At 39.7% G+C, this 102,231-nt stretch overlaps 3 protein-coding genes and 1 pseudogene across 7 annotated transcripts; 3 read left to right on the top strand and 1 right to left on the bottom strand.

Moving 5' to 3' along the window:
- The first annotated feature begins 923 nt into the window (after window positions 1–923).
- F8 (coagulation factor VIII) lies at window positions 924–84,537 on the top strand. Of its 4 annotated transcripts, XM_090325961.1 has the most exons (28): window positions 924–1,069; window positions 5,957–5,985; window positions 6,626–6,751; window positions 8,903–9,025; window positions 11,483–11,695; window positions 14,537–14,605; window positions 21,553–21,669; window positions 23,687–23,908; window positions 26,089–26,341; window positions 27,178–27,349; window positions 29,217–29,310; window positions 30,556–30,770; window positions 37,226–37,376; window positions 39,873–40,082; window positions 42,436–42,871; window positions 43,163–45,433; window positions 51,551–51,704; window positions 59,087–59,299; window positions 59,831–60,059; window positions 60,259–60,441; window positions 61,628–61,744; window positions 62,328–62,399; window positions 63,467–63,552; window positions 66,226–66,381; window positions 75,437–75,581; window positions 75,957–76,105; window positions 77,315–77,491; window positions 82,888–84,537. In XM_090325961.1, the coding sequence occupies exons 1-28, from the start codon at window positions 924–926 to the stop codon at window positions 83,041–83,043; spliced, it is 6,684 nt and encodes a 2,227-aa protein (XP_090182087.1). In that variant the 3' UTR covers window positions 83,044–84,537. The 4 variants fall into 4 exon arrangements, with proteins under 4 accessions (XP_090182087.1, XP_090182088.1, XP_090182085.1 ...); XM_090325962.1 differs by lacking the exon at window positions 5,957–5,985 and having other exon boundaries at window positions 6,630–6,751; window positions 42,436–44,334; window positions 44,920–45,433; XM_090325959.1 differs by lacking the exon at window positions 5,957–5,985 and having other exon boundaries at window positions 6,630–6,751; window positions 42,436–45,433; window positions 51,566–51,704.
- LOC150041774 (GA-binding protein alpha chain pseudogene) lies at window positions 52,487–53,684 on the top strand (annotated as a pseudogene).
- Window positions 70,586–72,456, bottom strand: F8a1 (coagulation factor VIII associated 1). Of its 2 annotated transcripts, none has more exons than XM_090325654.1 (2): window positions 72,377–72,456; window positions 70,586–72,095 (listed from the first exon to the last, which is right to left on the bottom strand). In XM_090325654.1, the coding sequence occupies exon 2, from the start codon at window positions 71,941–71,943 to the stop codon at window positions 70,732–70,734; it is 1,212 nt and encodes a 403-aa protein (XP_090181780.1). In that variant the 5' UTR covers window positions 71,944–72,095; window positions 72,377–72,456; the 3' UTR covers window positions 70,586–70,731. The 2 variants fall into 2 exon arrangements, with proteins under 2 accessions (XP_090181780.1, XP_090181781.1); XM_090325655.1 differs by having other exon boundaries at window positions 70,586–72,151; window positions 72,377–72,451.
- Window positions 84,538–90,379: 5,842 nt separating the features above from the next.
- On the top strand, window positions 90,380–98,209 carry Smim9 (small integral membrane protein 9). The gene is made up of 4 exons (XM_090326520.1): window positions 90,380–90,468; window positions 92,605–92,857; window positions 93,879–94,008; window positions 98,082–98,209. Exons 2-4 carry the CDS (start codon window positions 92,662–92,664, stop codon window positions 98,110–98,112), a joined length of 357 nt encoding a protein of 118 aa, XP_090182646.1. The 5' UTR covers window positions 90,380–90,468; window positions 92,605–92,661; the 3' UTR covers window positions 98,113–98,209.
- Window positions 98,210–102,231: the final 4,022 nt, after the last annotated feature.

Here is a 102,231-nt window from a genome sequence, read left to right as displayed (position 1 = left end):
AGGTAGACACTGGGGAGACAAAGGGGCACGCGTGACCTAATGGTGGCAGAGACAGAGCAGCTAAAAATTACAAAAGGCAATTCTTAGGGGCACAGTAACTGGGAGCTCAAAGATTCAAAAAGTAGCGGGGGGTCAGGGTGCCTCCAGGACATTTGGCAGGTCAGTAATCAGTTAAAACCCCTACCCCATCCGCTACAAGAAATTCAGATAAGCACCTATTACGAGGAGGACAGTGTGAGGGGGAGTGGAGGGACTTACACATCTAGAATAAGATTCTAGGCTTCAGACTGAGCTGAAGAATACCCAGAAGTTCCCCTGGGGCCGGGGTATTCACTGGGAAAATCCATAGGAACAATATAGAATTACGAGAACACAGCACATTTCCATCAACGAGTTGCCTGCAATTTTAAGGAAGAACAATGTGCAGCAAAAAAACTCTACTTTTGTGAAAAGGTTTTAGCTCCGTTCATTCATATTGCCACTTACGTAACTGAATTTCCGAATCTTGAGCAGTCCTCACTTCAGAAGACTTAAGAAGGTGTATACACATTTAAGCTCCATTCACCAGGACCCCCGCCACCACCACTTTCTTTCCTTAAGGCTTCTAAGCTGCATCACATGTTGGTGGCCTCTGTTGCTCTCAGAAGCTAATGGGTTAAATACTAGTTCTGCCACCCATTTCCTACTTCTTCCTGTGGCTTCTTTCCCACTGGCCAAAAGGAAGCAATCTTTTCTGCCTTGTTCAGTGCTACTGCTTCTGTCACTTTCACTGAGGAAAGTCTTAAATGTCTTGGCAAAACATTTAGGTCTTTGCACTAAATCATACAAATTTTAACTTCTGTTCTCTCCTGGAAGATACAGATATTTTGCACAAGCGTTAATTTTTCACTTTTCTAGTTGAATGTATGCCAGCAATAACAGCCATGCAAATAGAGCTCTCCACCTGCTTCTTTCTGTGCCTTTTGCAACTAAGCTTTAGCACTACCAGAAGATACTACCTGGGTGCTGTGGAAATGTCCTGGGACTATGTACAAAGTGACCTGCTCAATGACCTGCATATGGACACAAGGTAAAGACATGTCCTAGAAAGTCTAATAATCAGCATTATGACGATGTGACTGTTTGCAGGAACATGAAGAATAGCGAATTGACTTAAGCTTCCTACTCAATATTTTCAGACAAGCTGTGCATGCATCTGTGCCAATTAAAAACACCAAGTTCTGCTGTAACTCAACTGAAATTGCATCGTCTATACACAAATTCTAATATTATTACCGTTATCTGTACTTTTAAAGTAGATCACTTACCAAGTTCTCTGATTAAAACTAGAAATTGTATGCTAGAGTTTTTATGAATCCTATCAGCAAAATGGGAAAGATTTCACTTATTCTGCAATGTTTATAGCCTGTTGCTTCATTTTTACTTTATTGATTTGTTGGAAAGCAAAAGAAATGTCAATAATTATACCATAAGCGAGCATTCCTGTCTGTCCCAGGATTTCACTTGAGATAGCCTTCACATTTTGGTATGTAAAATAACATTTTCTGTTTACATTGAGTAAATTATCTTCTGTTCTAGTTACAAGGAAAATTAGAAATGACTTTTCAGTATCTAATATCATCTGAATGATCTATATTAATGTTAAATGGTTAGGTTAATAGATTCACTGACACTGAATACCCTTACATTCTTTTCTGTTGTTGTTTTTGGTTGGTTATAAGGCTTGAACTCGGCCTGGGCACTGATCCTGAGCTCTTCAATGCAAGGCTACCACTCTACCATCTGAGCCACAGCACCACTTCCATACCATTACATTCTTGTAATACAATGTACCGTTCATACAAGTTGATTATACTTCTATGTACAACTTTTCCTTAAACACTGTGTGCAGTTACTCACTGATGGTTCATACCTGTAATCCTACCTACTCAGAAGGCTGAGATTTGAGGATCATGGTTTGAACCCAGCCTAGGCATGAAATTCCGAGACTCTTATCTCTAAATAGGCACCACTATTTTTTCTTCTTTTGAAACAACCTTACTATTTATACCAATCTAGTTTGCAACTTTCTATTAACTAGATTGACCTCAAACTTGATCCTTGTGCCTCAGCTCCTCTTCAGGGTTTAGGTTACAGGAATGAACCACAATACCAGACCCTATAACTTCCTTGTGCACTATGTTTATTGAGTTTGGTATTAAATATTAGTTGGATTTATTAAATAAATTAATGAATATTCCTATTCCATTACCTAGAACAGCTCAAATAGTATTACAATCATCTATTATTTAAACGTATGATAAGACTCACATGAATGCATTTGATACTGGTGACATTTGCAATCAAGCTTTAATTTTTCAATTTTGTTGTCACAGGGTTGCGCACCATGCTTTGATGGCTCTTTTCTCCACTTTGTCTCTACTTCTGTGAGTTTTCTCATTCCTAAATTCCTGTATCTTTGTTATCATTTTTTCCTATTAAGCTTGCCAATTAGTTGTATATTTTGTCCTCATTCTGAAGTATACACTTTTGTTTTCCTAGATATATAAAATGAATTATTTTTTAGATTTAATACTTAACTTTCTCTAACTTTCTTATGGCTTGCTGTACTTATTTAAATACATAGAAAAAGTAATATATTCGTCTCTTTTTATTTTTTTGTTTTTATTTTGAAAGTAATTAAATCTATTCACTGCTCTCTGAGAACATCATTTTGCATTCCATAGAATTTGGTGTGGTTTTCTTTTTGTTAAGCAGAGAAACAAAAAAGAAATATTGATTCATTAAATATTCTGTTTTATTGGCAAACGATGCATAATAATTTTTTTGTTAATTTACTTTTGTTATTTTTATAGAGGTGATGTACACAAAGATTATATTTACAAGAGTCAGGTAATAAGCACATTTCCATTTGTGCAGTGTCTTCTGTTCCCTCACTCTCTAATACTCCTTCTGTCCTGTCTCTACTCACAAGCTCTATACTTCATTTTTCAATGTCCTGTGAGCTCCACTGCTGCACTTTTTCACCCTTTCCCTCCCCCCACCCTCCTCCTGAAGCTATACATATGAATATACCATCCATAGGTAAAGGAAGACAGAAGCATTATAAAATAAACTTTATAAAATAAATTTGGAGCCAGGCGCTAGTGGTTCATTCCAGTAATCTTAGCTACTCAGAAGAGTGACATTTGAGGAACACGGTTCAAAGCCACCCAGGCATTAAAATTGATTAGACTCATCTCCAATTAACCATCAGAGAACTTGGCTCAAGATGGTAGAGCACCAGCCTTGAGCTGAAAAGCTCAGGGACAGTGCCCAGGCCCAGAGATCAAGCTGCATGGCTGATTAAAATAAATAAATATAGTAAATAAATAAATTTGGATCCCTTCTTTCCACCATACATAAAAAGTAAGTCAAGCTAAGTGCCAGTGGCTCATACCGGCTGTAATCCTAGCTACTCAGGAGGCTGAGATCTGAGGATCATGGTTCAAAGCCAGCTCAGGCACCAAAGTATGTGAGACTCTCCTTTCCAATTAACCACCAGAAAACCAGAAATAGTGCTGTGGCTCAAGTGGTAGAGTGCTAGCCTTAAGCTGAAGAGCTCAGAGACAGCACCCAGGCCCAGAGTTCAAGCCTCATGACCAACCAAAATAAGAGTAACTCAAATCAGATCAATGACATTAATGTAGGGACTAAATGTTATAAGGTTCTTTGAAGAAAATGTAGGTAAACTGTTTGTGAGAAAGATAAAAGAAAAAAAGAAAGAAAGAAAAAGAAAGAGAGAGAAGGAGGGAGGGAGAGAAAGGAAGGTCTTTTGTTTCCATATATTGGAGTTCTATATATATATAAATTTTATATAAATATGAAAAGGAACTTAGGCACTGTGCCTTTGTGTTTATCTTCTAAAGTACCCTCTTTTGCTTTCACTGTGTATCTAGAATCCTGTATAATTTATCATATTCCAATGTATTTTAGATCTAACTTCTGCATGTCAGAGAGAACATGTGCTATTTGTTCTCTGAACTTGGCTTGTCTCACTGAAGATGAGTTGCTCTAGTTCCATGCATTTCCCTGAAAATGGCATTATTTTATTCTTTATAATGGCTGTATAAAATTCCTTTGTGTGTAGCTACAACTTTTTGTTTTATTTTGTTTTGTTTTGTTGGTCGTGGGGCTTGGACTCTGGCCCTGGGTGTTGTCCCTGAGCTCTTCAGCTCAAGGCTACCGTCCTACCTCTTGGGCCACCCGGCCATTTCCAGTTTTCTAGTGGTTAATTGGAGATAAGAGTCTCACAGTCTCTAGTACCTGGGCTGGCTTTGAACCTCAATCCTCAGATTTCAGCCTCCTGAGTAGCTAGGATTACAGGCGTGAGCCATCGAGCCTGGCTCGCTAGTACATTTTTTTTTGTGGTTCATGGGGCTTGAACTCGGCCTGGGTGCTGTCCCTGAGCTCTTAGGCTACTGCCCTACCCTTAAGCCAAGCCCCACTTCCCGTTTGCTGGTAGTTAATTGGAGATAAGACTCTTAGGTCCTTTTGTGCCTGGGCTGGCTTTCAACCTTGATAATCAGATCTCAGCCTCCTGAGTAGCTAGGATTACAGGCGTGAACCACCACGTCCGGCTAGCTACCACATTTTTTAATCCATTCATTTACTTAATTTCTTATTCTTTTTTGGCATTAGAAATCCCACTGTTGATCATTGAACAAAATAAAATATAAAGTTTTATGTATTGCATCTTCATTCCTTTTTATGGCTGAATAAATACGCCACTTATATATTGATACACATTTGGACTATTCTGGAAAATGCTCCTAAAATATTCAAACACAAACCTTTGTGCAGATATATGCTTTCATTTGTATTATTTAAGTTTCTTGTTCACACTGACCCTCTGCCACTTGAGTCACTCCAGTTGGTTAGGAGTAGAGTTTCCATGTCACAAGGTATTTCTAAATTTAACTTTGGGAGGGACTGCCAAGCTGTTTTGCAAACAGCCACTCTATTTTACATACGCACTAGAAGTATATGAGGATTCTAATTTTTCCATATCTACAGCAACACTTCAATTATATTTTCTATTATAGCCATCCTAGTAGGGATGAAGTAGCATCTTGTTGTGGTTTAGATTTGCATTTATTTGAGTAATAGCAGTAAGTGTTCTTTCATGTACTTATTGATTATTTGTATATCTTTAGAGAAACATCTACTCAAATTTGTGCTTCTGATATGTGTAAATAAATCATTACCAAGTCAAACTCACAAAAATTTTACCTACATATTCTTCAAAGAATTTAATATATTTGGTCCCTACATAAAAGTCATTGATCTGCTTTGAGTTACTTTTTGTGTATATTATAATGTATATATCACCTTCATTTGAGTACCATTAATGGTCTTAGAATCCGAGATGTTCAGTAGCTTAGTATCAATTGAACAAGGTTTTACTTCTATGTAAATCTTGTTATTAATTTTAATATTGAGACAATTATACATCATATACAGTACTTTATATTGTAGTCTCATTGTAGTAGTCTGAAGCATAATGAATAATACTGTGAGCATAAAATTGAATTTAATGAATTAACTCACTTCTTATCTATCCCTCTATTATGTAGGAAGTCACATGTATTTACAAGGAAAAAGTAGGTAGCATTTTTATTTTAATCATATTGTTTCATAATCTAAATTATTTCATTATGATTAACAGGATAAGCTGACTCTGGACACATCCTGACAGTGATTGCCAACATTTGAAATAAACAGCTAAGGAAATTCAGCTTCACATTATCTGTTCCTGCAGCTGCTCAGCTTCTAACAAATGGCTAGTGAATATAATAGGTTTTCTGATTGGTTTCAGATAAAATGTAAAAGGACAGTTTATGTCAAGGACAGTTAATACCAAACATATTTAAATATATATATATATATATATACATATATATATCAAATCCTAAAGGAAACACATGAACAAAAGCCCCACTAAAAATAGAGAAGAGTGAACATTCTGTCACTTGTGCAGATTATCCTGAAAGTTTAGGCACACATTCTCCTGTAGTGGAAATGCTCCACTGGAAATGTATCAAGCTGAGGCACAAACTTGAGGAATTGCTGTTTGGCCCCAGGGTGTGCTTGTAGTTTTAACACTTACCACAGCATCTTTGTGGTTTGGTGCATTGAGGGTGACTGTGTACCGCGCAGAGATGGCCTTACAGCCAAAGTATTTGGTGCCTTTATGTTTTCAGTATTTCGAAAGCAGGCTTCTCCCAATCATGTTTCTTAAGCTCCTGTGGCACATTGATAGCTGGCAGTGAATTATCTGAAGGCAAGTCACACAAGTATTTCTAGACAACATTGTTGAAATACTATTTCTTTGTTTTATTAGGTGATTTTATAGCTTTCAAAGCACACTTACGAATTTTAACATGTGCCTTTCTTCTCTTTTTGCTTTTGCACACAGGAAGTGAATTGGGGTGGGTGGGATCCTCTGGCCCAACACCTTCGTGGAATTGCAAGAATCAAGACTGGTTTGAGTGATTCATAAACAACTCTAATATGCAGATAGTGAATATGTAAAGTGGGTTCAAAGAAGGACTATAGAAATGAATGATTTTCCCTTTGTTTTCACACAGATTTCCTCCAGTAATGCCAAGATCTTTTCCATTCAACACCTCCATCATGTACAAAAAGACTGTGTTTGTAGAGTTCACAGATCATCTTTTCAACATTACCAAGCCCAGGCCATCCTGGATGGGTAAAAAAATAATACTGAGTGCTAATTCTACCACTGAGTATCTTATTTCCTAGCAAGGGTTTACAGTCCTGAGGCTGCAGTTAAAGGGAATAGGCAGCTGCCAAAGAGAATTTTCTTTTGGCCAGGTTTCCCTCACATCAGGGAAATATATTGGCTAAATTTTCCATCTTCTCTGTTTGTCTTCTGCATGCAGAACTTGGTCCTTGGCATATTCCATTCTTTCCATCTTCAGTTCCTAAGGCCATATTATCACTGTTCCTTCCAAGGAAGACTTTATGGTCATGCATCTTTCTCAACCTGTTTCTGTCTTAAAAGATACAGATCAGTGGTCACTTCGAGAGGAAAATTAAGAAACAAAGTTTGGAAAGTGATGAAACTGCCAACAAAACTACTTATACCTATTATAGGTGTCTGAGCCTGTCAGACTTAACTGGAAATTTAAATTTTAATATGTCAATGTATGTGAAGTAATGCACCTTCTATCTGGAGAATATAATGTAACCCTTCTATCAATTACAATAAAAATATATGAAAAAAATAAAAAGACTGAACTGAACTCAGTGCCTTAAAATGTTACTGCTTGTTAGTACCTAAAGATATATGGAAAAGATAGATTTGTCAAAGCACCTAAATGGGAAATTCTACACAATGCAATTTAAAACATCGGTTTAAGAAAAATAAGCCACTTCATATTTTTACCTTACTGATTCCAATTGATTCAATAAGTCTTTTATATTCATCTTATACTTAAAATACCTATAGAACATGACTATTAATTATCTGTTGATTTTATGTGACATGGACTGGATAAGCACCCAGTAAAATGTCAAAATCTTAGGAATCATCCTTAATATTTCCTCTTTCCTCTACTATTTCCCTTCCCATCTTCTCTCCTCTTTCCTCCTATTTTCCTCCCTTTCCTCCCCCTCCTATGTTTTCTTCTGTCTCCTTCTTTCTTTCACTTGTCCAAGTCATCACTAACTCCTGCTATTACGACAACAAAGGTCCAAACTGTTTTGTTTTACATATTGTAAAACAGAAATATATCCAAATTAACATGGCCTACAGGGTCCCACATTATGTTACCTGCCTATAATCTTAGTTTCCCGTCACTACCCTGCTCATTCACTTTGCTTCAATCACATTATGTCAAGCTTATTCTTTTTTTGCTGATCCTGGAGCTTGAACTCAGAGCCTGGGCACTGTCCCTGAGCCTCTGTGCCCATGGCTACCATTTGAACCACAGCTTTTTTCTGAGTAGCTTATTGGAGATAAGAATCTCACAGACTTTCCTGCTCAGGCTGGATTTGAACCATGATCCTCAGATTTCAGCCTCCCGAGTACCTAGAATTACAGGCATGAGCCACCTTTGGCAACGTGAGCTTATTCTTGACTAAGGATTTTTGCATTTGTTTCAATTGTTTTTTAATGTTCTTCCACTAGATATTTTCAAATATTGCTTTTTCTCTAATCAGATATCTGTTTAAATGCCACATCCCCAATGAGAGCCTTCCTGACTACTGTAAAGTATCCTTTACCTCTTGTCTCATCATTTTCTACCACATTATCATCTTTAATAGAATTTATAACAACTAGAAATCATATTGTATAGTTCTTTGTATGCTTAATGTCTTTAGAATATAAGCTGAAAAATATCCAGTGCCTAGAAAAAAATTTGTGCCAGTCCTAGGGTTTAAACTCAGCATCTGGGCACTGTCTAAACATTTTCTGCTTAAGGCTAGTGCTTTAACCACTTGAGCCATAACTCTACTTCTAGCTTTTTGGTGGTTCATTGGAGATGAGAGTCTCACAGACTTTCCTACCCAGGCTGGCTTTGAACTGCGATCATCATGATCTTAGCCTCCTGAGTAGCTAGAATTACAGGCATAAGCCACTCAACTGATATCTGGCTAGAAAATTTGTTATAGCCTATAGGATCTTAAATTATTGGTTGAATTATGAATGCACTGAACAAATTGCCAGAAATAAGTCCTCAGAACAATCGCGTAACTGAGCTGGTGTTAGCAGGATGCATACTACATTTTTAGCAATAGTCCGAAGGATATCCTCCATTAGGACTCTTACTTTTATAACAAGTTTTCTGAAGTGCTGGCCTCCAAATAGCCTTTCAATGACTTTTCATTCTTATAGGTCTGCTGGGTCCTACCATCTGGGCTGAGGTTGATGACACTGTGGTTATTACACTTAAGAACATGGCTTCTCATCCTGTCAGTCTTCAAGCTGTTGGTGTATCATACTGGAAAGCTTCTGAGGGTAAGTAAAAGGCCTTTGTCTTTTCCTGTTGTCTTAGAAGGTAAGATGCATAAGCTTGGTGGTAGTAACATTCTACTGTGGGTTTACATAACAAAATACCTGACTGAAGACTACAGTGATGTTTATTTAGCTCTTATTTATGAAGATCTAAAAGTATGACCCTAGCATCTGCTTTTTTTCTTTTTGTTGGTTGTGGGGCTTGAACTCAGGGCCTGGACACTGTGCCTGAATCTCTTTGTGTTCAAGGCTAGTGCTCTATCACTTTGAGCCACAGTGCCACTTCTGGTTTTTGAATGGTTAATTGGAAAAATGAGTCTCACGGGGACTTTCCTGTGCAGGCTGACTTTGAACTGCAATCTTCAGATCTCAACCTCCTGAGTAGCTAGGATTACAGGCTTGAGCCACTGGTGCCTGGTGTAGTACTAGCATCTACTTTTAAGAAGCAGAGAGAAACACCTGAGCTGAAACCTCTGAAGCTGTGAGATAAAACTAAACTCTCAGGCTTGGTGTAGCTCAATGGCAAAGTGTTTGTCTAGCAAGTGCAACATCCTGGGTTCACTCCCCAATACCAAAAAAGAAAAAGACAAAAAAAACCTAACTCTTCCTCTAATTTGCTGTCTTATGGATTTTGCTATAATAGCAGGTAGGTGATTAACTTATCCTACTTCTTAAAGGTTTACCATGTCTTAAAACCAGTATATGAAGAGCCAAGCCTCCAGTACAAGAATCTTTGAGAGACAAATCAAAACAGTGGCATATCTAGAATTGGACTGATTCTGTTGAACATAAACTTAATCAAAGTTCGAACTGCAAGTGTGGTTCAAGTGGCAGAAAACTAGTCATGAGTGAGACAGCCAGTGAGAGTTTGAGGATGAGTTCAAGTATGTATGAGTGTATGCATACATATGCATATATTTACACACACACACACACACACACACACACACACACACAAAGAGTTTTTGCCAGTTCTGGGCTTGAGTTCAGGGTCTGAGCACTGTCCTTGGACTTTCTCAAGGCCAGGGCTCTGCTACTTGAGCCTCAGCACCACTTTTGGGTTTTTTATATGTATGTGGTATCAAGGAATCACACCTGGGTCTTCCTGCATGCTAGGCAAGCACTCTACCACTAGGCCAAACTCCTGTGCCCCCCCCCCACAAATTTATGGAAAGTCAGTAACTGACTGAATCAGGCTTCAAACCTAGGCTCATTAACTGTAGAACTTATGCTGTAAATGAATATAGTACTGTGCAACTGTGCCATATAGATAATGTTGGATTTTATTATAAAACTAGAAAATTCCATGGAGTCAACCGAGCATGACTGGGATCATGGATTCAAATGTTGATTGTAGCATTAGGGTTGTTTTTTCTCTACTATCTCAGCTCTACAGTCCTTTGCACTCTCATTCCCAGGCTGTCTTTTCTAATATAATGACAAATATGATTACGAAAGCTTAAGGTTTGTCTTGTTTTTATAGAAAGTGATTCAGAGGTGCAAAGTCTATTCTTGATGATGTTGAGTGGTATGGAAATATTAGAAACAGGAAAGAAACCTAAGTCTTACTTGATCCACCACAGAGAAAGGTCCTGTCCTATGAGAAAGAGAGATTCCCTTATCAGAAAGAAGAAGGAAAGAAACATCTCAGGAATCCAGAAATGTCTCCCTAAGCTGATCTTGAGAGATGCAAGAACTTAGACAGCAAGAAGAACGCATAGGGATGGCAGAGAGTGTGGCTTAGTGGTGGAGAGCTTGCCTACCACGCACAAAGACCTGACTTTGATTCTTGGATACAACATACATAAAAAAAAGTCCGGAAGTAGTGCTGGATTTGGATTATATCAACTCTTTTAACTATGTGAAACAATACCAATAACCAACTTTCCTTCGTTCCTTCCTCATTTTTTTCTTTTTTCTCTTCTTTCTTTCTTTCTTTCTTTCTTTCTTTCTTTCTTTCTTTCTTTCTTTCTTCCTTCCTTCCTTCCTTTCCTTCTTTCTTTCTCTCTTTGCCATGGTACTTGAATTCTGGGCCTGGGCATTGACTCTGAGCTCTTCAGCTTAAGGCTACAGCCATACCCTTGAGCCATATTGCCACTTCCAGTTTTTCAAGAGATTAACTCGAGATAAGAGCTTGACTTTAGTGCCCATCTTGGCTTTGAACCGAGATCCTCAGATCTCATCCTCCTGAGTATTGAGGATTACATGCATGAGCCACTGTGCCCTGCTAACCTTTCTTATTCACATAAACTTTCCAGAAAGAATCAAGTCTCATAGTATGAAGGTGAAAAGGAATTTTCCATCTCTTTCTTAATGACTTTCCGGACATTATTTCACCCACACATTTCTCAATGTGGATGCTTTTATGTGATAAGAGCTATCTAGCAGAAGTACTGGTAATTTGAATTCTTGTGTGCACAATGGGCCTAGAAAAGAACATTTTATCCCTTCTTGCCTTAGGAGCTGAATATGATGATCAGACAAGCCAGAGGGAAAAAGAAGATGATAAAGTCTTAACTGGTGAGAGCCATACCTATGTCTGGCAGGTCCTGAAAGAGAATGGTCCGATGGCATCTGACCCACCGTGCCTTACCTACTCATATCTTTCTCATGTGGATCTGGTAAAGGATCTGAATTCAGGCCTCATTGGAGCTCTGCTGGTATGTAGAGAAGGTAAGTATAACAAACAATAGGACTGATACAGAGTAAATAGATAAGTACCTGGTGGTAGAGTGCTTGCCTAGCATGCATGAAGCCCTGGGTTCGAGCCCTTGCTACCACATACATAGAACAAGCACCAAGCGGTGCTGTGGCTCAAGTGGTAGTGCTCTCATCTTGAGAAAGCACAGGGACAGTACTCAGGCCCTGAGTTCAAGCCCTGGGACTAGCCAAAAAACATGCTGGGCTGAAAGTGTAGCCTAGTGGTATAGAGTGCTTGACTAGCATACATGAAGCCCTGGGTTTGATTTCCTGGTACCACATACATAAAATAAGTCGGAAGTGGTGCTATGGCTCAAGTGGTAGAGCACTTGTCTTGAGCAGAAAGAGGCTCAGGGACAGTGAGTGCCCAGGCCCTGAGTTCAAGCCCCAGGTTGGCACCAAAAATGCTTCTTTCCCCTGCATTATGCCTATGGAAAAGAAAACAATCCATTTTCTGAGAAAAGAATATCCATTCTATGTAACTCCTATAAATGCTATGCCAGGCTCAAGAGCAGACAACATCCAGAATTAGGTCACTATTTTCAAAGAACTGCAATTTTTTCTACTTCAAATCTGTGTGCTATCTCTGTAATGTTTCTATTATCCTTTGCCTTTTACAAATATTGAGCCAGTTTCCTTAGAAGTTTCCTGGGGGCAAGCACATCTCATGTGTTTTAGTTTGTTATCTACAAGCCAAAACTATATAAATATCAGAGAAAATTAACCATTTATTTATACTGATAACTTGTTATTCCAGAACTGATCTTCAATTTATTTACCTGTTTTTAATTTATAGCTTAGTAACAGAACCTGAATTCAAGAAGTACACTTACTCTAATTTCACTTTAATCCTGTGGCAACATCAGTTTGCAGGAACTTCTTTTTTTGTTGTTGTCCTAGTTATTGCTCAACAATCCCACGATTTTACTGAATTAAAACAATAATAATACTTCTTTAAATCTATCATAGTTAAAAAACTCTCATAGTTTTATAGATCTCATAGAAATTAGAAGCATCTTGTCTGAGAATATCTTACAAGGTAGTAATCAGTGGCCTGATGTGAAAAGATTCCAATGGTGACTTCATTCACATGTCTAGTATCTGCACTTAACCAATTCAAACACCCAGCTAAGCTCTGTCTATCTTAAACAAAACTATAGGTGCTATAGTATAAGCAGACTTTTGTATATTCTCAATTGAGAGCTTATCTGAAGTTATATTACTATTTCTAATGTCACTTCATGAATCACACACAATATCACTTCCATTAAATTCTTTTAGAACACTAAGCCTAGTATCTTTATTTTTTATCTTGGGGCTTGAACTCTGGGCCTGGGTGCTGTTGTCTCTGAGCTCTTCAGCTCAAGGCTACAGGCCTCCCCCTCAAGCCTCAGTGCCACTTCCTGTTTTCTGGTAGTTAATTGAAGATAAGTCTCATCATCTTTAGTGGCCTGGCTGGCTTTGAACTTGGATCCTTAGATCTCAGCCTCTGGAGTAGCTAAGATTACAAGTGTGAGCCACTGGAACCTGGCTGATTCTAAAATTCGTATGGAAAGTTATTGTTACTAGATTAGCAAAATGTATCTTTACGAAAGAACAGGTCAGACTCACACCAATAAAGACTTCAGAAATAGAGCCACACAAGATCCATACAAAAACAAGTCAAGGGGCCGGGAGTTTGGCCTAGTGGTTAAAGTGCTTGCCTAGCATGCATGAAGACCCGGGTTCGATTCCTCGGTACCACATATAGAAAAAAAGCCAGAAGTGGTGCTGAGGCTCAAGTGGTAGAGCTCTAGCCTTGAGAAAGTCCAAGGACAGTGCTCAGGCCCTGAGCTCAAGCCCAGGACTGGCAAAAAAAAAACAAAAAAAAACAAAAAAAAACAAGTCAATGGAAGAAGTCTAGTCTCTTCAATAAATGGTGAGGTAATAGACATTCATATGCAAAAGTGAACCCAGCTTTCAATTTATTTTTGAGAGTCTCACTATCCAATCCAGGCTGACCTGGGACAAACTATATGTAGCCAGACTACCTCAAACTTGTGATCTTCTTGCCTCTGCCTCCTGAGTGCTGGGATTACACGTGGGCCAGGACACCTGATTTATGTAATTCATTTTAATTGTACACTACAAAAGTAATGACCTGAAACAAAATTTAAATAAGTAAATACCTCCGGAAACACTTGCATAGGAGGCCATGCATCAAAGAAACAATGTTATGAAAAAATTAACAATAGATAGAGGGCTACATGGATTTGGGTTTTTTGTTTGTTTTTGCTTTTTGCTTTTTGTAGTACTGGGAATTGAACCAAGGGTCACACACATACCAAGACAGGGCTCTCTACCTCTTTATCTACATATTCAAGTCTCTTGTTTATAAATTGTTTCTAAAATAGCGTTTCACTGACTTTTCCCAGGCTAGAGGCAACCTTAAAGTCATGAGTATTCTGTCTCCACCTCTAAGTAGCTGGGATCACTGGTGTGTGCCACCATGCCCAGTTTACTTGTTCTTACTCCTACCATCAGCTGATGAAGAAATGTCGCCACCTACTGGCAATATTTCCATGATGTGATTTTTTTTTGGGGGGGGAGTTTGACTTTTTCATTGTAATGTATAGAGAGGTAGTTACAGTTATAGTTGCTAGGTAGTAGTTGCATTACTTCTCACACACTGATACCCATTCTCATGTTTTTGTCCCCAATTCCCTCTCCCCACCCCCCAATCATCTTGTTTTCCCCCCTTCCCTTTCCTATTTCAAATAAATAAATATACGTTGTTTTTTTTTTTTAAACAGAAGACCTTTTCATTTCTTTCAGGGAGTCTGGAGAAAGAAAGAGCACAGACCTTACACCAATTTGTACTACTTTTTGCTGTATTTGATGAAGGTTGGTGAGTTTCAATTAACTTTTTTATTAAAGAATTATTAACATTGATTTTTACATCATATTTCAAATGATGTGTTTAACAAGTATTCAAGAAAGGAATCTCTATATACAATCACTGGCACTTAGATTTTAGAACATAATCAAAATTAGGTTGAGGGTTTGTATGTTATAGATACATATTAATCTATGTAATAAAACATTATGTCTATAGAGTCATAAATTTTTATGTCTATGTAGTTGTGTTTATATTTCCAGTACCATGTCCATAGCACTGGGTATGCAACTTTTAAGTCCTCGCTCTTGTACTGTTTGAATCTAATATCCACATATTAAGGATACCATGAGCCTTTTGTTCCTTTGGTCTTGACTTGTCTCACTCAACATGATTTGCTCTAGATTCATCCACTTCCCTGCAAATGCCATTATTTTATCTTGTCTGTTGGCTATGTAGAATTTCATTGTGTGTGGATACCTGTATCTATTCATCTGCAGTAGGGCATCTGGATTGTTTCCATTGCCTGGCTATCTTGAATAGTGCAGAGATGAACATAGCTGAGCAGGTGTCCTTATCATATCTTGGCTTATGATGTTCAGGGTAGATGCCCAGGAGTGGTATGGTGGGTCAATTAACATTTTGAAATCCTGGGAAAAAAAGAAAATATATTTCTTTAAGGAAATCAAATATATTCCCTTAATCTGGTGCTTGAGAATGTGGGTAGCTTCTGTTCAGAGGTAATTTATAATAGAAAGATCACAAGCTATGTTACTATGATAGTAACAGAAAGGAGATGGGGTGAAAGTGAATTTTTTTGCCAGTCCTGGGCTTAAGCTCAGGGCCTGAGCACTGTCCTTGGACTTTCTCAAGACTAGAGCTCTACCACTTGAGCCTCAGCACCACTTCTGGCTTTTTTCTATGTATGTGGTACCAAGGAATCGAACCCGGGTCTTTATGCATGCTAGGCAAGCACTTTAACGACTAGGCCAAACTCCCGGCCCATGAAAGTGAATTTTAAGGATAAAATGCAACTTAAACTCCACTGGCAAATCTGAAGTAAGAGGATAGAGGAATTGGGTTACAGGCAATGAACACCATTGAGTCTACTTCCTACTACTTTTATTTCATATCTTAGTAAATATGCAACTTTTGGAAAGTTCCTTAATTTTGCTGTGCTGAAGTTTCCTCAAATCCAAAATTGAAATCATAGTATTTTTATTTTTATTATAATGGTGATATACAGAGAGGTTGCAGTTACAGAAGTCAGGTAAAGAGTACATTTCTTTTGGACAGTGTCATCCCTACCCTTGCTCTCTCCCAGCTTTCCCTTCCACCCCCACCTACAAGTTTACTAGTTCATTTTCAACGTAGTGTCTAGTGAGGACCACTGCTGTATTTGTTCACCTTTGTCTCTCCCTTTCTATGCCTCCCCTTGCACTCTCAAAGACAGATAAACTAACACACAAGACATAAGGAAAAGAAAAAAAACAGCAAAAAGAAAAAAATCTCTTGTTTTCATTCTTGGAGTTCATTTCGATATCATTTTGTTTGATCAGATGCACACAGGCATTGTGTCATTGTGTTCCTCTCCTAAAAATGCCCTTCGTTGATCTCACTGTGTATGTTTAGAGTCCTATATAATTTATCATATACAGGGATATTTTTAGGTCTAGCTTCCACATATAAGATAAAACATGTATTGTTTGCTTCTGTGAGCTTGGCTTACCTCACTTAACATGATTTGCCCCTGAAAAATGACATAAGTGTTCTTTCTACTGGCTGTGTAAAATTCCATTATATGTACCCACTTTTTGGATCCACCCATCTATTGTGAGCATCTGGGCTGTTTCTACAACTTGGCTATTGTGAGTGGTGCGGCAATGCTGATGGATGTGCAAGTGTCTATGATGTTTTGGGTTCATATCTTAGAGTGGTATGGCTGGGTTGTAATCTATGTTTAGTTTTTGGAGGAATCTCCACAGTGCTGTCCAGACTATTTGTACTAGTCTGCATTCTCACCCCCAGTGCAGTACAGTTCCTTTTGCTCCACATTCCCACCAACTTTTGTTGTTGTTTGAATTCAGGATACTAGCAAATCTAACTGGTGTGAGATAGAATCTCAGTTGTTTTTATTTTCATTTCCTTTATGGTCAGGAATAATGAGCATATCCTCATATGTTTCTTTGCCATTCTACCTCTTCTGAGAAATCCCTCCTTAGTTCCTTTGCCCATTTAGTGATTGGTTTATTAGCTTTGGAAAGGGTTAGGTTCTTGAAATCCTTGTACATATTGGATATTGGCATTTGTCTGATATATTGCTGGGTAAAGATCTCCCAATCTCTCAGCTGTCTTTCTAGTTTAGCAACGGGTCCTTTGCTGTGCAGAAATGTTTTATTTTGATGCAATCCCAAGGTCAACTTTCTTTCCTAGCTCCTATGCTGCTGAGATTCTTTTTATTTTAAGTTTCTGTCTAGGCCTATCAGTTCCAATGTTTCTCTTATATCATCCTTCAGTGTTTCAGGGCTGACACTGAGGTCTTTGATCTACTTACAGTTGAATTGACATTAGTGCATGGTGACAAACAGGAATCTACTTTTATTTCTCTACATATACATATCCAGTTTTCCCAACACCAATTATTGAAAAGGCTATCTTATTTTCCCACTGTATGTCTTTGACTCCCTTACCAAATACCACATAACCATAAGTGCATGGTTTTATTTCTAGGTCTCCTAGTCTATTCCATTGACCCATTTTTATGCCAATACAAAGCTGTTTTTGTTATTATGGCTCTGTAGTAGGGCTTGAACTCTGGGATTGTTTTTTTTTGCCAGTTGTGGAGCTTGAACTCAGGGCCTGAGCAATGTCTTTGGGCTTTTCTCAAGGCTAGAGCTCTACCACCTAACCCACAGCACCATTTCTGGATTTTTCTATATATATGGTACTGAGGAATTGAACCCAGGTCTTCCTGCATGTTAGGCAAGCACTCTACTACTAGGCCAAACTCCCAGTACCCAGCATTACTTTTTTGCCTAGAATTGCTTTGGCTATTCTAGATATTTTGTTGTTCCATATAAATTTGTAGTAGAGAATTTCAATGGGATTTGAATGGGATTGCATTGAATTCGTAGGTCATTGTGGGCATTGTGGCCATTTTGCAATATTAATTTCACCTATCCATGAACATAGTAGGTCTTTCCATTTCCTGATGTCATGCTAGATTTTTTTTCTTCAAATTTTTATAATTTTCACTATACAGATCTTTGTTTCTTTGTTTAGGCTAATTCCTGGATTTTTTTTAAAGTTATTGCAAATGGAGTTCTTTTCCTGATTTCTTAATCTGATTGTGCATTGTCGATGTACAGAAAGGCTACTGATTTTTGTGGGTTAATTTTATACCCTGCTACTTTGTCAAAGTTATTGATGAGGTCTTGGAGCTTGGGGATGGAACCTTTTGGGTCTTTAGGTATACGATCCTGTTATCTGAAAATAGGGACAGTTTGACTTTGTCTTTCCCTATGTAAATTCCTTTTATGTCTTTTTCTTACCTTACTGCTCTAAGAATTCCAGAACTGCATTGAAGAGGAGTGGAGAATGGGCATCGTTGCCTTGTTCCTAATTTTAGGGAAAATGATTTTAATTTTTCACCATTTAATATGATGCTGCCTGTTGGTCTGTCATATGTGGCCTTTATTACTTTTAATTATATTCCTTCTATTCCTAGCTTCTTCAAAGCTACTAACATGAATGCACATTGTAGTTTGTTGGAGGCTTATTCTGCATGTAGTGAGATGATCAGCTGGCTTTTGACCATGGCTGCGTTAGTTTTATATATTACATTTATTGATTTACTTATGTAAAACCAGCTTTGCATCTCCGGGATGAAAATCTATCTTTTTCATTACTTGCAAAATTCTGTTGCCTAGTATTTTATTGAAGATATTTACATCTGTGTTCATCAAAGAAATTGGTTTATAGTTTTCTTTTTTTCATCTGATCCCTACCTAGTTTTGGGATGAGAGTGATACTGGCTTCATAAAAATGAGTTTGGCAAGAGGTGAAAGGAAGCTGCATGCCTTTGCTAAGTAACCCCAGCTACTCAGGAGTCTGTGAGACTCTGGTCTCCAGTGAACCCCCAAAAAGGCAGAGGTAGAGCTCTGGAGTCAACTCAGGTCCACAGGGGTGCTTCCCACCTGGACCATCCCAGCAAAGGTGCCAGCCGCAGAGCAAGTCCCCAGCACACGTCTGTGTCACCAAGAGGCGAAAGGAAGCTGCGCACCTTTGCTAAGTAACCCCAGCTACTCAGGAGTTTGTGAGACTCTGGTCTCCCGTGAACCCCCAAAAAGGCAGAGGTGGAGCTGCTGCTCAAGTGGTAGCTCCTCAGGCTATGAGTTCAGACCTCAGTAGCAATACCTGTTTCTATTTTATTCTATTTATTCTTTTACAGCCCTACATGTGCTGCCAGCCTTTCTGTTTCTTGATAGTCAACCTTACGTACACTGTGATTTTCCAAGTTGCTTCCAAGCATCATGTCATTTGACACAGTTAAGATGAACATGTGAAGTTAGAATGTGTTGGTAATTTTCTTGTGGAAAAATAGTAACCATGGCTCATGAAGAAGGTAGAGAAAGAAGCTAATTTTAAAGCAAATACCAAGTTTATTTCACCTCAGCCCAAATTCATCCTCGTTTTGAATGAGGCCTCTGAGGTCATATGTCAGGTTGGCAAGGGCAGACCCAGGGGAAGGGCTTGGGTTCTCTTTCTGCCTCAGTGGCAACTGTACCAGTTACTTTGTATCTTTATGCAGTTGCCATGCAGAAGGAACGACCTTGGTGGTGACTCTAGTATGCCTGGCGTTTCACAGTGTGAAAATGAAGCGCTAGGATTTTTACTGTACATTCTTCCATGTGGCTCCCCTTCGGCACATGGAAGTTGTTTGTGTTGGTTAGTAAAGTAGTTCCTTATTTTTTGAAAAAAAAAATAAGTTTGGAATTGACCGTTGTTTTTCCATTTCATGGAAAAGTTTGAGGAGTACCATTGTTGATTCAACTTTAAAAGTCTTACAGAATTCAGCTCTCAATACATTAGGGCCTGGACTTTTACTTGTTGGAAGGCTGCTGATTACTTCCTCAATATCGTTGCAGGTTGTACGCCTATTTAGGTGGTTTATACCTTCTTGATTCAGTTTAGTCAGCTTGTTTGTCTCTTGGAATTTATCCATTTCTAACAGATTTCCATCTTATTTGGGTATAGTTGTTTCTCTTTTTTTTTGCCAGTCCTGGGCTTGGGCTCAGAGCCTGAGCACTGTCCTTGGACTTTCTCAAGGCTAGAGCTCTACCACTTGAGCCTCAGCACCACTTCCGGCTTTTTTCTATGTATGTGGTACCAAGGAATCGAACCTGGGCCTTTGTGCACGCTAGGCAAGCACTCTACCACTAGGCTAAACTCCCGGTTGTAAGTATAGGGTTTTTTTCTGGCATAAAGGTTTATTGAGGGAGGGGAACAAACTGAGTGCCTGCACAAGATGGAGGCATGCAGAGACAGAGGGGGAGGAGAAAGAAAAAAAGAGGAAAAGAGCTAAGTGTAGATTTTTGGAAGTAGTCCTTCATAATCTTTTGGATTTCTTACATGTTTGTTGTAATATTTCCTTTGACATCTCTGATTGTGGATTTGAGTCTTTTCTTCAACAATTTAATCAGTGCTCCATTGATTTTTTTTTGCAAAGAACCAGCTTTTTGTTTCATTGGTTTTATTATAGTTTTTTTAAATTCTCTATTTCATTGATTTCTGCCCTAATATTTACAGTCTCTGTCTAGTTAGTAGCTTGGGATTTAGTTTGTTTCTTTTTTTTAGCACCTTTAGTTGCATCATTAGGGTATTTACTTGCACTGTTCCTGTTTTCTTTATGTGTGCACTTAGTGCTATAAACTTTCAACACTGCTTTTTCAGTATCCCCAGAGGTTCCCGTATGATGTTTTCATTTTCATTTAATTGTAAGAAACTTCCAATTGAAATAATAGTATTTTTTCCAGAGGATTGTTGTTACTGTCGAGTGGTTTCACTTTATGTAATTCAGAACAATGCGAGGCACAGAGTAGAACACCAATAGTATTAGTACTTCTGCCAACTCCTCCTATTGAAATCATTACATGATAAAAATAACATCACAAACTTCTCTTACTCTTATCAATTTACTGATGCCTTTCCAACTTAAATTTAATTTAGTGATGTCTTTCCAACTTAAATTCTTATTATCTTTCTCCTAACTTGTTTCTCATATTTTTTCATTACACTCCATTTTTCCTAAATCAGCTAGAGTAAATTCCAGTGCTTTAGTTCTTAATAATTTTTTTCTTCAGTCCTGGGACTAGAACTCAGGGCCTGAGCACTGTCCTTGGGCTTTCTCAAGGCTAGAGCTCTTCCATTTGAGCCACAGCACCACTTGCGGCTTTTTTATGTATGTGTACCGACGGTCTTTGTGTATGATAGGCAAGCAGTCTACCAATAGGCCACACTCCCAGGCCAAGCTCGTTTTAATTTTAAAGAGGAGGGTGGAGGCTTTCAGGTTCCTGGGCTTTTGTTACTGTAAACTTAGATGAGGCAATTATGACATGGACAAGGAGTGACAACCAGTTAAAATCAATCACCTAATAAGTGGAATAGAATCCTTGTGAGCTAAAAATAGCCAATAGTCTCCTCTTAGTTATCATTTTTCATTTTTCCTACCCACTGTTATGGATAAGCCTGGGAGATAATCAACTTAGCAAGAAATGTCTGCCATTACTAATTGACTTCTCTCTCTTACCTTGAGTCTTTACCTTTTTTGCTGGGACAACATGCTTATGATGTAAAATAGTCTTTCTTCCAAAGATGGAAGGGAAGGAAAGATAAAAGGAGATTCATTCAAGAGATAGAACTTAGCTGACTCTGTCTTTGCTTTCTCTCTCTTCAGGGAAGAGCTGGTACTCAGAACCAAGGGGCGCCTTGATCCAGGATACAGATTCTGCACCTTCTAGGTCCTGGCCTAAAATACATACAATCAATGGTTATGTAAACAGGTCTCTGCCAGGTATGTGTACATCTGATCAACAAATCTCAGGGTTTTCTGAATTCAATAACAATGCCATTTTCTCTAGTTTTCAGATAGCTCTGCAGCCCAATTGAAAGCCCATTGAATTCTAGCCTCTGGTACTCTTAAATAATAGTGGCCAATTTCTTTTACTATCATTTAAAAATGTACTGAGAGCTTACAACCAAATGTCTGTTTATGCTTAAACAAGAGTGGAAAATTAAGGATAAAGTAATATTTAAGGAGAGGCTGAAGTATAAAAGGTATATACAAAGATAAATAAAATAATTTCAGAGAAGAAAGAAATGATTATCAGAATAGGACTTGCCAGAAGCTCTATCTAACTAATATTTTTTTACAATAATTCAATATATTTCATCAATAAAATACCAGCAGAAATCTATAAAAAAAGAAACAACCAGAAAAAAAAAAACATGCTCATAAAATTAGTAACATGATGGTCACAATACAAACTCCAACAGAAAGTAGGAAATCTCCCATAAAGTAAAGCAAACATCAAGAAGTAATAATGTAGCCGCTGCCTGATAAGTGTAACTGTAACACCTCTATACTTTACCCCAACAATAAAATACAATAAAAAAGACCATTTCAATAGGGTCAAGATGGTTCTAAAAATAAATAAATGAGGGACAAAGTAAGAAAAGTAAAGCAAACTTTTTTAAAAAGCAGATTGAGACTATATTCTAAAATAGACTTGAAAATCAAAAAGTCGAAATAGAATGTTAAATACACATATGCATCTTGCTATTAAAATTGCCAACCAGCTGTGTGCAGTGGCTCATGCTCTAAATTCAAGCCCCAGGACTGACCCAAAAGAAAAATAGAGTCCAACATAGAATTATCATTGTGGCATTTAAAAACACAAAGAAAATATTTTAGCTTCTTCTTGAAGAAAGATATCATATAGGAAGAATAATTCATCTCCAATGAACCATCAGAAAACCAGAAGTGACACTGTGGCTCAAAGTGGTAGAGTGCTAGCTTTGAGCAAAAAAGCTCGGAGACAGCATCCAAACCCTGAGTTCAAGCCCTACAACTGAATACACACACACACACACACACACACACACACACACACACACACACACACACACACACACACAAAAACACACAGCCTAAAGCTTAAATTGAGAAAGCATTTGGGAGATTAAACAATCCAAAAGAAGAGCGAAACCTGGAAGGATATTTTCTTTTTAAGTCTTTTCTGAGATTGAAAAATCAGCAAAAAAAAAGAAAGATGAAGGGATATTTTCTTGTTAAGCCTTTTCGCATTTTAGTTACTCCAAAATCGATGTACATAATTTCATAATTAAGAAAACATTTGGGTTCCTCCTCTCATATAGTTTATAGCATAATGGAGAAACATATAATAAACTATCATAATAAAAATGCAAAATTACAAATCAAGAATTACTCTGTAGAGAAATCACATAATTAAATGTAAGATATAATAAAGGAGTCTGGCTTAGACTAGATGTCACTTGAATTAAACTTTGAAACAAGATCAGGAATATGGGTTTTATGAGGTATCCAGGTGGAAATTTGAGAAGGTTCTTGGTTTTATGAGTCTGGAATTCTAGGAGAGTTCGGGAGTGAGGATAAAAGAAAAAGCAAAAACAGAGAGAGCCAGGCACTATGGCTCACACCTGTAATCCTAGCTGTCAGGAGGCTGAGATCTGAGGATCACGGTTCAAAGCCAGCCTGGGCATGAAAGTCCATGATATTCAACTCCTATTAAACACCAGAAAACCAAAGGGGTAGGGCGGTAGCCTTGAGCTGAAGAGCCCCCTGAAACTGGATTTAGAAGCATAGTGGTTATTGGGTGACGTTGGCAAAATCTGTTGGTTGAACAGTAACCTGATTTCAATGGTGAATTCATTTGTAAGTCAAGGTAAAAATAAAATTCGTAAGGTTAATTTGTTCACGCTATCCTAGCAAGTATTTCTACTTCAAATGTTCTTCTTGTTAGCATAGCTCTTGTACTTATATCTTACAGGTCTGATTGGATGCCACAGGAAAATGGTCTACTGGCATGTTATTGGAATGGGAACTACCCCTGAAGTACACTCAATATTTCTAGAAGGTCACACATTTCTTGTGAGGAACCATCGTCAGGCTTCTTTGGAGATATCACCAATAACTTTCCTTACTGCTCAGACATTCTTGATGGACCTTGGACAGTTTCTACTGTTCTGCCAAATCCCTTCCCACCAACATGGTACTATCATTTTTTGAAAATGAATTTTATGAATATACAATTCTATTTTAATGGAATTTACTGGGCAGTGTATTGTTATATATGAATTGCAAAGGATGCCATTATAAAGCTTATGTTACCCCTCAACTGAGCTACCTTAGTGGCTAGTATTCAGAGTAAAGATTTGTACCTTGAGTGTAAGACATTATTAGTAGTACTGGTGGATTTTTAGTTAAATGCCTATAAGATAAGTAATGTGGGGATGAGTAGGATGGGAAACTCGGGAAAGACAATGTGTCATTGGATTCTCAGCCTGATCCCATTAACAAGGCTCCAATAATGTGGAGGTACCTCATGAAAATTTCTAGGACTATTTGATGGAGAATTTGTCAAAGGTCAAAGATCCTGCATATGTAAGCAAGTTGGGACAATGAGACCTACAGTTTCAAATTATTATCAAAAGTACAATACCAGGGTGCTGTTATTTAACAAAGTCTTGCTACATCACATGTAGCAAAAGATTCGCATGACAGAAGGGAAAAAGAAAAGAAGAGAGAGGAGGAGAGCATTCTCTTCCTGCGGTAACAAACCCTTGCTTAAGATAACAGTATCAATTCATTGGAGCCTAAATATTTCTTAAATATCCTTCTCTTTAAGTTCCTTGGTGGGCTAGGCCTGAGATTTGAAGCTGGGCACCAATGACTTATGCCTGTCATCCTAGCTACTCAGGAGGCCAAGAACTGGAGGCACAAAAGTCTGAGAGACTCCATCTTCAAAATAACCAGCAAGAAGCCGGGCCAGAAGCATGGCTCGTGTTAGAACACAAACTGAGCAAGTACAAGGCCCTGAGTTCAAACCCTGATAATGGAAGGGATTTGATCTTGCCATGTATCCACCAAAATATTTCCTCAAAGTCTTCTACAGTAATTGAAATTAGAAATATCTAGGTCTGGGGCATGATTCAAATGGTAGACCATCTCCCAAACCATCTTGAAACTGTGAGTTCAAACCATAGTACCACAAAGAAGAATATAAGATATCTTTCACATTTGTTACACATTATTTATGAAATTTTTAGAACACATTAGGAAAGAAACACTATCATCATGGATGGCTAACAGGAAGTTGTTATAGAAACAAAATCCCATAGGCACATAAACCATTTACTTGTATGCAGATTGAGTACTGTTCAGTTTGAGCCTGACCAATTCAAGAGGAGTATATGTCTTACTTAATCTTTTTTTGTGGTGGGTCATGGGGCTTGAACTTGGCCTGAGCACTAACCCTGATCTCTTCAGCTCAAGGCTAGCGCCCTGCTCCTGGGCCTGGGTATTGTCACTCAGTTCTTCAGCTGAAGTCTACCGCCCTACCCTTGAGCTAAGCCCCACTTCCCATTTTCTAGAGGTTAATTGGAGATAAGAGTCTCAGGTCCTTTTGTGCCTTAGCTGAGTTTGAACCTTGATCCTCAGATCTCAGCCTCCGGCTTATTGAATCTTCTTTATAACCTCTTTTCACTAATTTTCCTCTTTACTTTTTATTGAAATATTTTGTGAAATTAGACTTTACATAAAACCCTTCATTTTTTTCATCCAAACAGATGGGAAATTGGTCTGGCTTTCAAAGGCTGAAAATAATGTATTTTAAGTCTTCTTATTTTACATTATCAGCATTTAACATTAAAAGTCAGACCAACTCCCCATCCCATCAGTTATGTAATTATTTCTTATTTTCTGTATCATGTAACACAAACCGATGATTTAGTAATAGCTTATCAGGAAAAAAATAAGGTTTCTGAAGACTCAGCTTTTAAAATTTGATAGACTTGAGCTAGCAGTTTGGTTTAGTGGCAGAGTGCTTGCCTAGCATACACAAAGACCCAGGTTCGATTCCTTGGTACGACATGTATAGAAAAAGACAGAAGTGGTGCTGTGGCTTAAGTGGTATAGCTCTAGCCTTGAAAAAGCTCAAAGACAGTACCCAGGCCCTGACCCAAGCCCCAGGACTGACAAAAAAAGAAAGTATAAAATGAGAAATAATCCATCCAGGAATAAATCCATATAGAAAAAATGGCTAAAAGGGTATTGCTATAGAAGGAGCGAGTGCTTTGGAGACAGTGTTGAAAACCTAAAATCAGAGAGGTCACAATATTTAAACCAAGAAAGTATTGTAGGATTCTGATACTCTGGTCGATCTGACTCCAGATGGCATGGAAGCATATATCCAAGTAGAGAGCTGCCCAGAGAAACCCCAACTACAGAAGAAAAATAACAAAGAGGAAGATTATGATGAGGATCTTGATTCTGAGATGGATGTATTCAGATTTGATGATGACAACGCCCCCTTTATCCAAATTCGTTCGGCTGCCAAGAAGCATCCTAAAACGTGGATTCATTATATTGCTGCTGAGGAGGTGGAGTGGGACTACGCTCCGTCAGTCCCCAGCCCTGATGATGGGTAAACAGACACCTTGTCACTGGTGGCACTAGTATTCCCCATCCTCAAAAGGAACCAGCAAGTCTCTGAGCTGCATTAAACGTTTACTACCTGTATACAATCCAATGGCAAAGATATTGTAATAGTCAATGTTTCAGCGCTGTAACAAAAATCGAAGCTAAGTAACTGATAAAGAAGGGAAGGTTTATTTTGTTTGGATTCATAGTTGTTTTGCCACATTGGCAACACAGTGCATCAAGTTGCCAGTGCATGCTGGGAAAAGAGCCCTATTCTTTTCAAAGCAGTCTCGAAGCAAGAGGGAGAAAAGGTGCATGAGATTTCAATATCCCTTCCAAAAGCATTCCCCCCAGGGACTAACTTCCTCCCTCTAGACTCCAACTCCCAACGATTTCCCCACCTCCTAATAGTGCCATAGCTGCACGCAAAGCCTTTAACACACTGGCCCTTTGGAGCATTCTAATTTAAACTAAGGCAGTTATTAACATTTTTGAGAACTACCATAGTCTAAGCAGCAGAGATATTTGGATTTTCCTCAATCTTTGCCTTGACTCAATCATTTGTTATTTTAGAGTTTGATTTTTCTTATTTAAAAATTTCTAGCTGGGGCTGGGAGCATGGCCTAGTGGTACAGTGCTTGCCTACTGTGCATGAAGACCTGGTTTCAATTCCTCAATACTACATACATAGAAAAGAATAGCTGGAAATGGTGTTGTGGCTCAAGTAGTAGAGCTCTAGCCTTAAGAAAGCCCAAAGGCAGTGCTTAGGCCCTGAGTTCAAGCCCCTAGACTCACAAAATTTTGCTACCTAACCTCTATTTTTGTTTCTCTTTCCTACAGAAGTTATAAAAGTCAATATTTGATCAATGGTCCTCGTCAGATTGGTAGAAAGTATAAAAAAGTCAGATTTATGGCATACAAAGATGAAACCTTTAAGACTCGTGAAACTATTCAATATGAATCAGGAATTTTGGGACCTTTACTTTATGGAGAAGTTGGAGACACGCTCTTGGTAAGTTAAGGAAATGATTTGAGATCAGGTCAGAAGATACTCTGGAGAGTTTTGAACTTCTGCAATACTTCATAATTCAGTCTTGTCTTCAGTGGACAATGATTTACAAATTACAAATGTTACACAAATAAGTGCTGATTATATATTTTAAGTGAACATGTAGAATAAATATTTAATGTTACCCATAAAACTATCAACTCTTTTGAATTACTCACTGTTATAATGATACACATCCACCTAGAACTTTTTTCATTCTATGTTGTAGGAACTAATACATTATGGTTTATGAACCAGATTTAGTTTAGAGCTGCCTTTGGACAGTCTATAAACTTAGAAAAATGTTTTTACACCTTGCAAATGTTGCAAATAGAAGAAGCAGGGGAGAGGATAGGTGAATACATGACAAACCCTAGAGCATTTACTATTAAGCCTATTCTAGAAAATCTTGACTGACTCATGATCTGGGGTATAGTTAAGCTGCAAGTGGTTTAAATGAATAAGGGCTTATTTTCTTCATAAGAAATATGCAGATGGTTGATTTCATGGATTCACCTGCACAAAAGTGTCATGAGAGATACTGGTTATTGTGTATGGAGTTTTGTTAAATTATGCCAAATTGACTAACTGATTTATGATTCCCACCAAAAATATATGATAGCCTCTTTCCCCACACCTTGTCAATAATGGATAGCATAGGCCTTCAAAAAATTTTCCAATTTGATAAGTGATAATATGATATGTACATATTATTTTCATTTGTAGTTTCCTATTCAGTAGTGTGTAGCACGCATGTGCGTGTGTGCGTGCATGTGCGCGCGCGTGTGTGCGTGTGTGCGTGTGCGTGTGTGTGTGTGTGTGTGTGTGTGTGTGTGTGTATACCAGTCCTGGGATTTGAACTCAAGCCTGGGTGTTGACCCTGAGTATCTTTTTTTTTTTTTTGCCAGTCCCGGGCTTGAGCTCAGGGCCTGAGCACTGTCCTTGGACTTTCTCAAGGCTAGAGCTCTACCACTTGAGCCTCAGCACCATTTCTGGCTTTTTTCTATGTATGTGGTACTGAGGAATCGAACCCGGGTCTTCGTGCATGCTAGGCAAGCACTCTACCAGTAGGCCAAACTCCCGGCCCCAGACCCTGAGTTTCTTTTTCCCAAGGCTGATGCTCTACCACTTGAGTCACAGATCTGCTTCTGGCTTTTTGGTGGTTTACTGGAAATAAGAATCTTATGGACTTCCTGCTAGGGCTTGCTTCAAACTGTGATCCTTAGCTCTCAGCCTCTTGAGTAGCTAGGATTACACTCATGAGCCACTGGTACCTGACTTCTATCTTCTCTTTTAAATGTGAAGTTTATAATCTCTTTTTGAGAGTAATGCAGCCTCAGAATACAAGATGTTTCTGGTGAATTAATTCTTTAATCAAATAAGAGACAACCAAGCCCATTGTCTCCACATTTGGGTAATACCAAAGACACCCTAAAACTCAGTGTTGCCATGTGTGTGATAACATGGAGCAAGAACTTAGTAAAATAACTATTATGATAACCAGGTGACCACTTATCTATGAAACATTTAAACTGAATTCTCTAGAATGCATAAGTACACCAGGTAAGGCCTTCTATTTTGAGGTTCCACGTCTGGTGTTTTAGGTAGTTTAAGTTTCTTCCACTATTTCTCCCTGATTTGCTCCACTTGATTAAATCTTTAAATAAACTAACAAAAACTCAAGTAACTCTGGGAATTTCATGTAAAGTATAAACATTTGAACTTTATCTAATAATATAGATACATCTAGCTTTTGATTTTCTAGAATTAGATCACATTTTCTTCTTTAGTCTTCTTAGGACCTGATCTTTTATCACATTAATACTTTTAGATCATATTTAAGAATCAAGCAAGCCGACCATATAACATCTACCCTCATGGAATCACTGATGTCAGCCCTCTGCACACAGGACGATTGCCAAAAGGTAAATAATAACTCAAATTTTTAGGTAATACATGCCTGTACTTATCCATAGGTCATAGCATTAATAACAACTGAAATTCCACTGGTCTTTCCTGAGCTGTTGTCATAGAACCTGAAGCTCTAATCTAAAGTTATACTAAATAAATTCTAGACATCCTTAGGTAGTATCTCACATAAGTTAATGAATTCAGATTGTATTTCTGTATTGCTGCCTGGTGATGAGCAAATGTTGCCTAGTATTATTTGTCTCAATCTTTGTTTTTGCCAGTCCTGGTGCTTGAACTCAGGACCTGGGCATTATCCCTGACCCTCTTTATGCTCAAGGATAGTGCTCTAACCCTTGAGCCACAGCACCATCTGGATTTTTCTGGGATTATTTCTTGGACATAAGTGTCTCATGGACTTTCCTGATTAGGCCGGCTTCAAACCAAAATCTTCAGAGCTCAGACTCCTGAGTAGCTAAGATTAATTGATGCCATTTAAGTTTTCATTTATTAAGAAATTTTACATATACACACAGATTTGGAGAATTTTTTAAATAAAAACATGATTGGCAAGAGAAAAAGACACACTAAGCCAGGCACAGTGGCTCACGCCTGTAATCCTAGCTACAAAGGAGGCTAAGATCTGAGGATCAAGGTTCAAAGCCAGCCAGGGCACAAAATGGCCTGAGACTCTGATTTTCAATTAACCTCTAGAAAATGGGAAGTGGGGCTTGGCTCAAGGGTAGAGTGGTAGCCTTGAGCTGAAGAGCTCAGGGACAACGCCCAAGCCAAGTTCAAGCCCCATGACTCACACAAACAAAAGACATACTAAATTTGACTTGTTTATTTAAGCAAAGAAACTCATTAATTGGGTAAAAGTGGGGATCATGTAAGATTCAGAATGCTTAACCTCACCATATATTCAGGCTGTTCATAGCTAGGAAACACAAAATGTCCCATAGAAATGATGTAATTGGACACAGTTGGAAGTTACCTTATATCATCCTGCTTTGACAGCTTTTGGCCTCTAATGAACTGGGGTTCAGACGCAACAGTTTCCTGAGGTTCAGCTCCTTGCTACAAGTGTATATTTCTGGGTTGTTACAAACTGTTTGCTGATTGAATTAGGCTACAATTCTCCAAGTACAAAAGTGTCTTTAAAGTAATCTTAAAATATGTAAAGCACTAAATTTAGGACATATTTACCAATACATGGTTTATAATACTCTAACTGAGCTATTTCTGTGTTTGGGTGTGAACAGGTGTAAAACACTTGAAGGATTTTCCAATTTTGCCAGGAGAAATATTTAAGTATAAGTGGAAAGTGACTGTAGATGATGGGCCAACTAAATCAGACCCTCGATGCCTGACCAGATACTATTCTAGTTTCATTAACCTGGAAAGAGATTTAGCTTCAGGACTCATTGGCCCTCTCCTTATCTGTTACAAAGAATCTGTAGATCAAACAGGAAATCAGGTGAGTTCTTCCCTTTCTTTATTGTTATATTTATTATTTCTTTATTGTTGAGTGTGATAATTCCTTCCTCTTATTTTCAGTCTCATATTCTTTCTTGTTCATGTTCTAATCTACCAGTAAAGCTTTCTACTTTCATTTTCTATTAGATTAAGCTTTTCGTTTCCATTTCCTTCCCCCTCCCCACATGCTGAATCTTAATTTCTCTACTAAATTCTCATACATACTGCAGAATTTCTTGTCCTGGTCTTGAATTGACTTCTGTAATTCATTTATCTATTTGTGTGAGTCCTCTCTGAGAGCATTGGTCATTTCTCTGAAGTCAATTTTTGAGTTCTTCATCTGTCATTTTAACCATCTTAGTATCTTTGAATTAAGTTGTTGATCTATTATGAGAATCTGATGTAGTCACATTGTCTTGCTTTTGCATATTATTTCTGCTATCTCTTGAAAGTTGTACATTGTGTTAGGTTGGGCACATTTTTCTCTATCATCCAAGAGAGAATGGGAAAGAATAGTGAAAGAAGAAATTAAACTATCCTTATTCACAGATGACATGATTTTATACCTTAACAAACCAATAAATTCCACTTCCAAACTCTTAGAACTAATAAACCACTTTGGCAAAGTGGCAGGATACAAAATCAAGCTTCAAAGGTCAGTAGCCTTTCTGTATGCCAACAATACACAAACAGAAGGAGAAATCAAGAAAATGGTCCCATTTGCAATAGCCCCAAATATTTAGAAATTAACCTAACTAGGGATGTAAAGGAATTAGTTAATGAAAACTATAAAAATCTAAAGAAAGAGATTAACAAGGATATTAGGAAATTGAAAGACTTGCCTTCTCATGGATATGGAGAATCAACATTGTGAAAATGGTCATACTGCCAAAACTGATAAACAATTTCAATGAAATCCCCATCCAAATTCCAAGGATATTCTTTACCAAAACAGAGGAAATAATCCAAAAATTCATATGAAACAACAAAAGACCTAGAATAGCCAAAGCAATTCTATGCAAAAAAGCAATGCAGGTGGCATTACAATACCAAACTTTAAACTCTACTATATAGCCATAATAACAAAACAGCATGGAATTGGCACAGAAATAGACCAGAAGATCAATGGAAAGGAATAGAAGATCCAGAAATAAAACCACATACTTATAGCCCACTTATATTGACAAAGGAGCTAGACATATACAGTGGAATAAGCAAAGCCTCTTCAATTATTGGTGCTGGGAAGATTGGGTGGCCACATATAGAAAACAAAAAGTTGAACCCAGCCTATTTCCATGCAAGAACATTAACTCAAAATGGATCAAACACCTCAGTATCAGACCTGAAACTGAAACTGCTCCACAACAGAGTAGGAGAAACATTGGAACTCATAGGCACAGGCAGGAATTTCCTTAACAGAGTCCCAGGGTAACAACAGATTAGAGAGAGACTTGACAAATGGGACTACCTAAAAATAAAAAAAAAATTCTGCACAGCTAAAGATATAGCTACTAAAACAGAAAGACAGCCAATCAACTGGAAAATATATTTATCAACAATACATCAGACAAAGGCTTAATATCCAATATCTACAGGAAACTTAAGAAACTAATTCCCCCTAAATCCAACAAACCAATCACTAAATGGGCAAGGGGACTAAAGAGAGACTTATCAGAGGAAGAGGTAAAAATGGCAAAGAAACATAGGAGAAAATGCCCATCATCCATGGTCAGAAAGGAAATGCAAATAAAAACAACCCTGAGATATCACCTTACACCAATCAGAATGGCCAATATTCTGAATTCAGACAGCAACAACTGCTGGTGGGGATGTGGAGAAAGAGGAACCCTACTGCACTGCTGGTGGGAATGTAAACTAGCACAACCTCTCTGGGAGGCAGTTTGGAGGCTCCTCAAAAACCTAAATATAAGGGCTGGGAGTTGGGCCAAATGGTAGAGTGCTTGCCTAGCATGCACAAAAACCTGGGTTCGATTCCTTGGGACCATATACAAAGAAAAAAGCCAGAAGTGGTGCTGTGGCTCAAGCAGTAGAGCTCTAGCCTTGAGAAAGCCCAAGGACAGTGCTCAGGCGCTGAGTTCAAGGCCCAGGACTGGCAAAAAAATGTGGTACATAAATACAAGGGAATTCTACATAGACAACAGACGAGATAAAATAATGGCTTTCACTGGGAAGTAGATGGAACTGTAGCAAATCATGTTGAGTGAGAGAAGCCAAGACCAAAGGACCAAAAGGCACATAGTCTCCTTGATATGTGGATATTAGTTGTAAACAATATAAAAGTGATGACTCAATACTCAGGTACTCCAGGTCACTGACATGAATTTGGAGATATAAATATATCTATATAGACATATAGGTCTATGATAGGATATAATTTCTGTAGACATATATTGATATATTATATAGCTCGATATGTATCTATGACATACAAAGACTCAGCTTAATTTTAATTATGTTCTTAAATTTATGTGCCAATGATTGCATATAGAGATTTTTTTCTTGAAGACTTGTTTGTAAACATGACATTTGAAATATGATGTAAATACTCTGTTAATAGATTTAGTAGAAGCCTTGAGCTGAAGCTCTCTAAGACAGCACCTAGGCCCAGAGTTCAAGCCCCACAATTGATCGCAAAAAGAAAAAAAAAAGGTTCAATATAAAAAATACTATAGTATACTATAGTATATATATATATGATATATAAAGTGTGTATTATATAGTATCTATAGTATACATGGCACACTCTGCTATATATACTACTACTGTATATTGTATATATATCATTTATAATTTATATTAGATAATAGTATATAATATATAATATAGTATAAAATAATACAGTATGTATACTGTAAGTATAATATAGTAGATAATTAATATATAATTATATATAAATGTAACTATACAAGATATAATTATATAATTCTAATTCATAATAAAATTGTACATGTAATTAAATGTAAATATATCTATACAAACATATAAATGAATATAAATATAAGATGTTTGCATATTTATAAATATAAATAATACATTTTATAAATATAATGCTTATTACGTTATATAATTCTCTATATACCTATAAATATCTGTGTAGATATTTATATATAATTACATATACTTATATACATATGTAATTATAACTAGAATACATATAGTATAGTTGTGGGATGAACTAGGAATTTAAACTAGGAGAAAGGAAAAGAGAAGTCATAAAGTTGGGACAAGTATGTAGTGTGCAAGTATTAGAATTGTAGTGACAGAGGGCATATAACTAGGAGTTTGAGGCCCAAGGTGCAATATTAATGTCTCCACATGTCAGGTCCAGCCACTCACCCCAATGTACCAAATAGGAGATGAGTAATGGGGAAGGGAAGGGAAGGAAGAGGCAAAGTAAGCATTTCAGCTCATCCCCAGGGACTAAACATGAGTGTTAGGTTAAGTTAGAGGAAGAATTAAGGTAAGGAGCAAGAAGTATGCATAATTAATCACCGGCAAAAGGTGCACTGATTAATAATTATCTAAATTCTGGTCCAGGAGGGGATCCAGAGAAGGGAACAATCAGGTTCCATGACAGGATGCCTACTCCTCCAGGGTGTAGTCTCATTCATTCTAGGTAGTTGTCTTCATTTGAGGCTGATCGTTTCCTTGGGGTATTTTTATTCCCTTCTCATAAAGATGTCCATTAGTTGTGTCCTTCCTGGAGAGTGAGGGACTCAGAGTAAAGGAGATAGATGTAAAACAAAGGCACTTATGCAAGGTTTTCCTCGTGCTTTTAGGTTAATTCATGGGTCCAAGTCAGTACATTTTAGCAAAAAAAAAAGGACTTCAAAAAGGTACTTATAGGGCTTGGAGTTTGGCCTAGTGGTAGAGTGTGCTTGCCTAACATGCACGAAGACCTGGGTTCGATTCCTCGATACTACATATATAGAAAAAAAGCCAGACGTGGTGATGTGGCTCAAGTGGTAGGGCTCTAGCCTTGAGAAAACCCAAGGACAGTGCCAAGCCCTGAGTTCAGTCCCCAGGACTGGCAAAAAAAAGGTACTTATAGCAGGGTGCTGTGGCTCATGCCTGTAACCCTAGCTACTCAGTCAACTGAGATCTGAGGATCACAGTTCAAAGCCAGCCGAGCACAAAGGGACCTGAGACTCTTATCTCTGATTAACCTCTAGAAAACAGGAAGTGGGGCTTGGCTCAAGAGTAAGGAGGTTGTTTGTGAAGTAATGCACCTTCTATCTGGTGAATATAATGTAACCCTTCTATTAATCACAATAAAAATTATTTTTAAAAAAGAGTAAGGAGGTAGTCTTGAGCTGAAGAGCTTAGGGACAACGTCCAGGCCCAGGGGTAGGGCGGAAGCCTCGAGGTGAAGAGCTCAGGGACAGTGCCCAGGCCAAGTTCAAGACCCATGACCCACACAAAAAAAGGTACTTATAAGTATCTGCTCTAAACACAGCAAGAAATGTGCAATGACAAAATAGAAAGGTTAACAGAAACACATCAACAATAGCATCTTATTAAAAAGAAAGATTAAACAAAGGAATAGGGGAGTCATTCAAGTGCCTGCGTAGCAAATAATATGCCAGTGCCACCAAAATAAAGAAAGTAAGAAAGAATCAAAGAACGAAAGAGAAAAACAGAGAGAGAGAGAGAGAGAGAGAGAGAGAGAGAGAGAGAGAGAGAGACAGAGAGAGAGAGAGAGACAGAGAGAGACAGAGACAGACAGACAGACAGACAGACAGAAACGGGAGTGGGAGGAAGAAAGGCACAGAGGAAAGAAAGCAAGAAACAACGGGGCTGGGTGTTTGGTCTAGTGATAAGAGTGCTTGCCTAGCATGCACAAAGCCCTAGGTTTTATTCCTCTCTACCACATACTCAGAAAAAGCCGGATGTGGTGCTGTGGCTCAAGTGGCAGAGCACTATCCTTGAGCAAAATTGTCCAAGGACAGTGCCCAGGCCCAGAGTTCAAGCTGTAGGGCTGGCAAAAAAAAAGCAGGAAGGAAGCAAGCAAGAAAGGAAGGATGGAAGAAAACTGGCTTTTCTTCATTGTTGAGATGGTAGGTGAATTCTCTTCTCTAGAGCCTTTTTAAAATTCTGAACAGATTAGATCATAATGGGTTGTTTGATTTGGAATTTAGCTCAGTGGCAGAGTGCCCATCCATTACATGCAAGGCCTAAGCCAGATCCTCTCAAAACAGGTAAACAGAGCCGGGCATTCTGGCTCACACCTATATTCCTAGCTACTCAGGAAGCTGAGATCTGAGGATCAAGGTTCAAAGCCAGTCTGGGCACTAAAGTCCGTGAGACTCTTATCTCCACTTAGTCACTAGAAAATGGGAAATGGGGCTGTGGCTTCAGGGGTAAGGTGGTAGCCTTGAGCTGAAGAGTTCAGGAACAGCACCCAGGCCCAGAGTTCAAGCCCCCATGACCCCCCCATAAAAAAACAAAAACAAAAAAAATACCAGCTAAACAGAAAATACTGTTTTGCAAGTTGTACAAGCTGCAAACCATTGTGCCCTCATGCCAGGCTAATTTCTCATTTTCCTGTTTTCCAAGCTCTCTCCCCACTTGACTGATAGAAATTACATTTGCCCGGCTCCTGCAGAGTTAGCTCCCTCTCTACTCCACTAACACATGTCTCAGATTGCTGTGGTATGCACCAACTTCCAATTATATCTTCACTGGGCTCACATCAAATGGTACCCAGAAGTTTTAGGTAGTGATGCTGTGGTGCCAACAGTCTCTTTATTGTCACCCCTCCCCTGTGGCTCTGTCTTTCCATGTGATGTAATTCTCACATCTCAAGTCATTCTTCACTCTATTTGTGGTGAGCAGTACACAACCCAGGCAGTAAGTAGTAGACCTGCGGAATCAGTGTGGCACCTCTACCTCACGGCTTGTAGTCTCCCCTCTGGTACTTCCATGTCTGGAAATGGGAACTTGAGTGCCAGTCCCATCTAGTTTCATGGGTACACACAGATTCTGGATGGTCCTTTGCTTTAGTGAATGTGATGTTGGGATTGTGATTTGGTGATATAAAATTGCAGGGTCTTGTGCAATGCCAGACTAGGAGGTCTTTGAACCCTGCCTGACATGACTCCCCAACAACAACTCTTAAGAAGAAATGGAATTTGAACCAGAGGCTTAATACACTCCATCACAGAATTTCATTTCCAAACTCACAGTATCAATCAAGTCATTTCTTTTTTTGCCAGTCCTGGGCTTGAGCTCAGGGCCTGAGCACTGTCCTTGGCCTTTCTCAAGGCTAGAGCTCTACCACTTGAGCCTCAGCACCACTTCCGGCTTTTTTCTATGTATGTAGTACTGAAGAATCGAACCTGGGTCTTCATGCATGCTAGGCAAGCACTGTACCACTAGGCCAAACTCCCGGCCCTCATTTCTTTCTTTTTTTTTCTCAATGCATGTAATGAACAGATGATGTCCGACAATAGAAATGTCATCCTGTTTTCGGTATTTGATGAGAATCAAAGCTGGTACATCATGGAGAACATGCAGCACTTCCTCCCCAATGCAGCTGCGGTGCAGCCAGATGATCCGGAGTTCCAGGTCTCCAACATAATGCACAGTGAGTAAAGTACCACTTAATCCAGTGAATACTGTAGAAAGGAAAATGGACGCCACAAAAATAATGAAAGAAATCAAGTACCATGCAAGTAATGTTTCTTTAAAACTTGTAACCTAAGCCAGGTTCCAGTGGCTCACATCTGTAATCCTAGCTACTTGGGGGGGGGGTTGACATCTGAGGATTGCAATTCAAAGCCAGCCCAAAGAACGTGAGACTTTCATCTCCAATTAACCACCATAAAACGGAAAGTGGAGCTGTGGCTCAAGTAGTAGAGTGTTAGCCTTGAGCTGAAGAGCTCAGGGACAGTGCCCAGGCCCAGAGTTCAAGACCCATGACTGACAAAAAAAAACAAAAGAAGAAATAAACATAACCTGCAAATGTAAAAGCAAATGCACAAATGAGCATATCATGCATAAAATATACATATTTGAAATGTAGGCAATTTTTATTTCAATGGCTATCTCCCCTCTGTATTATTACTTTATCAACCATATTATATCTTTTCAATCATTGCATGCCCAATTAACTCATTTAAAAACACATTTTCAATCTGGCACAGTGGCTCATGCCTGTAATCCTAGCTACTCACGAGGCTGAGATATGAGGATTGCGGTTCAAAGCCAGCACGGGCACTAAAGTCCATGAGACTCTTATCTCCAATTAACTACCAGAAAACTGGCAGTGGGGCTCAAGGAGTAGGGAGGTAGCCTTGAGCTGAAGAGCTTAAGGACAGCACCCAGGCCAAGAGTTCAAGCCCCATGACCAACAAAAACAAAACATTTTCTCTATGACTATATAATACACATATCATATTAGCCTTTTAAAGCATCAGAGATTTATGTTCTCACAGTTCTGGGAGTTGGAAGTGTAAGATAAAGGTGCCCACAGGTTTGGCTTCTTCTTTGATTTGCAGAAGCTATCTTCTCTCTGTATCTGCACATGGTCCATCCCTGTGTTCCTGTCTGTGTTATAATTGCTTCGTATAAGGTGGTTAGTGCACATCCCACTGACCTTATTTAAATAATTCTATCTTTAAAGACTCATCTTCAAAGACAGTCACATTTTGAAGTCCTGGGGATTAGGACACAATTCACCTCATCAAATACATTTGTGAACTGTTTATATGGACACACAATTTGAATAATTGAAAGCATGATGATTTTAATCTCACTACTCTACTAGGAAAGACAAATTAAAACAGCAATAAGATAGACAGCACGTTAGCATGTTATACCTATCAGGCTGTCAAAATTATAAGACCACTAGATGGCCTATGAGTCAAAGAATATTTTCTCAGAATGCTAGTAGATAGCTATAGTGTGTGTGTGTGTGTGTGTGTGTGTGTGTGTGTGTGTGTGTGTGTGTGAGTGTGTGGTCCTAGGACTTGAACTCGGGGCCTTGGCACTGTCTGAGCTTTTTTTTTTCTTCCTCAAGACTAGTGCTCTACCACTTGAGCCACAGCTCCACTTTTGGCTTTTTAGGTGCTTGATTGCAGATAACAGTCTCACGAACTTCCAGGCCCAGGCTGGCTTCAAACCATGATTCTCAGATCTCATCCTCCTAAGTAGTAGGATTGCAGCCGTGAGCCACCTGCACGTAGCTATAGGTGCTTTTACTATATATTTTCCACATGAGAAAGACTGTGAATATCATGTCACTTTATTTCTTAGTATTTTATTAAATATTTCCTAAGAATAAATATTTATTCTCTTACCTAACCAGAGTGACATTATGAAATGCTAGATATTTCACATGGATACCTTTCTGTAACTTCTAGGTGATTCCAAATGCACCAACAAACACTGTATTTTTGTAGTGTTTCCTCCTCCTATACAGGGACCTACACAAGCATCTAATATTTGATTTCCTTGAATTAGTTAGCATGATTACACTGATTACTTGGCCAAGTTTCTGGCTTCTCTTTGTAAGTTCCTTTTTTTTGGTCAGTTGTGGGACTTGAACTCTGGGCCTGGGCACTGCCTCTGAGCTCTTAAGCTCAATGCTACCACCCTACCCCTTGAGCCACAGCACCACTTCTGGTTTTCTGGTGGTTAATTGTAGATAAGAGTTTCATGGATTTTAGTGCCCAGGCTGGCTTTGAACCTCAATCCTCAGATCTCAGCCTTCTGAATAGCTAGGATTACAGGTGTGAGCCACCCAGCCCGGCTTCGGTGTAAGTTTCTATTTCTTTTCCTGTAAGCAGTGAACAGTTTGAAGGGAAATAGATAACATAATACAAATACCTTGCTCCTCATCAAACTGCCCCTTCACCTGATATGGTGTTCAAATCCATCTTTAAATGACAGTCAATGACTCTCTCTTTTAGGACTGAAGGCCCAGCTTGTGAAGTATTAAAAATCTACCCTTGGCAGAGAGATAATTCTAGCTCTTCCTAGGAGCAAGGTGATGGGCATGAAATATAATAAGTTCTAATTATATCATGATAATCATAATCCAGGGTACTGCTAAATCTCTTGTTCCCTATTGCTTTCGCAGGCATAAATGGCTATGTTTTTGATAGCTTGCAGCTATCTGTTTGCTTGCATGAGGTGGCATACTGGTACATTCTGAGTGTTGGAGCACAGACTGACTTCTTATCTGTCTTCATCTCTGGATATACATTCAAACACAAAATGGTCTATGAAGATACACTTACCCTATTCCCATTCTCAGGTGAAACTGTCTTCATGTCAATGGAAAACCCAGGTTAGTTATGTATTTTATCCTTTCATCAATTGCTGTGATTGCTTCAGTAGCCATTTATATACTTTTCCCATTTTTGGTGATTTTACTGGTTTATGTTAAAAAGAGTAAGGGGTTTCATCCTATTTCCATATGTGCCTACGATGGACTTCGATCATATTAACATCCTCTAATGTACTGTACCTCTACTTCATTTATATTTCCAGGAGTCCCCTATTTACTTTTATGACCTTGTTTTTGCTTCATTTTGTTTTCTACTAGTTTCATGGTATACTAGTCACTTGGGACTGGTTTATTTTACTTAATATGATGATATCCAGTTCCATCATTTTCCAGTAAATGACAGTTTCATTCTTTTTTATGGCTGAGTAAAAATTCCATTGTGGGGCCGGGAGTTTGGCCTAGCAGTAGAGTGCTTGCCTAGCATGCACAAAGACCTGGGTTCAATTCCTCAGTACCATATACATAGAAAAAAGAAGCCGGAAGTGGTGCTGAGGCTCAAGTGATGGAGCTCTAGCCTTGAGAAAGTCCAAAGACAGTGCCCAGGCCCTGAGCTCAAGCCCAAGACTGGCAAAAAAAAAAAGCTGGCTCACTATGACTCTAGGCTGGTTGCCTGCTTTTGTGAATAAAGTCTTATAAGAATACACATATTCTGAGAGCGAGAGAGAGAGAGAGAGAGAGAGAGAGAGAGAGAGAGAGAGAGAGAGAGAGCTTGAAGATTATATGTAATAGAATCAAATAACCAAATAAAATATAGAGACCAGTCCCGGCCTCCATGATCTAACATAAATTTTGGAATAATGTTATGGTGAAAATGCTCCAGTCTTGATTGGATTTTTCTATACCTGATGCTTAGTGTTACGTGCTTGGGACTCTTTTTCACCCCAGGTTAAGTTACTGGTCCATACTTCACATGTCTTACTGATACTCCTTTATTTTTATCATGAAAATTATGTAATTACTTCCTGAGAATAACTGGTTTATTAGATTTTCTATGTCCTTTAACAATAGAAAATATTTTTATTTTTGTTTTCCATTTTATTAATAATTAGATGGCATGCAGAATGCAACATTCATTATTCTATAGTGTATTAGACTGTAGAAACCTTTTTCCTAGACATGCCATCATCTCACATGGCTCTATAAAGGCTTCCCTTGGAAGGAAATTCATATGGAATTAAGATCTTGTCTGGAAAGACTGTGCAAGATTGCAAAGTTTTTAAAGTATTGTCAAGGTAACTTGTCCTTTATGCAAATACTTTACCACCCATGAATTGTCTATTGTAATTTACATTCCTTTACTCAGCTAATCCTGCCTATGGTAGAAATTTAATTGCTAGTATTATCATGATATTTTATATTAGATAATCCCTAGACTCAATCATTTGCTGTGTCCTTGTACTTACATTTCCTGAAAATTTGTGTCAGTAGATGCCAATACGTGTAAGTCAGTTTCCTTTACTATAACTATGAAGGTATAGCTATTTCCTTTAGATGCTTTTTATGAAGAAAATAAGATGCTAAAAACTCCAGATGACATGGACCAGGCTCTGGTTAGTGCCCCAAAACAAACATGGTAGAATACATGTGGAGAAAGGATCACAGCTGAAACCAGAAAGTAGAAATAAACGGATCGGCCAGGCACAGGCCTTTATAATAACTTTCTCTTCAAGAACTACCATGAGTTATGAAAGAATGACTTTAATCCTTTTAAGAGCCTGTGACCAAATGTCCTAAGGTTCTCCTACCTCCTAATAGTACCCTGCTTGGAGCCAAGCTATTAATCACATAGAATCTAGGGAGACAAATTACTGGCAAAAATACCATGTGTGTTATATGGTTTCAATGCATTATAATGATGGGATATACTATCAAGTCTTATTTGCAAATTACAAAACTAGATTTCAGAGAGTGTACATGACTTGCTCAATGTTATGAAGGTGGTGAATGATACAGTTAACATTTGAACCAAAGAAATCGGATTCTAGAATTTGTCATGTTGGATAGATACAGACCTTCCTAAATTAAATCCTTGTCATCATCAAAGATCTTGTGTGACTACTGAGCTCTTCACTGCTATATATTTAACCCAATAGCTATTCATTTTTCATTACAAGCCCTTGCTTGTTGTGGTCACAAACTGGCAGTGCACAAGAATATCTCAGCAAAAAACAACAACAACCCTTTTACCACTATCATTGGATGCTTACATTTGTCAGAGCTTTAATATGAGAGCTGAGCTATAACAGTGTTTTCTGTTAGCTTTACATTTATCTGCATATGGAAAAGAATCTCTAAAACAGATCATATTAGAACTTAGGTTATGAGTAACCAGCCCTATTCTTTTCATCTTTAGGTGTGTGGGTACTGGGGTGCCGCAACTCAGACTTTCGGAACAGAGGCATGACTGCCTTACTGAAGGTTTCCAGTTGTTACAGGAACATTGATGATTATTATGAGGATACTTATGAAGATATTTCAACATATTTTCTGAGTGAAAACAAGATTCTCGAACCCAGAAGCTTCTCCCAGAATTCAAGGCAATCTAGCACCAGGAAAAATCAATTAAAAGCCACTACAACACCAGAAAACAAGATAGAGAATACTGACCCACAATTTGGAGAGCAAATAGGGATGGATAAAATACAAAATGTCTCCTCCAGTGGTTCTTTGAGGCCCTTAAGACAGAATCCTATTTCTCCTGGATCAATCCTGCCAGATCTCCAAGAAACTACATATGAGGCTATTCCTGATGATCATTTACCTGGTGCAATAGACAACAACGAAGCAGCACACTTCTCAACAGAACTCCATCACAGTGGAGGCATAATATTTACACCAGAGCCAAACATCCAATTAAGATCAAATGAAAATGTAGGAACAACTATGGTATCAGACTTGAAAAAGCTTGATTTAAAAATTTCTAGTTTACCAAAAAACTTAGTAACATCAACAATTCTATCAGATAATTTAGCAGCAAGTCCTGAAAAGGCAGGTTCCTTAGGATCCCCAAATATACCAGTTCACATTAATGGTCAGTTAATCAGCACTGTATTTGGCAAAAAGTCATCTCCCTTTACTGGGTCTGGTATACTTGTGAGTTTGAATGGAAAAAATGATACCAGGTCATTACAAAGTGCTTTAACAAACAATCAAGAAAGTTCACTGGGGGAAAATGCATCATCAATTGTCACTGATAGGTTACACAAGGAGAAAAGGTCAACTGGACCCACTTTGTTGACCAAAGATAATGATTTATTCAAAGTTAATACCTCTATGATAAAGACAAATAAAGCATCTAATCATTCAATAGCTAATAGAAATGCTCAAACTGATAGCCCAACATTAATTGTAAATAGTACTTCAGCCTGGCAAGATTCCATATTAAAAAGTAACACTAATTTTCAACAAGGGACTTCTTTGATTCCTGTGGAAATGCTTGTAGGCAAAAATACTACAGTTCTGACAGTAAATCATGTATCAAATAAAACTACTACATCAAAAAATATGGAAATAGATCATCAAATAAAAGAAGGCCCTGTGTTGTCAAATGGAAAAGATCTGGAATCAGCAAACTTGATTAAAAGTACCCATGGAAAGAACTCCCTGAATTCTAGACAAATGCCTACACTAAAGCAATTACTATCCTTAGGATCAGAAAAGTCCATAACAGATCAGAAATTTGTGTCAGAGAAGAGTAAAGTTGTGCTAGAAGAAGATGCGATGATAAGAAACACAGGACCCAAAGAGATCATTTTTCCAAGCAATGGCAGTGTATATCTTACTGCCTTGGTGAGTATACAAGAAAAAGATACATATGACCAAGTAAAAACTTTACAGAAAGAAACAGGAAGGAATGAAGGACTAAAGGGCACTAAGAATGTCTTGAAGAATCTTTTCTTGATAAGCCCAGGACAAAATTTAAGTTTAAATGTAAAGGCATATGCACCAGTACTTCAAAATACGAGATCAAAAAGGGATCCAACAATACCATCAGAAATTCACATGGCCCATTTCTCAAAAAGAAGTGAGGAAGAGGGAACAAACAAAGAAGGCTTGGGGAATCAAACCACACAAATGGAAGATAAGTATTCAAGCACAAGAATGTCTCCTAATACAAGCCAGAAGAACATTATTGCTCTGCAGGGTGAACAGGCTCTGAAACAACACGGATTACCTCTAGAAGAAATAGAGCTCGAAAAGGGACGAATTATGGATGGCACTTCAACGAAAAACATGAAATATTCAATTCAAAGTCTCTTTACACAGATAGACTACAACATGAACAGAGAAAATGCCATTACTCCATCTCTATTAGCAGATATTTCTATGAGGAATGGCACCATCCAGACTAATAGTTCTGCATTACCCACTGTAAAGATATCAGCATTTCCATCCATCATGACTGTGGATCCGATGAGGATCCAATCCCAAGAAAACTCTTCTCATTTTCGAGCTTCAGGTTACACCTTTAGGACAAAAAGTTCTAGGGCTCAAGTAGTCAGTAATTTCTTACAAAGAGCCCAAAGAAATAATCTTTCTTTAGCCATGTTACCATTGGAGGGCATCGAAGATCAAGGAAAGGTTGACTCCCTTGAGACAAATGACACAAACTCATACAAAAAAAATAAGAACACTGTTCTCCTGAAAACAGTTTTGCCTAAAGTATCTGGCAAAGCTGAATTGATTCCTAAAGTGCCCAGTCATGACACACCTACAGAAACTAGCCATGGATCATCTGGCCATGTGGACCTCATGGAAGATACCCTTCCTCAGAAAACACAGGGAGCTATTATGTGGAACAAGGCAAACAGATCTGGCAAAGTGTCTTTTATGAAAGGAGAAACCAAAAACTCTGAAAAGATTCCCTCTAAGTTGTTGGATTCTCTTGCTTTGGATAACAAATATGTTACCCAGATACCAAATGAAGAGTGGAAATCTGAAGAGAACACACAAGAAAACGCATCCTTTAATACAATGAACAATAGTTTCTCCTTGAACCCTTGGGAAATGAATCACCCAACAGCAGCAAATGAGGTAAAAAGTTCACTCCAAAGAGAAAGCAACTGGGAAAACCAAGAAAGGGACCGAAGATTGTGCTCTCAAAACCCAGTAGTCTTGAAACACCTTCCAGAGGAAATAACCCATACTACCCTTGAATCAGAGCAAGAAGAAACTGACTATGATGAAACCATCTCGACTGAAATAAGGAGAGATGATTTTGACATTTATGGTGAAGATGTGAATCAGGACCCTCGAGGCTTTCAGAAGAGAACCCGACACTATTTTATTGCAGCAGTGGAGCGGCTTTGGGACTATGGGATGAGTAGATCACCTCATGTTCTAAAAAGCAGGTATGAGTCTGTTGATTATTCACTTTTTCTGCTATTGTGATCTCTAACTTAACAAGTACAGAAATGGCAGAAATATAGCCTCATCTGTTATATTATGAGACCCACGAGGAATCTTCTCATGAAAAAGCACTAAGGAAGGAAGGAGGAAGAAGCGAAATGCGTGGCAAAGAGATTGAGGATGTGGATAGGGTTGATTTCCAAGATATGAGGGATCCAGAGGGCAAAGTAGACCGATATTTAGAGGAGAAAAAAAAGGTTGTGCAGGGGAGAGAAAGCACAAAAAAAATTGGGAGACAAGCAGAAGAAGAGTTAAGAGGCGCTGAGCACGGTGGCTCACGCCTGCAATCCTAGCTGCTCAGGAGGCTGAGATCTGAGGATCACAGTTCAAAGCCAGCCCAGACACTAAAAACTCCGTGAGACTTATCTCCAATTAACCACCAGAAACAGGAAGTGGCCCTGTGGCTCAAGGGTAGGCTGGTAGCCTTCAGCTGAAGAGCTCAGGGACAAGGTCCAGGCCAAGGAGTACGGCGGTAGCATTGAGCTAAAGAGCTCAGGGACAATGCCCAGGCCCAGAGTTCAAGTCCCATGACAGACAAAAAAAAAAAGATTTACGAGGCTGGGGGTATAGTCTAGTGATAGACTGCTTGCCTAGCATGCACAAAGACTCGGGTTCCATTCGTCAGTACCACATACACAGAAAAAGCCAGACGAAGTGCTGTAGCTCAAGTGGTAGAGTGCTACCCTTGAGAAAGTCCAAGAACAGTGCCCAGGCTCTGAGTTCAAGGCCCATGACTGGCAAAAAAAAGAACACCTATTATATGGCAGACACATCTGTAGACATTGGAATGGAACACAGTAAGAGCTCACATTCTCCTGGGGAGTTCATGATATAACAAATAAATAAGCGAAAGAATTTCAATGGGACTATTCAGAAAATATCATAGAATAATATGATAGAGTAGCTGGTAGGTATTGCTTTTACTGTGGTGGGCAAAGAAATGCTCTTTTAGGAATTTAACCCTAAGTGATAATAAAACTGCAACTGATAAAGCTATGAAAGAATATTCTCTTGGGCCCTGGTGTCTCACACCTGTAATCCTAGCTGCTCAGGAGGCTGAGATCTGAGGATTGCAGTTCAAAGCCAGCCCAGGCAGGAAAGTCTGTGAGACTCTTTATCTCCAATTAATCACCAGAAAACTGGAAGTGGTGCTGTGGCTCAAGTAGCAGAGTGTTCGTCTTGAGCTAAAGAGTTCAGGGTCAGCACCCTGGCCCTGAATTCAAGCTCCATAACCAACCAAAAACAAAACAACAAAAATTCAACCCAGAATGTTCTCAAGAAGAGGGAACCGAAAATGTAAAGGCTCTGTAAATGGGTAAGTATAGCATGTTTGAGGGACAAAAAGGAGCAAACATGACTGGGGGACAGTGAAAATTTCAGATGTGTGTATTGTGAGCAATGGTTTGATACTATGCGTCTTTAAAGAAGGATAGGGCACCCTTGGACACTCAAAACCCTTTCCACCTTTGCTTCAACCCCTTATAGTTGCCCATCAGCCATAGAATATTTCCCTAATCCACTGACTTTGTATTCTCCTTGACTTCTGTCTTACATGTTCTGCTTTTCCTTTCATCTCCCTGTTTTTTTTTTACTATTCTCACTCTGATATTGTGCAATTAAGATCCACAGACTTCCAACATATTTACTGAAATCCACATGCTCTGTCTCATATCCATGTCATCAAATGTACCATCTATGCTCCTAAGGAAAGCCAATCACACCAGTTTTGTACTCGGATCACATTTCTTCTCTCATGAAAAACAGTGCTCCATTAATTCCACCTCTTCTCTCTTCGAACATCATAAATATTTCTCCTTTTCAGATTCATTTCATAACCATCAATCATGCTATTATTAACATGAATTTTAATAATTATTAGCTGAATTGACTGTTTCACCTATTCAGTTATTTAAACGTCCAACCTTGAAATTAAACCTGGCCTGTTGTTTCTTTCTCTTTTTTTTGTCAGTCCTGAGGCTTGAACTCAGAGCTTAGGCACTGTTATCTGACACTATTTTTTTTTTGCTCAAGACTAGTGTTCTGCCACTTGAGCCACAGCTCCACGTCTGGGTTTTTCTGTGTATGTAGTACTGAGGAAGTTAGCCCAGGACTTCATGCATGCTAGGCGAGCACTCTACACAACTAGGCCACATTCCCAGTCCTGGCCTGTCTCTTCTAATCTTCAAACCTAATCCATCAGATGATCTTTGTGGCTATAATTTTTAAAAATAGAATTTGGTTATGGATTGAATGTTGGATAAAATGAAAATGTTCTGAAATGGAAAGGTAAAACTGTGGGATAAAAATAGGTTACAAAATACTCTTTTTGTAATAATTAAAGAGTATTAAAATAATAAAATCAGAGGACACTCAGGCAGTTGAGCCGAGTTCCCCAACTTCCCAATGAACCCTCCCTGAGATAACTCAAATTATTATATGACTTTAAAAAGAACAAAGGTAAGCCTGTATGAATGAGCCTGCAGTCAACCTAAATGGAAACTTACAGAAGGAAATATTATCTTTGGAAATGAAAACTTATCCGAATAAGGCAACCTCTTCCACCACAGTTCAACAAAGGGCTTTCATACCAGGAAACGTCACAAGAAGCAATTCAGCTGCATCAGGCATGTGGAGCAAAAGCCTATATTAGGAAAATAATCTCTAGTTCCAAATAGTTAACATACTTTCATCCAAGAGATGGAAAACCACCTTCGAAAATGGATATGTGAGTGAAGACATACTGCTTATAAATTCTGCTTTATATACTTTCACTAATTTGTCCAACTAACAAGCCCTTGTAGCAGCATTTTCAGAGTGTCTACAAAACTGGTGATACTGGTACTGTCTCTGTAGCTCCAGTGGAAACTGATGTTCTCAAACACACACTGTCATCTTTGCCCTGTTCAATATCACATGTTGAAATAAAACATGAACCTCTGACGGAAGCTCTTCCTGGAGACAGTGCAGGCTCCAATGTCAAGAATGTGACTGTTAAGGGCTAGAGCTAGAGCTTAGATGTAAAATGCTGGCTTAGCCTGAAGAAAGCCCTGGGTCCCATCTCCAGAACTGAATACAAAAACAAAACAAAATAGAAATGAATGTGTTTGCTGACATTGTTCTTTGTGTCAACATGGTGGAAATAGCAAAAATGGAAGCAGTAGTTTTCCTTTCTAAGGTAATTATCCAGAACCATTCTGGTTCAGTCAGCAATGGTGCTGCACTGGCACATAGATTACATTGCTTAAAAGTCTGCTGTGCTGAAGCAGATTGTTATTCTCATAAGCAGCTGGAAAACGTGTCCCGTGAGCCTTGTCAACTTCATTGCATTGAGATGTACCTAGGAGATTAGTAAAGCACACTTCTACGTGTGTTTGTGAGGGCATTTCACAGATGATGAGATCATGACGGCCCTGGTTTAACAAAAGGCTTACTCCACTGACAGATTAATAATTTAAATGGACTATTGGGGAGTCATGGAATTATGGAATTTGGGGCCTGTTTGGAGGAAACGGGTCATTAGGGGCATATCTTTCAGGCCTTTGTCTTGCCATAGTCTCTTCCTGTTACCTCCTTTCTGCTTTTCAGTGTCCATGACATAAGCATCTTTGATCCACTCTATCCTGTCTGCTATGATACTCTGTCTTCCCACAGGTTCACAGAACGCATTACACTATAGACTAAAACCTCCGAAACCATGAGTCAAAATAAATCTTTCCCCCATTTAAATTGTTTCGGTTAGTAGAATAGAACAAAATAATAATAAGCACCAAGAGCAAGTGTATCAAAATCTTTGCATAAAATATTTTGTATGAAAATCTGTGGAAAATTAGAACTTTTAAGAAATATCTAAATAGTATTTACATATGTGGGAAAAATCACAATAGACTCCCTTGTATAAGTAATATATGTGTATCTCATGTACAAATATATATATATATATATAGCCAGATTTATATTTATAGAGTCAGATATAATGCGGTGGCACATACCTATAATCCTAGCTAATTAGGAGACAGAGACAGAAGGAACATTGCTTAAGGCCAGAAGAGTCCAAAGTTAGACACTATTTCAAAAACAAGCTGAACATTGTGGCACATGCTTGCATTCCCAGCCACTCAGAGCCAGAAGTAATAGGGACATAGTATGAAGTCAGCTAGGCAAAGTGACTACAAGATCTTTTCTAAAAATTCAAGAAAAATTAATAAAAAGGGACTGGGTATATCACTGAAGTAATGGAGAATTTATGTAGCAAAGACAAGACCTTGAGTTCAATCTCAAGTACCGTAGAAATAAGGTAAAGAGGGCCGGGAGTTTGGCCTAGTGGTAGAGTGCTTGCCTAGCATGCATGAAGACCGGGTTGGATTCCTCGGTACCACATACATAGAAAAAAGCCGGAAGTGGTGCTGAGGCTCAAGTGGCAGAGCTCTAGCCTTGAGAAAGTCCAAGGACAGTGCTCAGGCCCTGAGCTCAAGCCCAGGACTGGGGAAAAAAAAGAAAGAAGGTAAAGAAATAGTACCTACATTGATTGAAAAACATTTTAAAATGAAAAGTGAATGTAACCTGAATACAAATGCAAACAAGTCTTTTCCTTTGTAGATTTCTGCATGTTTGTTTGTTCGCAAGTCCTGGGCCTTGAACTTAGGGCCTGAGTACTGGCCTTGGGCTTTCTCAAGATCTCTTTGACTTGAGCCACAGCACCACTTCCCGCTTTTATTCTATGTATGTGGTACTGAGGAATTGAACCTGGATCTTTGTGCATGCTAGGCAAGCACTCTACCACTAGGCCAAACTCTGGGCCCCTTCAGCAAGCTTTTTCTAAAAATTAATACAATTTTCTAAACAGTAATACAAAATCCAAAGGGCCAAGAAGAACAAAATGGAAGGAAATGTTTTGTTACATATTGGGACTTTTGGAATCTATTGGGACATTTTTAATCTATTATGAAAAACCAAACACCGAAATGGGTACCTAGTTCACAGTACACACACACACACACACACACACACACACACACACACACACACATCTCTCATTGAGGACACAGATAAAATCATAAATACTTTAGAAACAAAGAAATAAGAGAATGCCTTAATGTTAGGGTACAGAAAGAGAATTAATATCGAGATACAAAACAAAATTACCTGAGGCATTTTTTACTATTCCAAAATTATCAACAGATGTTTATTGAAAGATAATATAAAAAGAGGATGACTAAAAATGAAAATACAATACAGTATGACTGTGAAAGTTTGGGGCAAATGGAAGTCTAATGTCTTCCTCATAAAAATGGGAATGATGGGCTGCTTTAGGACCACTGCTTGATATATGCTGGAGACAGATGCTTGTATTTAGTCACCAAAAGACTTGCCAGAGGGTTCATACCCAAATCTACAAAGAACTCTGTTGTATGTAATTGGGATATGTGGATACAACAGAATACTATGAAACATTAGTAAAAAACCATAGCTATACACAGCAATGTAAACTAATCTCATGATTATAATGCTCCATGAAAATAAAAAGGATAGTATGAGAATTTTTTCCATTTATATACTTCAAAAACTGAACTATATTCTTTAAAGATGCACAAATATGAGGTACATATAAAAAAGGCAAAAAAGAACAAAGAAATCTGCTTTCATAGAACGTACATTAGCAAAGGCTTGAGAAAATATTTAAAAGAGGTCAGAGAAGTTGACCATGCAAAATGTTGTTTAGATGTTTAGTAAAGTGAGAATATCAAAAATTTGCAAACTCTTGACCTCTGTGTATTTCTTAATTTAACTCATACATGTTCCATATATCCAAAACCATGTATCCAATCTCCTTCTCCTCTAGAGTTCCCCTTCTCAGAATTACATAACTATGGCTTTTCGTTTGGCCAAACCAGAAACCTTAAAGTTGTCTTCAATACCCCTTTCTTTCTTCCTTCACCCACTGCTCTTGACAATCACAAATTCTGCTAAATGTGTGTCAGAAACAAGGAGGGCACTGAGGTGAAATAATTCAGCCTACTTGGCCTATCATAATACTGTTTTTTTCTCTACTTTTTCTCCAGGGATCAGCGTGACAGTGCTCCTCAATTCAAGAAGGTAGTTTTCCAGGAATTCACTGATGGATCCTTCAGTCAACCTTTATATCGTGGAGAACTAAATGAACATTTAGGCATCTTGGGGCCATATATAAGAGCAGAAGTTGAAGACAACATTGTGGTGAGTTAAAAACAATGGAATTATGAAAATTAATTCCATACATGTATTTTAATTACAAAGTATTCTCACATTAAAAAAAATTGAAACCAGATTTACCCAAATGTCCAGAAACAAGGCCTTACTAAACCTACCAGCACAACCATGTTCATTACAGCATTATTTACCATAGCTAAGCTATGGAGCCAACCCAGATGTCCCTCAGTAGATGAATTGATCAAGAAGATGTGGTATTTAGAACAATGGAATTCTATGCTACCATCAGAATGAATGGCAATTTCTCATTTGTAAGGAAATGGAAAGACTTGGAAAAAAATCATATTAAGTGAAGTAAGCCAGACCCAAAGGAACATAGACTCCATGGTTTCCCTCATTTGTAATCATTAGTATGTGTCTAGGATTTTCCTAGCAGATGATCACAAGAGCCCAAAAGCTACATACATATGGTTATATAGAATGAGACTAAACAAAATGAACTCCAGGATAGGAAAACGAGATTTATCCTCGTGGTTGTTGTTTTGATGTTCTATGTGAAGAGAAGGGGAAAACCAAGATGATGAGTCAAAGGATGAACCAATGTAACCGCAATATTCAGAAGACAGTATGTTAGAAATGGACTCTATAACTTGTGAGGGATGGGGGGGAGAGAACATGGGAGAGAAACATGGGAAAGGGTAACTGTTCAAGAAGTAATATACCCACTACCTTATGAATGTAACTGTAACCCCTCTATACATCACTATGATAATAAAATGAATTTTAAAAAAAATTGGACAGGCGTGGTGGCTCACGCCTATAGTCCTAGCTACTCAGGAAACTGAGATCTGTGCCAGCCCAGGTACTAAAGTCCGTGAGACACTTATCTCCAATTAATCACTAGAAAACCAGTAGTAGCGCTGTAGCTCAAGGGGTAGGGCAATAGCCTTGAGCTGAAGAGCTCAGGGACAACACCCAGGTCCAGAGTTCAAGTACCACGACCGACAAAAAAAAATGAAAAAAAAGAAGCCAGTGCTGGTGGCTCACACTTGTAACCCTAGCTATGCAGCAAGCTGGGACCTGGGGACTATGGTTCAAAGCCAGCTGGGGTAGAAAAGTCTCTATGAAGCCAGACAAGGTGGCCCATGCCTGTAATCCTAGCTACTCAGGAGGCTAAGATCTGAGGATTGTGGTTCTAAGCCATTTTGGGCACTAAAGACCATGAGACTCTGGATGGTTTGAGTAATGAAGGAATTCAGAATGACTGATAGAGACCTCACCACGCTCAACTTTTCGCGAAGAGAATTATGTAGTATCAGCCAAGAAGATTTTTTTCAGTGGGTTCCTTGGGGAGAGATTCTTTGGAGGCATTTGGAGCTACTTTGGAAATATGTGTTGGCAAGCCAGGAACATCAGATGAATGAAATAGTTACAATTGATCAGCCTGTACAAATTATTCCAGCATCAGTGCAATGTGCTACACCAACTACCATTAACATTATAAACAGTAGTACAAAGGCGGCTAAACTACAAAGAGCCCCAAGAATTTCAGGAGAAGATAGAAGCTCACCTGGGAACAGATCAGGAAACAATGGTCAAATCCAACTGTGGCAGTTTTTGCTAGGACTTCTTACTGATAAGGATGCTCGAGACTGTATTTCTTGGGTTGGTGATGAAGGTGAGTTTAAGCTAAACCAACCTGAATTGGTTGCACAGAAATGGGGACAATGTAAAAATATGCCTACAATGAACTATGAGAAACTCAGTTGTGAATTAAAGTATTATTATGATGGGGACATGATTTGTAACGTTCAAGGCAAGAGATTTGTGTACAAGTTTGTCTGTGACTTGAAGACTCTTATTGGATACAGTACAGCAGAACTGAACCGACTGGTCACAGAATGGGAACAGAAGAAACTTGCAAAGATGCAACTCCATGGAATTGCCAAGCCAGTCACAGCTGTAGCCCTGGCTACAGCTTCTCTACAAACAGAAAAGGATAACTGAGTGAGGCCCAGGACTTTTGGGGGAGCATAAGACCTTTCTTAAATACTTAGAGCAAGCAGTTGCTCTTATCTTTATTACTAAATTTGAATCTTCTTTTTTTTTTGCCAGTCCTGGCCTTTAGCTCAGGGCCTGAGCATTGTCCTTGAACTTTCTCAGGGCTAGAGATCTACCACTAGAGCCTCAGCACCACTTCCAGCTTTTTTCTATGAATGTGGTACCAAGGAATCGAACCCGGGTCTTCGTGCCTGCTAGGCAAGCACTCTATCACTAGGCCAAACTCCCGGCCCCTAAATTTGAATCTTCTTTTATTTCTAGATTGTACAATCTGATGCATGATTTTTATAAATATTTCATACTGTCCTGAATTCGGATCTTTTTACTTTGAACTTATATTTTACAAAATGCACATGTTAAAGGATCGCCACAATTCTCTTCAGGGAAAGCAGGTTCCCTGTGGGACAGTTTAACAGTCAGGAAAGCTAAAGTGGTCAGTATTAATGCCTACCCCTACCAAAACCAGCCAGAAGCATCTGAAGACAAAAAAGGAACATGTCTCCGGCTTATCTATCTTTTAAAATATTGCTGTTTCCTTCTCTGCTACTTTAGATGTTGCTTTATATAGAACCAGAACATGGAATTGCTAAGTTAAAGCATGTGTGCCTGTTTCAACTAATCAAGCAGAGTTAAGATGTTCATAGAGGATAAAACTAAAATAATATTTTAAAAATTACTAAACTAAGATTTTCAGGTTATTGAAGTAATTTACCTATTTGTAAGGAAAGCGTTAAAAGTTCACTGGCAAAAGAATACTACTGAAGAATGAGATCCAGGTTTAAATCTGGCATAAGTCATTACTAATGGCTTTCTGTGTATATGATTCTTTGTGTTAGACCAAGAATTTAAATTATTTTGAGAGAGGCATTCTAATAAATCAGCTATTGCAAAAACATAAAAAAAACATAAAAAATAAAATCTGAAATTATCTCTGTTTTTCCTATCAGAGATTGCAAAAAACAAAAGAAGTATACCTCATCTAGAAAATAAAAGTTTGATCTGGTTTGGTGTAATGCCTTTTCAAAAAAATTACTCTGGACCGGAAATTTGGCCTAGTGGTAGAGCGCTTGCCTTGCAAGCACGAAGACCTGGGTTCGATTCCTCGGTACCACATACACAGAAAAAAAACTGGAAGTGGTGCTGAGGCTCAAGTGGTAGAGCTCTAGACTTGAGAAAGTCCAAGGACAGTGCTCAGACCCTGAGCTCAAGCCCAGGACTGAAAAAAAAATTACTCTGTAGCCAGTTCAAAAAGCACCACTCAAGTATTCTGATAAAAACAAGTACTTTAGATCAGATAACAGTATACTTTCAAGATGATAGTAAGTTACTTCAAATGATCATCAAAGGAAAACCTAGTCTCCATTATTGGCAGTCTTCTCCTTAAAGACAAGCTTCCCACTTCCTTATTTTTTTTCCTTTTGAATCATATGTGTGTGTACAAATAGCCATATATGTCCAATTATGCACAAGTCAAATGAGAGACTGGAAAGAGCTTCTATAGCAGAAAGTTGATCCTCAGATAATCCTCTCTACACCTCCATTATCATTTCCTTTTGAACTCCAGAACAGCTGTAGAAGGTGGCTATGAGTATGGGTTAGGAGCGGCCAGGTGGCTCCCAGCATTACATGGTGGCTTCCGCGAACACCATAGTAAGGATCTTAGGGACAAAGAAAATAAGGGAGGTCAGATAACCTGGAGTCATTTTAAATACTGGCTACAGGACTTCAGCATGCACTGTTCGTTCATTTATATTATGTAAGTCCTTTAAGACTGCAGTGCAATGCCTTAAAAAGTGAAAGCTCTATCTTTCATTTATACTTTTTTATAAGTCTAGAAAGTAGACTGACAAATTATTAGCACTCATTTGGGCACTGCGGCTTTACAAATGTCCAAATCAAATGTTATAATACGTAACAGTATATAGAAACCCTAACTTCAGATCACAAGTAAGGTTTTGTACTATCTTTCTAAGTCCTAGGGAGTTGAGTCATTTCTTGTTTTAAAAATACTAAAGTGTAATCTTCTGGTGTCTCAAAAGCTTAAGAACACTGACTTTTAGATGTAAAATTCTTTTGGTACATTATGTTAAAGTTTTAGCAAAGAGGACAATGAGATTTTATATCTCAGATTTATGTACATGTTTTGAAGGAAGTATTTTAAAATCAAACTCTTTTTTCTTTTTTCATGTATTTTTATTGTAATTAATAGAAGGGTTACATTATATTCACCAGATAGAAGGTGCATTACTTCACAAACATTGATACCCTTTCTCATGTCTTGGTCCCCATTTCCCTCCTCCCACCCCCACCCCTCATCTTGTTTTCCCCCCTTCCCTACCCTATTTCAAATAACCAAAGAGACATATATACAATATATCAGATAAGAAGGTGAAATACTGTAACAATGTGAGATAACCAAGGGACAGCAAAAGAGATGAGAGATAACATAGTACATTAAGGACAACAATCATGCATTATATGGCTTTTGTTTCTATATTCTGGAGGTCCTTTCATTTTAGTGTCATACTATATGGCCTTATGTATCTAGGTCAAACTTTTTATTCTTATTTAAGCATTCCTCAGATGCTTTTTTTTCTTTTTCTTGTTCTTTTTTTCAACTATTCTGTTTTTAACCCCTTGGAAAGTGTTTGTTTTTATGGTGTTAAGAGCTGTAGAGCGTGGTCAATGCTCTTTCCTTCTTTACTTTGATCATCTCACCATCATTTTACACACCATTAAGGCTGACAGCTCACTTTTCCAATTGATTCAAGAAGCCTTTTCATTCCTATGTCTCAACAGATGAATAAAATATTCTGTTGCTTTTATTGAGGTTACAGTTTTCTATGAGCTATAACTAAAGTATAATTCATGCTTAGTTTTTTGTGTAGAATATATTCAAAAAAGACACATGTTATTGATCATATTTTTTGCCAGTCCTGGGCTTGAACTCAGGGCCTGAGCACTGTCCTTAGACTTTCTCAAGGCTAGAGCTCTTCCACTTGAGCCTCAGCACCACTTCCAGCTTTTTTCTATGTATGTGGTACCAAGGAATCAAACCCGGGTCTTTGTGCATGCTAGGCAAGTACTCTACCACTAGGCCAAACTCCCAGCCCTTGATCATATTTTGTACTGAGTACAAGATAATGAAATGTCCAGTTTTGTCTTGAAGCTATCTTTTTTCTGGCAAGGTTTGTGTTTGATCAACTTTCATATTGTCTTGTTAGCTTGAAAATTTGTGTTGGCATTGGAAAAATCAAATTACACAGAATTCCCATATGTGATTGATCTTCTCATATATCAACTGATCACATTCATTTTGATATCAATCCATGTCAAAAAATAGTTAAATTAATTAGTTATTTTTCCCCAAATGAATGGTGACACTCAAGTACAATATATCTTTTAAAGGGTGGTGCCTCTGGATAACTTTTTGTGAGGTCTGCTGTTTTCTGCATTCATCATTTTTGCTACTTTTATAAAGAACTAGTATATCTTTGAAATAGCACAAGAATGTTTTAAAATTCTTAATTATAAAATGAACTTGTTACTAACTTAATATCTTTAGACCTAAAGCATACAAAAATATGGATACTTCAATATTTCATTAGTTTCTAGGAAAAAAAATACTCTCAATCTTTTCTAAAAGGACCATTTTTGCATACATTTTACTCTTTAAATAAAGGCTCTTACACTATCATAATAACAATTATGTATTTCTTTGTGTTTTTGTAATTTTACATAAGTTATTTTCTATCTTTACTCAGATAAAAATATTTGTGCATAAAATGTAAAAGTAGTAAATGAGAAAAATAAAACTATTATACAATAAAAAAAAAGCTAAAAGTGGAGTTCTGGCTCAAGGGGTAAAGTTCTATCTTTGAGCAAAAATAAGCACAGGGATAGCAACCAGGCTCTGAGTTCAAGTCCCAGGACCAGTAAAAAGATTTGCCTGTCCTGGGGCTTGAACTCAAAGCTTGGGCACTGTCCTTCAGCTTTCTCAAGGTTAGAGCTGTACCACTTGAGCCACAGCATCACTTCCTGCTTTTTCTATGTATGTGATACTTGGGGATGGTCATTTTCTCCTATGTTTCTTTGCCATTTTTACCTCTTCCTCTGATAAGTCTCTCTTTAGTCCCCTTGCCCATTTAGTGATTGGTTTGTTGGGTTTAGGGGGAATTAGTTTCTTAAGTTTCCTGTAGATATTGGATATTAAGCCTTTGTCTGATGTATTGTTGATAAATATATTTTCCAGTTGATTGGCTGTCTTTCTGTTTTAGTAGCTATATCTTTAGCTGTGCAGAATTTTTTTTTATTTTTAGGTAGTCCCATTTGTCAAGTCTCTCTCTAATCTGTTGTTACCCTGGGACTCTGTTAAGGAAATTCCTGCCTGTGCCTATGAGTTCCAATGTTTCTCCTACTCTGTTGTGCAGCAGTTTCAGTTTCAGGTCTGATACTGAGGTGTTTGATCCATTTTGAGTTAATGTTCTTGCATGGAAATAGGCTGGGTTCAACTTTTTGTTTTCTATATGTGGCCACCCAATCTTCCCAGCACCAATAATTGAAGAGGCTTTGTTTATTCCACTGTATATGTCTAGCTCCTTTGTCAATATAAGTGGACTATAACGTTTTATTTCTGGATCTTCTTCATGCATGATAGGCAAGCATTCTACCACTAGGCCACACTCCTGGCCCACAAAAAAAAATTTAAATCATTCATTTGATTGTCTATAACAAGGATATAGAATCTAATATCATGGGGTTATAGCTTCATTTTTGTTCTGACTTGAATTTTATCTTACTTACCAGATGATACAGGGGTTTAAACTCAGGGCTTTACATTTGCAACACAGGTGCTCTGCCACCAGAGCTATATATCCAGTCTTAAGTTCTCATCTAAACTTGAGAATTTAAAATCTCAAGACAGGCATTGGTGGCTCACACCTATAATCCTAGCTATTCAGGGAGCTGTGATCTGAGGAACACAGTTTGAAGGCAGCTTGGACAGGAAAGTTTATGAGAATCTTCTCTTCAATTAGCCAGCAAAAAAAGCCAGATGTGGTAGAGACTCAAGTGTAGAGCACTGTCTTTTCATGAAAAAGCTAAGGAACCATGCCCTGGCCCTGAATTTAAGCTCCAGCATGCCCCTCTTTCCCCCCGCACATACTCTCTTCAGATTTTCCTTCAAAGATCTTTAGGTTTGTGATCTAATAATATTCATCTCTTTTGTTTCCTCTAGGATATTAGTAACGTACATAAAGATCAGAAGATTCCTATTTGAGATATATAACCTAAGCTAAAGACTTAAATTTAAATGTCCTAAAAGATGATTCTTGCATTTTCCTCAACAGGTAACTTTCAAAAATCAAGCCTCTCGTCCCTACTCTTTCTATTCTAGTCTCATTTTTTATAAGGAAGACAACAGACAAGGATCAGAACCTAGAAAAAACTTTGTCAAACCAAATGAAACCAAAACTTACTTTTGGGAAGTCCAACATCACATGGCACCCACTAAAGATGAGTTTGACTGCAAAGCCTGGGCTTACTTCTCTGATGTGGATCTGGTAAGGGGGTCTTCATTATCCATATTCTCATTTAACGAAAATGATCATTACACTGGAAGTTAATAATGTTAACAATGAGAAGCTTTAAATAAGAGAAGTGATATCATATTTGCCTTAGAAATAGCAGTCTGGAGCCGGGTATGGTGGCTCATGTTTGTAATCCTACTCAGGAGGCTCAGATCTGAGGATTGTGGTTCAAAGCCAGCCCATCCCAGGTACTACAGTCCATGAGACTCTTATCTCCCATTAACTACTAGAAAACCAGAAGTGGCGTAGTGCAAATAGCCTTGAGCTGAAGAGCTCAGGGACAGTGCCCAGGCCCAGAGTTCAAGTCACATGATCAAGAATATATATATATATATATATATATATATATGTACACATATATACATATGTATATATCAGTCTGGAAAATACTGAGGATAGATTTACATTGGAAGATTGAGAAGCAGGATAGCATAGTACAAATGTTGAACAATCTATGCGGTTTGTGTATAACTTTTTCTAAGGATTTGTGTCTTTCCTCCATAGGAGAAAGATGTGCACTCAGGCTTGATTGGACCCATTCTGATCTGCCACACTAATACATTGAATCCTGCTCATGGGAGACAAGTGACAGTACAGGAATTTGCTCTGTTTTTCACTATCTTTGATGAGACCAAGAGCTGGTACTTCACTGAAAATATGGAAAGGAACTGTAGGACATCTTGTAATATCCAGAAGGAAGATCCCACTTTGAAAGAAAACTATCGCTTCCATGGTAACATATCCCACCACAAATATTACTTTGAAATACATTGAAATACATTGTGCACGCTTTTGAAATGAGCTTGAATATTGTATAATTTGGTTATATATTTGATCATTAATTATATACATAATAGGCCATCAGTAGTTCTAATGGTGTGGAGGAAAGAAACATCACAATAGATTTTAACAGTTTGTTTGGTTTTTTCCAGCAATCAATGGCTATGTGATGGATACACTGCCTGGCTTAATAATGGCTCAGAATCAAAGGATTCGATGGTATCTACTGACCATGGGCAGCAATGAAAACATCCATTCTATTCATTTCAGTGGACATGTGTTTACTGTACGGAAAACAGAGGAGTATAGAATGGCAGTGTACAATCTCTATCCAGGTGTGAGCTAGTTTGTGCTCTTCATTCTACCTACTGTACTTGTTGAGCACTTACATAAAATAGTGTAGGCATTGACAATACAATCAAAACAGTATCAACAAAAAAATCTGAATTTCATTTAACTTCAATCTCCCCTCCCCCAACCTGAGTCTGAAATCACACTGGAAATCTGCATTGAGAAAAGCAGATATGGTTGTGTCCTTTGTTTGCTCCCTTGGGCAAATTGTGCTTCCTAGCTCCAATCTCTTGGTAAGGACTGTTTTGAACTCCAGCATGGATAGGCTAAAGGTAAGGGAATGAGACAGTTCTAACCTACGCAGAACTAGCAACCCTTTTTTTAAAATATTTTTATTGTAATTAATAAAAGGGTTACATGACATTTGCCAGATAGAAGGTGCATTAATTCACATACATTGATAACCTTTCACATGTCTTGGTCCCCATTACCCTCCCCCACCACCCTCTTGGTTTTCCCCCCTTACCTGTCCAATTTCAAGTAATCAAATACAAATGTATCCAATATATCAGATAACAAAGTGAGATATTGTGACAATATGAGATAACCAAGGAACAGCAAAAGAGATGACAGATAACATAGCACATTAAGGACAGCAATCATTCATTATATGCTAGCAGCCCTTTTGTAAGCTAGCTTCATCTTGTCTCTGTTAGACTGGTATTTAAGTCTGACTGTTTCTTTCTAGGAGCTTTCAGGGGCTTCCCAGACACTGCTTCTGGGGACTCTCTCTTATGAAACATCACTGACCTGGCTGTTCCACTTAAGGTGTTCACTGTCACTCATTCCTTAGTTGCTCCCGCTCCTTTCTTTTGGGGTTACTTTGTCTAGTGAGCTGGATCCAAGAGGACTTCACTCTGACTACTGTATCTCTTGGAGCTCATATCTGGAAAATAGGAAAGACATTTTTGCCCCAAAACACTTTAATGCAAAAGCATTCTCCTGTATCCAACCTCAAACCATTTATTCACCCTCACATTTCCTGGGAGGGGGATGGTCAGAATTCAGTCTCATTCCTCTGACATTAGGAATCACTTACCAAGAATTTGGGCTTTAGAGCAGTGAACTTAAGTTTTGCAATTCCACTTTGCTATTCTGCTTAAGTCAATGTATTTCATGCTCATTTCTTAGTGAAAAGAAATAAGTTCTGTTCCTTTTGGTTTTGAAAAGGTGTTTTTGAGACAGTGGAAATGCTACCATCCAAAGCTGGGATTTGGCGGATTGAATGCCTTATTGGCGAGCACCTAAATGCTGGAATGAGCACTCTTTTTCTGGTGTACAGCAAGCGTGAGTAAAGCATATGGGGAAAGGCTCCCTGATACCTGAACACATTACTGTACAACTTTCTTTTTCCTTAGAAATGGTTGCCATTGATATTAAATAAAAATATGCTCATATCATCATTAAATTTAAAATTAATATTTCTGATAGACCTCATCACAGTAGTCCTTGGAGGACATATATGCTAGCAGCTATGTAAAATTTGAACCAAAACCTCTATTAATTCACAAACTGGTGAAAATTTTGTTTTTCACAATAGAAGATTTGGTAACTTGACTTTGGTGGTTCAATGACCAAAGATAACCTACAACTATCATTTAGAAGAGTTTGAGGATTTAATCTTAAACAGGTAAGAGAACCACCATTGGTTTATTTACCTATAGATTATAGTTTCCTCCACTGTAATACATGAAGAGTTGTAGACCTATCTGTTGGAATAAGTTAAATAATATAACAAAGAAAATACTTGGCTCATAATAGACTTTGAAAATAACAGCATTTATTGATGTTTTCCCATTTGTATTGACTTGACTTGAGAAATTGAATTCTATATACATGTAGCTACTATGTTCCCCCTGTTTGATTTCAGAATGTCAGATTCCCCTGGGAATGGCTTCTGGACACATTAAAGATTTTCAGATTACAGCTTCTGGACATTATGGTAAATACTGTTAGCTTTGACTCAAGGTTCTGTGACAATTTTATATTTTATTATTCTAAAAAACATGTAATCCCCATGCTTTTTCTTTTCTGTCTTTCCTTCCTATTTTTCATCTTTTCCTGACTTCTTTCCTTCCTCCCTCACCCCGCCTCTTGTTCTCCATCTCTCACACTCTTGCTCTTTGGGGGAGAGATCTTAAATTCAGGGCTTGGGTAAAGTCCTTAGGCTTTCCCAAGGTTAGCACTCTACCATTTGAGCCACAGCACCATTTCCAGCTTTTTCTGTGTATGTGGTACTGAGGAATTGAACTCAGATCTTCATGCATGCTAGGCAGGCACTCTACCACTAGGCCAGGCTCCCAGCCCCTTTTGCTCTTCTTTTTGTTCCAGTACTGGGGCTTAGAACTCAAGGTCTCTATTTCCCTTGGCTTTTTTCACTCAGGACTGGCTCTCAGCCAGCCCATTTTTTAAAAATATATGATTTAAAACAGTATGAATTTGTACAATCAAGTAGATAAAAATGATGAGGAAAAGTGACTAGTGAAAATTTGGGCTTGGGAAAGGTACAAAATAGAAGTATTGTTTTCATATTCTACTAGCAAATACTTACTAAAAATCTCAATAAAATTTCACTATTACTTAATAATTAAAAAAAGAAAACAAGCTTAAGAGTTACTTATTAAAGTTGTAATGTCTCTGCCTGGATAGAAGGATGATGCTTTCTAATTTTTTAATTTTTATGTTTATGATTTTTAGTCTGTTTTCATTTTCTGATTTTTCTGCAATAACACATACTAGATAATCAATAGATTATATAATTTGGTATTTTCTGGTAACGAATTCTAGTACCAGCTGATTATATATGCTAACACTCAACAAAATTATTAAATTTCAGAAAGTGGCAGATGTAATAGCAACAAGAAACCTATTAGAGAGTCATCAATATTGCCAGGATGCAAAGCTTATATGTCTTTGTCCTATTCTCAAAAGAGTAATTTTGTTCTCAAGTGTTTAGGATCAATCCAATTGAAAATAATCTCTCTTTCCTTTCTCCTTTCTTGGGAAAAGGACAGTGGACCCCAAACCTGGCCAGACTTCATTATTCTGGATCAATCAATGCCTGGAGCACCAAGGAACCCTTTTCCTGGATCAAGGTTAGAATATTCCATCAATGGCAGGAATAATCATTCGATCAAATCACCCACCTACCTCAATGATTACACATGTCCTTTGAGCCCATGGCCATTCCATTAAACCCCATTGCACAGATGAGGAAACTAAAGGATAGAATGACTTATGATTTGTACAAAAACAAACTCAAATAAAAGATTTCAGAATTAAGAATGCCACTGTGTACTATTTCTATCTCCTGAGATGATAGAATGTGTTTACTTGCTACAATATTCAACTCATAACCTCCCAAGACCATGCATTCTCTTATTAAGTGCTTCCAAAAGAGCCATCCAGTATTCTTCATTTTAGCACTAAACAAGTGGCTAAATCCCCCATCTCACAAGCAAAGAAACTCACTTTTCAATTTCCTCTAGAACAGTACTATCCAATGCAAATGTAAGATGAACTGCATATGCAAATACCATGTCTGATTTTACAGTTTAGCGCCCTCATTAAAAAAGAAATGTGAAGCCTGGTGTCAGCAGGCCCAGTAGAGATATACAACTGCATATTCCTCAAAATGTATTACTGCTCTGATTAACTCAAGTAGACAGATGTAGACCATAGTTTCACTACAACACCTGGGTAGATACATAGACGAAGCTATCTGGCAAGCTTTGAAGTTACAAATCAGAATTTCTGCAACATGAGCTCTGAAGCTTGCCATACATCCATCAGTTATTCATTGTATGTACTCTGGCAAGGAAAATGTGTGTGTGTGTGTGTGTGTGTGTGTGTGTGTGTGTTGATTTTTAGCACCAAGTAGTAATACATGCAGGAGAAGAAAAAATGGAGTAATATTTCCTTTGGAAACTAGATGGTATTTGCATTTGAAGGTACTAAATTTTTTCTTGCTATTGTGGTATAAACAACCGCAATCATTCTGGTACAAGAAACATCATGATTCTGATTGAACTGACTTACTATACTGGATATTAAACCTGGGGCTTGGAGCTTGCTAAGCAAGTGCTGTATCACTCAAGCTGTGTCCCCAGTCCTGTACTATTTTATTTATATCAAATATTAGAGGGTTTTTTGCCAGTCCTGGGGCTTGAACACAGGGCCTGAACACTGTCCTTAGGCTTTCTCAAGGCTAGAGCTCTACCACTTGAGCCCCAGCACCACTTCTGGCTTTTTTCTATGTATGTGGTACTGAGGAATCGAACCTGGGTTTTCATGCATGCTAGGCAAACACTCTACCACTAGGCCATACTTGTGGTCCAATGTTTTTTGGTTTTTTTTTTCTACTAACTACCTAACTGCTGTTCTTTTCAGAAAATTTAATAAAACCTTGTATTTTTTAACGATTAATATTGAAAGCAATAATTTTTCCCAAGAAAATTCTGAATGATTCTGTTTTGTTTAATGGACAAATACATGTGTAACTCTATTAATTGTAAATAAATGTGTTCAAAAGTTTGAAATAGGGCCTGGAGTGTGGCCTAGGGGTAGAGTGCTCACGTAGCAAGCACAAAGCCCTGAGTTCTACTCCTTGGTACCACATACACAGAAAAAGCCAAAAGTGGCACTATGGCTCAAGTGGCAGAGTGCTAGACTTGAGAAAGCTCAAGGACAGTGCCCAGGCCCTGAGTTCAAGCCCCAGGACTAGCCAAAAAAAGAGTTTGAAGTAAAGAAATGAGGAAGTAGCAGAGTAGCATAGCGGAAGCAAGCACTTAGGCCCAGAGATAAGACCCAAGACTAGCAAAATATAAGTTCCAATAAATGGAGACAGTCAAGTGAAGGAGATAGTCATAATGCACAAGAGTCATGGCATAGGTCAAATTCGGGTATATGAAGCATCTGTGGTAATATTAATTTTTTTGGTAATATTAATTTTGTTAGATCAGTAACAGCTATGTACACATAACTCATGCCCTAGTCTTTAAGAATTAACCATTCCTTACCAGTCTGATGTTACTGTGACATTGTTATGATTCACCCATTCCAAATCATATGATATACCTCAGAATTATACCAGCTACCATAGAAAATGGTGTTAGAGAGAATATAAAAGTTAGCATTTATTGTTTAGTATGTGTGTAATTGAGTCCAGCACATTAATATGTATTAAGTCACTAATACATTGAAGTAAGCATTATCTACACCATGCAGATAACACTGTGACTTAAACAGGTTCCTGCCTTAAGGATCTCAGTCTAATAAGAAAGGAAGGCATGGAACTCAATCTTTAGAACATGGTGCAATAATTTGCTAAAATGAAATGACTCAGAACATGTATGAAGTAGGAGCATACATAAAACAGAAATAGATTTATGCAAGTATCTCAAGGAAGACTTAGCAGGAAAAACAGTTTCTGAATTGGTATCAGAAGGAGGTGGAGCAGCTTTTCATAGCGATTTGGGGGTACATTCTACAATAGATGTGAATGTAGAAGCAATAATTCAATGATGTGCAAGTAGGCTGGTCTTCTGGGAAGCAAAGAACTCCATAACTACCTTCTGTATTCATCCCTACCATTTATGCCACAACTTCATGTTGATGTCCACATTAACATTAGTACTTGCTTCACTCCCACATCCAGCGTCATGATGGGCACATCTGTGGCAATGCAGATTCTTACTAAGCTGATCATTTCTGGAGGTAGTATACACATTTGAAACCTGATTAGAATAAATTGTTGTTTTCATTGGTAGGTGGATCTGTTGGCACCAATGATTATTCATGGAATCAAGACCCAGGGTGCTCGTCAGAAGTTTTCCAGCCTCTACATCTCTCAGTTTATCATCATGTATAGTCTTGATGGGAAGAAGTGGTGGACTTACCGAGGGAATTCCACTGGGACCTTAATGGTATGTAATTAGTTCTTTCAAGAGAATGCACAATTGCATTTCATACCTTTAAATAGACTTTAGATATGTTACAAATAGTCTTAATTTCGGCAAACTTACCTCCAAAAACAAATTTTCTACCCTGGACCCTGGGAATGATTTTAGATACAAACAAAAAGTGGAAGTATCAGGGCTCTCTTAAGTGAGCCAAATGCAGAGTATACTATGAAAGTTTCCTTGAGAGCAATCAGGTTAAAAGGTTCAGCAATCAGCAACTGAAAGACTTGAGTTTAAGGGGCAGAACCAGGACTGGAGATGAAGATAATATCTTACACACAAAAGGAGGAAAACCTTGAGAACTGAATAATTTTCTAAGAATGAACTCAAGACGTCTGATTAAATAGGTTTATTATGTCATTTTTATTTCCCCCTACCCTGATTAGCTGCTCTATCACTCTGTTCAAATCTTTCCTTCTCTGCTCCTCACATCTCTTCCTTCAGTTTTCATTTATAGTGATATTAGCAGTCTGGGGCCCCTACCTCACAGTCAGCGTATTATGTCACATTTCTCTTATTCTCTGCCTTCTATTCATCCTAAGTTTTTAGTGTGCCATGTTGCCTATTGGACCTTTATTTTATACAGTAATTGGTGCCAGAAGATGGCCCAGGAAAGTCCTACAAAATGCAAATGTGCAATCATATTCAAAGGAACATGAGATCACTTCCTTGTCTAGGGAGATGGTTAGTAACCTATGACATGTGATATCATAATCACTTCGATTGCCACTAGCAGTACTATAGGATAAGTTGCAGATATTCTGAGATGTTAGGGAGATAAAATGACAATGGTATTCAGTTGATAGAGCAACAACTATAGCATCAGCTGAGTACAGAGTGACCTATCATCTTTCTACAACTCTAGAGGGCATACACAGGGGAAAAAAATGAAAGTTTATGGAGATTTTTTAAGAGAAATCAACTAACATACATGGATATCCAGAAAGCATCCTTTGAGCCTTGAAGGAATTTATCTACTGTGTTTGTACACAGCTATGACCTAGGGGCTAAGGATTAGAATTACAGAGTTCAGTGGTGATTAATTGCTCAACCCCACCATACATATATTATGCTGTGCTAAAGGCACTGAAGAGAAAGAATGAGCCTCTGAGACCTGGGATGGAGAAATTTTCAGCAAATATAGAGGATGCTAAAAGTTTCAAACCTCCATATTCCTCTGAATCTGACTTGAGGAGGCAATGCCCCCCCCCCAGCCCCGTCTCTTTAAAGCAGTCATCTGGTTTCTGCATTCAAGCTTTTCAGTGACCCAAATAGCTGCATCACAAGACAGTAAAAGTCCTTCCTTAGGACCTCTGATTGGGCTCTATAAAAGTCAGATGAGTCATTGAAAATGACAGTAGATCACCACCAAGTTACAAAAAACAATTGTGGTTCCAGATGTTCAACCTCTCTTTTTTTTGGTGGGGGGGTGGTTGTGGGACTTGAACTCTGGGCCTGGGCATTGCCCATGAGCTCTTTAGCTCAAGGCTACCACCCTACCCCTGGAGCCATAGTGCCACTTCCCATTTTCTAGTGATTAACTGGAGATAAGAGTTTCACATTCTTTAGTGCCCAGGCTGGCTTTGAACCGTGTGATTCTCCTGATCCTCCTCCTCCTCATCTCAGCCTCCTGAGTACTTAGGATTACAGGCGTGAGCCACCACGCACAGCTTCAACCCCTCTTTTCTTGAGCAACACAGTCAGGGGCACATTGTTTAGAACTGTCCATCTTGGAAATGATTTTCCTTCATTGCCACTGATAAGCAAAATCAGAGCAGATGGACATTCATACCCCAGGGCAGGGCCAGCTCCTTGTTATGTAATATCAACTTAAGGGTCTTCAAATCTCTTGACATCTCATGAACATCACATTGGCCAAATATACTGATTGCATTATGCTGACAAAACCTGGTAAGCAGAAAATAATCACACTAAGTTTTATGATTATGATACATACATCCCAGCCCAAATATGCCTGTCTTTTTCCTGACATAAAATGGAGCTGTGTCCATATTTAACTTTTTAACAGACTGTCCACTAGTAGTTTCACTTGTCATATTTCTTACCAAGTTTCCATCTACATCTATGTTATGTAGAAACACAGCGAAATCTCATCTAACATTTCTTTTTTCTTTTTCTTTGCTTGAGCTCAGGGCCTAAGTACTGGCCTTGGGCTTCCTCAAAGCTAGTGCTCTACCACTTGAGCCACAGCACCACTTCTGGCCTTTTCTATGTATGTATACTCAGGAATTGAACCCAGGGCTTCATGCATACTAGACAAGCACTCTATCACTAGGCCACACTCCCAGACCTGTAATATTTCTTACATAATCACATTTCTTACTTCTGTTGTCAAATTATATTTGATGCAATGACTAATAATCATGTCAGGAAAAGTAAGTAGGGAAAAGTTTGGGAGGAAAGGCTCTTGCTTCAAACCCTAGTGCCATCAATAGATAAAGATAGAATAAAAATCCCCTCCTTCCCATTTTCAAACTTAAAAAGCTAATGTGTATCTTAAATATTATTTGTATTTAATTATTTATGAAAATATTTGACTTGTCAGACAAAGTGTATTATGTTTCTCAGCTTTTCAGGAGGCAGAAAGCTTGAGAATTGTATTTTGAGACTAGCCTAGGTAAACATGAGAACCCATTTCAAGAAATAAGCTAAGTGTGTCCTAGCTACAAGAAAAGATGTACTAAGAATTGTGATCCAGGCTCATAATTGTGACTCAGAACTCATTTGACCGCTGATCTAAAACAGAGGTCAGTTCCTCTACTGTCATTTGGCTGCCTAGAGGGGTCCTACAAAGACCTCAGACCTTTATCCAACTGATTGTAAAGATAGAGAGGGTAAACACTCTTGGTTTTTCTGGAATGCTGTTCTCAATCATGGCTACATTATGGGTAGGGTAAATCTCTCGGGGAGCCTCTCCTGCACTTGCTATTACTGTCAAAGTTAAAGTAGAAATGGAATCAGTCCATCCATTTTGATACTTAACATAACCTCACCCCTAGAAAGCACACAAATCAGTCCTTAAATATCACACTGAAAAAATGGCCAGGTGTGATTTCAGCACATTCCCAAAGCTAGATAGTTAAGAAGTTACATTCTAGCGTTCCTATTTTAATGCTCTGAAAAGTGTAAATACGAATTACATAGAAAACAGATAAATTGATTTACATTTGGACCAAAAAAAGAGTTGACATTTTTACTTTTACTTGGGGGGGGGTAGGGAGTGTCATGGGCATGCTCTTAGCCTGGGCTTAGCTCTTCAGCTCAAGACTACCACCCTACCCCAGGTCTTGCTGCTGTCTTCCCTTAGCTCTTCAGCTCAAGGATTGAGCTGCCTTGAGCCAAGCCCCACTTCCCATTTTCTAGAGGTTAATTTGAGACAGAGGCTCAGGTTTTGTGCCTGGGATGGCTTTGAACCTTGGTCCTCAAATCTCAGCATCCTGAGTGGCTAGGATTACAGGAGTGAGCCACAGAGCCCAGTGTCATGTTTACTTTCTAATGAGCATCTAATAATTGTGCATAATGACATATCAGGTGATATGTCAATAAACACATGACATTTGACAAAGGGATGAAATCTTGTTTGGTAGTGGGGTGGGGAGGCTGACTTGCATATAAGGGATCCCACCATACAAAGAAAGCTAAGCTGCTTCTACTGGCAGCTACAAGTTACAGGACATATCCTTGATGCACTTAAAAGACCAGGAATCCAACCACTGGCTAGAAAATAGGACTGGAGGAGGAAGGGGCCTGAAGAATCCTCACTCCGCCTGCTGCAGTTCTTGTGGAAGAGCCACTTTCTGAACTGCAATGATTTGTCAAAGGAGCTACTGTGGCCTGTAAAGTCCTAGCTACTCACGAGGCAGAGATTGGATTCTAAGGCAGCCCAGGTAGACAAGCCTGTGAGCCCATCTCTCATTCACCCACAAAGTCTGAAGGGGAGCCTTGGTTCAAGTGGTAGAGAATCAGCCTTGAGGGAAGAAGCCAAGAAAGCCAGAGGCCTGGGTTTCCAGCACACACATACATGAAAGCGGCCTACCTATCCCACCTGTTTCACACACTGTTGCCTTAAAAATGGGCACCTAGAAGCTAACTTTCAGCCTGTGAACTGCCCCCACGGTGGCGATGGGAATGACAGACCACACAGGAGCAGAAAGACTGTCTTTTATTTCTCCCCAGTAGCAAAGGGTGGGGGGGCTGCTCAGAGTTGGAGAAGGTGTGGGGTGAGGGGTGCGCTGTGGGGTGGGGGTGGGGGGGTCTGTGGCAAAAGGGCATCTTGGTTCATGTGACTTGTCATCAGACGCCCTGTCCCGATGGGGAGATGGTTTCTTGGAGAACCAAGTGAAGGAGGTGGTTCTGCTCGGCCGTCAGCAGTGGCCACATTTCCACCTGCAGTGACTTGATGGCTTCTGTGTCCTTCTCCTGGGTGGCCATGACCAAGGACTGCAGCAACAAGAACAGCTCCTCGGGAAGCTGGCTGCTGCTGCTATCCTGCCCGTGGCTGTCAAAGGCCTCCCAGGAATACCTCTCCAGGGTCTGGGCATGCTCGGGCAGCAGCTTGGCGGGTGGCGGCTGCAGGAGCAGCAGCAGCAGCACGCGGGACACCTCGCACCTGGCCAGCACATCCGAGAAGGCACCCAGCATGGCGGGGGAGGGCACGGTTGGGCCCGAATTTGCGGGGAGCGGCGCGGTGGGCACAACAGAGGCCGCCCCAGGTCCCTGCTGCTGGGGCCTCAGGGGCAGTGGCGGGGGCAGCTGCAGCTGCTGTGGCGGGGCCTGCGACTGCTGCTGCGGCAGGGGCTGCGGCGGTGGGGATGGAGGCAGGGGATGGCTGCCGTGGTCGCGCGCCAGGCGCTGCATGCGTGTGAAGACCGCCAGGGCACCGGTGTAGTCGCGGGCCAACAGCTGGCACGAGGCGGCGTCGCCGAGCGCCTGCAGCGCGGCCAGGGGCAGCTGGGGCAGGTGCAGCTGGGCGGCGCGCTGGAAGTGGCCAGCGGCAGCGGCCGGCTGGCCCAGGTCTCGCAGAGCGGCGGCCAGCTCCAGGCACAGGGAGGCCGCGGCGGCCGGCTGGCCCAGCTCCAGGTGCAGGCGCACAGCCGCGCTCAGGGCGCTGGCGGCCGCCTGCAGTGGCTCTCCGTAGGCGGCGGGGCAGACCAGGCGCTGCCGGGCATCGCACTCCTGTCTCAAGAAGAGACGCGCCGCCTCGGTCAGGGCCATCGCCTCGCCCGGCCCGTGGAACAGCGCCTGCTGGCAGCGCGCCACGGCCAGCTGGCACCAGGCCGCGTAGGGCAGGCACTCCTGGGCGCGCAGCTCCCGGCCCAGCTGCCCGAACTGCTCGCCCGCCTCGGCCACGTTCGGCTTCCGCAGGAACCGCTTCTTCAGCTTGTTTGACACCAGCCGGTACCGAGCCAGGAAGTCCCCGGGCTCGGAGGCCGAGCCCAGGCCACCGCCGCCGCCCCCCAGGCCCAGGCCCAGGCCCAGCCCCAAACCAGACGAGGAGGCCGCCATGTCCGCCACCCCGTGGCTTCCCAGTGAGCGCGCAGGCGCAGACGCAGAGGCCTGCGGGACCGCCGCGCCGCCACGAGCTCTGGGTCACCGCTGCCGAGCAACCACCTGCCCTGCGTCACCTCCGCCGCGAAGCGATCTGCGTCACCGCGTCACTGTGGGAAGAGCGCCAGCTCACGCCCCGCCCCGCCGTTACCTGGCGACCAGCGAGCTTCAGGGGAGCGGGCGGGGAGCGTGCTGCAGGCGGGCCCGGGACGGGGGTTGCTCTGGCGCCGCCCCCAGCGCAATGCAAATCGGGGTCCATGCCCAGCCACCCGGGGGCACGAGCTGGTGGGACGGGGCCCGCCCGAGCCCCTGAGCAAAGGCGGCTACGGTCACCATCCCTCGTGGGACCCCCGTCGCGGCCTCCGGGATGCCATCATTCGGGGAACCTCACCTGGCCTGACGAGGGGCGCCCTGGCTCTCTGCGAGCCAAGTGTCTCGGACGCCGGCCACGACGGTGACTCGCGCCCACCTGCCTCCACGCGGGCCGGCGGCGCGTGATGGCCTCCCCACGCCTCCCGTAGCTGAGGGGAGCCCGGGCGCACGCTCCGCGCTCAGACCCCGTCGCGCGCGGATGGCGTCACTCCGCCCCGCCGCCCCCGGGAAGCCGAGATTCCCACGCTCTTCCTGGACCGGAGCATGCTGGGAACGAGGAAGCCCCTCCGGCGGGCTCCATGGAGCCTCTTCCGCGCAGTGCTCGGCTCCAGCCTCGTTCCCTCAGCCCTAGGCGCTTGCCGCGAGCCCTGGCTGGCTTTGGCCGTACTCCTACTTGAGCGCCCTGGTGTCTGCCACTGTGCCCCGCCATTGGCTGGGATGGAGCCCCGTGAACTTCGGCTTTTAAGTTAGTGCGCCAGCCTGCGGGCTTGGCCTCACGGCCTGCACGCCCGTCCTTTCCTCAGCCTTTGCTCTGCAGGCCGGCGCCGCACCGCTCGAGCCACAGCTCCACTGCCGGCTTTCGGGTGGTGGACCGCAGAGGGGAGACTCCCGGCCTTTCCTGCGGGGCTGCCCTTCAGCCCTGACCCTCAGCTCTCAGCTCAGCACAGACCTCTCCCGGGGTAACCTGTGAGAGGGGGTGTCCAATTTCCTCCGTCTGTTAGTGGAGGTCCAAGCCATTATTTCCTTGAGAGTCCTTTGTCCCTTTTCTCTCCTTTTTTTAAAAATTTTTTTTTGGCCAGTCCTGGGCTTGAGCTCAGGGCCTGAGCACTGTCCTTGGACTTTCTCAAGGCTAGCGCTCTACCACTTGAGTCTCAGCACCACTTCTGGCTTTTTTCTATGTATGTGGTACAGAGGAATCGAACCCGGGTCTTCGTACATGCTAGGAAAGCACTAGTAGGCCAAACTCTCAGCCCCTTTTCTCTCTTTTTAAGGTTTTTATCATGTAGACTGTTTGGGTGGTTAGTGAACCATACATTCTATATGTTTTCTCCATTGTCCGCTTCTTTTTCATTTAAGTGAATAATTTCAAATACTATGGGGTTTTTTTACATGTCTTTATTGAGATTGAAGAATTACATCTATCTCAGTACTATAGCATAGTACATACTTAAGTACTCTCACACAATCATTTTTATATTCACACTGATATAGTCATCGGAATGTATAACACTTATGAATAACAAAAAATACTAAAACCTCAAGTTTTACTTAAGAAAGGGTAACTCTTTGAACATTGATAAACTTACGTCTTCCTGATGAGGTGATCTGTACTTTTCTGTCCTTTTGCGTAGTATCAGCTGTTCCCTTTCTCTCCCATCGCCTCCCTCCCTTCACTACCCTGGAGTTGCTTAGTTCACTTTTATCGGTGTCTAGTGGAGCTCACAGGCCGCAGCTGCACTTTTTCACCGCCTTTCCACTGATTCTGTGCCCTCTCACCACCTTCCCTCAGATATGCACGTGTCCACAATATCTGAGTAAAAAATATAGTCATCTAAAAACAATACGACAAATGAAGTCTTTTCTTGCCTTTTCTTAGAAGTTGTTTCACTCTCTAATCTTTTATAAACACTGTGTTTTTTTAAGCTAACAATCACCCTTCTACATGTTTGTCTGTTGTAAATTTCTATTGGATTTTTCAATTCAATCATTCTATGCCTCAGTTCCAAGATTTCTGTTTGGCTCTTTTTTTCTTTTTCTGCCAATATTATACCTTGAACTCAGGGCCTGAGCACTGTCCTTAGACTTTCTCAAGGCTAGAGCTCTACCACTTGAGCCTCAGCACCACTTCCGGCTTTTTTCTATGTATGTGGTACCAAGGAATGGAACCTGCATCCTCGTGCAATCTACGCACGCACTCTATCCCTAGACCAAACTCCTGGCCCTTCAACGCTGGAACTCTTATCAGTTGAGCCATACCTCCATGTCCTTAAACTTATCTTGTTCATATTGCTTTTCTGATTTACTTAGTGTCTATATTCTCTTGTAGTTCATTGACCTATTAAAAATAGATATTTTCAATCATTTATCAAACATGAGGTTCCATTTCTTTGGGGTTGATTATTAGAACTTGATTAATTTCTTTACTGGTGTTAATCTGTGATATTTTCTAGCTTATTTGTATTTCTTAGCCTTGTCTTGGTGTTTTTATACATAAAAGGTACCTTCTTGTCCTGCAGTAGGTTTTCCAGACAGAATGAGGATGGATGTGGCTCTTAATGAGTTTGAGGGTGAACAGGAAGGAATCTTGATCATGGGGAATGAGGCAGGCTTGGAGTTGGGCTGTTTCTGGGCCTCGAATCGAGCCTGTATTTACAGGGCTGTTTAGGGAGAGAGATGGATATGGCTCCCACCAGGTTTGTGTGAAGACAGAATCTCTTCCTCACTGTGGTATAGTGGGACTGCGGTTAGGTCAAAGAAGTGTTTCCTAGTCTCTCTATTCAGTTCCATTTAGTGAATCTGTTTCTGGAATCATGGACTGACATAGCTCCTACCAGTTCCTGGGAAAAAAGCAGAGCTGCCCCCAGTCCATCAGAGTGTGGGAGTAGAGCTGAGTCTTAGGGTTACTGCAAAGTCTTGTGTACTCATGCATTTTCGGTTACTATTACAAAATATGAGTCTACAAGGCAATTTTATCTATAGATGCCTTTTAAAACATTATTCATGTGGGTGGGATGAGAGCTACCGATTTGCTGATGTCACTCTCCAAAAACTACATTTCTAATTGCTCTATTAAGAGCAGGAGTAGCAAAGTGCTAAATGCTAAAGTCCTTTTGTAAGATGTTTACAGTGGGCCAAAGTGGAAAATGACTTCATTTTCCCCAGAGCAGACATAATCTGCTTTTCCTGATACTTGTTAGGATGTATATCATCCTAACATCTATATATCTGGCATGGTTTTCTATGGATATTCCACACTGTTGAAAAATGAAAAAGGTAAAATCAAAAAGATGCAAAGATGAAAAATTATTTTTCACTTTATACTCACTTTCCATGTATTTATACCAATCCTTCCAAACAGGTCTTCTTTGGCAACGTAGATTCATCTGGAATAAAGCACAATATTTTTAATCCTCCAATTATTGCTCGGTATATCCGTTTGCACCCAACTCATTATAGCATTCGCAGTACTCTTCGTATGGAGTTGATGGGCTGTGATTTAAACAGTAAGTGTCAAGTCTTTCCTTTTCCTTTCCTGTCCAAATCACAAGTAGGATAACCAGCTGTCCTAGTTATCATAAGACTGGGAGGAGGGCTCTCTCTCACTGGACCCAGAATTATTAGTGATAAAACTACTACAGTAAAGAAAAGGCAAAAGCAAAAATAAATCAGGAATTTGTTGCCCTAACCATGGAATTCACAAAAGACAGCCACCTCCTACACTTCTATCAATAAGAAAAATGAAAGCCAAGCATAGCTGAGCAGAACTGACCAGAAAAGAAGAACTTAGCGACAGGATGATAGTAACCCTAAAGTACTGGAGGCAGCCCAGTAAGCTGCAGATTTTCCTTGTGATAACATTATCCTTTCATTTCTTTCAGGTTGCAGTATACCATTAGGAATGGAAAGCAAAGTAATATCAGATGCACAGATTACCGCCTCATCCTACTTTACCAATATGTTTGTAAGCTGGTCTCCTTCACAAGCCCGACTTAACCTGCAGGGGAAGACTAATGCGTGGCGACCTCATGTAAGAGGCAAAATAGCTACCATTTAACTGAAGCAGAGAAGGGAATAGAGGTTGGGAAAAATAGGGAAGGATCTTGTTTCTTAAGAAAGTTTGGGCCGGGAGTTTGGCCTAGTGATAGAGTGCTTGCCTAGCATGCATGAAGACCCAGGTTCGATTCCTTGGTACCACATACATAGAAAAAAGCCGGAAGTGGTGCTGTGGCTCACGTGGTAGAGCTCTAGCCTTGAGAAAGTCCAAGAACAGCACTCAGGCCCTGAGTTCAAGCCCCAGGACTGGCAAAAAAAGGTTTGACTATGGGCAGACACCCCCATAAACAGTTAGTAGATGTTCCATACGATATCATAGAGCATTCATTGGAGAGGAAAATGAACTTTAATTGGAACTCTTCAAAAAGCACTGTTTTCAATACTGTGCTAATATCTGTTAATAAGCCAGGTGCCATTGGCTGACACCTGTAATCATTAGCTACTCAGAGGCTGAGATATGAGGATCATTTTTCAGGGCCAGCGTGGGCAGGAAAGTGAGACTCTTACCCCAATTAAATGCCAAAGAAAGCCAGAAGTGGGCTGTGGCTCAAAGGTAGAGTGTTAGCCTTGCTCCAGAAAATCAGGGACAGCACCCAGGCCCCGACTTCAAGGCCCAGGACTGGTACCAAAAATATCTCTTAATAGTTATACTAAGTTCCTTAAGAGATGTAAACAGACTTAATTCTCTCTGTTCTGCCGAGGGATTAATTTAAACAAAATAGGCTAATAATATTTTTGCCAGTCCTGGGGCTTGAACTCAGGGCCTGAGCACTGTCCTTCGGCTTTCTCAAGGCTAGAGCTCTGTCACTTGATCCACAGCACCACTTCTGTCTTTTTCTATGTATGTGGAACTGAGGAACCCGGATCTTCGTACATGCTAGGCAAGCACTCTACCACTAGACCACACTTCTGGCCCTGCTAACCATCTTTTATACTCTAGCCACTATATAGAAAGCTCTTACAGTTATTTAGCATTTACTGGACACCTATTAAATGGATGTTCCTGGAATATAAGGATGCATTATGAAAAAAATAGCCCTCAGGTTTCTTTGTCAAATAAGAGAGGCTGACAAACCATTAAAATGCAGAGCAATAGTGCTGTGATATAGTTAAGAAGGACTTTGGGGATTTCTGGGAATAAATAGTGACCAACCAGATGTTAGTCGAACACTGTTTTCCTTAGGTGAATGATCCAAAACAGTGGCTACAAGTGGATTTCCAGAAGACAATGAAAATCACAGGGATAATCACCCAGGGAGTGAAATCTCTCCTTACCAGCATGTTTGTGAAGGAATTCCTCATTTCCAGTAGTCAGGATGGCCATCACTGGACTCTCATTTTTCAGAATGGTAAAGTAAAGGTATGATGTTCTCAAAGACACAAAATCTCTGACATTTAGAAATGTAACTAAACTGATGGGCATAGATAGCATTTGCTGATAGCTGTGGTAACAGAATACTGTGAATGATATTCTGAGAGAACATGGTACCTTTAAGCAAGGAAGTAATGTCTAAGAAAAGGGAAGATTAGAGCCAAGTGTTGATTTTTCTCATGAATATTATCTTCTCTTGATATCATCCAAAATAATAGCAAGAAACAGAAGACTGGAAAGAGTTACCTGGTAAATGCCTAATGATCTCTATTCTCACCAATAGTGTAGATTTCTAGGCCTTTTTGACCTTTAACTTTAGTGGTCCAGGCACCCTTTTTCCTGATGTACATTTGCTAGATAAATTCAACAAATTATACTCATTATAGAAAGGACACAAAGTCATAGCATTCCATGATCATTAGCAAAAATAGCACTTTATACCTATGGGTTTTGGTATTTTCTTTTTGGTGGTGGTGATGGTGGTAGTGGTGATGATCACAGGGCTTGAACTCTGGCCCTGGGCTTTGTCCCTGAGCTCTTCAGCTCAAGGCTACCACCCTACCCCTGAGCCACAGCACCACTTTGCATTTTCTAGTGGTTAATTGGAGATAAGAGTCTCATAAACATTTTTTAGTGCCCAGGCTGGTTTTGAATCGTGATCCTCAGATCTCAGCTGCCTGAGTAGCTCGGATTGCAGGCATGAGCCATTACGCCTGGCTGGGTTTTGGTGTTTTCTTGTTTTGGGTTTTGTTTTTGTCAATTGTTGGGCTTGAACTCAGGGCCTGGGCCCTGTCTCTGAGCTCTTTTGCTCAAGGCTGCCATTCTACCATAATGTCATTTTGGTAGGACCATAGGACCACTTCCAGTTTTCTAGTGGTTAATTGTTGATTAGAGTCTCATGGACTTTCCTACTTGGGCTGGCTTTGAACCATGATCCTCAGATCTCACCCTCCTGAGTCGAAAGGATTACTGGCATGAGCCACTGATGCCCAGGTTGTGGTATTTTTAAAAAATCTCCTTTGTCACTAAATATCAACATGATAGATATTTTAGTCAGCTTTCTGTTATGTGACAAATGTCTGAGACAGCCAACTTATAGAGATAAAATTTTCATTTAGAATATATGACGACAACAAAAACTTAAGTGTCATAACTGAGCTGAATAGAACAAGAAATTGTAAAATTACTACATTATCTTGAAAGTAAAAATGTTGATTGATATTAAACCTGGCCAATTTAGTTCATGTCATAATTTCTAGGCTAACCAATAAATAATTGAATATAAGATAGGGTATAGGACTCTCAAAATGGTACAGAAATATAAAATGATAGAATATAATCAATAAATGGTAATGGAGCAAGAAAATAGAGCTACAGCAGAATGAAAAAGCTGATACCGGATTTAAATCCATATATAACAATAGTTATATATAATATGAACATAAGTTGAGACAAAAATAAGATTGTCAAATTGATCACAAAGAAAATGGTCTTTTACAAGAGCTGTATCTAAAATATTAAATATGGACAAGTGGCAAGTCACAAATAGGAAAGAATTTTACAAATAGCATGTACAAGATACCTGTTGTAGTTCTATTGATAGCAGACAAAATTTATAACAAGACAATATTACCAAGTTAAGAATGTGACTTCATAGTAATATGAATTCTCTAAGGAAATACAACAATTTTAAACTTATATTACATTTTATATATCCTCAAAATGTTTGATGCAAGAACTGAGAAAATTAAACATTCACAATTTAGACTCTCAGATTGTTACTATCTCTCTCAATTGATAGAAAAATCAAAGGAGAAAGTTTAGAAATAGAATTTAACAATGTAATTTACAAAGTCTGATCTTGTAGACATATTTCTAAGATTGTACCTTAAAACTATAGAATTATATACTCTTTGTAAGCAGAAAGGAAATATGTTTTTCCATTTTGTACTATAAATATGTTATTAATGAAGCACCTCCAATTTTAGATAATATCAAACATCTTTTCTGATCATAATATAATTAAGGTAGATATGATTAAGAAAGACATGACAGTGCTAGAAGTCAAGAAGTTCACATTTGATAATCTATAGGTCAAAGAAGAAATCATAAACTAGGAAATACTCTGAACTGAATGGTAAAACATTATACAGCAAAGGTAGTAATCAGCTAAAATAATACCTAGAAGAAAATGTATAGTGGTGGACATATATGATGGCTGGGTAAGATACTCAAGCATTCATCTTCCAGCTATAGCACACAAAGTTGAATAGTCACTCCCACAGAAAATTACTTCATAGTGCCTGCTTTTAGTATTTTTAAAAAAGATACATGAGGGCTGGGAGTTTGGCCTAGTGGTAGAGTGCTTGCCTAGCATGCACGAAGACCCGGGTTCGATTCCTCGGTACCACATACATAGAAAAAAGCCAGAAGTGGTGCTATGGCTTAAGTGGTAGAGTGCTGGCCTTGAGAAAGTCCAAGGACAGTGCTCAGGCCCTGAGCTCAAGCCTAGGACTGGCAAAAAAAAGATACATGAAAGAAGGTAGGAAGAAAAGAGTTGCCTGCCTCAACCTTCTTTTTTTTTTTCTGTGGGTCATGGGGCTTGAAGTCTGGGCCTGGGCGCTGTCCCTGAGCTTTTTAGCTCAAGGCTACTACTCTAAACCTGGGCCTGGGCGTTATTCCTGAGCTCTTCAGTTGAAGGCTACCACCCTACCCCTTCCCTACAGTACCACTTCCTATTTTGTAGTGATTAATTGGAAATAAAAGTCTCACAGTCTTTAGTGCCCTGGCTGGCTTTGAACCTGATCCTCAGATCTCAGCCTCCTGAGTAGCTAGGATTACAGGCGTAAGCTGAGGCCAGAGCTCCTAGATGGAGCTGTTCTAGTACCAGGCACAGACCTGCATTCTAGATGGACTCAAGTTTCAGCCTGGTGATGAGACAGACTGATGAGGCTATCCTTGAGACTGTATAGGTCCCTGTGACTTGGAGATTTAAGTGTGATGACACTTTGTCAACTTGAATGGCCAAGGAACTATCTTCACTACCAACATCACACCCTTGGGCAGCACTCTGGAGGTAAGACTTAGTAACAGGCTGATGAATCCTAACCTTTGGCAGGTCCAAAAGCCCCTGTCCATAGACCTGTTTGTTGGACTGAGATTCTGAGTTAACACCATTGCTAAGGGGAGGTACATGATCAATTCCATATAGCTGGTTGCAGGGGAATTAGTCTATTCGACTGAGCAATAAACATCATGTAGCAGCATGAACCTTAGTTTTTCCTCAGTGTTGGGCTGATCTTGGGAGGTGTGGGATCAGGATGTAACATTGGTAGCCTCAGTCACTGCCCAGGAACCTGAGGTTGATACATTTATACTAATTCTGCTGAAATCCAGACAAAATTCTACAGTGCCTGACCACAAGCCAATACCTGTGAACAAAGCATGTGGATCTACTTCAGCCCCAATGAGAGGCTTGTGGGGCATATTAATCTTTCAGAGTATTCACTTGGTTCATTCTGAACATACCACGTTAGATTTGGGACAAACCTTGGCTTAGATCCCCCTCTAGTGGTAAAACAATGATAATAGCTCGCCATCAGACTCGAGAAAATTCTGACTTTAGGTAATATTATCCAGAGCTGAAACAACAGAAGTGGCTTCAGGCTCAAAAAATTAAGTGGCCTGGGCCAGGAGTTTGGCCTAGTGGTAGAATGCTTTACTAGCATGCACGTAGACAAGGCTTGATTCCTCAGTCCCACATACACAGAGAAAGCTGGAAGTGGTGCAGTGGCTCAAGTGGTAGAGCTCTAGCCTTGAGAAAACCCAAGGACAGTGCTCAGTCTCTGATCCCAATCGCAGGACTGGCAAAATTGTGTGTGCATGTGTATGAGTAAGACAGGCAAAATATTCAATATGTTAACAGTAAACCTAGGTGAAGTACTTTAGGATATTCATTGCAGTATTCCTTTTTTCTTTCTTTTTATTTGGGATTTAGACTCAATGCTAGGTAGGTGCTTTGCCACTTGACTCATTTCTACAGCCCATATACTTTCACTTTCCTTATGCTAGTAAATTTTCAAAATAAAGGTTGAATCTAACAAAAGATTCACACACACCCAAAATATCATAAATATTCATCCAAGATTCTCAGAATAAGTGCAATGATGTTTCTAAAAGTGTTATTAAACACAAGAACATTAACACATGTTTACGTTTGTCATTTTAGGTATATTATATGTTCTTTGTGCCAAAAATACAACAATGACCAAGGCCTCTATCCCTTTGGCAATAATGTTTGGAGGGAGAGGGCAGAATAGAGTCTCTATAAACAACATACAGTGTACGTGGTACGAAAAGATGAAATAAGAAGTTGATTTAGAATAAACAAGAGTCCTATTTTAGGTGAGGAAAAGTTTTCTAGAAATACGGCATTTAAGCTGAAGAACAAAGAATAAAAAAAACAATGGATAAAATGAGAAGAAAGAGAAAAGAGCCTTCAAAATGGAGGGAATCATACCTAGACATAATTCCACATTAAAAAGAGAGTTGGCACTGTCCAGGAACAAAATACCAGTATATCTCCTCCTAGTCAGTGAAAAAGGAAGACGTGATAGGAGATGAAGTCAGAGACTTGGGCTGGGGCCATATTATTCAGAGTCTGGAAACCAGACTGGGTTTAGATTTCATTTTAAGTGAGATGGAAGTCTTAATCAGAAATGTACATCCAGTTTTATCTATGTATTGAGGTATTTCTGGGCAGCACCTAAGAAGGCCAGGGTAGGACCCGACCAATTAAATCAGCATCTCTGGCAGAGCTGAACTCCCTAGAGGTGACGCCAGAAAACAGCGAAAAATGAGAACCCAGGGGGAAAATAGAGCCAAAGAACAGGGCTTAGACTTCTTTTGCTCTAATAGCTAATCACTGTAGCATCAGTGTCATTCACACCACACATGCGAGCGAAGTCCCTTCCCACTTGGAACCTTCAGTGAAACTGACACCGAACTTTGCAGACCTCAGTCAGCTGGGTGACCGCAGACATACGTCACCTCAATACGTCACCTCAGCAGCCCCAGGAAGCAGAAGCTCTTTTGTTGCTGTTTACTTCTGTCCTGTACTGTGGCTCACTTCCAGTTTTCCCCTCTTCCACACAAACTGCCTTGGGGGAGCTTGTGGATCTCACTGACCTCTCTGTCCGTACAAAAGCATGTGTCATGATGCGAAGTTAGGATGCAAAGGAGAGCAAGGGCCATACTGGAAGAGCAGCTATGGATAAGGAACTGACAGAGGGAAAATCGGATGGATTTAAGAAGCTTAGCAAGCTCATAAACTTTGTAAATTCTTTCTTCTTAGATAATGAATAAATAGATCTTATCTTCTTCAGGTTTTTCAGGGAAATCAAGACTCCTTCACACCTGTGATGAATTCTCTAGACCCACCACTGCTGACTCGATACCTTAGAATTCACCCCCAGAGTTGGGCACACCAGATTGCTCTGAGGCTGGAGATTCTAGGCTGTGAGGCCCAGCAAGTGTACTGAGGTACCTTGCAGGCCTTATGGTCCTTTCACCAACTCCATCAGTTCTAAGGTATTCCTTGGCTCATGCCAGCATCCCTTTCAGGCTTCCTGCTTATACAATACCTCACACTGTCCATGGTATGTTCATTTTTAATATGGATGTAAGTTACATAATGCTAGCAGACACTGACCTGAAGCTTCCCAAATGATTAATCCTGTATTTCCTAAAAACTCAGGTACCTACAACTTTGTTGTTAGAAAAACCTTGTTTTGAAAAAGATATTCTTTGTATTCACAGAAGATATCCATGATGCAAGCATCAGGTTGACCTTCAGACACGTAGAATTAGACTCGCACTTACTATCCTAATGAATCATGAAATAAAACATGCTTGGGGACCTTATCCTCAGACATGAAAAAAACGCAAGTAATTTTCACAACAGGTAAAATGAATAGAAGAATTGCTGTATTTTAGAGTCAACTTGATTAAATAAATTTAATCTCAGAAGGGTGTAGAAATAAAGCCACTTTATCTTAATACCAATCAACAAAAATACATTAGAAGTATAGAATTTATCCAGAACCTTGAAATTAAATGAAAATATCCTTTTGAAATTTATGGTGACCAAGAATGCTCATAATAGGCTTCAAAGCACATAATTTAAAAATGTTTCCATGAAACAATCCAGATGCCCTACTGCAGATGAATGGATACAGAAAATGTGGTATATATATATACACATACACAATGGAATTCTACATAGCCAACAGACAAGATAAAATAATACCATTTGCAGGGAAGTGGATGAATCTAGAACGAATCATGTTGAGTGAGACAAGTCAAGACCAAAGGAACAAAAGGCTCATGGTATCCTTAATATGTGGATATTAGATCCAAACAATACAAGAGCAAGGACTCAGTATTTGCGTACCCAATGCTATGGACATGGTATTGGAAATATAAACACAACTACATAGTCATAAAAACTTATGACTCTAAAGACATAATGTTTTATTACATAGATTATTTTGTATCTATGACCTACAAACCCTCAACCTAATTTTGATTATGTTCTAAAATCTAAGTGCCAGTGATTGTATATAGAGATTCCCTTCTTGAATATCTGTTTGTTAAACACGTCATTTGAAATATGATGTAAAAATCAATGTTAATAAATTCTTTAATAAAAAACCTAAATATTCACTACTTATAGAAGATATTGGGCAATTTCATCTCTACACTTCTTTAAAAATGCTTCCATGGAAAATCTATGACGATTTAGGATAATAGATATAAATTTTATCATTTTAATAAAGCATTTTATTCTCTCCCCTAATTTCCTGTTGAAACAACAACGATTTGTACCATAATTGAAAACCAAAGTCCCTCCTAAATAATTGGAATTCCAAGAAATCAAAAGAAAATTAACAAATACAGAACACTGTTCCATCACCTTCCCCACCTTGCCCCACCCCCAGAAGCTTAGGAATCCTTTTTTGTTCTTTCTATCTCTGCCATTTAATAGAACTACACAAATAGTTTCTCCTGGAGCACTCAGAGGATGCTGGAAATTAGGGTTATTTGAAAATGGGAGCTTCTAACATAAGAGGAAAATTTCTGTCAGTTTAAGAAAATGAAACAGGCTGATTCCCCCCCCCCACACACACACACCATGTTAGAGCCTTTCCTCATAATCCTGGGTGACCCTAATCTGACATCTTGGGCAATTGCAACACAGCTGCCACCATATAGTCACAATTCACAAATGGTGAAAGTGAAAATATGTAAAGTTTGATGGTCCTGTAAAATTGTTTTGTTCCATAGCCTGGCAGAAGAACTAAGAGATGACATGGTTTTATTTTCTGTAAACTTTTAACCATTCTTAAATTTAGTTTAATATTGTGATATTCTTTCCTTGTTGACTATGTACCTTCTCAATGCTCTTAGAAGCAATTCCTTTATCATCCTGCTAGTTTGTTCACTAGTGTGTTCAATAAAACATTGACACATAAAAATAAATGCCTTTAAGTATTGTATTTTTAAATAAGTAAAAATATGAACAATTATGTTTTAAAAATAAACACTGGCATGGAAAAGCAGAATGGATACTTCAGAAAAAATAACATAAACAATAATGAGTTGGATATATTGCATTTTTGCTTTTTAAAAATTAAATTGGGGTTAGGAATGTTGCTCACTAGTGTATGCTTCCCTATAGAAGGAGTTCTAATGATATAAACAAGTCTCCTTAAGAAATAGGATTGTTACAGATAAAGGTAGCCTCATTTAACGGCTTACCATTCTCATCTCTTCGTTCACTTTAAACACCTGTTTATTGTACTTTAAACTAGACTTTAATATTATACACAAATGGCTTCTCTGAAAGTATTGGGTGTAATGCAAATGCTACTTTGGAATTGTTCTTTTATTTACTTTCTGTGCTTAACAGCATTTGGGGGATTTATGGATGTTGTTAAGTAAAGATCAATGCATTTTCTTCAAAAAATTAATGAGTTGGGAAACCAGATTAAAGGCAGAAACTGGTGACTCACCCCTGTAATCCTACCTACTCAAGAGGCTGAAATCTGAGGATTGTGGTTCAAAGCCAGCCCAGGCTTAAAAGTCTATGAGACTCCTTTTTTGCCAGCCCTGGGGCTTGAACTCAGGGCCTGGACAATGTCCTTGATCACTTGTCCTCAAAGCTAGAGCTCTAACACTTGAGCCACAGCATCATTTCTGGCTTTTTCTGTATATGTGGTACTGTGGAATTGAACCCAGGGCCTCATGCATGCTAGGCAAGCACTCTACCACTACTGGCTCCTGAGACTCTTCCCAATTAATCACAGAAAAAGCCAGAGGTGGTACAGTTCAAGTAATAGAGTGAGCAAAAGTTGCTTAGGGACAATGCACAGGCCCAGAATTTAAGACACGGGACCAGCAACAAACAAAAAAGAAAAGAAAACCAGATTAAATTGAACTCAGAGTAAAATGGGATCTAATTTGCAAGAAATAAAATAAATAAGAAATGGAGCCTCAGTCTTGAAGTTGAGCTGATAGAAACACCAAGAGAAAAAATGAACAATTGCTATGCAAGAGGCATAAATTTGCAGTACAATGTAGATTAAAGAAAAGCAAAAATGTAGCATGTAGTCAATGTTATATTCTAAAGATAATAGAGATATAGAGCCTTATGTATGTTAAACATGAAACTATGTATTATGATAATTGTCCATATTGGTAACCAAGACTGATACTTTCTTTTTTGCCAGTCCTGGAGCTTGAACTCAGGGCCTGAGCATTGTCCTTGGGCTTTCTCAAGGCTAGTGCTCTACTACTTGGGCCACAGCACCATGTCCAGCTTTTCTGTGTATGTGGTACTGAGGAATCGAACCCAGGCCTTTGTGCACTCTACCACTAGGTCAAACTCCTGGACAAGAATGAGACTTTTTTTTGCCTGTCCTGGGCTTGAGTTCAGGGTCTGAGCATTGTCCTTGGACTTTCTCAAGGCTAGAGCACTACCACTTGAGCCTCAATACCACTTCTGGATTTTTTTCTTTTTTATGTTTATTTTTTATTGTAATTAATAAAAGGGTTACATGATATTTGCCAGATAGAAGGTGCATTAATTCACACACATTGATACCCTTTCACATGTCTTGGTACCCATTACCCTCCCTCTACCCCCCCACTTTGTTTTCCCCCCTTCCCTATCAAATTTCAAATAACCAAATACAAGTAAATTCACTATATCAGATAACAAAGTGAGATACTATAACAATATGAGATACCCAAGAGATAGCAAAGGAGATGAGAGATAACATAGTACATTAAGGACAACAATCATTCGTTATATGGCTTTTGTTTCAATATCCTGGAGGTCCTTTCAATTAGCTTCATACTATATGGCCTTATGTATCAAGGTTTTGCTCTGTTGCAGATCACTGCTAGTAGAGCCCAAGGTTTCTACTGATTATGACAAATGAGGGAAACCATTGAGCCTATGTTCCTTTGAGTCTGGCTTACTTCACTTAATATGATTTTTTCAAAGACCTAGAGGTAAAAGCTGACACACTAAAAATTTTACAGGAAGGAATAGGAGATACACTAGGCCTCCTTGGCACAGGTCGAAACTTTCTTAATAAGGACCAAGAATCACAACAAATCAGAGAAAGGCTGGATAAGTGGGACTGCATTAAACTGCAGAGCTTTTGTATGGCAAAGGACATAGCTAGTAAATTAATTAGGAAGCCTACAGAGTGGGAGAAGATCTTCACCAACCAAACAACGGACAAAGGCCTCATATCTAAAATATATCAACAACTCAAAAAATTGAATCACTCCAAAACTAATCTCCAAAGTAACAACCATCCCATTAAAAAATGGGCCAAAGACTTAAAGAGAGTCTTCTCTGAAGAAGAAACAAAAATGGCCTATAGACATATGAAGAAATGCTCGACATCTCTGGTCATAAAAGAAATGCGAATCAAAACAACTCTAAGATTCCACCTCACTCCACTTAGAATGGCCAGGATCAGCAAAACTAATCACAACAGATGCTGGAGGGGATGTGGCCAGGAGGGATCACTACTACACTGTTGGTGGGAGTGCAAACTCGTTCAACCACTATGGAAAGCAGTATGGCAGTTCCTCAAAAGACTCAACATAGAGCTCCCCTATGACCCAGCAATTCCACTACTTGGCATTTACCCAACCATCCAGAAACAAGCACATACTAAATCCACTAGCACAATGATGTTCATTGCAGCATTATTCACCATAGCAAAGATATGAAACCAACCTAGATGTCCCTCAGTTGATGAGTGGATCAACAAGTTGTGGTATTTGTACACAATGGAATTCTATGCTGCTGTCAGAAAAAATGACATCAACCCATTTGTTAGGAACTGGATTTTTTTCTATGTATGTGGTTCCAAGGAATGGAACCCAGGTCTTTGTGCATGCTAGGCAAGCGCTCTACCACTAGGCCAAATTCCCGGCCCCTGCTTTTTTTTTTTTAATGTGATAGTGAACATTTCTGATTTTTTTCCAATGTGATGCTGAAAAGCTTTGGTATTCTACATTTTACAAAGTCTAGGCATAATTTGATAATACAGTTTACATTATACATTGGGGTATTCAGGAAATAAAGCATCTCTACCATACATTTCAATATACTTTGTCCATACAAAAAGTTCATACTTGATTTTACAGTCAGTATATGCCTGATGTTTTAATGATGTTTTTTTTGGTCATAGGGCTATGAACTTGGCCTGGTCATTGTCCCTGAGCTCTTCAGCTCAAGGCTACCACCCTATCCCTTGAGCCACAGAGCCACTTCCGGTTTTCTTGTGATTAATTGGAGATAAGAGTCTCTTGGTCTTTAGTGCCTGGGCTGGCTTTGAACCTCTGCCCTCAGATTTCAGCCTCCTGAGTAGCTAGGATTACTGGCTTGAGCTCCAAGCCCGGCTCATGATTTGTTCTTTAAAAGACAATTTTCAGTTGTAAGTTCGTAGCTACTCAGGAGGTTGAGATCTGAGGATCATAGTTCAAAACCAGTCTGGGCAAGAAAGTCCATGAGATTCTTATCTTCAGTTAACCAGCAAAGTATGGGAGTGGGGCTCAGGAACAACACTGAAGCCTGAGTTAAAGCCCCAGGACCAGCACAATAAAATAAAATAAAATAAAATGACAACTTTCATGGTATTTCTCTTGAATGCTGATATTGTATGGTATTAAACAGGTGGAATTAATTCACCTTGCAGTGTTCACCTTGCAGCAATAGGAGAATACTATGGAAATTGTAGCAGTTGCAAGGAGAGAAACCTCCCCAGACACTCAAAATGATTAGTCTTACTAATATATGTAGATGATTTCTATAATGTACCTCCATTTAGGTTCTCTTTCTGGGAACCCATTAGACTCAGTATCATATTGTACAACAGCTGTCTTTAAATTCTTTTAGAATATTTACTATTCTACCTCTGGAGAGTTCAGATGTATAGTTTGTGATATCTTAGAAAAATATTCTAGCCGGGCGGGGGCTCACACCTGTAACCCTAGCTACTCAGGAGGCTGAGATCTGAGGATCAAGGTTCAAAGCCAGCTCAGGCACAAAAGGACCTGAGACTCTTATCTCCAATTAACCTCTAGAAAACGGGAAGTGGGGCTTGGCTCCAGGGTAGGGTAGTAGCCTTGAGCTGAAGAGCTCAGGGACAAAGCCCAGGCTGAATTCAAGCTCCATTGCCCACCAAAACAAAAGAAAAAGAAAAATATTCTAAGCATAAAATAAACTTTTCTGAGCACTTCAATATGCATATATATTCTACATGCATGCATTTTTATTCTTTGGTTAGTCCCTGGCCCATATAGAGTAATTTCTGCAGTGCTAGAAATCAAATGCATACTAGGCAAGTGTTCAGTATGCCACTAAATAACAATCACATTGAACTTGCCTTTTTCATAGTGGTAAAGGATTCCCAGGTCAGTACATGTACTGAAAACTCAGTTGTCCTGCCATCATATTAAAGTTTCTATTATCTATTATCTTGTGTGTTTGTTGTTCTTAATGTACTATGTTATTTGTCTTCTCATTTGTTGCCCTTTGGTTAATCTCATATTGCTACTGCATCTGAATTTGATACCTGGTATATTGCATATACGTTTATTTATTTGAAATAGGTAAGGGAAGGGGAGAAAACAAGATGATTGGGAGGGGGTGAGAGGAGGTAAATGGGGACAAAAACATGAGAAGGGATATCAATGTGTGAGAAGTAATGCACCAAAGCCAGCGGGTGGCACACACCTGTAATCCTAGCTACTCAGGAGGCTGAGATTTGAGGATCAAGGTTCAAAGCCAGCCCGGGCACAAAAGGACCTGAGACTCTATCTCCAATCAACCTGTAGAGCACGGGAAGTGAAACTGTGTGTCAAAGTTTAGGGTGGTAGCCTTGAGCTGAAAAGCTCGAGGACAGCACCCAGCCCAGGCAGAGTTGAAGCCCCATGACCCACACACACAAAAAAAGAAGTAATGCACCTACTACCTGACGAATGTAACTGTAACCCCTCTATATATTACACCAACAATAAAAAATAAAAAAAGAAATGTCACCTTTAGCTATTGTCTCATACAAGTTATAATATAGTAAGTAGTACAATAGTGAATGAAATACCTTGAAATTATTCGAACCCAAGTGGGTACAACTACTGTAAGAATGAGTTTTACTATCAATACAGATGTGTATTCATGGACAGAAGATGCCTCTGTGTCTATCAAATAGAGGACACTGGGTGAGAGTCAGATGAGTTTGGTGATATCATAAAGGGTGATAGGATTCCTTCTGGAACTCCAGAGACACACGGCAACGAGTGGCCAACTTGAAGAGTGTTGCTTCCTGAATACTAAGGGCCATTCCCTTTGCATATCTTGATGCTGAGTTAATTGTCAAGTAAGTGGCTTCCTACTCGACAGAGAGGTCTCTTCAAGTCCAACTAAGTGTAGATTAATATATCAATTAATGTAGCGATATAGGCTCAAAATATTGTTACCAATGGACTGACCGGGGTCTTGGCTGTACACAAAGAGAAACTGTTAGTAGGTAAGCAGTAGTCCTCTAAGCTGGGGAAGTCCCGAGGCCTTCGGTGCCAAAGGCCCATGGACTTGGCTGACAGACTCACAGGGCTACAGCTCTAAGCCCTGATAAGTTTCTAGCCTTAGAATCCAAAAACTTAGTAGGTACTCAGGTTAGAGGATTGGTGCTCTGAGTTCTAATTGCAAGTAGCCAGACTTGAAGCAGCAGCAAGCCACAGCAGCAGTCAGCTCCAGTCTGTACCAGCTCTTATCTTGGATATCAGGATTTTTGACTTTCATGGTAGTACGTTGCAATGTTGATACCCACTCTGTCCTGCCTTCTCTGTACCTCTGTCACCACTCCACTGCCACTGCCACCACCCCTGTTACCACTGCTAGAGCTTCTTGTTGCTTGGTGCTCTGACCACTGTACTTATGATCAAAATCACAAGCAAACAAGAAAAGAAAATTCTAGAGAAGCCTTTTATTGAGTCCAATGTTAGAACAGTTGACGGAAGGGCAGCACAGGGGAGTAATTCTCCCTGACTTGAAAAATGAATGGGATAGTGTGTTTATGTAGCCAGGAGCAGTGTGTGGCTTATGTGTGGTATGCGAATGAAGCATTCATTTGCATCAAACAAAGCACAGCTCCCAGTTCCACTAATCTCTGGCTTCTTGCTGATTTGCTAAGAATGTGTTCCCCTCATCTTTGCATCTTCAAGGTCATGTAATCTTCCCTAGCTCTATCTTTCCTGGGATGCTCTCTTTCAAGTCTGCAATTGCAAGGCTTCCTGTTGTGGGAATCAGGGCCTCAGTTGCAGTGGTCTTTGTAGCCAGAGTGTCCCCACATTGATGATAGTGTCTAAAATAGCTGGGCTGCCATGAGGGCAGTCAGAGAAGGTGCTGCTATGTTGGCATTTCACCACTCCAAGCTGCCAAACATAAGGAAAGGTCTATAAACTGCCATCCCAAGTCCCGAATAGCTTGCTCTAGGTGATTTTGCTCATTCACAGAAAAAAAAATTATAGGGTTCTTACAATAAAGGGTTAAAGAAGGGGCCAGGAGTTTGGCCTAGTGGTTAAAGTGCTTGCCTAGCATGCATGAAGACCCCGGTTAGATTCCTTGGTGCCACATAGAAAAAAGCCGGAAGTGGTGCTGAGGCTCAAGTGGTAGAGCTCTAGCCTTGAGAAAGTCCAAGGTCAGTGCTCAGGCCCTGAGCTCAAGCCCAGGCAACCAAAAAAAAAAGGTTAAAGAAAACGCACCACAAAACTAGCATTCTCCATAGTATTTAACAATGTTTCACAATGCTTAATAATGCTTAACTTTGTCCCAGTGTTCTAGAAAGCGTTGAGGCTGAGTAGCCATGAAGATAGTGCAGAGTTCTGGGATTCTAAATCAATTTTGTAGGTAAAGTTCATAGGATGTTTCTGATGTGGTAAGGCATAGGAGTGAAAAGAAGTCAAAGATGATGCCATAAACTAGGCAACAGATTTCACATCTGAAATCCCAACTACTTGTGTAGAAGGCTGAAAAGGAGAGGATTGCAGTGCCAGGCGAGCCCAGTGATGACAGGATGGTAGTGGCTCAGGCACATGCCTGGTTATGAAGTGAGACCCTACCCTAAAAGCAGCCAGTAAAAACACAGAGCCAGAGGCATGGCTCAGTGATATCTCACCAGCCTAGAAAGTGCAAACTTGAGCTGTTCAAATCCCCAGTGCTAGTAATAAATAAATAAATAAATAAATAAATAAATAAATAAATAAATAAATAAATAAAACAAATGTGATAATTTGGACCTACATAGCTGAAATTTTCAACTAACTGAGATGGGGGAATGTAATTTGAACATACCTGGCCTGATATATTACAGTAAATTTTGGAGTTTTTGTGTTGCGTTCAGGTTACACCTATATAAATCTTTAAATCCTTGTGTTTAGAATAGGTGAGAGATGTTTTATTGTTGTTTTGTTTGTTCTGCAGTAAGAACTAAACCATCACTTCTTTAACTTTTCAGACAGGTTCTGTGGGGGAAAAAAAACTAAACAAAGTCTCTCCTCGGTGAAGTCAGTCCATGGAACTCAAAAAACATCTGTGTATTGTGTTTCTTCTATGTGTGCTGAGTTTACTATTGTTAGAGACAGAAGCTTCTTCATCACTATCTAATATCAGACTTCAAGAAAAATCAAGATCAAAATCAGATTCAAAAGGCGTATTTGCCATAAGGATGAATCTTCCTGACTTCGAAAGGCATAGAATTTATTTCTCAGGTCAGGAAAGATTATTCCATGTTTTACAACTGTTCATAAGAATTCTGTGTTGAGGGGCCAGGAGTTTGGCCTAGTGGTTGAGTGCTTGCCTAGCAAAACCCGGGTTCGATTCCTCGGTACCACATACATAGAAAAAGGCCAGAAGTGGTGCTGAGGCTGAAGTGGTAGAGCTCTAGCCTTGAGAAAGTCCAAGGACAGTGCTCAGGCCCTGAGCTCAAGCCCACGACTGGCAAAAAAAGAGAGAAAGAATTCTGTGTTGAATTTATTTGATTTGTTTCAGATGAGTTCAACAAACCTCAACCTAGCATTTACCAATGCCTTGGTTCATAAGTGGGCAGACAAACCCATAGGTACCAAACATCATGTAATTTGACAAATGCTTGTTTGGGGGGATGTGAAAGGGAAAACTTCACAAAGGAAGCAAAAGCTAAAATAAACCTGATGATCTAAGGAACCACAGACTAGGGGCTATCATACCTGTGTTCCCAGACATGTTGTGCGGACTCATTTTGGAATGTTCTAGTTCCCTTGTGGTCAAATCACAGTACCTCTCCTTCCCTCCCTATTTCTAAAGGAAAGATCGGACTTCCAGCCCTTTTGTGCTGGTTCTGCTGCTTCAAATCAGGGCCGGGGTACTGAGCCTGAGCTTTGAGACTCAGTCCAGCCTTTCTTTTATTAGCAGACTTCTCCCAAAGTTCTTTTCCTAAGGTCTCCTGCCCCTTCTTCCTCTGCTCCTGGGACATTAACTCTGCTCATCTTCCTGCAGAATGTGGTAGATAACACACATCACTGGAGATTTTCTTATCAGTTTATGCTTCTTTTTCATAATGCAGCACATAAACTCCAAGTAGTCCTTTAGATATCTAGAACTTTTTGATATTTATCTAAGGAGATTCCTTTAAAATAATGAGTATCCTTTGAATATCTGAGAGCCAGCAGAAGAGAGTAGTACATGCTGTATGATGAGGCCAACTATAATAACAAGACCTGTCCTCAAAGCATGTCTGTGCTATTTCTGCAGGAAATAAAAGACCTTGGCTTTGGAACTTCAAGATTTACCTGCGGGATCTCATCAGGAACTCCATACCCTCAATAGCCATCTTTGCCTTTCTTATGGCTGGAGCAGTCATTGGCACTCTCTGCTGCTTCACGTAAGCTATTGCGGGATGAAAAAAGGGGAGAGAAAATGTGAGGTTCCAAAAGGAGCCAGAAATAGTCAGGTGCCCTTTTGTAATTAAAGGAGAGTTTATAAAGGAAGATTCTGGGAACAAGATGCTCCTTGAACTTTTTCTTTTTCTCCTGAAACCTTTCCTACCCATTACCAACAAATAACAGTTGACATTTAATAACCAGGGTTTGTAAATAATCTGTGTGTGTGTGTGTGTGTGTGCACACGTGCGTACACACACACACACTAGTCCTAGGACTCGAACTTCTTTTGCTGAAGGCTAACACTCTACCACTTTGAACCACAGCACCACTTCTGGCTTTTTCTGTGTAGTTTATTGGAGATAAGAGTCTCACACACTTTCTTGCACAGACTGGCTTCAAACCATGATGCTCAGATCTCAGCCTCCTGAGTGGCTCAGATTACAAGTGCAAGCCACCAGCACACAGCTAAATAATTTCTTTTATTAACTTCATTAGCTCATAATTTTTCTGCCCTATGACTCAGGACTAACACATGGAAAATATATAATTATACCCTCAATTGTTTCAAAATATTTCTCCATATACAGATAGAGATTTCTGAGAAAAAATAATTAAACTCTACTTTGTTAATTCATCCATCATTGACCAAGAAATGACTACTTGCCTGTCTTCCTGTCTTTGTGGTTGGAAAGAAATAAGACAAGGAAAAATTACTAATTGGTAGGTGATGGCTGTGGCAGGAGACAGAGTCCAAAGGAGGATGGGATGTCTCAGAAGAGATAAGATCAGGGGAGTTTGGCCTTGTGGTAGAGTGCTTGCGTAGCATGTACAAAGACCGGGTTTGATTCCTCGGTACCACATACTGGAAATGGTGCTGTGGCTCAAGTGGTAGAGCTCTGGCCTTGAGAAAGTCCAAGGACAGTGCTCAGGCCCTGAGCTCAAGCCCAGGACTGGCAAAAAAAAAGAAGAAACGTGGGGGGGGGTCCTGTACACTTCAGAAACCAAATTACCCCCCTAAAGTCACTGACTAAAAGTCAGCTGAGCTTTTGAGAGAAGTTTATTGCCAAAGAAACCACAATGTGGACATCAAATGAGCTATCAGAGTGAACAGTCCTGACGCGATCTGTGATGTTCAGAACACAAGCGCTGAAGGTCTCAAGGATTTCATCCTCCTTCACACTTGCTTCAAATGCAGCCAGAGGATAAAGAATGGAAGAAATGTCCCGGGTAGTAGACAATGGGCCTTCGAGAATGCCAAATCAGGCCTAATTATGGCCTGCCTGGCACAATTCCAGGATTGTGACCATGTGTGTCTTGTTCTTCCTCTGTCAAAGGAGAATGTTTACTGCTTCGTCATTGTTACAGGGTGTGGAGATTAGGAGCAGATAACTTGTTTGAATTCATTGGTCACTTAACTAATAAGAGCCATTCCAACTTGAAATAATCTGGACTTTGGACCGCATAAAGTGATGAGTAGGATTTTAATCTTGGTGGTGGGGAGGGGAAGGTGGGCCACAGGTCAATGTTGTAAAGCAGAGAGGGAGTCCTGAGTCTGGTGTTCTGGGAATTCTTATGGATCAATGCCTGTAGAAGGTAGTGGAAGGAGAGTGAAGTTTTGGTTGACCCCATCCGATTCATCCCACATGAGCCTGAAATCACTACAGACCCTCTGACTTATTGGCTGTGAGTTGCCCCAAGAGGTACAAGACAGCCCCCTGCCGCTGAGGCAAGTCCTGAAAGAGTTAACAGGGAAAGGTTGTGTATTGTTATCATCAGCTTGCTGAACACCTAGGGAATCATGCCCTTTCTCAAGGGAAAATCTGCAAGGCATATTTCATACATGCTACATGTAGGCCAGGCTCCTATGTCACTGGAAAAAGCTAGAGGCAAGTTCATCGATGTTGTTTCTTATTTCCAAGAAAACGTGAAAAATAAAAAGCAAAGCATCACAGAAAATAAGCACAAAGGAAAAGAGACATTAATGGAAAATATAAAAGAAGATATGGAAAACAGGCTTTAAAAGCAAACAATATTAAAGAGTATCAGGAATGTAAGATTAGGAAAAAATGATAGATGCAAGAGATCCGTGATTTCTTTGAAGACAACTAACATAGCCCAAGAGAAAATGTACCTAATTTTTTGTACCTTGCAGACCTAAAGGAAAGCTTGAATCTACAGTCCTAACAGGTACTTGCTACTAGGTACACTGAAGACTTACAAGAACATTCCTTCATTTGTAATTCATGTGTTTCACAGTAAGCATGGCAAATGGCCTCTGTGTGCCTTGTTCAATGCTCACCTCTCTCATCAGCTGCAGCTATAATGAAAGCTTAGGGCAGCAGCTCATTACCCTCTGGCAATTACTGTTGATGCTGGGTCATCTCCGAGCACTCTGGCAGCACACAAAAACATACATGCAGGAGCCTTTGGCTCCCATTTTCTGCATGGGAGCAGGTTATGTTTCTCACTTTTTCTACTTCTCCCTATTTTATCCTGATTAATTTATACAATAAGTTCTTGCTAAAGCTTCCCCCCAAAAAAAGTTTACTGGCCTTCTCCCCTTCCCCCAATCCTGCCAATAAAGAGGCAAATCAGAACAGAATATACTTCCCAGGGAACGTCACTGGCTGTAGTCAAAATGTTAGCCGTTCAGTCCATCAGCTCTGAATATTGCTCCAATCTGTTGGGAACGTTCCTGATATCTGGGGGCCCACTGAAGACCTCTGCTGTTCAACAGTTAGACTGCATTTGCTGCCACACTGAAGGCAAAGTTATTTATTATCCGAGAGTGTTCCTGGAGGCTATGAAACAGCTTTTAATCTCTGGATGAAGTAATGCAATGTAATTGCTTTAGAGTCTGGATGGAGGAGGAATCCTCTTTGGTGTCATTTCAACTTTTCAGCTTAGCCTTGGAGTTCACATTGGCAGTGAAAGCCCTTGTGCTTCTGAAAGGGAAAAATCTTAAGGAAAAACAGGAATGCATTCCATATCCACCATGCTCAGTGAAAAAGCTGCCATTGAGATGGCAGTAGCCGATACACTGAATGTTGTACTAAATGGTGTTCCATGCAAAGCGCCATAGGTGCTCACTACCAGTTCTATTCAAATATGTTCAGGCTTGTTTTGATACCTATATGTATTGAAGTGGGTTTTTTTGCCAGTCCTGAGCTTGAGCTCAGGGCCTGAGCACTCTCCTTAGGCTTTCTCAATAGTAGAGCTCTACCACTTGAGCCACAGCACCACTTGCGGTTTTTTCTGTGTATGTGGTACCAAGGAATCAAACCTGGGTCTTGGTACATGCTGGGCAAGCACTAGAGGGAACTCCTAGCACTTGAATTTTGGTTAAAAGATGTTTCTGTGTCTTCCATGTAACTGATATACTAAATCTTTGTTTACTGCCTTTAAGGCATTTTGCTTTTAAGGGGAGGGAATGTGAGAGAAATGGAGGGGATGAGTTGTATTAAAGTACATTTTCTGTATGTATGAAAGTGTCACAATGAAACCTGCCCTTGTACAAGGAAATTATAAAAGCTGGGCTCATGCCTATAACCCTGGCTACTCACAAGTCGGAGATATAAGGATTATGGTTCAAAGCCAGCCTGGGCAAGAAAATCTGCTTTTCTGGTGGTTAATTAGAGATAAGAGTCTCATGGTCTTTAGTAGGGCAATAGCCTTGAGCTGAAGAGCTCAGGGATAACACCCAGGCTCAGAATTCAAGTCCCACAACTGGACTATAAGAAAAAACAAAAACAAAAAAAAAGAGTCTCACAGACTTCAATGCCTGGGCTGGCTTTGAACCTCGATCCTCAGATCTCAGCCTCCTGAGTAGCTAGGATTACAAGTGTGAGCTACCGTGCAGGGCCTGTTTTTGTTTTTCTAAAAATTCTTAGCCTGTGTGATTGCCTGCCATGGCGAGGACCACCTGCGTGTGGTTTCGGCCTGGTGGTTATTGGCTGTGGGCGTCCTAAGGTGTTAGGCTAGGTATTGTAATTACTAGTAACATTACAGCTCAGGAGGCTGTATAGGAATGTAAACTTCATTCAGCATTCATCCTTTTATTTTCCTTTCTCAGCCTACTCATAGGGGACCCAATTGTCTACTGAACACCTAGAAGATGCAATTAAGCAGTGAAATACTTGGTTTGCCAGATTCCAGCTGGAAAATGTGAAACTTGCTCAACATCAGGTTAAAATTAAATTGTTCTCCACCTTACATTATCCTTGCCTTTCTTTTCTTCAAGAACTCCCATTGAAAATGTAAATAGCTTTATTACTGTTTTTAGCTTAAAAGTGATACTTATTCTAATATTTTTCAGAAAGAAAACAAAAAGCATTCATAATTCTAGCACTGAGAAATACAGGCTATTAATAGCTCGGTGTCACCTCTCAAGCTTTTCTTTTTTTCTTTTTATTTTTTTTGCCAGTCCTGAGCCTTGAACTCAGGGCCTGAGCACTGTCTTTGGACTTTCTCAAGGCTAGAGCTCTACCACTTGAGCCTCAGCACCACTTCCGGCTTTTTTCTATATATGTGGTACCAAGGAATTGAACCCGGGTCTTCGTGCATGCTAGGCAAGCACTTTAACCACTAGGCCAATCTGCTGGCCCTTCCTCTTCTTCTTTTCCCAGTCCTGGGGCTTGAACTCACTGCCTGGGCACTGTCCTTGGACATTCTCAAGGCTAGAGCTCTACCACTTGAGCCTCAGCACCATTTGTTGCTTTTTTCTATGCAAGTGGTACCAAGGAATCAAACCTGGGTCTTCATGCATGCTAGGCAAGCACTTTAACCACTAAGCCAAGCTACTGGCCCCTGCCCAGCTTAATTTCTTATCTGTTTATATGCTCTGATATCACAAAGCTGGATGGATAAAGGCCAGGAGTGTGGCCTAGTGGTTAAAGTGCTTGCCTAGCATGCACAAAGACCTGGGTTCAATTCCTTGGTACCACATACATAGAAAAAGCTGGAAGTGGTGCTGTGGCTCAAGTGGTAGAGTTCTAGTCTTGAGAAAATCCAAGGACAGTGCTCAGGCCTTGAGTTCAAGCCCAGGACTGACAAAAAAAAAGAGTAAGGAATAGTCAGCGTGGCTGTGAGCTATGTAGACTTAAGGTGCAATGAGACCATTGGTGAAATGAGAAGATGATGGGCTGTATCAGAAGCCAACTGAGGCCGTGGGTCCCATTCACCCACATACACTACAGCACGGTATAAAGCATGTAATCTTTGTTTCTCCTATGTGAAATCTTTAATAAAATTTTATTTAAAGATGATTATCGGGGGATTGCAGTTACGTAAATCAGGTACATGAACACAGTCACCTACTCCCTTATTTTCTACCAGTTTTCCCCTGCTGAACCCCTGACTTCCCAAGTTGTGTAGTTCATTTCTAACATACTATCTAGTGCGTATCACAGCTGAATTGGTTCATTCTTTATCCCACCATTTCTGTAAAAAGCACATAATCTTTGTTCCATACACTGAGATGTCAAAAAGAGACTACTAAATTATAGAGATGCCTACAGGAAACCTAGCAAACATCCAAGAAATCCAAATGACTATAAAGGACCACATCCAAAAATCTATATGCAAAACACAAGGAAAACCTAGTAGAAATGGACAAATTTCGACTCCATTTCTAGAGACAAACTGCCAAATCTGCACGAAGAAGATGTAAACTAGCTAAACAGACCAATAACATGCAACCAGGTGAAAAAATGTAACCGGAAGTTTTCCAACAAGGAAAAGCCCAGGCCTGAATTTCCTCACTATTGACTTCTATGAGATTTAAACATGAACTAACGCCAACACTCCTCAAAGTTTTCTGTTAAAAGAAATGGAAGGGGGGCCAGGACTGTAGCCTAGTGGTAGAGTGCTTGCCTAGCATGCATGAAGACCCGGGTTCGATTCCTCAGTACCACATACATAGAAAAAGCTGGAAGTGGTGCTGTGGCTCAAGTGGTGGAGCTCTAGCCTTGAGAAAAATCCAAGGACAGTGCTCAGGCCCTGAGTTCAAGGTGCAGGACTAGCAAAAAAAATAGACAATAGAATCCAGAAAAAAATGCATTATGACCAAATAGACTTGCTACATTCCACAGATGCAAGGCTGGTTTAACATACACAAATCAATAAATATAATTCACCACATCAACAGAGCCACAGAGAAGAACCACATGATTATCTCAGCAGATGCAAAAAATGCCTTTGACAAAATACAACAGACCAACAGCCAACTGAAATTTAAAAAAAGGATATATACGACAGACCAACAGCCAACATCATACTGCATGGGGAAAAAATGAAAACCATTCCCTAAAATCGGGAACGAGGCGAGGATGTCCACTCGCCACTCCTTTCATCTTCCTTTCCTTCTTTCTTTTTCTGTTTCTTTCCCTCCCTTCCTTCCTTCCTTCCTTCCTTCCTTCCTTGCTCCACAGTCATCGGCTTGAACTCTGGCCCTGGGCACTCTCCCTGAGCTCTTTAGCTCAAGGTTACCACTCTACCAGTTGAGCCACAGTGCCACTTTTAGTTTCCTGGTGATTAATTTGCCATAAGAGTCTCCCAGATGTTCATGCCTGGGCTGGATTTGAACTGTGATCCTCAAATCTCAGCCACCTGAGTAGCTAGGATTACAGGCATGAGCTACTGGTACTCAGCAATTGTATCTCCTTCTTAAAAAGAATGCTTAAAGTATACAAAAGAGTGGGTTTGAGGTGGCATTCATATATGTATATAAAGTATGTTGGTTTCATCAAGAAAATGTGCATATAATATATAGCATATATATTCTTTTGCATATAATAAATTATATATACATGTTTAATTTATATTTCTTGTCTGTCTAATAAGCATCTGGAATTACTTTTGCCAGTCCTGGCCTTGAACTCAGGGCCTGGACACTGTCCTTGAATTGGACCCACGGCCTCAGTTGGCTTCTGATACAGCCCATCATCTTCTCATTTCACCAATGGTCTCATTGCACCTTAAGTCTACATAGCTCACAGCCACGCTGACTATTCCTTACTCTTTTTTTTTGCCAGTCCTGGGTGCTTGAGCTCAGGGCCTGAGCACTGTCCTTGGACTTTCTCAAGGCTAGAGCTCTACCACTTGAGCCTCAGCACCACTTCCGGCTTTTTTCTATGTATGTGGTACCGAGGAATTGAACCTGGGTCTTCATGCATGCTAGGCAAGCACTCTAGCACTAGGCCACGCACCAGGCTTGTGGGATTACCTGCCTGAGATACCCATATTGGCTGCATCTTTTTCCTCTGTGTGTGATACTTTGAGTTTGAACTTGTGTTTACCAGGCTGGTGATCTAGCACTTGAGCCCCACCTCCAACTCTCTTGTTTTGGGTTTGTTGGCTGGTTATTTTTTGAGATATGGTCTCAGCAGAATACTACAATCCACCTTTCTTCAAGCTTCCTGTCATTGCTGGGATTACAGATGCCCCCCATTGCACCTAGCTTCCCTCTCTGGAGATGGAGGCTTGCAGAGTTTTCTATGCAAGCTGGCCTAGAACTGCAACCTTCCTAATCTCTGTCTTCTCCCATAGTTTGAGATGACCACCACGGCCTGGTATGTGGTAAGAAGGAAACTAGTGAACATTTTGCCTACACTGTCCTTGAACTGAGATCCTGCTGATCTCAGCCTCCCAAGTAGCTGGTGAGTCACCAATGCCTGCTTTATTGTCTTCTTAATTTGACGTTCCATAATATTGAATGAGACTGAAGATTTTTTTATGTGTTTAATAATCATTTGTCTTTCTTGTTTATGGGATATTTGTTAATAGATTTTTTCCTATTTTTCAGATAATTGATCAGCTGAAATTCCTTACATGTGTATAGAGCAGGAGTGCAGGAGGAAAATGCATTACCTTTATTTGAAAATTGTATTTTTACTCTTGATATGTTCATTGTTGGAAGGGGATGTGCCATTTTGATGTAGTGAATTTGACAGTTGTTTTCCTGTAGGTTAAGGTTTGCAGTGTGTAAGAAATTCTTTTCTACCCCAAAGTTATAGAGGAATTATACTGACTGTCATGTGAAATTTTTATAGTCTTCCCTTTGACATTGAATTTGCTAAGCTACTTGGAATTGATTGTTATATGGGATTCGTTCAATTTTACTTTATCATATTGCAAAGGTCTAATTCTCTGCACATTAACTTTGAGCTGAACTTTGCTACCTAAATTAAGTAGTTCTAGAAATTGAGAAGAACAAATCACTGCCA

This window comes from Megascapheus bottae, chromosome X (genome assembly GCF_031878675.1).
Source record: "Megascapheus bottae isolate mThoBot1 chromosome X, mThoBot2.hap1, whole genome shotgun sequence".
In the NCBI taxonomy this organism is placed as follows: Eukaryota; Metazoa; Chordata; class Mammalia; order Rodentia; family Geomyidae; genus Megascapheus; species Megascapheus bottae.
Note: the sequence above shows the minus strand (reverse complement) of the source record. Positions and strands in the feature narration are given on the sequence as shown.

Coding starts and splice junctions, on each gene's coding strand:
- F8 (XM_090325958.1), top strand. CDS start 924: ATGCAAATAGAGCTCTCCACCTGCTTCTTTCTGTGCCTTTTGCAACTA. Junction 26,342..27,177: donor GTCCCCAGCCCTGATGATGG/GTAAACAGACAC, acceptor TCTTTCCTACAG/AAGTTATAAAAGTCAATATT. Junction 77,492..82,887: donor TTCAGAATGGTAAAGTAAAG/GTATGATGTTCT, acceptor TATCTTCTTCAG/GTTTTTCAGGGAAATCAAGA.
- F8a1 (XM_090325654.1), bottom strand. CDS start 71,943: ATGGCGGCCTCCTCGTCTGGTTTGGGGCTGGGCCTGGGCCTGGGCCTG.
- Smim9 (XM_090326520.1), top strand. CDS start 92,662: ATGGAACTCAAAAAACATCTGTGTATTGTGTTTCTTCTATGTGTGCTG. Junction 92,858..93,878: donor GCATAGAATTTATTTCTCAG/GTCAGGAAAGAT, acceptor CTATTTCTGCAG/GAAATAAAAGACCTTGGCTT. Junction 94,009..98,081: donor GGCACTCTCTGCTGCTTCAC/GTAAGCTATTGC, acceptor TTCCTTTCTCAG/CCTACTCATAGGGGACCCAA.